The sequence below is a fragment of the Rhinopithecus roxellana genome, chromosome 5, assembly GCF_007565055.1.
Source record: "Rhinopithecus roxellana isolate Shanxi Qingling chromosome 5, ASM756505v1, whole genome shotgun sequence".
NCBI classification, from domain to species: domain Eukaryota; kingdom Metazoa; phylum Chordata; class Mammalia; order Primates; family Cercopithecidae; genus Rhinopithecus; species Rhinopithecus roxellana.
The window spans coordinates 6155809-6282445 of NC_044553.1; the positions used below are offsets into that span (position 1 = coordinate 6155809).

Here is a 126637-nt window from a genome sequence, read left to right on the forward strand (position 1 = left end):
GTAATTCCAGCACTTTGGGAGGCCGAGGTGGGAGGATCACTTGAGGTCAGGAGTTCGAGACCAGCCGGGCCAACATGGCGAAACCCCATCTCCACTAAAAATACAAAAATTAGCCGGGAGTGGTGGCGGACACCTGTAATCCCAGCTACTTGGGAGGCTGAGGCAGGAGAATCACTTGAACCCGTGAGGCAGAGGTTGCAGTGAGCCGAAATTGAGCCACTGCACTCCAGCCTAAGCAACAGAGTGAGACTCCGTCTTAAAAAAAAAAAAAAGACTTCCAAGAAGAAGGAACAGCAAGTGTGAAGGCCCTGAGCTAAAAGAGCTAGGTGTATTCAAAGAACTGATAGAAGGTGATAGAAGGGTAGGCCGGTGCGGTGGCTCACACCTGTAATCCCAGCACTTTGGGAGGCCGAGGTGGGCAAATCACCTGAGGTCATGAGTTGGAGACCATGCTGGCCAACATGGTGAAACCCTGTCTCTACTAAAAAATACAAAAATCAGCTGGGTGTGGTGGCAGGCGCCTTAGTCCCAGCTACTTGGGAGGCAGAGGCAGGAGAATCATTTGGACCCGGGAGGCGGAGGTTGCAGTGAGCGAGATCGAGCCATTGCACTCAAGCCTGGGGGACAAGAGCGAGACTTCTCTCAAATACAAAAACAAACAAAAAGGTTATAGAAGGGTAATGTAGCTGTAGCTGGAAGGGGGACACAGCCAGGAATTGAAGCTGGAAAGGCAAGCTGGAGCTGGACCATGCTGGGTCTTCTTGCACAGCACTGTGATATGAATTATTATTATTATTATTATTACGACGGAGTTTCATTCTTGTTGCCCAGTCTGGAGTGCAATGGTGCCCTCTCGGTTCACGGTAACCTCCGCCTCCGGGCTTCAAGAGTTTCTCCTGCCTCAGCCTCCCAAGTAACTGGGATTACAGGCACCGGCCACCCCGCCTGCGTAATTTTTTTGTATTTTTAGTAGAGAAGGGGTTTTGCCATGTTGGCCACACTAGTCTCGAACTCCTGACGTCAGGTGATCCGCCTGCCTCGGCCTCCCAAAGTGTTGGGATTACAGGCGTGAGCCACCGCGCCCAGCCGAGATTTGAATTTTGGATTCTACTAAGGACGACGGGAGCCAGCACAAGGTTTTCAAGTGACGATCAGATTCACAAGGTTGGTTCACAACGAACTTCGATAACTGCAAAGTCTAGTGACCATAATTGCACTGGGAGAAGGCACTGCTGCAAGAATCCTGTGAGCCAGACAGATGAGGGCACCAACCAGGGTGGGTGGCAGATAAGGTATTAACAGCCTCAAGGTGATTTGCTTCCTTGTTGAAGGCTTTAATTAATCCTCTTAAGTAACTTTCAAGTTCTTGAGTTCAAGTAAACACACTGGTCCACTAGGGGAGGAGTGTCAGGCTATAATCATTTTAATAATTAAAAAAAAAAAAGGCTTTCATTGTTCAAAGTATTCCTTTTCTGTGGGAGTGCTCCCAACCAGAAGATGAGGGAAATGGAGATAATGAAGCATGCCCCTCCTACCAAACACGATAAATTCTAGAGGCACTGTGAGATCAGGAATTTAAGGTGTATTTTTGTCCCACCCTGTTTTACAAGTGAGGTATCAAGTACGGTAACTCGTAATTTTCTTTTGGCCCAATTGAAAGGTATCATATAAAACAAAAGAAAGCTGTGTGTGCGTGAAAAGGATCCGCCTTCCTCTCTGAAGAAAAGGGTGGTTACGGCTTCGGAAACGCTTTTCAAGCCAACTCTGCTGCCCGGCTGGCGGCGACGGCGGCGGCGACGGCGGCAACGACAGATTCCTGCAGAGGCGGCGCCGGCAGGGGCGGCGGGAGCTCGGGAGAGGCCGCCGGGGATCGGGCGGGGCCCCGCGTGAGAGCCGAGCGCCTGCCCTCGCGCCCGCAGGACAGCAGGGCCTGCATCGACTCTAAGGCGAGACCAGAAACTTGCTAGTGGAGCAATTCTGGTACCCCTGCCAGGGCTGTGAACCCTCTGAGATCATCCCTCAATCAAACGAAATTCTCGGGAAGAAAAAAAAAATTTGCAGCAATCGGCTAAAATTCAGCAGCTTTCAGGGACCGATTCAGGGCATTATCCCTGTGGTTCCCTCGGCTAAAGGAGACTCGAAGCGCAACTGGAAGTCGCCGGACCCCACAGAGCTGCGGTGCCCAGGCCGTAAGCTGTGGCGCGGGCGGAGGCGGAGGCGGGAGGACTCGGCGCTGGGGGCGCTGAGCAGCAGGCTCGCTTCCGGAGCTCGGCGGGCGGCGTCAGCGGAACGGGCGGCTTCCGGTCGCGGCGTAAACAAGGCCGTGGGCTGCAGGAGGCGGGGCGGACGGGCTGCAAGAGGGAGCCGGTCCGACGCGGATCTCTTCCCCGCCGTGCTCCGGGTCCCGGGCCCGCGCCGCCGCCGCCTGGCTCCGCTCGCGGCCCCGCTGTCTGCAGGCGTGCCCCGGCGGCGGCGGAGAGCCGTCTTCGGCCGAGGAGGCTGGTAAACGCGAACGCAGGCGGCAAAGAGGCCTTAACGCCGTCCCTTTCGCCGCCGCCTTTTCCTTGCCTGCGCGCCACTGTGCATTTCTCTCCTTTTCCTTTGTTTCTTTGGCCCCTCGCGGGTGTGGGCATTCCTGGTGAGCAAAAGTGCAGCCTCAAGATGGCTGATGGCAACGAGGATATGCGGGCGGACGACTTGCCGGGGCCAGCCTTCGAGAGCTATGAGTCCATGGAGCTCGCCTGCCCTGCCGAGCGCAGCGGCCACGTAGCCGTCAGCGACGGGCGCCACATGTTCGTCTGGGGCGGCTACAAGGTCAGTGAGTGGCCGGGCCGCGGCAGACGTCGCTCGGCTGTGACTTGGGTCTGGGTTCGCGGCCAGGCGGGGAGGCCAGAGCGGCCCGCCAAGGGCGCTCCCCGCCTCCGTCGCGCGCCCCACCTCAGACTCTGCCCGTTGGTTGGTTTTTCTTGCCCGCGGGAATCTTCCTTCTCTCGAGTCCCCCAGCCCGTCTCGAACCTCCAGCGCTGCTGTCACGTCAACCTGGTGCTCACAAAGCCAACTCACTCCCACCCCCGTTGTTGCCATTGGAGCGTTATTCCGGGGAAGGCCCTGTTAATGTTGCTTGGGCGGTGCATTCGGAAGGGTTGGGGTGTGTAAGGTGACGGTGTGTGATATCACTCAGACGCGTTATCAGGACGGCCTACGAGGACTTTACCCTCTGGAGCTGGGAACCGCTGCCCACTTAACGGGGAGTCCGAGGTGTAGGAAAACAGGAATTCCAAAAGGTTACAGGAATCATCTTATTCAGCCTTCCCGCCTGTGCAAATGGCCATCATACTATTGTTTGAACCTCTCAGGACTATTTTCCTTCTGGCTTCAGTTGGGTTGAAGTTTTTCAGCAAACACCCGTATTAAAGATAATGGAAAAGCTCCACCAGTAACCAAAAAATCCCCAGCATCAAATGAACACAGAGTGCAGCTCTTTGACTCTCCGATCCCCTGGTTATAAACAACGTGATTAGTTAGCAGTTTAAAGCCAGTTGCCCTTGTTTACCCTGCTACCTCGGAAATCTAGAATTTTATTTGCTGGGATGGCTCTGATCCAGTCCTACCTCAAAATTCCTCTTTGGTCTTGAAAATGTTGTCCGCCCTCCCTATGCCCGTGCCTTGTGATTGCTTTTAGCTTATGGTACAGTTGACGTGATCATAGTTGACCATTTTTGAGACAGCTTTCAAAGATAGCTGTCCTGATACTTTAATTTGGTTTAACTGCAGAAGTAATTTTTTGCCAATCCTAATTAATCTGCAGTGTTTTTCCCAGTCTCCAACGAATGTGGTTAGAAAATAGAAAGGGGACTGGGCGCGGTGGCTCACGCCTGTAATCCTAGCACTTTGGGAGGCCAAGGTAGGTGGATCACCTGAAGTCAGGAGCTGGAGACCAGTCGCGCCAACATGGTGAAACTCCGTCTCTACTAAAAATACAGAAAAAATTAGCCGGGCGTGGTGACGGGCGCCCTAATCCCGGCGACTTGGGAGGCGGAGGCAGAATCACTTACTTGAACCCGGGAAGCGGAGGTTGCAGTGAGCTGAGACGGCGCCATTGCACTCCAGCCTGGGCAACAAGAAGGAAACTGTCTCAAAAATACTTTAGAAAGGGGTAAGGAATTGCAAGAAGGGGGCCAAGCATGTAGTCACCCTTATAAAAATGTAAATTAATTCCCCTGGAGAAACCTGTCAATTACACTTCTGTCTAAGCTACCTAATTCATAATTGTATTTTTAAAATGACAGCATGAAAGAATGAGACTTTGGGAGTGGGGCAGGGGAGGATTCTCAAGGTGCAGTATTTCTTGTGGTGGATTTTAAAAGGCCTGGATGATTGGGACTGATTCAGGGAGAAGCAGCACAATCACTGAATTGGATGGTTCTGAAACAGACTGCCCTCCCCATTTATGGCTGGTGGCTGGAACCCTGAGGGTAGGCACAGAAGCCCTTGGAGACTGTTTCAAAGGCAATAAACCTTGGCTTCCTACATAGTAGGCAGTTTTCCTCCCCAAGACAGGCTGGTCACGTCTGGGTCAGCCCACTTCCAGCCTTTCCCTTCGTCACTGGTGGGGTGGAAAAAGAAGTGTTTACGTGGTCAACTGTTCCGTTTCTGTATGTTTAATATTCAAGCTTGCTGGACTTTGACACCCATTTTTGGCTAGCCGCAGTCATTTACTGTATCAACATTGTTCCGAAAGTGGCTAAGGAGGGTCAAAGGCTGGGAATGTCAGGCAGTTGTTAAAGTTCAGGGAAAGGATAGAATCCTGGCGCCACCATTACTTCATAAATAACCTTGGGCAAATTACTTAAACTCTAAACTCATTTTCTCATAAAATCAGCTATTTTTTAGGGTTGTTGTAAGGATTACATAAAGTAATCCATGGATAGCTTTCAGCTCTGACATATGGTAGGCTCAGTCTGTGTTAGGAATTAATACCTAAAGGGAAATGGAGCAGAACAAAGAACTTAAAATTCTGCATGAGGATTTAATATTTTGCATATTGCAGTTCTGCCCTCTCTGTTGCAGAATAGGTGAAAGGAAGGCGTGCCTAGAAAACCACACATCGTGTTAGTGTGGATCAGTGTGGATCAGGCACTTTCAGTAACAGCCTGCTGACGATGGCACGGGTAGTCTCCTGAAGTCTTCCAGCTGAAATTTGGTGCATGGTTCTGTTCAGGATAAAGCTGCCTTAGAGAGTTCCCAGAGATCTCTTGGCTGGGCACAATGGCTCACAGCCTGTAATCCCAGCACTTTGGGAGGCTTAGGTGGGTGGATTGCTAGAGGTCGGGAGTTTGAGACCAGCCTGGCCAACATGGTGAAACCCTGTCTCTACTAAAAATACAAAAATTAGCCAGGCGTGATGGCGAGCTACTATCTGTAGTCCCAGCTACTCAGGAGGCTGAGGCATGAGAATTGCTTGAACCCAGGAGGTGGACGTTGCAGTGAGCCAGCAGAGATTGCGCCACTGCACTCCATCCTGAGCGATAGAGACTTGGATTCAAAAAAAAAAGTTCTCAGAGATCTCTTCTTGCCCTATTGCAACTGCTGTATCAAAATTCTGAATTAAGAGCTCTCTATATTGAGCTTTACCTTGAGTGTGTGGCATGGGTTGGGGGGGATTGTGTACTATAATACCTATGTAAGTTTTCATCAAATTAGTATCTCAAGATTGATGTAAAAAATATAGGTAGTGCCTCTTTAAAATATCAGTTTTTATATTTTTTTATTCTTAGAGTAATCAAGTCAGAGGATTATATGACTTTTATCTGCCTAGAGAAGAACTATGGATCTACAACATGGAGACTGGAAGATGGTAAATGTGGATATTATAAGGGGGACTAAAAAATTCAGATAAGGGCTGGGCACGGTGGCTGGCTCACGCCTATAACCCCAGCACTTTGGGAGGCTGACGCGGGCGGATCACTTGAGGTCAGGAGTTCAACACCAGCCTGGGCAACATGGTGAAACCCCATCTCTACTAAAAATACAAAAATTAGCCAGGCATGGTGGCGTGCACATGTAATTGCAGCTACTTGAGAGGCTGAGGTGGGAGAATCGCTTGAACCCGGGAGGCAGAGGTGGCAGTGAGCCGAGATCGCACCACTGCACTCCAGCCTGGGTGACAGAGCAAAACTGTCTCCAAAAAACAAACAAAAAAATCAGATGTGGCTGCAAAGAAAAAAATGTAAAACCCATTTTAAGCTATTTATATATTCTAAAAACACTGTTCTGCTACTTTAGCTTAGCTGTTAAGCTTAATTTACCACCTGTTGGCCGGGCGCGGTGGCTCAAGCCTATAATCCCAGCACTTTGGGAGGCCGAGACGGGCGGATCACGAGGTCAGGAGATCGAGACCATCCTGGCTAACATGGTGAAACCCCGTCTCTACTAAAAAATACAAAAAAAACTAGCCGGGCGAGGTGGCGGGCGCCTGTAGTCCCAGCTACTCGGGAGGCTAAGGCAGGAGAATGGCGTAAACCCGGGAGGCGGAGCTTGCAGTGAGCTGCCTCCGTCTCAAAAAAAAAAAAAAAAAAAAAATGTAGCGCCTGTTCTGTAGTTACTAGATACTTCTGATAACTTAGAATAAATTTCTATCCCAAGTATCATAGTAATATTTAAAATAGATGTAGAGGCTTCAGATCTAGAATGGAAAGATAATGTTCCATTTTTTTCAAGATACTAAGTCTTCTATCTTGAATAAGGAAAGGATTTTAAATGGTTAGATTTTAGATTGTATAGAATTTTATCTGCTAAAAATAAAGGTGGTATTCTATTTTAATGAGCTCTCAAAATTTGCATGCAAATCTTTTTCTTTTTTTTTTTTTTGAGACAGAGTCTAGCTGTGTCGCCCAGGCTGGAGTGCAGTGGCCGGATCTCAGCTCACTGCAAACTCCGCCTCCCGCGTTCACGCCATTCTCCTGCCTCAGCCTCCCGAGTAGCTGGGACTACAGGCACCCGCCACCTCGCCCGGCTAGTTTTTTGTAATTTTTAGTAGAGACGGGGTTTCACCATGTTAGCCAGGATGGTCTCGATCTCCTGACCTTGTGATCCGCCCGTCTCGGCCTCCCAAAGTGCTAGGATTACAGGCGTGAGCCACCGCGCCCGGCGCAAATCTTTTTAAAAATAGTGTTGTTCTGTTTAAAAACCAAAATGACCTCCAGTTTGCCCTTTTTGTAAACTGGAGATAATCTGAAATGATCTTTTGCCAGTTTCATAATAGTAGTAGTTAAGAGCATGTCCCTGGTAGAATTTAGGTGTTTCTCAAAATGCTGGGTTAGCCATGGTTGGGGATTTACAAAGTAGTTTTCCCCATGGTGTGCTTTGTGAGAACTTTGTGCTTTCAATATTTTACTTACTATAGATCTCAAAATTACCATAGTAGTCCCACTTAAGAGGCTGGATGCTGTGGCTCATGCCCGTAATCCCAGCATTTTGGGAGGCTGAGGCAGGCAGATGACCTTAGGTCAGGAGTTCAAGACCAGCCTGGCCAACATGGTGAAACCTCGTCTCTACAAAAATTAGCCAGGCATGATGGCAGGTGCCTGTAATCCCAGCTACTAGGGAGGCTGAGGCAGGAGAATCACTTGAACCTGGGAGGCAGAGGCTGCAGTGAACCAAGATCACGCCGTTGTACTCCAGCCTGGGTGATACAGTGAGACTCCATCTCAAAAAAACAAACAAAAAAGTTTAAGAGTTACAAACTAGGTCGGGCACGGTGGCTCACGCCTGTAATCCCAACACTTTGGGAGGCCGAGGCAGGTGGATCACGAGGTCAGGAGATCAAGACCATCCTGGCGAACACTGTGAAACCCCGTCTCTACTAAAAATATGAAAAAATTAGCTGGGCGTGGTGGCGGGCGCCTGTAGTCCCAGCTACTCGGGAGGCTGAGGCAGGAGAATGACGTGAACCCAGGGGGTGGAACTTGCAGTGAGCGGAGATAGTGCCACTGCACTCCAGCCTGGGCGACAAAAAGACTCCATCTCAAAAAAAAAAAAAAAGAAAGTTACAAACTAAAAATAAGTCATGAGTATTTCTGTATATAACAAATTGTTGTTAATATGAAGCTGTTTCTTAATCCTTTTCTAGAGAATTGGGAATTTATAATTCTCTTAAAAGCGGAATGCTACATGTTTTAAAAAATAATTTTTAAGGCCAAGTGTGGTGGCTAACACCTGTAATCCTAGCACTTTGGGAGGCTGAAGTGGGAGGATCACTTGAGCCCAGGATTTCAAGACCAGCATGAGCAACACAGTGAGACCCTGTTTCTATTTAAAATTAATAACTTTTTTTTTTTTTTTTTTTTGAGACAGAGTCTCACTCTGTCGCCCAGGCTGGAGTGCAGTGGCGCAATCTCGGCTCACTGCAAGCTTCGCCTCCTGGGTTCACACCATTCTCCTGCCTCAGCCTCCCTAGTAGCTGGGACTACAGGCACGTGCCACAATGCCTGGCTAATTTTTTGTATTTTTAGTAGAGATGGGGTTTCACCATGTTAACCAGGATAGTCTCGATTTCTTGACCTTGTGATCCACCTGCTGCGGCCTCCCAAAGTGCTGCGATTATAGGCGTGAGCCACCGTGACCAGCCAAAAATAGTAACTTTTTAAAAAGTGAGCCTTCTAAAACTTTAAGTTTAGCAAAGATAAATATTATTATATGTGACAGTTTTAGCAGAAGACCTTGAGTATACTGTTAGAATTTTAAATATTAGATTCCTTAGGTTGATTCAGATCAATTTTTAGATTCAGAATGAGTTAATACATACAAAGCACTCAGGAATGCCTGGCACATGGCACTACTTTTTTGTAGTGTTACATAAAGGACTGAATCTGATGCATATGAACAGCTAAAAGGTGACTGAAGAAAAAACACTGAATTAATCTATCAGGACTGGGAATGTTGAGGTTTTCCTTCTGGGCTCCTGGCCCACTCAAAAACAAAGCAACTTATGGCCATGTAAATAAATAGCAAACAATTTAGTCTGAGAAATATAAAATGGTATGCTCCTAGAATAATAAAATATGACTTAGGCTTTCAGAATCTCTCATTATGCCTGTACAATGGGGCCAGCTGGCACTGTCTGTGGAATAGGTAAAGAGGGAAAAACACATTCCTTGAACTAAGTTTAGACCTAGAAGAGACCCTAGAGGCACTCACTGTCTACTCTGCCTTCTCGTTTTATTCCTTTATTGTGAGGATATAAGTAGAAGAAAAATAGACTTCTGCATTTTTTCCCTTTAACTTACATACATTTAATTTATTCCCCCTTAGGAAAAAAATCAACACTGAAGGTGATGTTCCTCCTTCTATGTCAGGAAGCTGTGCTGTGTGTGTAGACAGGGTGCTGTACTTGTTTGGAGGACACCATTCAAGAGGCAATACCAATAAGGTTAGTGTTTCTAAGGATTATGGCTGGAAGCATTTTTATTCTTACTATCTTTCAAACAACTGCAAATTTCTAAGGCTAACCCAAGACTTATTTGTGTCCCAGTTAAAAATGATTTGTACTTGATTATGATATGAATGTGCATTTTAGTATTTTGTTTGCCAATCTATATTTACCTAGGCATTATGTAAAATCAACTTCTGCTGGTAACTTGTGTGCAGTAACTTCCTGAGTGATTTTTCTTTGTGCTCTTTGCAGCTACTTGTTCTCTTAGAACCCTTAAATGGCAGATGAACATTAGTAATAAAATTGCAGACAAAGACAAGATGTAATGGAGGGAAGGGTAAAAATGAGCAGGCCAACCAGTCAGAAAGCCATAAGGATAAATTAAAACTGACAAAACTACTTGTTAACATTCCTATAAAGTGGTGCCAAAGATACTGCTGTTCAGACTTTGCCGTATTTTGTTCCAAGTAGGAAAAAGACATCACTTCTTCTCTTTCAGACCAATAAGAGACAGATTAAGTCAATCAGAAAAGATACATATGCCATGTATTAGTGCTTATTGAGTTGCCAAATAAATGAATCGATAGGAGTCTACTAAGTTGGCAACTTCGTAAGCACTTTATATGCTGAGCACTTGGCTGGACACTGGAGACAGAAGAATGATACAGTTCTCACCTCTTGGAACTCATTCTAGAAGGGACACATATAGTAAGTAAATCACTGCAGTAGCATCTGCTAGAGAGATACACAGCACCTGGCATATAGAAAATAACTCAGTAAGTATTGTTGAATCTGAAAAAGTCTTTGACATTGTGTTTGGTGGGATGAGGGAACAGAACAAGGAAAATCTTGACTGAAGAGGTGATGCTTGAACTGAATAATAAAACTGGAAGGAGTAGCCAAGATAAAGAGATATAAGCAAATGTCTTTTTTTGGGGTGGGGTGGGGTGGGGACAGAGTCTCGCTCTGTCACCCAGGCTGGAGTGCGGTGGCACAGTCTTGGCTCACTGCAACCTCCGCCTCCCAGGTTCAAGTGATTCTTGTACCTCAGCCTCCTGAGTAGCTGGGATTACGGGCATGCATCACCACGGCCGGCTAATTTTTTTGTATTGTTAGTAGAGACAGGGTTTCACCATGCTGGCCAGGCTGGTATTGAACTCCTGACCTCAGGTGATCCACCTGCTTCGACCTCCCGAAGTGCTGGGATTACAGATGTAAGCCACCGTGCCCGGCAGCAAATGTCTTAATTATCGAAATTCCAAATGGATGGAACATGTGGCTGAGATGGTTTCAAACTATGTTCCTAGAAACTTTAGGGATTTGAGATGCCTTGGGACACCTGTGGGAGGAGCATATGGTGTTAGGTAGGCTCCAAGCTGCCCCTTCCTCCTCCGTTTTAACATGCATAGCTCCACTTTTGTTTGTATACATTGGGTTTTTGCTTTGTATTTTGCTTGAAGAAAGAGTTCTATGCCTGATTCTGTGAGGCACATCTATAGGCTATCATTGAGCCATATATATTTCAGAGCCAAGGGGGAGAACAATAACTGACACAACTTAAAAGCTTGGGACAAGCTGTGGTTTTATGGACAAGGTTTTATGGATAAGGAGACAAGCTGTGGTTTTATGGAGGTAGTTACAGAAACAGTGACAGTATGTCTAGTGGCTAGGGTTGTGTGTTTTAAGTTTGACTCAGTGGAAGCTTGAGTGTCTCAGAGAAGAAATACATATATTGTGGTCAGATATATTCAGTTGCCTGGATATGAACCCTTTAAAGGAAAGATCCTTAATTTAAGTTAATTTAAGCTAATTAATTTAAGTATTGATCCTTAATCTCTTTAATCTTAAAGATTAACTCAATTAACTCTTTAATCTTAAAGAGGCACCAAATACATATTTGTTAAATTGAATTTAAAGGTAAAATTACTAAACCTAATTTTTTTGGGTAATACCCATAAATTAAATAACTACAATTCAGAGTCCCTATATCAGGGTCAGGTGTGGTGGCTTATGCTTACAATCCAGCACTTTGGGAGGCCCAAGGGGGCACATCACTTGAGGCCAGGAGTTTGAGACCAGCCTGGCCAACATGACAAAAACCTGTCTCTACTAAAAATACAAAAATTAGCTGGGCATGTTGGTGCATGCCTATAATCCTAGCTACAGGAGGCAGAAATTGCAGTGAGCCGAGATCATGCCACTGCACTCCAGCCTGGGTGACAGAGCGAGATTCTGTCCCAAAAAAAAAATAACAAAATAAATATGGCTATCAGCACAATTTTGCAATTGCAAAAATATGGAACCAGCCCAATGCCCACCAATAAACAAGTGGATAAAGAAAATGTAGTGCATACATATACCAGGGAATACTACTCTGCCATAAAAAGGAACAAAATAATGGCATTTGCAGCAACCTAGATGGAAATGGAGACCGTTATTCTAAGTAACTCAGGAATGGAAAACCAAACACCATATGTTCTCACTCGTAAGTGGGAGCTAAGCTATGAGGATGCAAAGGCATAAGAATGATACAATGGACTTTGGAGACTCAGAGGGAAAAGGTGATAGGTGGGTGAGGGATAAAAGACTACACATTGGGTACAGTGTACACTGCTTGAGTGATGAGTGCACCAAAATCTCAGAAATCACCACGAAAGAACTTATCCACGTAACCAAACACCACCTGTTCCCCAAAAACCTATTGAGATAAAAAATAAAAAAATAAAAATGGGAAAAGAAAATATATGGCTGTCTTAGCCAGGTATGGTGGTCCATGCCTGTAGTCCATCTACTTGGGAAGCTAAGGTGGGAAGATAACTAAGCCCAGGAGTTTAGATTATAGTAATCTATGATTGTGCCACTGCACTCCAGCCTGGGCAAGAGAGACCCTGTCTCTTAAAAAAAAAAAAGTAAAAAATAAAAATAAAAAAATAAAAAAAATAAAAAATAAAAAAAATAAAGTGCGGCTATGAAAAAAAAATTAGTCGAGCTAACTGTGTGCTTAGTGACTTAGGAGATTAGTATTCAGTCACAGAGTCCTAATCTGGACTCTGAGCAGTCTGGCAGCCAGTCTGCAGTCACAATTCCAGTAGCACTGAATGAGATGGTACTCTTATAAATCATAGTAAAATTAAATGCTAAACTTGAATTTCTTTCATATAACCAAATCTAACGGAAACCATTGCTTCTGACAGTTCTACATGCTGGATTCAAGGTCTACAGACAGAGTGTTACAATGGGAAAGAATTGATTGCCAAGGAATTCCTCCATCATCAAAGGACAAACTTGGTGTCTGGGTATATAAAAACAAGTGAGTTGGCGGCATTACAAGTTTGGGTTTTTAATGTGTAAAGTGGTTTACCATTCAAGTATCCTTAACCAGTAACCATTTGCACAGAACATACCTCATAGGGCCCATATGAAGATTAACTGAGAATACATGAAAGCATTTAACACAGCACTTAAGATAAATTGCTTGTATCCTATCCTATGGGTATTTGAATTTTTAGGGTCTTGGTTTTTCATCAAACAGGTTAATATTTTTTGGAGGGTATGGATATTTGCCTGAAGATAAAGTATTGGGAACTTTTGAATTTGATGAAACATCTTTTTGGGTAAGTGAAGTTCTGTATTTGCATATGGCCTCCTTAGTATATTGAAATAATACATTTTATGTTTGCTAATAAGTTTTGTGCACTTTTCTTTGGTAATCAGGCAGGCCATCTAATTTTATAAATATCATTTGTAAAATAACTCAGATTCTTATTTTCTGTAGAATTCAAGTCATCCAAGAGGATGGAATGATCATGTACATATTTTAGATACTGAAACATTTACCTGGAGCCAGCCTATAACTACTGTGAGTTACTAAAGAATAATGAATTGTTAAGGATACTCGAGGCAACGGGGAGGGTTGGGGTGCGGAGAGGGGTGTACCAGAGTTGGAAGATACTGTAAAAGTGACAGTTCATTCTTGTTTTCTGGGGATAAGATCCATAACTTTAATGATTTCCAAGGAATCTAGAACACAGAGTTTAATGAATGTATGAAATGACTAACCCAGCATCTATTATTTAATACTTTTTTTTTGAGACAGTTTTACACTGTCGCCTGGGCTGGAGTGCAGTGGCGGGATCTCCGCTCACTGCAATGTTCTCCTCCCAGGTTCAAGCAATTCTCCTGCCCCAGCTTCCCGAGTACCTGGGATTACAGGCGCCCGCCACCAGGCCCAGCTAATTTTTTTTTTTTTTTTTTTGAGACGGAGTCTCGCTCTGTTGCCCAGGCTGGAGTGCAGTGGCACGCTCTCCACTCACTGCAAGCTCCGCCCCCTTCCGGGTTAACGCCATTCTCCTGCCTCAGCCTCCCGAGTAGCTGGGACTACAGGCGCCTGCCACCACGCCCAGCTAATTTTTTTGTATTTTCAGTAGAGACGGGGTTTCACCGTATTCCCCAAGATGGTCTCAAACTCCTGACCTCGTGATCCGCCCGCCTCGGCCTCCCAAAGTGCTGGGATTACAGGCGTGTACTACCGTGCCCAACCTATCTAATACATTTTACATGGTAGAAGTGTTTGATTTTTTTTCAGATTTTGGGATATTTGTATTATATACTTAACAGCTATCTCTAATCCAAAGATCCAAAATGCTCCAATGAGCATTTCCTTTATCATGTTGGCACTCAAATTTTCAGATTTTGGAGCATTTCAGATTTTGGATTTTCTGATTACAGACACTCAACCTGTAATTAAATAACTCTGCACTAGATAGGAACTTGTTGTATTATTTAAATACTAGATTTCTTTTCCCTCTGACACAGACATTATATTTCTTTTCCCTCTGACACAGATATTATATAATATGCCAGCCTTTATTTTAAAAGAGAAAAAATAAAGCAACCTATTATGTTAGCCGCCCATTCAGTAGCACATCTCAAAAACAGAAAATGAAAATGCCAAGTTTTGGTAGTCAGCTTGTAGTACTGCTGTTGTCTGTAAGTCTACACTCCAACTTTTAAAAGCTCAAGTGCCTTACATATTCTTATCCCATATCCAGAGTAGACTCTGGTATCTTCCCTCTGTTTATAAAAAGTTCACTTATGTACTGACTTGCTTATGTGACTCTAATAGGGTAAAGCACCTTCACCTCGTGCTGCCCATGCCTGTGCAACTGTTGGAAATAGAGGCTTTGTGTTTGGAGGCAGATATCGAGTAAGTATTTAAACAACTTCAATGACTTGCTTTTGAATTCTTCAAAATGATAACTTAATTATCCTTTTCTAGGATGCTAGAATGAATGATCTTCACTATCTTAATCTGGATACATGGGAGTGGAATGAATTGTAGGTATCACTTTAGATGTTTTTCCAAAATTCAGATTGTTTTTACCCTATATTCCCTACTATTGATATATAATGTCCTTTCTTAACTTTTCTGTAACTATGAAATTAAGTAAACATAATTACTAGGTCCTTAAGGAATGAATTCTAGTTTTGTTTCCAGTTCCCATAACTGTGTGCCTAGTACATAGCATGTGCTCAGTGTTTGTTGAAAAGAAACGGTCTGAAGTTGATTCTATCTTCAAAGAAAATATTTCAGTATAAAGCATGTAGTTTATACCAAGAAGCCTTTTTAAACTTAAGGTCTCTTTTTCCATAACATGTACATATAAATTTTAAAAGAAAACTTAAAAATACAGTAGCTGCTTCTAAATGCAGATATTGTAACTTAGCTGTTATTTTCAGAATTCCACAAGGCATATGCCCAGTTGGCCGATCTTGGCACTCACTAACGCCAGTTTCTTCAGATCATCTTTTTCTCTTTGGAGGATTTACCACTGATAAACAGCCACTAAGTAAGTCCTTGAAAAATATGGTAACGAAATCATCATATATCATCTGTATATAATAGCTGAAAATGAGTCTATTAGAGACTTACGAGAGGGCTTATAGGGTTGGTTGGAAGGTGTGAAATTAACTTTGATCCTGTAACATAGCTATAATTGTACTATATGGCATACTTCTGCTCAATAAAGAACCTGGAGCACTTAAGAGCCCTGCTAAAGGGCTATAACATGCAAAGGGCTTACTTGGTTAATTGCAGGGGGAAAAAAATAAAATAAAATATACTCTCTGTATCTACTCATGATCTGATTTATTACCTTTCTTGCCAAAACTGTGCCCTTTAAATGTCAATGTCATATTGGTAGACTAATATACTTCATAGCTCTTTTTTCTTTGCTTTAATCAGGTGATGCCTGGACTTACTGCATCAGTAAAAATGAATGGATACAATTTAATCATCCATATACTGAAAAACCAAGGTATTTAAAGGCAATTCTTATACTGAATATGCACAAGATGTAAGAATTGAGGTTTTGGCTGCATTATATCCAGCATTCTTATTTATAAAAATCTTAGCATTCACTAAGGTTTGAAATACTTCTTAATGAAAAGAAAACCAATGTTATCCTAGTATTAAATGCTCTCCTTTCCATCATCTGTGTATGAAGAATAGGGCTAGAATTTTATTTTTGCTTCTTCCTTCCATTATAAAATTGACACATAGTTTAAATATACAATCAAGCTTTTCACTTCAATGAGTTGAACTGCATCTACGTTTATTAAAAATGAGGGTCAGCCAGGTGTGGTGGCTCACACGGGTAATCCCAGCACTTGGGGAGGCCGAGGCAGGCAGATCACCTGAGGTCAGGAGTTCCAGCCTGGCCAACATGGTGAAACCCCATCTCTACTAAAAATACAAAATTAGCTGGGCGTGGTGGCACATGCCTGTAATCCCAACTACTTGAGAGGCTGAGGCAGGAGAATTGCCTGAACCAGGGAGGCAGACGTTGCAGTGGGCTGAGATCGTGCCATTGCACTCCAGCTTGGGCAACAAGAGCAAAACTCTGTCTCCAAAAAAATAAAAAGGGTAGAGGTGCTGGAATGGGTAAAATTTTTAAACCTTAATCACATGGGAGGCCAGGTGCAGTGGGATTGCAGGATTACAGCTGTAATCCCAGCACTTTTGGAGGCTGAGGCAGGCAGATTGCTTGAACCCAGGGGTTCAAGACCAGCTTGGGCAACGTGGCAAAACCCCATCTCTACAAAAAATAGAAAAATTTAGCTAGGTGTGGTAGCATATGCCTATAGTCCCAGCTATTCAGGAGGTAGAGGATGCAGTAAGCTGAGATTGCACCTCTGCACTCCAGCCTGGGTGACAGAGAAAGACTGTCTCAAAAAAAAAACACTACAGAGGGAAAAAAAAGAACTGTCCATTAGATTTGCAGTAGCACTGTGTAACAAAGATGAATAAATCAAATCATCCAAAAAGAAGAGCTTATTAAACACCGATAATTTTCTCTTGTTAATCTCAAAACAAAATGCTAAAAGAAATGATACAGTCAGAATTAGTGTTCAAAGCCTGCATTTTTTCCCCAAGCCTCTAAACCAAGTATAGTCATGCCAGTAAGACTTCATTTGCACAAATGATCTCTCCATAAAACTACCAGGCTTTCTGAGACTTTATAGTTTACTCAAGCAGGGCTTTCACCATCCCTCAGATGTTCTGTGTAAGGCCAGTTGGCCCTACCTATGGAAGAAGGCATATACCACTCAGCTCCCATACGACTTTTATTGCTAACAAAGACCTAGAGAACAGATCGTTCAGTTCAAACTCCTCATTGCATAAATGAGAACTGACCAGAGAGATAAAATAATATCCAGATAAAATAGATATTGATTGATCTGCTTTTGCTGCTTTCCCTTAAGATTTTACTTCTAAAACAAACAAAAAAAGATTTTACTTCTTGCCATGATGTTTTGGTCTGAACTACCTTAAGATCTCTAGTCTTTATTTCATAGTTCAAATGACCAACTGGCGTTCTGGGTGACTTCAAACTCAAGTTTTTGTTTTAAATGCAGGTTATGGCACACAGCTTGTGCCAGTGATGAAGGAGAAGTAATTGTTTTTGGTGGATGTGCCAACAACCTACTTGTCCATCACAGAGCTGTAAGTACACTATCTTCATATTATTACTGAAACTTACTTGCAAAAAAAAAAGCATTTGCTTTTAAATGTGTTCTTCCTATGTTTCAGGCACACAGTAATGAAATACTAATATTTTCAGTTCAACCAAAATCTCTTGTACGGTAAGTTAACTTTGTACTTGGCACTTAGATTATTTAAAATTGTTTCCTAAGACTTAGCACTCTCAAAAAACCAGGTTTATGGATTATTTAAGGGCAATAATAAAACTTCATTGCTATAACCAGTTCCTATGAAAATCTTTGAAGAAAGAGGGATGTTTTATGTAGTTTTTCAAGTGAATGTACTTCGAAACAGTAAAGTGAAATTACTCTTCTCTTTGCTTGTCCACTTTCAGGCTAAGCTTAGAAGCAGTCATTTGCTTTAAAGAAATGTTAGCCAACTCATGGAACTGCCTTCCAAAACACTTACTTCACAGTGTTAATCAGAGGTTTGGTAGTAACAACACTTCTGGATCTTAACGCTTCATAAATAATGCCTATGATCACCTTGCATGGACAGCAATCCTGTAAACATCACAGAGTGGCATCATTTGTATAATTATATGCATTGTTGTAGTTTGCAGCTTTTGGTTTTAATGTGCATGTGAATGGCCTAGAGAACCTATTTTTGTGTCTATAAAGTTTACAATAAATGTATTTAACACCAGTAGCTGTCCTCTATTAAAGTAAAAGAAAAGTAATGGTTGGGCTTTTTACCCTGGAGAATGGTTGTTATATTTCCTTTTCGGTAACTTCAGGATATATATCTGTAGAAACATTATACTAAATAGTCTTACCATCATCAAAATGCTGAAGTCATTTTTTAAAAACATTATAGATTTTTTTTTAATGGCAAGAGTAGTCTATAATCATGTAACCTAGTGTTGTAAATACAACATAATAAAGGGTTTTTTTTTAAACATTAATATTCACATTATGACGATGCTGGGAAAACAAAGTGTGGAAGGACCAACAACTATGTAGTACTTTGACCTTAACGCTTCAGTGCAGGGGCCGGAGCAGGTGGTCATGCTGAATACAGGCAGGTGTTGTCCAGTCAGTTACAAAGTTTTTTTTTTAATTAATTAAAACGTTTTGTAGCTCATGAAGGAATGGAAATAATGATAATTTCATTTTCCATTCTGTTAAGAGACAGGAAAAGTGGGTCAGAGTCTTTAGTGGTAAGCCTTAAAATGCACTTCTGGTATTATAGGTTAAGATACTCTGTAACGTGCTATATTGGTAATTAATTAGTAAAGGTGGAAATTAAAATGGTACAGAACTGAATGAGACTACAAGGAAAAAAATAAGGTCAAACCTGAAGGTCTACAAATGAATAGAAATGATTAACACCAATTTCTTCTAGGACTTACTAAGCTGAGTCATGAGAATTATTACTTACATTTTACATTTTGGTCTAATATATTTTTTGACAAGTATAGATGAAAGCAGAAGAAAATCCACTCCAATACTTAGTGTTCAAGACACAATCCTAAATACACCCCTGTGGCTGGCCTGTAATATATATATTAGATGTTATATACAGTAGACTTACCAAGTCAATAGTCTAAGCAATCAAGCCACTTCACTGTTCAGTTTCTTTACATCATGAAATGAATACTTGGTATTAACCTCCCAAATGTCAAGAAAATGTAGAATAATTACAGATGTATATAATTAGCATTTAACTATCCACAAATACTTTAGGAAATCCTATCATAGACAGTGTTTCTTCTATATAAAACTGGGGAAAAAACAAGAATTAAGTCCTTTTGGTGAATATAGCAAGGCAATGTTTAGTTCATTTTTATAATGCAGAAGTCCTGATACATGGTGTTTTCATCTTTGAACTTCCAAAAGGCTATAAAATTGACTCTTCTCAAATATTTTAGAATTTCATTTCAGCTATTTCCTTTTTACATTCAGAAGATTGGGTGCAGACACTTTCACTTTGCCAGGAATGTTTCTTGATAAATCTGTGTCCTAAAAAAAGAAAATTGCTGAATATCTTCACATCCTGTATGGTCAATCATGTTTCTTTTATGACAAAAAAGAAAAACATTTCCAAACTTTTAGCTGAAATGGTATTACTGCTTCTAATAAGACAGCATTTTCTACTAAAATAACAAAAAACTGCTAACATTTTAAATTGTACTGTCAGTCTCCACATTCCTTTTCTGAAGGAGAACTTTACCTTTACGCTGCGGAATAAGTCTTTTTCTCTTGCTGTTGCTTCTTTGGAATGCATGAAACTATTCAAGGCTGTTTTTGCAGCTGTAAATAAAAAAAAGTAAGAATAATCTACTCCTGTTAAGTCACTGAACTGTTTAAAATCATAATTCAAAAAAACAAATTTAAATACCTTTTCCCTTTTTCTGCACTCCAGGAGTAAGTTTCACTTTATATCTTTAAAAAGGAATTACATGTGTTACTGAATAGACATTACAAAACAATTCACAAAAGCCATTCTGTCAACTAATGGTAACTTACTTGTAATTTGTCATGGTGGTGTAAGGGGCACATATTGGAATGGCAAACAGTAATACATCTTCAGGATGTGGCTGGCCTGTCAAAGAATCAAATAGGTTTTCCTAAAAAGGGAAAACAACAGTTACAAAAGCAATTTATACCACTCTTTAAAAAAAAAAAAAATGCAAAAACACCTGGATTAATCTCTCAACATATTTTTTATCTTTTTCTGATACATACACCATCTAAGCTGGAACAGTCATGCTTAAACTCTGCTTCATAGTTCCAAAGAGTTGAAGACCAATGTTTAAATATATTCTTTAGTACTTAATTTTTGCCTAGCATAATAAGTTGAGAACAATAATTTTCAAAATACCACCTACAGTTCCATTTAAGAGAAAGAAGGCCCAGGAGCAGTGGCTCACACCTGTAATCCTAGGACTCTGGAAGACTGAGGCTGAGGCGGGTGGATCACTTGAGCCCAGGAGTTCAAGACCAGCCTGGGCAACATGGAGAAACCCCATCTCTACAAAAAATACAAAAGTTAGCTGGGCATAGTGGTGGGTGCCTGTAGTCCCAGCTATTCGGGAGGCTGAGGGGGGAGGATCACCTGAGTCCAGGAGGTAGAGGTTGTGGAGAGCCATGATCCTGTCACTGCACTGAGTGACACCAGCCTGGGTGACAGAGACCCTGTCTCAAAAAAGAAAAAAACTATTGGATATTACCTGAGTTGCAGAAACCTGTTATGGATTTAAATGATGCAGTAATAACCACAAGTAGATTTAAGTCCCATCACATGGAAATGGGACTAATACCTTGGCTACACCACTATTTCTCGACCTGGGGAGATTCTGCCCTCAGAAGACAATGGGCAATGTCTGGAGATAGTTTTGGTTGACATGATGAGGGGTGAGAAGGAAGAGGTAGGGGCTGCTACTGGCATCTAGTGGGTAAAGGCCAAGGATGTCGCTAACCATTTTATAATGAATGGGACAGACCCCACAACAAAGAATTAACCAACCCCTAATGTTAATAGTGTCAAAGCTGAGAAACCCTGGACTAGAACAGCCTTCTCTCTTCCCCATTATTAAGGAGAAATCCCAGAGCTTCTTAGAGTTCTTATTTGCTGTGCTGCCTGTGAGATTGCCCCTATTTATTTAACAATATGAATAAACTTACAGATTTAGGACAGAATACTTGGTGCTGAAGTATAATTGATATTTGAGTGTTTGCTATGTGCCATAAACTTTTCTAAATACCCTTTACATATATTAGTTACCAAAACAACCCTCTCCTGGGTTCAGATAAGGAAACAGAGGCACAAAGAATAATGTTTCCAAGTTTGTACAGTTACATACAGCAGAGTTGGGATTAAGACTCTGAAAGTTTGACTTCTTGACCTGCAGTCTTAAGTTTTTAAGTTTTAATAAGTTGTGTTTCAAACATTCTGGGAACTGAATTGTAATCACAGTGTTGCAGTAGGAACCCCAACATAAAATCATACCTCATTTCCCTGTTGATCCAGATCTTGCTCCTCCTGTTCCGAACATATAAAAATAAAAATGTCAGCTATAATGTAAAATGAAATTCCACACCATTAAACCATAAGGAGAAAGAAACAGTGATATAACCAGACTGTCATTGCTGACCCACAGGGAAGTGGATTCGTGTGTTTGTGTGTGTGTGTGTGTGTGTGTTTATTAAGAAAGTAATGTCATTCAAGAGAAGAAGGGTAGTTCTCTGAAGTAGAGGAGGTGGGAACTGAAACTTTCATATAAAGTATATGTTAAAGCAGCAAAAGTTACAGGGAGAATTTAAAATGACAACTAAGGTTGATAAGTTTGCCAGGAGAAAAGCAAATAGAGAATTCTGGTCAACATAACTTTTATTTTTAAATATTTGTTCAACACTTTTGGATAAATTTTTCCCATATCCCATAAAATATGCTTAATTTTGTTTGCTTACTTAAGAAAAATCTATCCAGAGATAACCGATTGTCTCAGTCTGTTCAGGCTGCTGTAACAAAATACCTTAGACTGTATAATTTATAAACAGAAATTTTACTTCTTACAGTTCTGGAGGCTGGGAAGTCCAGCGTCAAGGCACCAGCAGATTCAATGTCTGATAAGGGCTTGCCTCAAAGATGGCACCTTAGGCTGGGTGTGGTGGCTCATACCTGTAATCCGAGCACTTTGAGAGCCTGAGGTTGGGGGATCCCTTGAGCCCAGGAGTTCAATACCAGCCTGGGCAACATAGGGAGACCTCATCTTAAAAAAAGATGGCACCTTATTGCAGTGTCCTCATATGGCAAAAGGGCACTCATTCATGACAGAAGAGCCCTCATGACTTCACTTCCTAAAGGCCCAACCTCTTAATACCATCACGCTGGGAATTTAGGTTCCCATGTATGAATTGTGGGGGGGTATAACATTTAGACCACAGCACCTACTCATGAAAGAACGTTAATAATTAACACCTCTAGTGAGCAGTTTTGAGTCTAGGATTTACAGAACACAAGAATAATGTACAAATTTTAAGAGCCAAAATGAGTTTTAGTATTAATAAACAACAACTGTTCATCAGGGAATAAAAGAAAATAGTAATACAGAATCCCTGTAAGCATTACCTGCACTAAACTGAGCACACAATTACAACTCAAGCTTTACATAAAAATGCTGGAGACAAAAGTAAAATTTTTTTATTCGGCCTCTATTTTAAACCAAGTTATTAAAAAATAAACAGGCTGGGCGTGTGGCTCATGCCTGTAATCCCAACACTTTGGGAGGCCAAGGCAGGCGGATCACCTGAGATCAGGAGTTAAAGACCAGTCTGGCCAACATGGTGAAACCCCATCTCTACTAAAAATACAAAAATTAGCCAGGTGTGATGATGCACGCCTGTAATCCCAGCTACTTGGAAGGCTGAGGCAGGATAATCGCTTGAATCTGGGAGGCGGAGGTTGCAATGAGCCGAGATTGTGCCACTGCACTCCAGCCTGGGCAACAGGGCAAGACTGCCTCAAAAAAAAAAAAAAAAAGGCAAGAAGATGTACATATTCATGTAAGAAGATATACAGAAGGCTGAGCTTGCTGTACTTTTAATAGAACAATTAGGCAATCATCTTAGCTGGAAAAATACAAACTTCTCACTGGTTTTGTAACCAGGGTACTTGGCTCTTAAATGGTATACCCATTTTCAACATTATATAAGACAATATAGCATAGATTCCTACGGAAAAGCTTAGAGAAAGTGAAAATTTATTTTCTACTCATCTTCGAGACAATCCCAATTCTCTTTCCTTTTTTTTTGAGACAGAGTCTCACTCTGTCGCCCCGGCTGGAGTGCAGTGGTGTGATCTTAGCTCACTGCAAGCTCCACCTCCTGGGTTCGTGCTATTCTCCTGCCTCAGTGTCCTGAGTAGCTGGGACTACAGGCGCTTGCCACCACACCTGGCTAATATTTTTGTATTTTTTTTAGTAGAGACAGGGTTTCACCATGTTAGCTAGGATGGTCTCCGATCTCCTGACCTTGTGATCCGCCTGCCTTGGCCTCCTAAAGTGTTGGCAATACAGGCATGAGCCACTGCGCCCGGCCTCTCTGTCTTAATTTAACTCAGTTCCCATCAGAATCAAAGCCTCTCCATAAAACTGATTACTTCCTAAAGGCTTGTAACAAGATTTTTATCAGCTATCAATACTACCAGTTTATGCTTAGATAAGATACTGCAATTTTAGTCTTTCAGGTTATATTTCTGAGATGACATTCCATTAAGAATAGGGTTACCCACTTGTCTTGGTTTTAGCACTGAAAGTCCCATGTCCTGGGAACCCCAGGATGGTTAATCACCCTAATTAAGAAGCAGAAGCCCACATGTATAGTAGCCTTACCTTGTCATCATGTGGATCATCTACAGCAAAGTCTTGTAACTCATGAGTTATAACCTCAAGGAACGGAGTTTCTTTCTTAATGTTGTCAGAGATCCTTTGTCCACCTCTGGGTTTCTGGGGCTGTTTCTTCACAGGTTCATCCTTTGTTTTTCCTTTCTTCCCCTTCTTCCCTTTTTCTTCTCTGTTTGAACCTGCAGACTTTAATTCATAGAGGAAACATTAGTCAGTGTTAAGAATGTATTGAGGCCGGGCGCGGTGGCTCAAGCCTGTAATCCCAGCACTTTGGGAGGCCGAGACGGGCGGATCACAAGGTCGGGAGATCAAGACCATCCTGGCTAACATAGTGAAATCCTGTCTCTACTAAAAACTACAAAAAACTAGCCGGGTGAGGTGGCGGGCGCCTGTAGTCCCAGCTACTCGGGAGGCTGAGGCAGGAGAATGGCGTGAGCCCGGGAAGCGGAGCTTGCAGTGAGCTGAGATCTGGCCACTGCACTCCAGCCTGGGCGACAGAGCGAGACTCCTGTCACCAAAAAAAAAAAAAAAAAGAATGTATTGAATGACTGTCATATGCTAGGCAGTGGACTAGATGCCCACTTGAAAAGCAAAAGAAAAAATGTTTTTAGATGTTACTTACCCCCAGCAATTTCATGATAAGTTCACGGTCTTCTTCATCCTGGTCTTTGTATTTTTCTTTCATTTTTTTCATTTTACTCTACAAAATCAGAAGATTTTGGTTGGAAATATTCAGCAAAAAAAGTCAACAAATACTTGCAAAGAAATGGTGTTACTTTATATTCTCTGTCAAAAATGCTTACTGAATAAGGCACCATTATAATAAACAATTTGAAGTCTACAAAGTTGGATAACCGAAGTCCTCATCCTCAAGGAATGTACCATAGGGTGGAGAGAAGATACACAGAGAAGTAAGGATAAATTAACACAACATAAAGAACTGCGAGGAAGAAATAAAGTAAAACAGTATTGGAAAAGCAAGTCTAAAAAGAAAGAGAATAGTAATAGCAAGTCATCACATTTGGTTGGAGTCAGGGTACACATGGAGGAAGAATAAGAAATAAAGCAGCAAAGCTAGGCTAGGCACTTATTCTAGAGGCTTTCAAGACTCTGTATTTTATTAAATAAACCAGTTATTCCTTACCCTGATTACATCCCCAAATCACTCTAGGGGTTTTAAACTATAAACATCTAGGCCCCACTCTATAGAGATTTTTGTCTTGATTAATTGTATTAGCTGGGACCGAAATAACACATTTTGAAAATTGTGAAGACTTCCCTAAACAGGACACAAACGCCGTAAAAGAATACTGATAAATCAGACTTAATTAGAATTTTAAAATGCTACTCATCAAAAAAGACTATTAGAAAAGTGAAAAAGAACAAGCCCCCAAGTGTGAAAAGCACTTGCAATACATATATCCAAGAAAGGACTTGTATTCAGGATTAGAGAGAACTTGTATACATCAACTGGAAAGATAGGACAAACCAATTTTTTAAATAGGTGCTTCGAGGTCCAATAAACACGAGAAAGTGCTCAATATCATTAAGTCATCAGGGACATGAAATAAAAGCCAAATGAGCTATCAGCATATACACACTTAAATGACTGAAAAAAGAAAACCTGACAATACCAAGTGTTACTACGGTAACTGGACTCTCATACACTGCTTGGTGGGAAACTGACACAGGTACTCTGGAAAACTGACTGGCAGTATCTAATAAAGCCAAACAACATGTATGCCACAACCCAGAAAATTCCACTCATACGTATACGAACAGAAATGCATACTTATGGATCCAAAAGTCATGTGAGGGTCTGGCACGGTGGTTCACGCATGTAATCCCAACACTTTGGGAGGTCCGGGCGGGTGGATCATCTGAGGTCAGGAGTTCAAGACCAGCCTGACCAAAATGGTGAAACACCATCTCTACCAAAAATACAAAAAAAAAAAAAAAAAGCCAGGTGTGGTGGTGCATGCCTGTAATCCCAGATACTTGGAAGGCTGAGGCAGGAGAATCGCTTGCACCTGGGAGACAGAGGTTGCAGTGAGTCAAGACCATGCTATTGCACTCCAGCCTGGGCAACAAGAGTAAAACTCTGTCTCAAAAAACAAAAAGTCATGTGGGGATATTCTTAGAAAGTGGCAAGCATGAGCCTTCCAGCTGGGTGCAGTGGCTCACACCTGTAAGCCCAGCACTTTGGGAGGCCGAAGTGGGTGGATCACAAGGTCAGGAGCGAGACCATCCTGGCCAACATAAGTGAAACCCCGTCTCTACTAAAAATACAAAAATTAGCTGGGTGTGGTGGTGTGTGCCTATAGTTCCAGCTACTCAGGAGGCTGAAGCAGAAGAATCGCTTGAACCCAGGAGGAGGAGGATCCAGTGAGCTGAGATCACACCACCACTGTACTCCAGCCTAGCAACATAGCAAGACCCTGTCTCAAAAAAAAAAAAAAAAGAAACTGGCAAACAAGCATGAGCCTTCTGGGATGCTGGAAACATTCCAAGTAAAGTATCTGCATCTGAGTGGTGGTTTCACAGATGTGTGTGCTTACAAAAATTCACTGAGGCCGGACACGGTAGCTCATGCCTGTAATCCCAGCCCTTTGGGAGGCCAAGGCAGGCGGATCACGAGGTCAAGAGATGAAGACCATCCTGGCCAACATGGTGAAACTCTGTCTCTACTAAAAATACAAAAAGTAGCCAGGCATAGTGGCGCACGCCTGTTGTCCCAGCTACTTGGGAGGCTGAGGCAGGAAAATTGCTTGAACCCGGGAGGTGGAGGTTGCAGTGAGTCGAGATCAGGCCATTGCACTCCAGCCTAGGCAACAGAACGAGACTCTGTCTCAAAAAAAAAAAAAAAAAATTCACTGAGCCAAAGATTTGTGCATTTTACTATTATGTACACTGTACCTCAAAAAAATTGAGAAAAAATATTGTTACCAATAAACTGGACTGAGAAATGGAAAACCTAATGACAACAGAGTTTCTTAGAAAATACAACTTCGGAAAACCAACTTCAAAAAAACATCCCAGAAAACCTGACTAAAATTATTAAAGAAACTGAAAATAGTTCTTAAAAACCTCCTCACAATAGCCGGGCATGGTGGCACACACCTGTGGTCCCAGCTACTAGGGAAGTTGAGGTGGGAGAACTGCTTGAGCCCAGGGGGTCAAGGCTGCAGTGAGCCAAGATTGCAACACTACATCCTGGCCTGGGCAACAAAGCAAGACTCAGTCTAAAAAAAAAAAAAAAATCTCCTCACAAAACCCAAAACATTAGGTCTAGTTTTATCAGCAAATGCTATCCAATTTCAAGGAACAATCTCCATTTTGTGACAGAGTCTTGCTCTGTCACCCAGGCTAGAGTGTAGTGCATGACCTCGGCTCACGGCAACCACTGCCTCCCAGGCTCAAGCAATTCTCCTGCCTCAGCCTCCAAGAAGCTGGGACCTATAGGTCCCACCACACCCGGCTAATTTGTGTATTTTTAATACAGACGGGGTTTCACCATGTTGGCCAGGCTAGTCTCAAACTCCTGACCTCAGGTGACCCAACCGCCTCAGCCTCCCAAAGTGCTGGGATTACAGGTATGAGCCACCGTGCTCGGCCACAATCTCCATTTTATACAAAGTTCTAGAGAGCAGAAAAAGAGGAAGAGCTCCTAAACTTACTTTATGAAACTGATATAATGTGTAAACACAAAAACCAGGCAGAGACAGTATGAGAAATTAGAGGCCAATTAATAGATTTTGCTCAAGTAATATACCATAGACAGAGAAAATAATGCAATAGGCTGGGCATGGTGGCTCATGCCTGTAACTTTAGCACTTTCGGAGACCAAGCAGGAGGATAACTTGAACCTAGGAGTTAGAAACCAGCCTGGGTATAGACCCTGTCTCTAAAAATAATAAAAATAAAAATTAGCCAGGCATGGTGGCACACACCTGTGGTCCCAGCTGTTTGGGAAGCTGAGGTAGAAAGATGGTTTGGGCCCAGAAGGTTGAGGATGCAGTGAGCCATAACCATACCACTGCATTCTAGCCTGGGCGACAGAGTGAGACCCTGTCTCAAAAACAACAAAACAAGCAAAAAGAATGCAACAGATACAGAAAAAACCATTCAGAGACATTTAGCTCATCATTATTAAAAAAAACTTTCAAAAAGGTGTCTTCCAACAACCAAAGGAAACATCCCACAATGATAAAATCTTAGTTCCTTTAATGGAATTAACAAAGATATACACAATTACTACTTCTATGAAACACAATACTTTTGCTTTTCAGTCACTGCAAAAAACACGGGGAAAATAAAAAGATACTAAGACTAGAAGAAAAGCCATAATTTGTAGACGATATGACTGCCTACAGACGAAGTATTAAAATTAGTAAGTGCTCTATAAGATTGCCCATTACTAGATCAACATGAATGGTGTCTTCCCATGTACCAGCAAATAACAACTAGGAAATGAAAGATTTAAAAACAGGTAGGGCGCAGTGGCTCACGTCTGTAATCCCAACACTTTGGGAAGCTGAGGCGGGCAGATTGCTCAATTATAGTTTTATAATTGCACAATTATGGTTTTCCATAGGAAGACTCAAAGTGGTTAAAATGACAATTCCTCAGAAAATAATCTAAAAATTTAATGTATTTTAATAAAAATTCTATCAGGATTTGCCTTAAAACTTAACCTATCTGCAGAATACTTCATTGTAAAAATGCATCATTTATTATTTCATATTGTTGTACACTTAAGATTAATTGCAGTTTTTGTGCTATTACAAATATAAACTTCAACGTCCCCAGTGCATACCCATCATTTTTTTTTTAGGATAAATTCCTAAAAGAGGAATTGCTGAGTCAAAGGGCAGAAGCACTGTTAAGACGTTTGACTGGAATTCCCATGTTGTACACTCAAACATTTACTGAACGACTGACTATGTAGTATCTATTAAAATGATGAATAAAAAAAATTCCCCAGGTTTACACAGCATTTCTTTCATCACTTTTTTTTTTTTTCAGATTTGCCATTTGTTTTTTAATTTTATTGGTGGTTCTTTACTTTCTCCACCTGCAATGCACTGTGGTACCGTTTTCATATGGTTAGCCATCATTCTGAATATTTCATATCTTCTCAAATGATCTGCAATATTATTTTATCACATACTAAAATGCTAAATATCAGGTAGTGGTCCTGTGTCTAGATTTTATTCTGTCTCACTTTTTCTGTCTAGCTATTCCTATGTTAATAACATGCTGTTGTAAAAATTCTAGCATTAAATATTTTACTACCTCATAGGGAAATCCCTCATTTTCTTAGCTATTCTCAAGTATTTACTCCTTTTAAAATAAATTTAGAATTATTTTATCAAGCATTAAAATCTCAACTCTGATTAAAGTCATGTTGAAATTATATATGAGGAGAATTTATATTTTTATTATGTTGAGTCTTCCCTTCCTTATGCACATGTCCATTTATTTGCAGCTCACTGGAAAAAAGCATAGGAAAATCTGACCTCTATGAAGGAAAGATCACAAAACATATTTATAAAGATTATAGCCTAGTGTGGTGGCATGCACTTGTGGTCCCAGCTACTTGGTAGGCTGAGGTAGGAGGAGTGCATGAGCCCATGAGTTCAAAGCTGTAGTATGCTACAAACATGCCTGTAAACAGCCACTACACTCCAACCTGGGCAACACAGCAAGGCCCTCTTAAAAAAAAAAAAAAAAAAAAAAAAAAAAAAAAGATTGCAAAGAAATTTAAATTTTAAAAGAGGTACAATGATAAATTAGTCCATAATCCCCTCACTTTTATACTACTACAGCATTTTTTTTTTTTTTGAGACAGAGTCTCGCCATGTCACCCAGGCTGGAGTGCAGTGGCGTGATCTTGGCTCACTGCAACCTCCGCCCCTAGGTTCAAGCAATTCTTCTGCCTCAGCCTCTCGAGTAGCTGCGACTATAGGCATGTACCACCATGCCTGGCTAATTTTTGTATATTTAGTAGAGATGGGGTTCACCATGTTAGAGAGGCTGGTCTTGAACTCCTGGCCTCAAGTGATCCACCTGCCTTGGCCTCCCAAAGTGCTGAGATTACAGGCATGAGCCACTGCACCTGGCTGCTATAGCATTTTGAAGAGTATATTATATTGTAACCAGACATGGTGGCTAACACACCTCTAGTTCCAAGTACCTTGGGAGGGTGAGGCAGGAAGATCACTTGAGCCTGGGAGTTTGAGACCAGCCTGGACAATATAGTTAGACCCCATCGCTACAAAAAATAAAAAGAATTAGCTGAGTATGGTGGCATGCACCTGTGTGGTCCCAACTACTTGGAAGACTGAGATGGGAGGATCACTTGAGCCTAGAAGTTAAGGCTACTGCAGTGAGCCCTGACTGCACCACTGCATTCCAGCGTGGGAGACAGAGCAAGACTCTATCTCGGGGGAGCTGGCGGGGGCGGTGTGGAAAGAGTATGTTCTATCACAAGTACTTCTTTCTTCATCATCCACCTTTAGCAAAATATCTAAGAACTCTAACCAAAATCGAAAAATTACTGAGGTAAATTCTCAATAAATATCAGCTCTGCTACTTAACTAGCTGGGCGACTTTGGCAAACCATAGTCTCCTATTACTCTTCCAGATAAAATGAAAGCTTCTGTGCAGATGATCTTGAAAGTCTAAATAACTTCTAGTAGTGATCTCTATGTTTCCCAAATGCTGTATCTACTCAACTAATTTTTAGTCAAAGGAAATCACAAAGGATTATTTTTTGGCCTACATTTTCTATTTCACTTCAACTTTAAAAAATTAAAAAGGAACCTCACAACTTAACTGTGAACCATATAGATCATCCTGAAGTTTACCTTTTGTCCTCGTTTCATTGGCTGTACAGCCGCAACATTTTTGCTTGTGTTCTGATGAGTTTCAATGTGTACAGTACTTTCTTTTTCTTTATCCTTTCCCTCTATCACTTCTACATCTCCTGAGTCACTTGGAAGCTTTTTCTTTTTCATTTCCCTGAATAAAAAAGACATGGAAACATCTCATTCTTAGAATTTCAATTCTTAGTGCCCTAAAAAAGTTCCATGGGAAAGGGCACATATACAGTATATAAATGGTCGTGGCTTCTGCTTCACTTGTTAATCACCAAGTTAGAAAATACAAAGATGCTCAAAATCATCACGTAGGAAAAAGATGAAAATTTTTCAACTCTCATGGATTTATCTTTCTTTCCATCATCCAAGCTCAACATATTGTCACCCCTGACTCATCCTTACTCACTAGGCACATTTAGCCCCTGAACACCTTAATGGCCAGGCACTGGGATTTGTACTCTTTCTATCAACATAGCATTGGGAGGTCTTAGGCATTTAATAAAACATTTGTTGACTGGTTGGTTGACTAAATGGATTAAAAAATACACAGGTTAAGAAGGAAGGATAAATTTTATTACTGTGGTATTCTTTCTGTTCCCAATGCCGGCGTCTTAGTTCAGGTGCTCATTACATCCCACTCAGACTTCCTCCAGAGTCCGTATCTTCTGAATTTTTTTTTTAAGACAGAGTTTGTGCCACCACGCCCAGTTAACTTTGTATTTTTAGTAGATATAGGGTTTCACCATGTTGGTCAGGCTGGTCTTGAACTCCTGACCTCAGGTGATCTATTCGCCTCAGCCTCCCAAAGTGCTGGGATTACAGGCATGAGCCACCACATCCGGCCGTTAAGTTCTGTTTTAATCTTCCTTAATCATTTGCCTATGTCACATTCTCTTCATATCACTTTAAAGGGTACAGTCCAAAATCCTTAGCTTTTAAGTACTCCATTTTTAGTTCAAATTTACTTCTCCAATCATATCATCTACCATTTAATAAACAAACTTTCTCTTCCTTCCCACTGAGTCTATTTATCATTTCCCCAAAGCACTATGCATATTACCCCAAAGAAGCACTCCCCTTTGTTAATGCTAACTCTCCTTGGAGTCTCCCTCTTTCATTTACTTAACCGCTAACATATCTTTCAAGGTATACTTCTGATGTTATTTCCCCAAACATCTGAACTCATAGCAATCCCTTACTCTTGAACTACTTTATCACTTTCAGATACTATTTACATATTTATGACTACTTCCTGAATCCAGGACTCAAAAGCCTCTTTAAGGCATGAGCTTTATACTTTACCTCTTTGTATACTCAGTAAGTATCTAGCACAGTGCTATATGCTCAGAATTCTCTGTAATTGTTTAATGATTATCCTTCTCAAATGAAAAGGCTTTACTGTCCATTCCGATTTAGGGCCTCTTCCTGGAATGCTTTAGTTGTCTTAGTCTTTCTCACCCTACAGTAGTCGTTTCCTTCCCTTCTGCCCTTGTCCTTGCTTCTACTTGCTTCCTGAGACCTGCTAATAAAAAAAAAAAAAAAAAAATTGGCCTGGCATGGTGGCTCACGTCTGTAATCCAGCACTTTGGGAGGCCGAGGCGGGCAGATCATGAGGTCAGAAGATCGAGACCATCCTGGCTAACACGGTGAAACCCCATCTCTACTAAAAATACAAAAACAAAATTAGCCAGGCGTGGTGGCGGGCACCTGTAGTCCCAGCTACTCGGAAGGCTGAGGCAGGAGAATAGTGTGAACCTGGGAGGCGGAGCTTGCAGTGAGCCAAGATCAAGCCACTGCACTCCAGCCTGGGCCACAGAGCGAGACTCCGTCTCAAAAAAAAAAAAAAAATCAAAAATCAAGTCTTCTGTCTTATGTAAAACTTTCCTAATTTCAGGTATTCCTATTTATTCCTGACAATATTACCCTAGAACTAGTCTATGTAATACACTGAAATCATTATTATACATATTTATGTAGTAAAAGCTGTCTTATTAGAGCAAGTCCTCAAATAACATAATTTAATTCAACATCATTGTTATAACTTTGATGAGAACAAAAAACAAAATTGATTCCTGGCCATGGCCACCATCTGTGCAGAGTCTACATGTTCTCCCCATGTCTATGTGGGTTTTCACCATGTACTCAGGTTTTCTCTCACATCCCAAAATGCGCATGTTAGGTTAACTGGCGTGTCTAAATTATCCCAGCATGAATGAGTGCCCTGCAATGGAACAACATCCTGTTCTGGGATGGTTCTGGCCTGTTGCCCTGATTTGCCAGGATAGGCTCTTGCCACCAATGACCCTTAACTGGAATAAGCGGTTGAAAAATGAATGAATGAATGAATGAATGACTTAATATAAATGATTGTCAAAAATTCATAAACTATAGTCATACTAATGTACAACAATAAACAATGTAGTATGAAAGTGCTTAAAGAACGTGCCATATTTTTGTTTTCGAACCTCATGGTAGTAGGAGTTACTCTACAATTTTCACTTTGCAAATAGTCCTTGATTTAACCCACTACCACAACTACCATCACTCATTGATTTACCAAAAATTGGGTAAATAATTATCCTGCTTGCTTTCATTAATCTTTCTTAAATATATGTACAGTTTATATTTATTTTAATGTTTAATATTAGAAGTGTTTTCAGTCTTTATTTAGAAGTTTTGTGATGGTTTTGTGACCAAAAATATGCCAGAGGAACTTAACTCCTGTTTATATCAATTAGCCCATGGCAAAATTGGTTTCATTACACATTGTTTCTCTTAAGTCCAAGTTTCCAAGAACCTATTGAAAATGTTAAGTGGGCTGGGCGTGGTGGCTCATGCCTGTAATTCCAGCACTTTGGGAGGCTGAGGCGGTTGGATCATGAGGTCAGAAGATCGAGACCATCCTGGCTAACACGGTGAAACCCCATCTCTACTAAAAATACAAAAAATTAGCCGGGCATGGTGGCGGGTACCTGTAGTCCCAGCAACTTGGGAGGCTGAGGCAGGAGAATGGCATGAACCCGGGAGATGGGGCTTGCAGTGAGCTGAAATCGCGCCACTGCACTCCAGCCTGGGCGACGGAGTGAGACTCCATCTCAAAAAAAAAAAAAAGAAAATGTTAAGTGAAGGCCGGGCATCAATGGTTCATACCTATAATCCCAGCACTTTGGGCAGCCAAGGTGGGAGGATCACTTGAGCCCAGGAGTTCAAGACCAGCCTGGGCAACACGATGAAACCCCATCTCTACAAAAAATACAAACATTTTTGTAGTGGCATGCGCCACTATAGCTACTTGGGAGGCTGAAGCAGGAGACTGCCTGGGAGTTTGAGGCTGTAGTGAGCCACAACTGCACCTTAGCACTCAAGCCTGGGCAACAAAGCGAGACCCTGTCACAAAAAAAAAAAACAAAAAAAAAGAAAAGAAAATGTTAAGTGAGGACTTACTCTACTAGGTCTATTTCATTGATTACAGTGACAGATTAGGGCCCTTAAACAGAAAAATGTATTAGAGCTTAATATTAACAATGAAAAATTTCTGCTAAATCTTGGTCAATTTAATGAAGGAAGTCTTTAAACAGCTAAGTAATCTGTGGTAGCTGAGCTATCAATTAAAAAAAAAAAGAAAATCATGCTTTTTAGTTAGATGACACAGATGTGTTTACCTTCTTTCCTTGGCTGACAAATGTCTCCGGCTCTGTGATTTACTGTCACTCTATTAAAACAAAAAAACAGGCAAATGCAAACATCACTATTATTAATTTTTTTGAAAAGTATTAAAAAGTAGAAAATGATTCCTTGAGAATAGGATGTTCTTCATAAAACTGAAAATAGCTTACAGAATTAGAAGATTCCTCTTTTGAAGCCAATTTCTGGAGGGACCTATGAAAATAAACAGAAGGGAGTCTCTACCAGCCTGTAAAAGACACTCATTTACAAAGCCCCCAGATGTTCCCACACCATACTCTTAAGTACTGGCAATCCAACAGATTTTCAGATTTGGTAAAGTGAGAAAAGCATACAACCAAATTGCTCCTCTCTCCACACTTCCATATACATTTTAAAATAGGTGACGTGTATTGAAAACTTACTGTGTGTCAGGCACTGCCAGATGGTATACATGCATAAATCCCCATGAAAGGGATACCATTCTGTTTTCACCAAGAAGGACACTGAAGCTTAAGCACAAAGTAACTTTACCAAGGACACACCCTAAGACCCAATACTGGTCTGTCTGACTCCTAGACTGTTCTGAATTACATCGTTAATTGTGCATTTATAACTAACAGACCGGATGATGTGTAAAACATTATGTAGACTAAAACACATTTTTTGATGGAATTGCCTTTGTTATGTTTTTAGCATTTATAACCATTTAGTTGTTTCTCTTTGGATCTAGTTTGGCCACTCTAAATGCACTGTATTTTTCTACCCTGGTCCTGGGAATTTCTTTGCAGAGAGACCCAATCAAATGGTGAAAAAGCAGTAAACCAATCGAGGGTAAAAGTACTGATGTCAATCTTGGTATTATCTTGGTAAGGATTACCTCATCATCATTCTCAGCTTACACAATAATATGTAAAATTTTATTTTTTAATTACCTTTGGGGTTGAAGGTGGGACAAGTCAATGGTAGTATCAGGATAATTTAATGTCTCTTCCCCTTCATCCTTCATTTCACCAACAGGATCCTGATCTTTTCTAACCTCTTCATATTCTCCTTCATCTTCAGAGCTTTCTTCCTGAATGAGCTCCTCATTCAGTTCATCTCTACCACTCTGAACAGTGATATCCTCTTGGTTAACCTGAGTCATGAGTTCTACTTCTACAGGAGGAGTTTCATGTTCCTCTTTATCCTCATCACTGCTAGTATCACCTCCATCTGTAGAATTACCATAAGGAAAGTCAGTGTGGGACTACCAACCAAGCCAGGTCATTTCCTGAAAACGCCATAAAAATATTCCACTGACTGTTTCTCCCATATTTCTCCAAAAAATCACCAGAAAAATGCCAGATCGTTCCCAACGGGTACTCTTAGACAAAAGAATAACCTGTATCATGAATAGGTTGAACTAAATGATCTCCAAGATCCTTTACCACAATAAATTTCTTGGACATTGCTACCCTTTCAACAATGAAAACCACACCTTTGCCTTAGTTGGGTATTTCCAAAAAGCAAGACAGCAAAATTAGTTGTATAACTTTTGCTGCTTTTATTATAATTTGCACATAAAACTTAAATACATATTATATAACACACATAACAGGTGCTCATTCTTCTGCAAAGGAACTAATAGTAGTAATAGGGTCTACGGTCTCACTTGCAAAATGACATGCCACCACTCATCTGACAAGGATGGTTACAAGAATAGAAAATAATGTAAATAGGCCAGGTGCAGTGGCTCACGCCTGTAATCCCAGCACTTTGGGAGGCCGAGGTGGGTAGATCACGAGGTCAGGAGTTCAAGACCAGCCTGGCAAAGATGGTGAAACCCCGTCTACTAAAAATACAAAAATTAGCCAGGCGTGGTGGCAGGTGCCTGTAATCCCAGCTACTCAGGAGGCTGAGGCAGAAGAATTGCTTGAACCTGGGCAGCAGAGGTTGCAGTGAGCCGATATCGCGCCACTACACTCTAGTCTGGCAACAGACTGAAACTCCGTCTCGGGGGCAAAAAAAAAAAAGAATGTAAATAAGGCACTTTATACAGTCCCAGGGAAATGGTGAGCTTCAATCAACAGAATCTTACAGCACAACAGTAATAGTAAATGAAACAATGCAATATTACCTGTAAAAAGAATGACCTTAGCAGAGAGAATAACTACAAAATAGTTTAGTGGGAATATTTTCCGTAGTTCCTTTAGGTAGGCAGGTAAATTTATTCTAGCAACTATAATTACTCTCTACTTGAAACAAATATTTTGCCTCCCAGGTTCAAGCAAGCCTCCCACCTCAGCCTCTTCAGTAGCTGGGACTAGAGGCGCTGATTTTTTTGGTAGAGACGAGGTTTTGCCATGTTGCCCAGGCTCGTCCCTGGGTTGCCCCAGCCCAGGAGCTGGTCTCAAACTCCTGAGCTCAAGCAATCCACCTGCCTCGGACTCCCAAAAGTGCTGAGATTACAGGCACGAGCCACAACGCCCGGCCTGATAAATACTTTTAAATTCACTAGAATAAGTATATTTAGCATTTCCAAAAACAAAATTCAGTAAAACTTACAGCAAGTAGTTTGGGTTTTTTTAAGATACTTAGATTATCCCAAAAGAGACATGATCTTCTAAGGATTTAGAAGCAGAACTTGGTAACAAAAAACATCACAAAAACTAATTTCTTAAAATCTATAAACTACCTAATTGTTCCATTTCTTCTGATATGAGTTCGCCTGTGCAACTTGCCAGTGTCTCCATGTCTTCATCCTGTACTCTGACTTTTCGTTCACCCCGATGTCTCCAAACACAAGACTCATCTACCTAAAGAAATAGTTATTTTTCAGTGACGGAGCTTTAAACAAGACTAATGAAAATCAGGAAAAAAATAAATAACCAAGAAGCTGAAGAGTACCTTAAAAAGGAAGCTAAACCCCATCATTAGATACGAGGGAGGAAGAAAATTCTTTTTTCCTACAAAAGATAACGTACATTAATGCTTTAAAAATCAGGTTTCTCTACTTTTTGCTTACAAAACAAAAAAAAATTAGTCAGATGACACGAAGGGTCATATCCATTTTGTCTTTTACTATGTCATGAATAACATTTCCCATTTATAGAACTGGGCAGTATGTATAGGAACACTTATTAAGAAGAAAAAAAAATACACGCTTGCTCTGATATTCTGGGTCAGTCAGACCCTGAATATTCTATTTTCAGAAACAAGTTCAGGCTATACTTTCTTATCCTTATAACTAAACTACGCGAAAGTGCACTGCCCTCAAAAAAAATATACATGAAGATATGACAAACACTAAACTTGTCCCACCAAGGCAAAAATTTCTTTACTTCATAGCAGACTTTATATAAGAAATCCGAGTAATTAGTTTCTGTTCTAAGAGTATCTGTAATCTGTCCTAAAACCTGTCTTCATAATCTATTGACAAGTCTAGGGATATTTTTCCTGTCAAGACATTACCTCTTATCATGAAGCTTCCTGTTGTCAAATATTCTCCAGTTGGTGCTGTTTTAGATACCTGAAGAACACAATAATACATTATATTCTTATTTTAAAAAATACTCCGGTTTTCTTTTTCCACTTGAGGAGAAAGTAAAGTCAGAGTCAAGTAAGCCACACTGTCTCCTGAAAAGTTTGTAATTTCATATAAATTCTCAATACTGAAGGGAAAGATACCTTTCATGACAGATAAGCCTCTCAAAGTACAAAGAAAAAACAAAGAATCCACTACATCAATCATTTTCTTTTTTTTTTTTTTTTTGAGACGAAGTCTCACTCTGTTGCCCAAGCTGAAGTGCAGTGGCACAATCTCAGCTCACTGCAACCTCTACCTCCTGGGTTCAAGCGATTCTCCTGCCTCAGCCTCCTGAGTAGCTGGGACTACAGGCACTCGCCACCATGCCCGGCTGATTTGTGTATTTTTAGTAGAGACGGGCTTTCACTATGTTGGCCAGGCTGGTCTTGAACTCCTAACCTCGTGATCCACCTGCCTCAGCCTCCCAAAGTGCTAGGATTACAGGCGTGAGCCACCATACCCGGCAATAATTTTCAAATGCCATGGACGACAGCAGAACTGGTCCACTCATCTCTTCCAGCATGAGATGTAATGAGAAAACTAAAGATAGGTCAATGAGCTTATCATAAAGCTATGTTTATTAAAATAAAGCTCTATTTATTAAATAAAATCCTTGTCTAAGATACTGTTTTTGATAATAAAGTTTTTTTTTCTCTTTTTTTTGAGACGGAGTCTCGCACTGTCACCCAGCCTGGAGTGCAGTGGCCCAATCTTGGCTCACTGTAATCTCAGCCTCCCGGGTTCCAGCGATTCTCCTGCCTCAGCCTCCCAAGTAGCTGGGACTACAGGCGTGCACCACCACGCCCGGCTAATTTTTGTATTTTTTTAGTAGAGGTGGGGTTTCACTATACTGGCCAGGCTGGCCTCGAACTCCTGACTTCATGATCTGCCCACCTTGGCCTCCCAAAGTGCTGGGATTACAGGCATGAGGCAAAAGTAACCTTTCACTATATGAAATAAAGGCAAAAGTAACCTTTCACTATATGAAATAAAGATTATAGGAGATTTTTAAAAATATATCCTATTTTGGCAAACAGAAAGTGAGTAAACTTATCCCATAATTTAAAAAAATTTTGGGGCCAGGCGTGGTAGCTCATGCCTGCAATCCCAGTACTCTGGGAAGCCAAGGTGGGTGGATCATGAGGTCAGGAGTTCAAGACCAGCCTGGCTAAGACAGTGAAACCCTGTCCCTATTAAAAACACAAAAATTAGCCAGGCGTGGTGGCGGGTACCTATAATCCCAGTTACTCAGGAGGCTGAGGCAGAGAACTGCTTGAACCCAGGAGGCAGAGGTTGCAGTGAACCGAGATCGCACCACCGCATTCTAGCCTGGGTGACAGAGCAACACTCCATCTCAAAAAAAAAAAAAAAAAAAAATTATAAATCTTTGAAACCCCCAAATCTTCAGAGTATCTTTATTAGTCATAGTTATTAAAATAGCAAGGGGCCAAGTGTGCTAGCTCACATCTATAATCCCAGCACTTTGGGAGGCGGAAGAAGGAGTTCACTTGAGGCCAGGAGTTTGAGACCTGGCCTGGCCAATATGGCCAAACCTCATCTCTACAAAAATAGAAAAAGTAGCCAGGTGTGGTGGCACACTTCTGTAGTCCCAGCTACACAGGAGGAAGAGGCAGGAGAATCGCTTGAACTCAGGAGGCGGAGGCTGCAGTGAGCTGAAATTGCACCACTGCACTCGAGCCTGGGCAACAGAGCAAGACTCCATCTCAAAACAAACAAACACAAAAAACCAGCAAGGGATTAAAAACACACTAAATTTCATTCTAAAAAATTTCTTAATAAAAGAATTAAAACCACTTTTATAACAGCACTGAGGTAGCAATTTATAATCCCCCTATAATGACAATATCATAGCACAGCATATAATAAATATAAAAAAGATACAAAAATGAAACTTAAATCTAAGGGAGTATAATGAAACTGAACTCTTTTCATCCTACTGTACAGCTTTAGGAACTTATAAAAGTACATCATTATCAATTATAATTCTCAAAAGTATGATAAGAAATCAATAGCAATGTGAGGTCAAATATGGAATGAAGTATCACCAAACTAAACAGTGCTGGCCAGGCACCATAGCTCACACCTGTAATCCCAGCACTTTGGGAGGCTGAGGCAAAAGGATCACTTGAGGTCAGGAGTTGGAGATCAGCCTGGCCAACATGATGAAACCCCATCTCTACAAAGAAAAAAAAATAAATGCAAAAAAAAACCCCAACAACATCATTAACCACAAAGAAGGGCAATTACTAAAAACAAATGAATTAAAAAAACAAAAACAAAGAGGATATGCCTACTTTTCTGGAAGGGCCCAAGAGAATTCAGAATATTCCAACAAAGATGAACAAGAGAAAGGCCTTTTAGGTCAGTATGCCAATAATAATCGATAATAACTGGAATACTCTTTATCCTGTATAACTGCATGGATCACTCTCTCTTCATTTACCTCTCTGCTCAAATCCTACCTTCCTAGAAAGGTTCCCCCAATACTTCATCCAAAATGGTATCCCCTATCACTCTCTACCCCTTTCATGCTTTAAAAAATACATATTTTATGGCACTTATTACCTGACATTATGTACATATTTTCCTCTATCAAAAAAGTTAGCTCTATTAGAGCCTTGTCTGCTTTATTTACTTCTATACTCAAAATTTGGCACACAGTAGCTCTTAGTAAGTTAAGAAAAAGGACAAGAGCCCTTATTACCTGATGATGGTACACCCACCAAGCACTAGTGATAACTCGTGCATCCCAAGCAGCACTGTAGCAAAGTGCCATTGTGCCAGCTTCAGTCAAGGTCCGTGGGGGGATGGGTTCTCCTGGAATAACAACGCATAATGTTTCAACACCAAAGTATGGACTTTCTCCAGAGAAAGATGAAAATTACATGCTGCATGACAGGGTCAATCACGTATCTTTTTTTTTTTTGAGACAGAGTCTCGCTCTGTCACTCAGGCTGGAGTGCAGTGGCACAATCTCAGCTCACTGCAACCTCCACCTCCTGGGTTCAAGCAATTCTCTGCCTCAGCCTCCTGAGTAGCTGCGATTACAGGTGCCCGCCACCATTCCTCACTAAATGTTTGTATCTTTAGTAGAGACGGGGTTTCACCATCTTGGCCAGGCTGGTCTTGAACTCCTGACCTCATGATCCACCCACCTCAGCCTTCCAGAATGCTAGGATTACAGGCGTAAGCCACCGCATCCGGCCGGTCAATCATATATCTTAAATACTAATACATTTTTACTTCACCATTATAAAAAGTTACTAAAAATGTATTTTTAATATTGCTATTTACAGAGCAAGCTTTTAAATGACCTATGTAAATAAAACATGTCAGAGAAGAAATATCCTCTCACATCAATAATTCTAACTTCACTCCAGAAAAGATAATTTAGAGAAATCCATTTAAAGTTTGAAGACTTCCAAAATTAAAACAGATTGGCGGAATCATGAACACGAAGAGCATATATGAATAATTCCCTTATGGTTAGATTTCAAATATTTTTAAATTGGGGTATAATTCACCTGCCATAAAATTCACCCCTTTAAAGTGTACAATTCAATGGCTTTTTGTATATTCATAATGCTGTGTGACCATGACCATCAACACTATTTAATTCCAGAACATTTTCATCATCCCAGAAAAGAAACCCTGTATTCATTAGCAGCCACTCCCCATTTTCTCCTCTGTACCCAGTCCCTGGCAATTACTAATCTATTTTCTGTCTCTATGGTTTTGCCTAATTTGGACATTTTATACAAATGTAATCATACATAGCATTTTAGGTTTGGCTTCTTTCACTTAGCTTAATGTTTTTCAAGGTCATTCCATGTTAAAAGCGCATATAAGTACTTCTGTTCTTTGTAAGTCTGAATAATATTCCATTATATGGATATATCACATTTTGTTTATTCATTAATTGAATGACATATGGATTGTTTCCATTTCTTGGCTATTATAAATAATGCTGCTATCAATATCTGCAAACAAGTTTTGTATGGACACATACCTTTGCTTATCTTGGGTATATACCTAAGAGAGGAATTGCAGGGTCAATTATGTTTTACATTTTTTGCAACTGCCAAACCATTTCCCACAGCAGCTGTATCACTGTCCATTCCCACCAGCAGTATTCTATTTTCTCCACCATCATCACCAACACATGTTACTGTTTTTGCCAGCATCATCACCAACACGTGTTAGTGGGTATAAAGTGGTATCTTGTGTTTTTGAGATGGAGTCATGCTCTTTTCGCCCTGGCTGGAGTGCACTGGCGTGATCGCTGCTCACTGCAACCTCTGCCACCTGGGTTCAAGCGATTCTCCTGCCTCAGCCTCCTGAGTAGCTGGGATTACAGGTGTGTGTCACTACGCCCGGCTAATTTATATATATATATATATATATATTTTTATTTTTTTTTTTTTTTTTTTTTTAACTAGAGATGGGGTTTCACTATACTGGCCAGGCTGGTATCAAACTCCTGACCTCAAGTGATCCACCTGCCTCTGCCTCCCAAAGTGCTGGGATTACATGCATGAGCCACAGCGCCTGACTGGTATCTTGTGATTTGATTTAAATTTTCCTAATGACTGATGATACTGAGAATTGTTTCATGTGATGGTTGGCCATTCACGTATCTTTGCAGAAATATCCATACAAATCTCTTGCTCATTTTTCAGCTGGGTTACTTCCCTTTCTATTGTTGAAACTTAAGAATTATTTGGATACTAGTCTCATCAGATAAATGATTTGCAAATATGTTCTCTTATTCTGTGGGTTGTCGTTTAACTTTCTTGATAATGTTCTTTGGATTAAGGTTTTATTTATTTGTTGTATTTTTTGAGACGGAATTTCGCTCATTGCCCAGGCTGGAATGCAATGATGCCATCTCAGCTCACTGCAATCTCCGCCTCCTGGGTTCAAGCGATTCTCCTGCCTCAGCCTCCCAAGTAGCTTGGATTACAGATGCCTGCCACCATACCAGGCTAATTTTTCATATTTTTTAGTTGAGACAGGGTTTCACCATGTTGGCCAGGCTGGTCTTGAACTCTTGACCTCAGGTGTTCCACCTGCCTCGGCCTTCCAAAGTGCTGGGATTACAGGCGTGAGCCACTGTGTCCGGGCTGAAATAAGGTTTTTAATTTCATGTCTAACTTATCTGTTTTTTGTTTGATTACTTATGATTCTGGTATCATATCTAAGAAATTACTACATGATACAAGATCATGAAAATTTATGCGTTGTTTTCTTCTAGCAGCTTTATACTTCTGGCTTTTAAGTTTAGGTCTTGGATGCGTTTTAAGTTAATTTTTATAAATAGTGTGATGAACAGGTCTATCCTCAATCTTTTGCATGTCGATATCTATTTAACTACTGTTAAAAAGTTAAGCCACAGACTGGCAGAAAATATTTGCAAAAGACATAGCAGATGAAAGATTGTTATCTAAAATATACAAAAAACTCTTAGAACTCAACAGTAAAAACATGAATAGCCCAATTAAAAAATAGGCCACTTTTAACAGACACTGCATCAAAGATATACATATGAATATCTAATAAGTCATCAAGGAAATGCAAATTACAACAACACTGAAATACACTATGCATCAATGATAATGGCCAAAATCCAAAGCACTGACAACGCTAAATTCTGGTGGCAGTGGAACAACAGGAACTCCCATTGCTGGTGGTGATGTAAAAGGATACAGCCACTTTAGAAGACAGTCTGGTGGTTTCTTACAAAACTAAAAATATGGCTGGGTGTGGTGGCTCATGTGTGTAATCCCAGCATTTTGGGAGGCCGAGACGGGTGGATCACGAGGTAAGGAGATCGAGAGCATCCTGGTTAACACAGTGAAACCCCGTCTCTACTAAAAATACAAAAAATTAGCCAGCCTGGTGGCGGGCGCCTGTAGTCCCAGCTACTCAGAAGGCTGAGGCAGGAGAATGGCATGAAACCAGGAGGCAGAGCTTGCAGTGAGCCGAGATTGCACCACTGCACTCCAGCCTGGGCGACAGAGTGAGACTCCGTCTCAGAAAGAAAACTAAAAATACTCTTACCATGTGATTCAACAATCTTGATGTTCTGTATTTACCAAAATGAACTGAAAATTTATATTCATACAAAAACCTATGCAGATGTTTAAAGTAGCTTTATTCATATTGCCAAAACTTGGAAGCAACCAAATTCAGTAGATTAATGGATAAACTGTGGTTCATCCAGACAACTGAACATTATTAGGGATAAAAAGAAATGAGCTATCAAGCCATGAAGAGACATGGAGGAAAGGTAAAAGCACACTACTAAGTGAAGAAGCCAGCCTTTAAAGATCAGTGGTTGTCAGGGGTTGGGGGAAGGGAGGAATGAACAGGCAGGGCACAGAGGATTTTTTGAGCACAGCCAAACTAAATCTGTATGATACTATAATGGCAGATACATGTTTTATACATTTGTCCAAACTCGAAGACTACACATCATCAAGAGTGAACCCTGGCTGGGCTTGGTGACTCATGCCTGTAATCCCAGCACTTTGGGAGGCTGAGGTGGGCAGATCACTTGAGGTCAGGAGTTCAAGACCAGCTTGGCCAACACAGTGAAACCCTGTTTCTTTTAAAAATACAAAAACTAGCCAGGTGTGGTGGCACGTGCCTGTAATTCCAGCTACTTTGGAGGCTGAGGCAGCAGAATTGCTTGAACCCGGGAGGCAAGGTTGCAGTGAGCCAAGATTACGCCACTGCACTCCAGCTGGGCAACAAGCAAGACTCCATCTCAAAAAAAAAAAAAAGAGTGAATCCTAATACAAACTGTGGACTCTGGGTCATAATGATGTGTCAGTGTAGATTCATTAGTTGTAACAAATGTACCGTTCTGGTGGGGGATATTGATAATAGGGGAGGTTACGCATGTATGCAGCAGGGGTTATGTGGGAAATCTCTATACATTCTGCTCAATTTTGTTGTGAACCTAAAACTGGGCGAAAAAATTGTCTATTTAAAAAAAGAGGCCAGGAGGCTGGGCGCAGTTGTTCATGCCTGTAATCCCAGCACTTTGGGAGGCCGAGGCAGGCGGATCAGAAGATCAAGAGATCAAGACCATCCTAGCTAACACGGTGAAACCCCATCTCTAATAACAATACAAAAAATTAGCCCGGCGTCGTGGCGGGCACCTGTAGTCCCAGCTACTCAGGAGGCTGAGGCAGGAGAATGGTGTGAACCTGGGAGGCAGAGCTTGCAGTGAGCCGAGATCACACCACTGCACTCCAGCCTGGGCGACACTGCAAGACTCCATCTCAAAAAACCAAAAACAAAAAATAAATTAAAAAAAAAAAGAAAGAAAGAAAGAAAAAAGAAACAGGAAATTCTATCCCCATTGGTCTTGGCACCACTGCTGAAAATTAACTGACCATAAACTACAGGTTTATTTCTGGAATCTCAATTCTATCCCTTGATCTATTTGTCCATCTTCATGCCAGTACCACAGTGTCCTGCTTACTGTTACTCTGTAGAAAGCTTTAAAATCAGGAAATACGAGTCCTTCAAAATTTGCTCTTCATTTTCAATACTGCTTTGGCTAATCTGAGTCCCCCTGCATTACCATATGAATTTTAGAATCAGCTTCTCCATCTCTTAAAAAAAAACAAAAAAAATGCTGGGCCAGGGGCAGTGGCTCATGCCTGTAATCCCAGTACTTGAGGAGGTCAAAGTGGGTGGATTGCTTGAGCTCAGGAGCTCGAGAGCAGTCTGGGCAACATGGCAAAACTTCATCTCTACAAAAAACACAAAAATTAGTTGGGCACAGTGGCATGTGTCTATAGTCCCAACTACTCAGGAGGCTGAGATGGGAGGATCGCTTGAACCTGGAAGGTCAAGGCTGCAGGGCACCAATCACACCACTTTATTACAGCCTGGGTGACAGAAGGAGACCCTGTCTCAAAACAAACAAACAAAAAAAGCAGCTGCAATTTTGAAGGATTACACTGAATCCATAGATTACTGGGGAGTACTGCTATCACAACAATATTAAGACTTCCAATACAAGCACATGAGATGTCCAATTTAGCTCTTTAATTCCTTAAAATAATTTTATAGTTTATTATTTGTAAGTGTTGTCTTTTGGTAAATTGATTCCTAAGTATTTTATTATTTTAATGCTATTATAAATTGACTTGTTTTATTAATTTCCTTTTCAGATTGTTAATTGGTAGTGTATAGAAATACAAGTGATTTTTGTTTATTGATCTCATATCCTGGACATTGCTGAACTTGCTTATTAGCTATGATAATTTCTGGTGGATTCTTTAGGTTTTTTAAATGTGTGAGATCATATCAACTGTAAACATAGTTTTACTTTTGCCTAATTTGGATTTTATTTCTTTTTATTGCCTAATGACCTATATAGAACCATCAGTATAATGTTAAATAGAAAGGGCAAGAAACAAACATATCTGTCTTATTACTGATGGGAGGAGGAAAGTACCCAATCTTTCAGCAGTAAGTATGATTGTTAGCTGTGGGTTTTTCATAAGTGCTTGTTTACCAAGTTGAGGAATATCCCTTCTATTCCTAGTTTGCTGAGTGTTTTTATCACAAACAAATGTTGAATTTTGTCCAATGGTTTTTCTTCATAAGTTGAGATAATCTATGTTTTATTTGTCCTTTATTAGTAGACTGTATTACACTAATTTCCATATACTGAACCAACCTTTCATTCCTGAGATAAATCATACTTTGTCATGGTATATAGTCACTTTAATATGCTGCCAGATTCAGTTTGCTAATATTTTGTCAAATATTTTTGTCTATATTTATAACTGGTATTAGTCTGTAGTTTTCTTGTGTTATCTTTGGTTTTTGTAATACTGGCCTTGTAGAATGAGTTAGGAAGTGTTCCCATTGATCCCATATTTGGAAGAGTTTGTGAAGAACTGGCATTCAACCTTCTTTATAATTCACCAGTAAAGTCATCTGACCTAGGGTTTTCTTTGATGAGTATTTTTAAAATATTTTTCTTTATTATTAATCCAATCTCTGTACTTACAGGTTTATTTCAATTCTCTATTTCTTCTTGAGTCAGTTTTAGCATTTATATCTTTGTAGGAATTTGTCCATTTCATCTAGGTTACATAATCTGCTGGCATATAATTGTTCATGGTATTGCCTTATAATCCTTTCAATATCTGTAAAGTCAGTAGTAATGTTCCCTATTTCATTCCTGATTTTAGGGATTTGAGTCCTCTATTTTCTTGGTTAGTCTAGCCAAGGGTTTATCAATTTTGTTTACCTTTTCAAAGAACCAACTTGGATTTTGTTCATTTTCTCTATTTTTTTCCTATTCTCTGTTTTATTCATTTCTACTCTAATATTTACTATTTTCTTCCTTCTCCTTGCTTTGGGTTGTTTTTCTAGTTCTTAAAGTGCAAAGTGGCCGGATGCGGTGGCTCAAGCCTGTAATCCCAGCACTTTGGGAGGCCGAGACGGGCGGATCACGAGGTCAGGAGATCAAGACCATCCTGGCTAACACGGTGAAACCCTGTCTCTACTAAAAACTACAAAAAACTAGCCGGGCGAGGTGGCAGGCGCCTGTAGTCCCAGCTACTCGGGAGGCTGAGGCAGGAGAATGGTGTGAGCCCGGGAAGTGGAGCTTGCAGTGAGCTGAGATCCGGCCACTGCACTCCAGCCTGGGCGACAGAGCAAGACTCCATCTCAAAAAAATAAATAAATAAATAAATAAATAAAGTACAAAGTTAGGTTACTGATTTGAGATAGAAATTTCCTCTTTTTAAATATAGGCGTTTACAGCTATAAATTACCCCCTAAGGGCTGCTCTTCTTGCATCTCATAAGTTTTGATATACAGTATTTTCATTTCATTCATCTCAAAGTGTTTTGTGGCATATTTTGTGATTTCCTCTTTGTTCCATTGCTTATTTGTAACTGTGGTATTTAATTTCCACATACTTATGAATTTAAAACATTTTCTTCTACTACTGGTTTCTTACTTTGTCTAATTTCAAGAGTTTTAAATGTATTGAGGCTTGTTTTTGTTTCTTTTTTTGAGATGGGAGTCTCACCCTGTCACCCAGGCTGGAGTGCAATGGTGCTGTCTCAGCTCACTGCAATCTCTGCCTCCTGGGTTCAAGCGATTCTCCTGCCTCAGCCTCCTGAGTAGCTGGGACTACAGGCGTGTGCCACCACACCTAGCTTATTTTTTGTATTTTTAGTAGAGATTGAGTTTCACCATGTTAGCCAGGTTGGTCTCAACCTCCTGACTTCATAATCTGCCTGCCTCAGCCTCCCAAAGTGCTGGGATTACAGGCGTGAGCCACCACATTCGGCCAAGGCCTGTTTTAGAGACTATCCTATGGTCTACCCCAGAGAAGATTTCATGTGCACCTAAGAATACAGGGTGAGCACCCCAAATCTGAAAATCCAAAATGCTTCAAAATCTAAAACTTTCTGAGTGCAGCATGACGACTAAAGAAAATGCCCACTGGTGTTTGCTAGAAATGTTTTGGAGCATTTTGAATCTCTGATTTTTGGATTTGGGATGCTAAACTGGTAAGTATAATGCAAATACTTCAAAATATAAAAACACTTCTGGTCCCAAGCATTTCAGATAGGCTACTCAGCCTGTATTGTGCTGTTGTTAGGTAGAGTATTCTAGAGGTGTCTGTTAGATTTAGTTTATAGTGTTGTTCAAGTCTTCCATTTCCTTGCTGATTCTGCGTCCAGTTATTCTATGACTGAAAGTTGGGTATTAAAGTCCTCAATTATTATTGCAGAACTATCTCTTTCTCCCTTCAATTCTGTCAGGTCTGCTTCATGTATTCTAGGGCTCTGTTATTAGCAGCACATATAACTGTTATATCTTCTTGATAGACTGATCCTTTTATCACTGTATCTTTTTTTATTACGTGTGTGTGTGTGTGCGTGTGTATGTGTGTGTCTGTGTTTTAGAGATGAAGTCTCATTCTCTCACCCAAGCTGATCCTCCCACCTCAACTTTCTGTACCTGGGACCACAGGTGCATGCCACTGCACCCAGATTTTTAAAAATTATTCTAGAGGTGAGGTTTCACTGTCTTGCCCAGTTTGGTCTCAAACTCCTGGCCTCAAACAATCCTCACACTTCAGCCTCCCAAAGTGCTGGGATTACAGCCATGAGCCATCACATCTGGCTCTCTTAAATTTTTGTCTCACACTAAAAATATTTTAAAGAAAGGAATAAGAATTCTGAATAGAAAGAAATATATTACCTGTTGGATTCTTAATTACACAGCTAGTAGCTCCATGAAGATCAGCGTGTACATAAATGTCTCCTTAAATACAGACAAAAAAAAAATGACACTTTAAGTTCTAATTCTCTCTCTTTTTTTTTTTTTCAGATGGAGTCTCACTCTGTCGCCCAGGCTGGAGTGCAGTGGTGTGATTTCGGCTCACTGCAACTTCCGCCCCTGAGGTTCAGGCAATTCTCCCACCTCAGCCTCCCAAGTAGCTGGGATTACAGGCACACACTACCATGCCCAGCTAATTTTTTTGGTATTTTTAGTGGAGACAGGGTTTCACCATGTTGGCCAGGCTGTTCTTGAACTCCTGACCTCAGGTGATCCACCTGCCTCAGCCTCCCAAAGTGGCTGAGATTACAGGCGTGAGCCACCACACCCGGCCAAGTCCTAACTCTAAGTGTGAAAAATGATTGCAAACTTTAACACCGCAACAGTAACCTTTTAAAAATTTGACCTACAATGACTCTGAAGACTGAAAGTTATTCAATACTCTAATGTAATAGAGTATTGAAAGTCCAACACTACAGATTAGCTCAGCAATATCATTTTAGAAATATTCACTTAAAAACTAAAAGCATCAAAACACATACTCAACAAACCATGAAGCATCATGCATCAAATCTTTCTACTAGTTAAATCTATCAAACAAAAGAGTATAACAAGAAAATCAATGCCTAATATTGAGATAACTGATCCAATCATTTAAGAGAAAATTCTTCCGAATTTTAATCTTACCTACCTGGTGTCAGGTATCTTTTCACAATTATTTCATTCTGTTGCTGATCTCGTCCACCTATAATTAGATAGTTCTCTGAGCTAATGAACCATAGAAATTTCTCAAACCTACCGAGATGAAAGAAAAAAAGTTAACTTTTCTTTATAGCTGCCTGAATTCATACCCTTTTTGCAAACGAAACACAACAGGAAGCTATCCTGCCTGTGTAGTTTAAGACAAGTTGATGGTTTAATTTTTTTTAAGGCATCAAGCTGAATTTGACTAAAAACCTATAATACAAATTGCCCTAGGATATTCTTAAGACAGTCTTAGAAAAAAGAAATTAAATTCTATATTTAGAAAAGTTACCTTCTTACTCCATATAGCCTTCTTAAACTCAATAACTTCTAACAATAAATTACATAAAGCAAAAGTATAAAATGTCATATGGTCCCTCAGTTTAGCTTTCTTTTAGTGAGGTACTGAATAAGCTTTAGACCACTGATAAAAAAGAAATGTTGTTTTCCCACTCTGTTCTCAATAAATGAACGTAATTCATCTTTATATATGATATTATTTACGTTGTTTTAAACACAAAAGACCAAAAATTGTCTTTAGGAGAGTAAAATTATAACTTTTCTCAAAAGACAAAGTAACTTGGGTTTTCATGATTAATACCTGCAAGATAAAAAGTATAGAGTATATTATCTGTATGACATTTAGAAAATGACATGCAAGACAGATGAAAATAAATACTTGCTACATGATGTATGACTACAGAGATTATCTTCTGTATGTTTTAATCCACAATTTTTAAAACTTTTGGTTAAAAATGGTAGACTAAGCACAGATACTTAACTTACACTCCCTAATACAACAGTGAAAGGACTTTACTACTATTTTCTAATCTGACTTTTTAATTGGGTAACATACACTCATGGTTGAATAAAATTATTTACTTATAAAAAAGGTCAGCCAGACACGGTGGCTCACACCTGTAATCCCAGCACTTCAGGAGACTGAGGCGGGCAGATCACAAGGTCAGGAGATCTAGAACACCCTGGTTAACACGGTGAAACCCCGTCTCTACTGAAAATACGAAAAATCAGCTGGGCGTGGTGGCAGGGTCCTCTAGTCGCAGCTACACTAGAGGCAGAGGCAGGAGAATGGCATGAACCTGGGAGGCGGAGCTTACAGTTAGCCGAGATCACGCCCCTGCACTCCAGTCCAGGCGACAGAGTGAGACTCCGTCTCAAAAAAAAATAAAAATAAAAAATAAAATAAAAAATAAAAAAAAGGTAGTGAGAGATCCTGCATCCCTTCAGTTCCTGTCACTACACCAAAGAGGGAGCCATTGTGATTGGCTTTCTGAGCATCCTTCTCGAGATTCTTTACACATAGAAAAGTTAAAATATTTATCCTAATCTTCTCTTTCCTGTTGTAGGAAGTCAGGGACCCCGAATGGAGGGACCAGCTGGAGCTGTGGCAGAGGAACATAAATATTAAGATTTCATGGACATTAACCAGTTTCCAAACAATACTTTCATAATTTCTTACACCTGTCTTACTGCCTTTTTTTTTTTTTGAAACGGAGTCTCGCTCTGTCACCCAGGCTGGAGTGCAGTGGCACAATCTCGGCTCACTGCAAGCTCCACCTCCCAGGTTCACGCCATTCTCCTGCCTCAGTCTCCCAAATAGCTGGGACTACAGGCACCTGCCACCATGCCCAGCTAACTTTTTGTATTTTTTTTAGTAGAGACATGTTAGCCAGGATGGTCTCGATCTCCTGACCTCGTGATCCACTCGCCTTGGCCTCCCAAAGTGTTGGGATTACAGGCATGAGCCACCGCACCCAGCCCTTACTTTAATCTCTTAATCCTGTTATCTTCGTAAGATAAGGACATACATCACCTCAGGACCACTGTGATAATTGTGTTAACTGTACAAACTGATTGTGAAACGTGTGTTTGAACAATACGAAATCAGTGCACCTTGAAAAAGAACAAAATAACAGCGATTTTCAGGGAACTAGGGAAGACAACCATAATGTCTGACTGCCTGCAGGGTAAGGCAAAATACAGTCATATTTTCCTTCTTGCAGAGAGCCTATAAACAGACATGCAAGTAGAGAAGATATCTCTAAATTCCTTTCCTAGCAAGGAATATTAATAATTAATACCCTGGGGAAGGAATGCATTCCAGTGGGGAGGTCTATAAATGGCCACTCCAGGAGTGTCTGTCTTATGCAGTTGAGATAAAGACTGCAATACGCCCTGGTCTCCTAAAGTACCCTCAGGCTTATTAGGGTGGGGAAAAAACTCTGCCCTGGTAAATCTGTGGTCAGACTGGTTCTCTGCTCTTGAACCCTGTTTTCTGTCGTTTCAGATGTTTATCAAGACAATACGTGCACTGCTGAACATAGACCCTTATCAGTAATACTGCTTTTGCCCTTTTGCCCTTTGCCTTGTGATCTTTCTTGGGCTCTTTATCAGGAGTTTTTGATTTTGCCCTTGTCCTGTTTCCTTAGAAGCATGTGATCTTTGTTCTCCGTTTTGCCCTTTGAAGCATGTGATCTTTGTGACCTACTCCCTGTTCTTGCACCCCCTTCCCTTTTGAAATCCTTAATAAAACTTGCTGGCTTTAAGGCTCCAGTGGGCATCATGGTCCTACTGATATGTGATGTCACCCCCGGCAGCCCAGCTGCAAAATTCCTCTCTTTGTACTCTTTCTCTTTATTTCTCAGCCGGCCGGCACTTATGGAAAATAGAAAGAAACTATGTTGAAATATTGGGGGTGGGTTCCCCCAATATATTTTTAGACATAGCACAAACTGTTCTGCATATTGCTTTTTTCACCTAAAAGTACATTTTCTTCGTTGCTGAATGGACACACTACACTTACTTAACCATTCCCCTATTGATAGTAAAGAGGTCTGTAAAAAGACAAAGATATAGGGACAAAAATAATGGGAGAGAAAAATCAAAGATGCATTTTGTAATCATCCTAGTAAAGGAATGTACAGCCAACAAGTCAATAAAAAGTAGTCAATCAAAAGAAGGCAATAATGAAGACAAAAGAGGACACAGAACAAATGGGACAAGTAAAAAGCAAATAGTAAGATGGGTAGATTTAAACCCAAATATATCAGAGATTACATTAAATATAAATGCATTAAATGCCCAGGTAAACAGCAAAGACTGTCAGACTGGAAAACAATGACAATGATATATATGATGCTCCTTTAAAATACAAGGATGGAAAGGCTGAAATATAATGATGAAAAAAGATAGGCCAGGTGCGGTGGCTTATACCTGTAATCCCAGCACTTTGGGAGGCCAAGGCAGGTGGATCACTTGAGGTCAGGAGTTTGAGACCAGCCTGGCCAACATGGTAAAGCCTCATCTCTACTAAAAACAGAAAAATTAGCCAGGCATGGTGGCGGATGCCTATAATCCCTGCTACTCAGAGGGCTGAGGCAGAATTGCTTGAACCCAGGAGGCAGAAGTTGCAGTGAGCCAAGATTGCACCACTGCACTTCAGCCTGGGTGACAGAGCAAGACTATGTCTCAAAAAAAAGAAAGAAAAAAAAAGAAAGAAAAAAGATATACCGTGTAAACACTAACCAAATGAAAGCTGAACTAGTTACACCTGACAAAGAAGGAAAAAATAATTACAAGTTAGAAGGACATTTCATTAAAGTTGATAGAAGGCTCAATTCATTAGAAAGATATAACAGTTACATAGTTGTATCATCGAATTACATTGTCTCATATATAAAAAGCAAAAACTGGCAAAAGTAAAAAGAGAAATGGACAAATTCACAGAAGAATATTATAAACTTTCTGCCAATATATTTTAAACTTTAGACAGTCTTTAAAAAAAACACTGCTCACCAAAACTAGGAAATTTGAACAGTCCTTACATTTAATAAATAATTTGAATCTGCAATGAAAAGCTTCCCCAACGAAAACTCCAGGACTACTCAGCTTCACAGGTGAATTTCATCAGATATTTAAGAACAACTGAAAAAGAAACACTTTCCAACTTGTTTATGAGGCAATATGACCTTGATACCAATACCCAACAAGAACATTACAAGAAATGATAATTACAGGATGATCCTATTCAACAACAGAGATGTCAAACAAAACAGAGAGAGAGAGGAGACAAATACAACCAAATTTTGAAAGCTGGAAAACAAATGGACAAGTGATCAGACTTAAGAAGCTGAATCCTAAGCTAACAGTGAAAAAAGCAACAACTAAATTTACAATGTAAAACTCATAAAAGGCTAAACAAATGGCAGCACAAACACTTAAGGAAGTACGAGTTTAAGACGAGAATGAAAACAGGAGGACTGGCTGAGAGTCTGTTCAAGAAGCAGTTAGTTCCACATACGTTCTTTCCAGTTAATTTCTGTTCCATTTCCTAACAGAAGGCCAGAGGTTAATTTATCTAGAAAGGGTATAAAGATCATCTCTGGACAAGGGTAAATGTGGCACAGCTATATAACCAGGAGTAACATATGTAAAACACAGCAAATAAGTAAATGAATTACTGGATCCTGAGACTCTCAGTCTATTATTTCCACTGGGCTCCCCAAATGCTGCAGCAGCCAGGTCTTCACCTTACAAGCAGGAGAGAAAAAGAATCTTTTCCGGGAAATGAGACTAGCTCAAGAGGAAAAGGGCTAAAGACAATGAAGATTCTACACAAAATGGCCAACACAGATCATTTCACAAGCCCAACCACCCAGGGAACTTCCAGTCAGCATTTTAATACCCTACCAAAAAATGTAAAACGTTGAATAGACAATCAAGGAATACCAGACATTAATGAAAGTCTCTAATGTGAAAGCTGGAGATAAAAGCAACATTTTTTAAAAAGTGCCTGTACTCCCAGCTACTCAGCAGCCTGTGCAACAGAGCAAGGCTCTGTCTCCAAAAAAAAAGAAAAAAAAAAAAGGAGGGTGCGGTAGGGCTGATGTGGGTATGTCAAAAACAAGTTACGGTAACATAACATGAGTAACTATAGACATCCAATATATGGCACAAGGAACACAGTTAATAACACTGTATTATATATTGGAAATTTGCTGAGAGTAGATTTTTTAAGTGTTCTTACCACACACACGAAAAACAGAGTAACTATGTGAGATGATGGATATGTTAATGTGCTTGACTGTTCCATTTCATTACGCATATGTATCTAATAAAAGCATACTATAGACCTTAAATATATATATATATGTTTCTTTTTTTGAGATGGAGTCTCACTCTGTTGTCCAGGCTGGAGTGCAGCGGCATGGTCTTGGCTCACTGCAACGTCTGCCTCCCAGGCTTAAGTGATCCTCCCACCTTAGCCTCTCAAGTAGCTGGGACTACAGGTGTGCGCAACTACACCTAGCTAATTTTTGTACTTTCTGTAGAGACGGGGTTTCACCATGTTGCCCAGGCTGGTCTCGAACTCCTCATCTCAGGTTATCTGCCGGCCTATGGCCTCCCAAAGTGCTGGGATTACAGGAGTGAGCCACCGCACCCTGTCTTTATAGAAACATCTTGAAAAGCAGAGAGTTCTGAATGTTGATGTCCCTGAGATAGAGCAATTGCATGTAACCAAAATCTGTGTGTTTTCGTTTGTGAGCATCTGGTCCAGTGCCCTCCCTTCACTTGCTCCAAGGCTATAGGATGTTGTGATACCCATTAGCTAATTACCTTTGGGAAATGATTTCAGAGCATCAGGGTGCTACTTCAGCCATCCATTTGCTTTTTTTTTTTTTTGAGACAAAGTCTCGCTCTATTGCCCAGACTGGGGTGCAGTGGCACGATCTTGGCTCACTGTAACCTCCGCCTCCCAGGTTCAAGCGATTCTTCTGCCTCAGCCTCCAGAGTAGTTTGGTCTACAGACACAAGCCACCACACCTGGCTAATTTTTATATTTTTAGTAGAAACGGGGTTTCACCTTATTGGCCAGGCTGGTCTCGAACTCCTGATCTCGTCATCCACCCGCCTTGGCCTCCCAAAATGCTGGGATTACAGGTATAAGCCACCATGGCTGGCTCCCATTTCCTTTTGTTTGACAGCAGGCAAGTGTCTGTTTGTTGAAATGACACATTTGATCCTTTTTTCTTTTTTTAAGACGGAGTCTTGCTCTGTCGCCCAGGCTGGAGTGCAGTGGCTGGATCTCAGCTCACTGCAAGCTCCGCCTCCCGGGCTTACGCCATTCTCCTGCCTCAGCCTCCTGAGTAGCTAGGACTATAGGCGGCTGCCACCACGCCCGGCTAGTTTTTTTTTTTTTTTTTTTTTTTGTATTTTTTTAGTAGAGACGGGGTTTCACCGTGTTAGCCAGGATGGTCTCAATCTCCTGACCTCGTGATCCACCTGTCTCAGCCTCTCAAAGTGCTGGGATTGTAGGCTTGAGCCACCGCGCCCAGCCCATTTGATCCTTTTTAAGGCTCAAAGGAAAGTTAATGAATACCTTTTGAGTTTGGTGCCACGACAGAGTCATTCCTCAAAGCTGTCAGCACTTATGCGCTGTCCTCTGGTATGCATGACTGCATGACTTTGCTTAAGTTCCTTACCCTCTCTGTTTCAGATTCTGAAAGTATTGTATCAAGAGGTAATAATGGGCTGGGTGTGGTGGCTCATGCCTATAAGCCCGGCACTTGGGAAGGCCAAGTAGAGTGGATCACTTGAGGTCAGGAGTTTGAGACTAGCCTGGCCAATACGGTGAAATCCATGTCTACTGAAAATACAGAAGTTAGCCAGGCATGGGGGTGCACACCTGTAGTCCCAACTACTTGGGAGGCTTAGGCAGGAGAATCCCTTGAGCCCAGGAGGTGAGGGCTGCAGTGAGCCGAGACTGCGCCACTGTACTCCAGTGTGGGCAACAGAGCTAGGACTCTGTCTCAAAGAAAAAAAAAGTAATAATGGCAGGGCCAGGTATGGTGGCTTTTGTCTGTAATCCCAGCACTTTGAGAGGCTGAGGTGGGAGGATCGCTTGAGCCCAGGAGTTCGAGATCAGCCTGGGCAATACTGAAAGATCCCATCTCTTAAAAAAAAAAAAAAAAAAAGAGGTAATGATGGCTCCCTTCCTCTCATAAACACACTCCAGGGATGAAAAGGATGACAATGTCTATGTGTATGATAGATTGTGGAAAGACTACCGCCATGTTAAGTGAAGAAAGGGAGTACATCTGCTGAACAGATTAACTTCTGGTCTCCAATCAGTAAGTGTGGGTGGGGTGGGGGGACTGCATGACTTTTTGTTTTTGAGAGGTCTAGCATTATCAGAGTCCCCTTAGATAATTTTTTTTTTTTTTTTTTTTTGAGACAGAGTCTTGCTCTGTCACCCAAGCTAGAGTGCCTGGATCTCGGCTTACTGAAACCTCTGCCTCAAGTTCAAGTGATTCTCATTCCTCGGCCTCCCTAGTAGCTGGGATTATAGGCATCCCCACCACACTCAGCTAATTTTTTTGGTAATTTTTTAGTAGAGATGGGTTTTCACCATGTTGGCCAGGTTGGTCTCGAACTCCTAACCTCCAGTGATCCAACTGTCTTGGTCTCCCAAAGTGCTAGGATTACATGCGTAAGCACCACCACGCCCAGCCTAAATATATATACTTAAATAAAATTTAAAAAGAAACAACTTAGAGAAGACAAAGACTTGCAAAAAAGAATACTAAAAAAATTTAATACATCAAAACTATTCTCAGAGAGCTAAAAGAAACTAAAGCAGAAACGTATTTATTTTTTTAAAAAGGTATATTCCAAGAACCAAAAAAAGTCCTCTCTTTTTTTTTGCCAGGAACACTATGTTGAGGAGAGAGTTCTTAAAATTAAAAACATGATAGGAAGTAATAAAAAAATTCAGTGGAAGGACTTGGTGAAAGATAAAGCTGAGGAAACTCCCAAGATGTAGAGCAAAATGATAGATTTGAAAACAGAAAATACAACAAAATTGGAGGACTGGTCTAGGGGGTCGCATATCTTAAAAACAAGATTTCCAGAAGGAAAAGAAAAAAGAAAGCAGAGGTCAGGCAGTTTTTCAAGAACTATTTCCAAAAAATGTCTCAGAACTGAAAGTTTCTGAATTAAAATAGCCCACAAAGTATCCAACATAATGGATTAAAACATCACCACCAACCCCAATTGTAAAATTTCGAAAAATTTGGAAAAAAAATTGGGAGGGGAGAAAATCTACAAGCTTGTAGAAAGGCAAAAACAAGTTTCATGTAAAATATCAACTATCAGCCAGGTGTGGTGGCTCATGCCTGTAATCCCAGCACTTTGGGAGGCTGAGGGGGGCGGATCACTTGAGGCCAGAAGTTAGAGACAAGCCTGGGCAACATGGCAGAAACCTTTCTCTACTAAACATACAAAAATTAGTTGGGCATGGTGGCGGGCACCTGTAATCCCAGCTACTCGGCAGGCTGAGACAGGAGAATCACGTGAACCTGGGAGGCGGAGGTTGCAGTGAGCCAAGATCATGTCACTGCACTCCAGCCTGGGCAACAAAGTGAGACTCTGTCTCAAAAAAACAAAATAAAAAATAAAATAAAATATCAACCATCAAAATAATACCAGATTTCTCAAGTTACTATAATGAAGCAATACCTTTAAAAGTCTGAGGAGGCCGGGTGTGGTGGCTCACGCCTATTATCTCAACACTTTGGGGGGCCAAGGTGGGTGGATCACGAGGTCAGGAGTTCGAGACCAGGGTTGGCCAGTAAGGTGAAACCCCATCTCCACTAAAAATACAAAAATTAGCCAGGCATGGTGGTGGGTGCCTGTAATCCCAGCTACTCGGGAGGCTGAGGCATGAGAATCCCTTGAAACCAGAAGGCAGAGGTTGCAGGGAAGCCAAGACTGCGCCACTGCACTCCAGCCTGGGCAATAAAAGTGAAACTCCATCTCAAAAAATATATATATATATGTCTGAGGAAAACATATTTTCATAGTAGAATTCTATATTTAATTTTTTTTTTGTTTTTAAGAGATGGGTTTTGGCATGTTGCACAGGCTAGTCTCGAACTCCAGAGGTCAAGAGATCCACCCACCTCAGCCTCCCAGAGTGCTGACATTACAGGAATGGGCCAGCATGCCCAGCCCAGTCAAACTATAACATTAAAATGTTTCATACATCGGAGACCTCAAAAACTTTGCTTTCTACACACCATTTCTTGTGAAGCTTCTGGAACACACACTCTTTCAACCAAGGAAGAAGTATGAGATCCAGAAAAGAGTTTCCAAAACAGAGAAGGTAAAGATAACTTCCAAGATAACAATAAAAGGAAACTGTATGATGCTTAAAGAGAACCAATCTAAAATTAAGTAAGTCAAAAAGCTACAGGAGAGACTTCTGACCTCTGCAAGATAATATTGATTGAATTCCAATGTGTCTGAACACACTTGGAAGATAAAACTGAGCAAGGAAGGAAAAAGAAAACAGAATTCTATGTGGGTCAGCTATAACATATAAATTATATGACTATAATTTAAATATTTATAATGATGCCAATGCTATTAATCTTGACAAAACTATGCTGTAACTGTGTGTGTATGGAATGGAACGCAAGTGGAAAGAGGGAAATCCTCATCTTTCCCAGTGGGAAGTTAGTAAGAGTGTAAAACAGAAAAATTAAGCAGCAGCAATATAAGCACACTACTAAGATAAATAAAGGCAAATATCAAAACAATCAACTAAAAGAGCTAAAAGTAGTTTCCTTCAGACAGCAGGCAATAGGAGTAAAGTGAGGAACTAGAGAGCTAGCTGAGTGCAGAAACTTATGCCTGTAATCCAGCAATGAGGATGAGACAGGAGAATCTCTTGAGCTTAGAAGTTTGAGACCAGCCTGGGCAACAAACTGAGACCCTGCCTCTACAGAAAATTTAAACATTAGCTGGGCACGGTGCCATGTGCCTGTAGTCTCAGCTACTTGGGAGGCTGAGGTGGGAGAACTGCTTGAGGCCAGGAGGTCAAAGCTACAGTGAGCCATGTTCATGCCACTGTATTCCACCCTGGGTGACAGAGACCCTGTCTCAAACAAACCAACAAAAAATTGCAGAGCTACTGGTTTTGTAACAAGCTTTGTAGAACTGTTTGACTTTTCTAAATAATGTGCATGGATAATTTTAATAAAAACAAAAACTAAATTTGAAAGAGAACACTTACCAATACACTTTTCTTGCTTTTTGAATAGAAGTAACAGTCTGAACTTCTTTTAATGTTTGCTTTGTTTTCTTTTCTGCTGATTTGAATGCCTATGTATAGAAAAGAGTTTTAAAAATAATTTGTTAAGAATTTATTTAAATAACACCAAAGTAAATAATGGGGCAAGAAATTTTTTAAATGGCACAAAATGGCACAATCTACACACACACACACACACACGCACACAAATATGCATACTTGAAAGTAATAAATGAAAATATTTTTGTCTTAAGTATTAAAATAATCCAAACCAAAGAATTACTATATGAAAATATTTGACCAAGACCTACAAATTAATAAATACATTGTCATTTTCTAGATACTGAGTACCTATCATGTGCTAGGTTCTAGGCTAGATGCCTGTTAGAGATACAAGAGTGAACAAGATGGACAAAGCCCCCACTCCCACCCCACTAGGTCTAGAAGAGACAACTATTAATCATATAATACTTTAAATAGACATATAATGGTAAGTGCTTCTAAAGATGCTATACGAGTATAACAAGGAAACCTGATTTATATTGGATTATGGTCAAAGAAGGTATCTCTGAGGAAAAAAAGGACCAGCAAGTAGTAATCAAGGGAAAAATGTCAAGAAATGAGGTTGAAGCAGTAGAAAGAGGGCCAAGTCATGAAGGCCACTCATTTAACAGCTATTAAAAAGTGCCTGTTCTGTACCAGGCAACATTCCAGGGATTGGGATGCAGCAACGAACAACATAAAGATTCTACTTTCATGCAATCTATATTCTAGAGGGAATCCAGAAAAAATAAACACATGTTGGGCTGGGGGGAGTGTTTTTCAAGAAAAAAATATGGCAAAATAAAGACAGAGATTCAGGGTGGTAATATCGTTAGCAATGAGTGGTCAAGGAAGGATTCTCTGATTAAATCTCATTTAAGTAGATATGTAAATGAAGAGAGGCGGCAAACTGAAAATTCCAGGTAGAGAGAACAGCAAGGGCAAAGACCCTGAGAGTGGAGCATGTGCCATTATTTTATGAACAGCTAAGATCCCAGTGTAGCCAGAAAGAGTGTATGAGAGGAGGAATGCAGGTGACGAGGTCAGAGGGGAGCAGGTCTTCTGTCCTTGCAGGATAGGAGAAGGGCTCTGAATTGTATTAAGATAGGAAGCAACTGGAAGATTTTGTCCAGAGAGAAAGGACTTCACTTTTATTTATTTTAATATATTTTTTGGGACAGAGTCTCGCTCTGTCACCCAGACTAGAATGCAATGGCATGATCTCAGCTCACTGTAACCTCCACCTCCTGGGTTCATTTGATTCTCCCACCTCAGCCGCCTGAGTAGCTGGGATTACAGGTACCCACCATCATGTTGGGCTAATTTTTGTATTTTCAATAGATATGCGGTCTCACCATGTTGGCCAGGATGGTCTCAAACTCCTGGCTTCAAGTGATTCACCGGCCTCAGCCTTCCAAAGTGCTGGGATTACAGGAGTGAACCATCACATCCAGTCGAAAGGATCACAACGGGCCTAGGTGTGGTGGCTCATACTTGTAATCCCAGCATTTTGGGAGACCAAGGGTCAAGGCCCGAAGTGGGCAGATCACCTGAGGCCAGCAGTTTGAGACCAGCCTGACCAACATGGTGAAACCCCGTTTCTACTAAAATTACAAAAAGCAGCTGGGCGTGGTGGCAGGCACCTGTAATCCCAGCTACTCAGGAGGCTGAGGTGGGAGAATCGCTTGAACCTGGGAGGCAGAAGTTGCAGTGAGCTCAGATCAAGCCATTGCACTCCAGCCTGAGCAATAAGAGTGAAACTCCATCTCAAAAAAAAAAAGGGGGGGGGTCACAATGGTTGTTATGTGGAGAACAGACTAGTGGGAAAACAGGAGAAGGAGAGAGAGCCAATCAGACACTACTATCATAGTCCATGTGAACAAAGAGGTGATAGGGGACCGACCAGTGGAAATAATGAGTAGCTAGATTCTGGCTATACTTTAAAGGAAGAATCAAAATGATTTACTGATGGATTGCATGATTTATGGGAAAAAGAGTCCAGGATATCACAAACGTTTTTAACCTGAGTGAACAGAAAAATGAAGGTGCTATTTACTGAGATGAAGAAGAATGGGGGAGGAGCAGGCGTGGGGGGAAAAATACTGGAAATATATACATTTAAAGCAAAGTTAAGTTTGAAAGATACTTCTGAATTAGAAAATCTCATTTAAACAGAAGAACTAATTATGTCCATTAAATTAAGCAGGCAAAAACAACTAACATTCACTCTAAGAAATACTCAGTACCTTCTCAGCAGCTTCAACTGTTTTTTGTGTCTTCTTAGCAGCATATCTCTTGTGATCATAATACCTAGAAAAACACATTTCTCTTAAATTTTAAGTAAAATATTTATTCTTTAGTTTTCTACCTAGTTCTAACTTTACAAATTATCAAATTATACAGAACAAATCAGAACAAACTGTATAATTAACAAAACTAAGTTTAAAAAAGTATTTTCACCCAAAAAAAGTATGCATACACAGGTGAAATGTAAAAGTTTTTTTAACATCCTTAATTTACTGCAGATAATACTTGGCCTAAAATTTAAAGTTAAATGACTTACTTTTTGGCATTGGCATATGCCGACAAGCTGAGATCAACGTCTACAAGTAAGGGCTTATTTTTCTGAGGCTTCTGCAGCTGTTTATTCTTTTGTTTTTTCTTTTTTCCTTTTGGTGGTTCAATTTCATTTTTTTCAACATTGACGTCACCATCAACATCATCATCTTCCTCCTCTGATAACAAGTATGGGTTTCTATTAAAAATATTCAATAGTATTTCACTGACGTCAATGACATCACTTTTTTTATTTTCAATTTTCTTCTTCGATAAAATTATAAATGGTTTACAGTACTGAAAGTTTCATTATTTAATCTAAATTAGTTTTTTCCCTTTCTCTGAGAATTTCAAAATATGAAGAAAAAATGTTTAATACAGTAAACAATTAAAATAACAAAATAAAGACAAGCATTAACTGCTTGACTAGGAGTCAAACTTACCTTAGCAGCATTGTAACATGATTTGTTTGTAGTTTTAATTCCTTGATTGCACTTGCAACAGGGTCTCCTTGAGCCTGGGCTTCTTTCACAATTAACCCAATTTCTGTCCAATCTATCTGGTTAGCTAAAGCACTTCGAACTACCTGAATGGCTCTGTCAACTATTTGTAGGTTCATTTCTATGAGCTCTCCTTTCAGTTTGTCTATTTCCTTAAGAAACAAACCACACACATTTACTACATTGTCAGTTAAAGTTAACATTTTTGGAAAAGCACTGAGAAAGCCAAACATAATACCTGAGCCTGCTGAAGAGCTTCCAATCTGTTTTCGTGATCCTTTCGAACATTATCTAATTTCTTCAATGCTTGTTTTTCCTTTTATTGGCAAAACAGATTTTTTAAAAATTAGGTTTCTCCTACCTCATGACACCCCTCTTTTACTTTCCAACACTCACTATCCTGACCACATCTATGCTGTTATCTAGCTGGCTGAAATTCCCATAGTCTACCACCCTTGGCCTATCCCACTACAACGAGTTCCATGCCCCAAAATTACTTCTCCTGTCTCCCTAACTCCCATTCCCTATATAGAAAGGTATTTTCATTACAGGTTACTGTGTGTATAAGATATACCCTTAATACCCTTGGCATTATTCAAACAGGCAAAAATCAAGACATTTTTTCCTATGGCACAAAAGTAAAGTTTTGGAGAACAAATTCTTTATTTTTTTTTTAAATAACAGAGACAAGGTCCTGCTATGTTGCCCTAGGCTGCTCTTGAACGTCTGAGCTCAATCCTCCCACCTCAGCCTCCCAGAGTGCTGGGATTACAGGCCTGAGCCACTGCACCTGGCAGGGAATGAATTCTTAAAGAGCATAAACTACCAAATGACTTCTTATTTTTTGCTGCTTTTGATTTTCTCAGAACTATTTCCAGTATTTTACAGAAGCTTTTTCCTGTAAATTAGTAAGACAAAGGCTCATGGTAGTTATTTGACCTTCTATATGGCATTTTATCATATATAATCTACATTTCAAGGTTATCAATTTGGGGGCAAAATTTCTAACACTAGTAATATCATCAATTAATGAGTATTTAAATGCTAGATGAAGTATTTAAATGCTAGATGAAATATTTTTTAAAATTTAGATAGTAAGAATGGTGACTATTAAGACACCCATAAAAACATGGGGTTCAGTTTAGTAGCCAAAGTGCTGCCACCATGTGGTAATTACATGATGTATATAATTCATCTGACTGGCCTACCTGCTTTGAAATTGTGCTATGATTAACTAACTTTTTTTTTTTTTTGAGACGGAGTTTCGCTCTTGTTGCCCAGGCTGGAGTGCAATGGCGCGATCTCGGCTCACCGCAGCCTCCGCCTCCCAGGTTCAAGCAATTCTCCTGCCTCAGTCTTCCGAGTAGCTGGGATTACAGGAATGCACCACCACGCCTGGCTAATTTTTTTGTATTTTTAGCGGAGACGGGGTTTCTGCATGTTGGTCAGGTTGGTCTCTAACTCCTAACCTCAGATGATCCACCCACCTCGGCCTCCCAAAGTGCTGGGATTACAAGCGTGAGCCACCGCGCCCGGCTTATGATCAACTAATTTTTTAAAACTGAAGAAGTGGTACAGGGATTCAAACAATTTGTTTTTTTTTTTTTTTCTTTAAGACAGAGTATCACTCTGTCGCCCAGGCTGGAGTGCAATAGCACGGTCTCAGCTCATTGCAACCTCCGCCTCCCAGGGTCAAACAATTCTCGTGCCTCAGGCTCCTGAGTAGCTGGACTACAGACACCCATACCACACCCTGCTAATTTTTGTATTTCCAGTAGAGATGGGGTTTCACCATGTTGGCCAGGCTGTTCTCGAACTCCTGACCTCAAGTGATCTGCCCGCCTCGGCCTGCCAAAGTGCTGGAATTTACAGGTGTGCGCCACCGCGCCCAGCCTCAAATAATTTGAAATTTTTGCACACATATTTTAAGACTACTTTTGAAAAAATCAAATCCCCTTCAAATCAAGAGTGACTATTAACAATTTATGAAACTGTTCTGCAGCAAATGCTCTAAAAACATGGTTAAATATGCTGGGAAAATACTGTACGTCACTTCTTTTGGAGTCACGATACACAGAAAACATATTAAGACCTAGCTTTAAAGTCCATTTAAAAAAGAAACAGTTTAATGATAAACAATATCTCCTCCTCTGGCCTATTTAAAATCTCCCTAGAACAGTATCTCCTTAACAGCAATGTTTTGAGAAGCTTTGGGTTGTTCTGAGCAAACCACATTAAAGTGTAAAGAACAGGCCTCACCTTCCCACTATATTTTCCTTTTTTTCCATAATATCTGAAATACTCATGAAACAAATGAGGACATACTTTTGAACAATAAAATCCCCCATGGACCTTCTTCATAAACCTCTATCACAAATAAAGAGGCAGGTCAGAGAGTTCCTGTACTACTTCTTACACTCTTTCTGAAAGGCTACCCTTTCCTATATCATCTACCCATCAAACCACTAAAGATTACCTGGTTTAATATGTGTTTTTAATAATACATACCTGTTGTAAAGCTTTTAAGTCAATTTTCTGGCCTTCTATCTTGGAATAAAATTCATCCACGGCCTTATTAAAAAAACAGACAAACAACTAGTTGAAAAAAAAAAGGACGGTCTCTACTTCAACTTGCATACACAGAATTTTATTTTACTTTTTTTTGAGACAGAGTCTTGTTCTGTTGCCCAGCCTGGATTGCAGTGGCGCGATCTCAGCTCAGTGCAACTTCCACCTTCCAGGTTCAAGTGATTCTCCTGCCTCAGCCTCTTAAATAGCTGGGACTACAGGCGCACCCCACCACATACCACTAATTTTTGTAGTTTTTCGTTGAGACAGGGTTTCACTGTGTTGGCCAGTCTGGTCTTGAACTCCTGACCTCAAGTGATCCGCCTGCCTTGGCCTCCCAAAATGCTGAGATTATAGGCATGATCCAGCATGCCCAGCTGCATACACAGAATTTTAGATTCCACTGTGTTTCATAACACCACTTAAAGAACTTGAACAGATTTCCAGTAAATGTATTATTTGGCTAAACAGTATCAAGAATCAAACGAAGTTCAAATCTCTGGTCTTTCATCCTAAAATAAAGTGGCAACAATTATTTCCAACAGCTGTATCTGTGACTACACTGATCTTTAATGCCCAGATTCATAGTGAATGTAAAGCAAGTATAGTTTCAATTTCTCAATAGAAGTTGATATTAACAGCTCATATCATGCTAACTAACTGGTAAAGGAACAGAATGGAAAACCCACCTTGTCAAATGATTCAAATTCTATATATGGACATTGTGAATGTTGAGAAAACAAGAAAGGATGAAATTCCTCGTACCTGTAAAACATATTTATTATATCACAGTCAAGAACATTAACAAACATACAAAGCAAATTGACCCATGCCTATATGCTTACGTGAGTATGTCTTCAACTGGTTTATCTGCTTCCAAGCTTGGTTTTATTTCTCTTTTCTGAATGATATATCCCTACAAAAATCCAGTATTAAAATCATTCCTATTCATAATTAACAAAGATTTACTTTCTTTCTTTCTTTTTTTTTTAATACAGAGTCTCACTCGCTCTGTCACCCAGGCTCGAGTACAGTGGTGTATTCTCGGCTCACTGCCACCTCTGCCTCCTGGTTCAAGCGATTCTCATGCCTCAGCCTCCCAAGTAGCTAGGATTACAGGTGTGCACCACCATACCTGGCTAATTTTTGTATTTTTAGTAGAGACACAGGTTTTGCCATGATGGCCAGGGTGGTCTTGAACTCTTGGTCTCAAGTGATCTGCCCACCTTGGCCTCCAAAAGTGCTGGGATCACAGGTGTGAGCCACCGCACCTGGCCCAAAGATTTAGTTTCTGTGATTGATATTAATTTGCACCTAGCCCAAAGGTTTACTTTCTATGACTAGTATTAATTTTAATTTTCTATAAATACAGTTATACTTTGAAAAGGGAAAAAAAACACTCATAAGCTCCAAGGTAATTCAAAAAATGCTTAATGGCTGGGAACTGTAAATCACAACATTTTTGAAAAGGGCTGACAAATGAAAATGTGCTTCTCTATCTAAAACAACTAAAGAAATAATTGTAAATTCCTCAACTTTTCTGAAGAGCCGATACTAACCTGTCATTGTACTTTCTATAAAAGGGAACAGAAAAAAACTTACAAAACTTACAAAAACTTACAAAAATACACAAAAAAACTTACAAAAAAACTTACAGAAATGTTTAAAACACTATCCTGGGTCGGTTGCAGTGGCCCATGTCTATGATCCCAGCACTTTGGGAGGCTGAGGTGGGCGGATCACTTGAGGTCAGGAGTTCGAGACCAGCCTGGCCAACATGGTGAAATCCCATCTCTACTGAAAATACAAAAACTGGCCAGGCATGGTGGCACGTGCCTATAGTCCCAGCTACTCGGGAGGCTGAGACAGGAGAATCACTTCAACCAGGGAGGTAGAGGTTGCAATGAGCCAAGATCATGCCACTGCACTCCAGCCTGGGTAACAGAGCAAGACTGTCTCAAAAACAAAACAAACAAAACAAAACAAACACATCCTGGCCGGGTGCGGTGGCTCACGCCTGTAATCCTAGCAATTTGGGAGGCTGAGGCGGGTGGGTCACAAGATCAGGAGATCGAAACCATCCTGGCTAACACGGTGAAACCCTGTCTCTACTAAAAATACAAAAAAAAATTTAGCCAGGCATGGTGGTGGGCGCCTGTAGTCCCAGCTACTCGGGAGGCTAAGGCGGTAGAATGGCAGGAGGTGGAGCTTGGCAGTGAGCCGAGATCGCGCCACTGCACTCCAGCCTGGGCAACACAGCGAGACTCCGTCTCAAAAAAAAAAAAAAAAAAATCCTGGAATAAGTATATTACAGGTAACAATCTTCCAAATTAAAATAAAATTTATATATAATGATCCTTTAATGAACATTTAATTTCTGAACACCCAAATAAATCACAACAATATATAGTAAGTATACATGGTGCTACCTTCCCACTGAAGTTGGATGTTGTTTTCATATAGTCTTCTGCTTTCTGCAGAGAAACAAGTACTTTTTCAATATCTAATGGTGGGGGAAAAAAAGAAAAAAGGAATGCCAATCAAGTGTCATGGCAATCAATCATAGCTAAACAACTATGCAGAAAAACAGGAAAGTGCTTATGAAATAATGTAGTGTTCAAGAAAATTAGAGATAGTGATTTCATGTTTGTAATCAGTAGATGTGGATATATGGTTACGTTTTGACCAGCCTACTGTCCAAGTAGCTTTTACTGAATCATCCACCCTTCCCTCCATGACCTGAAAGGAACTTTGTTCATAAACTAAATTCCCAAATTATTTCCAACTATTTTTGGATTCTTTATGCCATTCCTTCTTCAAAAACTTACAGTTTTAATTACTATAGCTTCATACTTTAATCTGTGAAGGGTTACACAGACAGTAATAATAGGAAATCATTACTAGTATTTTCCAGAGTTATCCTGAACATTTTCACATGCTTTTGCTCCACACAAACATCAGAGTCATTTTACAAAAACAAAAACAAAACATCACCACCAGCACCTGTTGTCATTTTATGACTGCACTGATTTCGTATATTGCCAAAACTAAAACATTCACTAAAATCTCATTCAATTTTTTTTTTGAGGGTGGTGATAATTGTTTTTGTGGGGTCTTTTTGAGATTGGGGTCTCACTCTGTTGCTCAGGCTGGAGTGCAGCAGTGCAGTGACCACCCACTGCAGCCTGAAACACCCAGGCTTAAGTGATCCTCCCATCTTAGCCTCCCAAAGTGCTGGGATTTCAGGCATGAGCCGCTGTGCTTGGTCAAATGTTTTTCATTCTAGAACCACCTGCTCCCTTATTACCTTCCCACAAAAAATTTTTATAGTTAAAAAAAAACCAAAATAAATGAAAATGTACCATGCAGACATACCTTTAGTTTCAAGTTTTTCATCCACTTTGACATTACCCGAGAATCCATTTTCTATAAGACAGTGTTCAATGAGAGCTGGTCCATAGGCTATAAATGCAGAGGATATTACTTTTAGTATTTTCCTATAAATTGTTTCTTTTTGTTTTGGTTTTTTGAGATGGAGTTTTACCCATCACCCAGGCTGAAGTGCAATGGTACAATCTTGGCTCACTGCAACCTCCGCCTCCCACCTCCTGCCTCAGCCTCCCGAGTAGCTGGGATCACAGGCACTCACCACCATGCCCAGCTAATTTTTGTATTTTTAGTAGGGACAGGGTTTCACCATGTTGTCCAGGCTGGTCTTGAACTCCTAATCTCAGGTGATCCACCCACCCTGACCTCCCAAAGTGCTAAGATTACAGGTGTGAGCCACCGTGACCCAGCCTAAAATTTAACATTCAAAATATAGCACAAATTTATATCCCAATATCAATGATCTACTCAATAACAGTGGCCAGCGAAAACAACAATAAGTTTATTTATTTTGAAGTGTTATTTAGAAATGACAATTCTAGTTCTCAGACTGGGTGTGGTGGCTCACGCCTATAATCCCAGCACTTTGGGAGGCTGAGGCAGGAGGATCACCTGAGGTCGGGAGCTGGACAGCAGCCTGACCAACATGGAGAAACCTCGTCTCTACTAAGAAAATAATATATTAGCCAGGTGTGGTGGCGCATGCCTATAATCCCAGCTACTCAGGAGGCTGAGGCAGGAGAATCGTTTGAACCTGGGAGGCGGAGGTTGTGGTGAGCCAAGATCATGCCATTGCACTGCAGCCTGGGCAACAAGAGTGAAACTCCATTCCCCACCCCTCCCGCCCCGCTCCATAAAAAGAAATGACAGCTCTAGTCCTTAAAGAAATTTGAGACTACAATTAACTTACAAAAGTCAGTGCAAGTTATAGGAATTTAATGGGCTTCAACCACAATGAGGACTCCCCAAAAATTGGTTAATATCCCATACTAATAAATAAAGGAAAAAGGCCATATATCATTTCAGTAGATGCAGAAAAAGCATTTGACAAAATTCAACACTAATTCCCAATAAAAACTCTCAATAAACTAGGAATAGAGGGAGCACTGTCAACCTTATAAGGACACCCATGAAAAACCTATAGCTAACATGATAATTATTGGTGAAGGACTGAATATTATCCCCCTAAGATCAGGAACAAGGAAAGAATATTCAGTCTCACACTGCTATTCAACATTGTACTGGAGGCTACAGCTAGCACAATAAGGCAAACTAATTAATAGCATTCAGATTCTAAAGGAAGAAGTAAAGCATCCTTATTCACAGATGACATGATCCTGTATGTTAAAAAATCCTAAGGAACCCACAAAAAAAAACCTACTAGAATGAATAAACAAGTTTATCAGGTTTGTAGGATACAAAAACCAATATACAGAAATCAATAGTATTTCTACGCAAAAATGAAATTAAGAAAACAATTCCACTGACAATAGCATCAAAAAGAACAGAATGTTTAGGAATAAATCTAACTGAGAGAAATTAAAGATCTAAATACACAGTCAGACATTCTCTCTTCATAGAAGACTCAATGTAGTTAAAATGGCAATTCTCCCCAAACTGATCCACAGACTTAATATAATCCTTACCAGGCCAGGTAGTGGCTCACAGCTGTAATCAAGATCAGCCTGGCCAAGAAGGTGAAACCCCATCTCTACTAAAAATACAAAACTTAGTGAGCGTGGTGGCGCACACTTGTAATCCCAGCTACGTGGGAGGGTGAAGCAAGACAATCGCTTGAACCCAGGAGGTGGAGGTTGCAGTGAGCTGAGATCATGCCACTGCACTCCAGCCTGGGCAACAGAATGAGATTGTCTCAAATAATAGTAATAATGTAATCCTTATCAAAATCCTATGAGGCTTTTTTCGTAGAAAGTAACAAGTCAACTCCAAATTTTATAAGGAAAGGCAGGCTGGGCGCAGTTGCTCACGCCTGTAATTCCAGCACTTTGGGAGGGTGAGGAGGGCAGATTGCTTGAGTTCAGGAGTTCGAGACCAACCTGGACAACATGGCAAAACCCTGTCTCTACCAGAAAATAGAAAAATTAGCCAGGAGTGAATCCCTGTAATCCCATCTACTTGGGGGGCTGAGGCAGGAAGATGGCCTGAGCCTGGGAGGTTGAAGCTGCAGTGAGCGGTATTTGTGGCACTGTACTTCAGCCTGGGCAACAGAGTGAGACCCTTGGGAAATGCAAAAGATCTTTTGAAATGTCAAATGCCAAAACTCCTTTGAAAAAAAAGTGAACAGTTAGAGGACATATAAGTTGAGTATCCCTTATGTGATATGTTGGGATAGAAGTGTTTCAGATTTCAGATTTTTTTCACATTTTGGAATATCTGCATATACATAATGAGATATCTTGGGGATGCAACCCAAGTCTAAACACAAAGTTCATTTATGACTTTACACAATATAGCCTAGAGGTGATTTTATACAATATTTTAAATAATTCTGTATAGCTGTCACATAAGGCCATTGTGGAATTTTCCACCTGTGGCATCATGTCTGTGCTCAAAAAGTTTCAGACTTCAGGCCAGGCACGGTGGCTCACACCTGTAATCCCAGCACTTTGGGAGGCCAAGGCGGGTGGATCACGAGGTCAAGAGATTGAGACCATGCTGGCCAACATGGTGAAACCCCATTTCTACTAAAAATACAAAAAAAATTAGTTGAGCATAGTGGCACACGCCTGTAGTCCCAGCTACTTGGGAGGCTGAGGCAGGAGAATTGCTTGAACCTGGGAGGCAGAGGTTGCAGTGAGCCGAGATTGCACCATTGCACTCCAGCCTGGTGACAGAGAGAGACTCTGTCTCAAAAAATAATAATAATTTTAGGCTTAAGATTTTCACATTAGGAATGTTCAACCTGTAATATCTGATTTCAAAGATTATCGAAATTTGCCAGGGGAAGGCCAAGTGTGGGGGCTCACACCTATAATCCCAGCAATTGGGTGGCCGAGGTGGGTGGACTGCTTGAGCTCAGGAGTTTGAGACCAGCCTGGGCAACATAATGAGACCCTCTCTCTAAAACAAAAAAAATTAAATTAAAAAAGAAATCTGCATTTGCCAGGGAGACACTGGCTTAAATGAAACATACAAATTTTATACATGCTATACTAACAGTTGGAAAGTTCTAAAGATAACTTTTGAATGCATTCCAATTTCATAAGAGAGGAAGAGTAACTCTCTAGGGCTCAGTAATCAATGGTACCTGCCTCTCTCTCTGTCTTCTCTAGATTCCTTAATATAGGGCTAAGTGATGATCTTCTTAAGTATAAAAGTGTATTGGGATCAAAAATGCTTATTGGGATCAAAAGGACCTGTCAGATGCTGGGATGAAAAAAAACAAACAAACTAAGCTAAGTGGTTATTAAATCAAAGACTCACAATGAAAAAATCTGATTTCTTAGAATACTACCATTAGCACTGAAGTAACAGATAACATAATCTGTATTGCTTTTAAATAAAATCTAATAGATAAAGCTCAGACTTCATGTGGTTTAACTTCTCTTTGACAATAAACTCCTACTTACTCCAGGATCACTTTAAGCTTCTTGTTCAAATTTTCTAATAAAAGCATAAGATTTCAATACATTCCTGAAAACCACACTATCTTGCAAACAGTTCACTGCTATTTGCAGGAATACTCACGAAGCAATGGGTTAAGCACTCTCTTCAGTAGTTCACCCTTAGGTGCGCTGGCTACTATTTCAGTCAACCTGTGAAACAAAATTGACATGTCTCTTACTATCATATATTAAATAAACCTTACAGCAATCTTCATATTCACACTACTTTCATCTTATCAGTTCACCTGATCTTCACAATAATCTGAAATGTAACAGGAATTTGTTCTTCTGTTGTGAGAAAATGGATCATAAAAGTAATTTATCCAAGATTACCAGGTTCTTGAACAGCAGTTTTCTAAGAGAAGCCAGGATTTTTTTGACCAAGACATATTGTTCATCAGCAATGTGCCCACATATAAATGACATAAAACTGACATTTTTCTTTTTCTTTCTTTTTTTTTTTTTTTTGAGACGGAGTCTCGCTCTGCGCCCAGGCTGGAGTGCAGTGGCCGGATCTCAGCTCACCGCAAGCTCCGCCTCCCGGGTATACGCCATTCTCCTGCCTCAGCCTCCCGAGTAGCTGGGACTACAGGCGCCCGCTACCTCACCCGGATAGTTTTTTGTATTCTTTTAGTAGAGACGAGGTTTCACCGTGTTAGCCAGGAGGGCCTCGATCTCCTGACCTCGTGATCCGCCCGTCTCGGCCTCCCAAAGTGCTGGGATTGCAGGCCTGAGCCACCGCGCCCGGCCAACATTTTTCTATAAAGGTTAAAAGTTTGTAAATTTTCATGCCATATCTTAATATCCAAAATGGCTTTACCTAATTAAGCATCTAATAACCTTTTTTGTTTGTTTCTGTTTTTGTTTTTGAGAGGCTGTCTCCCTCTGTCGCCCAGGCTGGAGTGCAGTGGCGCGATCTCGGCTCACTGCAAGCTCCGCCTCCCAGGTTCATGCCATTCTCCTGCATCGGCCTCCTGAGTAGCTAGGACTACAGGCGCCCGCCACCACGCCCAGCTAATTTTTTGTATTTTTAGTAGAGACGGGGTTTGATCGTGTTAGCCAGGATGGTCTCGATCTCCTGACCTCGTGATCCGCCCACGTCGGCCTCCCAAAGTGCTGGGATTACAGGCCTGAGCCATGGCGCCTGACCAACTTTACTTATTTATTTAATGTAGGCTAGTTAAGTGAAGCAGCGGGAGTGAAGAAGGAACAAAGAAATGATGTATGTTAAACTTTAAGAACGACTGCTGTAGAATATGAGTCAGCAGGGCCTTCCAGCTAGCAGGAATACAGCTGAAATACAAAATAAGTGATGAATACAGCTACAATCATCACTTTACCTCACCTTACTTCCCTTTTTCTTATGCAAACCAGAATTTCTCTCCCTTTGTCCTCTGCACATCCATCTGTCTTCTCACAGAGTAGCTAATAAGTCTCCCCAATTTACCAAGAAATCATAACCATCTGAAGTAACCCAAAACTTAGCTAAAAAACACATTGGGCTTGCTTCAGCAGCACATATACTAAAATTAGAACGATACAGAGATTAGCACCATCCTTGCACAAGGATGACAGGAAATTTAAGTATTCTATATTTTTTAATTTAAAATTTAAAATTTAAAAAAATTAAAATGAAAAAGAAGGACATTGGCTGGGCCCGATCGCTCATGCCTGCAACTCCAACACTTTAGAAGGCTGAAGTGGAAGGACTGCTAAAGCCACGAGCTCGAGATCAGCCTGGGCAACAAAGCAAGACCCCATCTCTACAAAAAAAATTTTAAAATTAGTCAAGCATTGTGGTGTGCTCCTGTAGTCCCACCCACTTGGGAGGCTGAGGCAGGAGGATTGCTTGAGCTCAGACAGGAGTTCAAGACTGCAGGGAGCTATGATCACGCCAACGGCACTGTAGCCTCAGGGAAGGGGGAGTGAGACACCACCTCTAAAAAAACTAAAGACAACTGAGCGCGGTGGCTCATGCCTATAATCCCAGCACTTTGGGAGGCAGAGGCAGGCAGATTGCCTGAGGTCAGGAGATCAAGCCCAGCCTGGCTGACATGGTGAAACCCCATCTCTACTAAAAATACAAAAATTAATTGCACATGGTGGCGCATACCTGTAGTCCCAGCTACTTGGGAGGCTGAGGCAGCAGAATCACTTGAACCTGGGATGCAGAGGTTGCAGTGAGCTGAGATCATGTCACTGCACTCCAGCCTGAGCAACAAGGCAAGACTCCGTCTCAAAAAAAAAAACAACACCTAAAGACATACATTTGCCTCTCCCAAATAAGGCTTAATTGCTTACATGCATATTTACATAGTTCAAATAGTCTAAATTGAGTTACATTATCTAAGTAAAACAAAATATTTTATTTCATGTTCTGACATATGACCCATTTTACCTTTTTTTTCAGAGACAGGGTCTCATTATGTTGCCCAGCACATTTTAATACAATATGAAAAGGGTTTAAAAACAAAACACTTTACCTTTCCAAAGTAAGCAAAGGTTCAGCAGCTCTAGCATGATCAAGTGGATAGCATTCACGAACAGCAAATTTAACATCATCTGCCTCATCAGTTCGAAACCTTAGAATATTTAAAATTACGTACTCATAATCTGTAAGAACAATGTTCCCCTGCAATAGAATAAAATATAATTTAGTGCTCTTTCAAATCATTTTTGAGGCCGGGCACAGTGGCTCATACCTGTAATCCCAGCACTGTGGAAGGCCGAGGCGGGCAGATCACTTGAAGTCAGGACTTTGAGACCAGCCTGGCCAACATGGTGAAACTCCATCTCTACTAAAAATACAAAAGTTAGCTGGGTGTGGTGGCAGGTGCCTGTAATCCCAGCTACTTGGGAGGCTGAGGCAGGAGAATCACTTGAACCTGGGAGATGAAGGTTGTAGTGAGCCGAGATCGCACCATTGCATTCCAGCTCGGGCAACAAGAGCAAACTCCGTCTCAGAAAAAAAAGGAAATAACAAAACAAACAAAACAGAAAAAAACAAATCAAATCATTTTTGAAACTACTTAAAAAATTGAGAAAGAAGCCAGGCATGGTGGCTCACACCTATAACCCAGCACTTTGGGAGGCTGAGGCGGGAGGATCACCTGAGGTTGGGAGTTCGAAACCAGCTTGACCAACATGGAGAAACCCTGTCTCTACTGAAAATACAAAATTAGCCGGGTGTGGTGGCACATGACTGTAATCCCAGCTACTTGGGAGGCTGAGGCAGGAGAATCGCTTAAACCTGGGAGGCGGGGATTGCAGTGAGCTGAGATTCCGCCATTGCACTCCAGCCTGGGAAACAAGAGCGAAACTCTGTCTTAAAAAAAAAAAAAAATTGAGAAAGAAAATGTGGTCAATTTCAGAAGCCAGCCAGGCAAGGAACATATTATGCTTTCACCTGCAATTTGTCTTTTAATAGTAATAGTTACGTGGCAAGAGCAATACAGTTAGTTATACCCTTTGCCCACGTATTTCCACATTTGGTAATGTAGCCCAATGAAGTAACTCCAACACTCCAGTAAAACCAAAGGCAATATGCTTAAGGATGTTCACTGAAATTTATTTACAACAGTTTAAAAAAAAAACAAAACCCAAACAGCCTAGATGTAAAAATTAGGGAAACCTAATTATGATAGATTAACACAACAAAACAGTAAAAAGAGGTTACCCAATGGAAACTATGTTTAAAAAAAAAAAGGAAAATATAAATAATGTTAGGTAAAACATAGCAAGACACACAAAAAAGTTGTATCCTAGAAAATGGAAGGCATATGTAAGTTAAAATGAAATTACTTCTTAAAAATTTAGAATTAAAGACTTTTTAAAATTTAATATTGCTAGATAACCTTTTCAATAAAAAAGAAGGGGGAACATAATGAAAATAAACCTAATGAAAGAATACCACCTTCCAAATTTATTACAGACAGTGAAGATAAGAGTTACTCTACAGGTGTAATTAAAATACAAAGAAGCATCCATGAAAATAGTCAAAAATGCCTTACAACTGCTTACAACATAATCATAGAATATGGTGGGAGTAATCCCAAATTCATCTGAAATGACAGGTTGCAACATAAGTGGCTTCAATAAATGTAGCCACTATTTACCTTGATTAGAGAGACAGATAACCAAAAATTACTAAGTGTTGAAAAAATAGTACCAGGCCAGGTGCAGTGGCTCACTCCTGTAATCCCAGCACTTCGGGAGGCCAAGGTGGGCAGATTACCTGAGGTCAGAGTTCAAGACCAGCCTGGCCAACATGGTGAAACCGTCTTATTAAGAGTAGCTGGGCGTGGTGGCAGGTGCCTGTAATCCCAGCTACTCGGGAGGCTGAGGCAGGAGAATCACTTGAACCCAGGAGGCGGAGGTTGCAGTGAGCCGAGATCACACCACTGCATTCCAGCCTGGCGACAGAGCGAGACTTATTCTCAAAAAAAGTTTAAAAAAAAAAAAAAAAGAAAAGAAGAGTAAAAACTCAAGAGTAGAAAAGGACATTTACAACACAAATAATCAGCAAAGGGCTCATAATCAGATTAGATAAAGAGCTCTAAGAGATCATATCAAAGGTTGCTAAGGATGTGGAGCTAAGGGAATTCTCAACATCAATGAATCTCACAGACATTATATATTGAATAAAAGAGCCAGGTACGGTGGCTCACCCCCGTAATCCCAACACTTTAGGAGGTTGAGGTGAGAAGATCGCTTGAGCCAGAGGTCCAAGATCAGCCTGGGCAACAAAGTGAGAGTTCGTCTCTACAAAAAATCAAAAAATTGGCCAGGCGTGGTGGTGCACATCTGTGGTACCAGCTACATGGAAGGCTGAGGCAAGAGGGTCACTTGAGCCCAGGAGGCCGAGTTTGCAGTAAGTCCTGATCATGTCACTGCATTCCGGCCTGGCCAACAGAGCGAGACTCTGTCTCAAAAAAATAAAAAATAAAAAATATTGCATAAAAGAAGCTGGACCCAAAAATGAACAGTACAGTCATGCATCACTTAACAATGGGGATACATTCCGAGAAATGCATTTAGGCAACTTCCATGTTGTGTGAACATAACAGAATATACTTACACAAACCTAGACGGTATAGCCTACTACATCCACCAAGGATATAATATAACCTATTGCTCCTAGGCTAGGAATCTGTATAACATGTTACTGAATACTGTAGTCAACTGTAACACAATGGCAAATATTTGTGTATCTAAGCATATCTAAATATACAAAAATTACAGTAAAAATATGGTATTACAACAGCAGTTCCAGGCCAGGCACAGCGGCTCACGCCTGTGATCCCAGCACTTTGGGAGGCCGAGGCAAGCAGATCACCTGAGGTCAGGAGTTTGAGAACAGTCTGGCCAACATGGTGAAACCCCATCTCTACTAAAAATACAAAAATTAGCTGGGCATGGTAGTACATGCCAGTAATCCCAGCTACTCAGGAGACAGAAGCACAAGAATTGCTTGAACCCAGGAGGCGGAGGTTGCAGTGAGCTGAGATCACGCCCTTGCTCTGCAGCCTGGGCCACAGAGTGAGACTCCAGTTCAAAAAAAAAAAAAAACAAAACAAAAAAAAACAGCAGTCTCCAACCTTTGGCACCTGGGACCAGTTTCACAGAAGATGATTTTTCCATGGATGGAGGGTGCAGGGGTATGGTTTCCGGATGAATGTTTCACCTCAGATCATCAGGAATAATATTCTCAGAAGAAGCACGCAACCGAGATTCCTTGCATGCACAGTTCACAATAGGGTTCACGCTCCTATAAGAATCTAATGCCACCACTGATCTGACAGGAGGCAGAGCTCAGGCGAGTAATGCTCACTTGCCTACTGCTCACCTCCTGCCGTGTGGCCCGGTTCCACGGCCCAGTTCCACAGACCGTTTCCAGTCTGCGGCACAGGGGTTGAAGACCCCTGGTATAAAAGATTAAAAATGGAACACCTGTATAGGGCACTTACCATGAATGCAGCTTGCAGGACTGAAAACTGCTCTGGGTGAGTGATGGTGAGTGAATATGAAGGCCTGGGACATTACTGTATACTACTGTACACTTGATAAATACTGCACACTTGGGCTACACTAAATTTGTTTTAAAATTTTTTGATTTTTTAAAAAATTATGCTTTCTTCAGACCTGATTAAATGTATGTATTTATTTCTATATATAAAATGTTTTTGTTTTTGTTTTTTGAGACTGAATCTCACTCTGTCACCTGGGTTGGAGTGCAAAGGCATGATCTCTCGGCTTACTGCAACCACCGCCTCCCAGGTTCAAGTGATTCTCCTGCCCCAGCCTCCTGAGTAGCTGGGACTACAGGCACGTACCACCACACCAGCCTAATTTTTGTATTTTTAGTAGAGATGGGGTTTTGCCACGTTGGGCAGGCTAGGCTCGAACTCCTGACCTCAGGTGATCCATTCGCCTCGGCCTCCCAAAGTGCTGGGATTACAGGTGTGAGTCACCGCACCCGGCCCAGATTAAGTTAGTTAGTTAGTTAGTTAATTTATTTATGAGAAGAAGTCTTGCTCTGTAGCCCAGGCTGGAGCACAGTGGTGCAATCTTAGCTCACTGGAACCTCCGCCTCCCAGGTTCAAGTGATTCTCCTGCTTCAGCCTCCCAAGTAGCTGGGATTATAGGCGCCCGCCACCACTGCCCGGCTAATTTTTGTATTTTTCAGTAGAGACAGGGTTTTGCCATGTTGCCCAGGCTGGTCTTGAACTCCTGACCTCAGGTGATCCTCCCTCCTCGGCCTCCCAAAATGCTAGGATTACAGGTGTGAGCCACTGCAACCAGCCTGAGCCACTGTGCTCAGCCAAATTTATTTTTAAGATGTTTTTCTTTCTTCAATAATAAATTAAGCTTAGCTTACTGGAACTTTTTTACTTTATACACTTTAAACTTTTTAACTTTTTGACTCTTGTAGTAACACTTAGCTTAAAACACATATCATACAGCTGTACAATATTTTCTTTCTTTATATCTTTATTCTATAAGCTTTTTTCTATTCAAATTTTGTTTTGTTTTGTTTTTACTTTTAATATTTTTGTTAAAAACTAACACACAAACACACACGTTAGCCTAGGCCTACACAGGGTCAGGATCAAGATGTCACTAAGCAGTAAGAGTTTTTAGATCCATTAGCATCTTACGGGACACGTTTACACACAGTCTGTTGTTGACTGAAATATCATTATACATACAGCGCATCAGTGCATGACTGTATTTGACTATTTTCTGGTTGCATGGTATTAGTCCTGAAATGTCAAGTACCAAATAATTTACTTCTCAGATCTTCATCTCCTACATTCACAAGGCTATTTCTAAATGGCTAAAGTCTGCCTAAACTCAGACCTATAGATAAAATGAAGGTTATTACTGGAAAATTTTATTTGTGTGGCACCCATTTCCTAGGGTAGTAATAGCCTTTGACACAGAAAAAAATGTTCCCCACTCACGTTATATAGCACTATTCCAAAATGATTAATAATGAATTTTCCTTCACCAAATCCCACAAATTTAACTTACCCTATCATAGAGCTCAATGATTAAATGATAAGCAGCTTCATCACTTCCAAACTGAAAATCTACAATTCTATCCACACCAAGCTGTTTTGCACTGACTAATCTCCGACTCTTCAAATGTTTTCGGCACTAGCAAGAGAAAGAAAAAGGCATTCATTTAGTAAAAGTGAATTCCTAACCATCTGGTATTGGTTTATAAATAAGCTTCTTTTCATTACCATCAGGAATACTTAAAACATTGTAAATAATAGTATAGTCATAAAGTAAAAGAAACAAAAGAGGGAAAACATTATAAACACTGCTAACTCCAAAACAATGTTTTATTTGCATTTCTTTAAGACAGGGTCTTGCTCTGTCACCCAAACTGGAACCCAGTGGTGTGATCATGGCTCACTGCAGCCTTGACTTCCCTGGCTCAGGTGATCCTCCTGCATCAGCCTCCTAAGGATTGGGACCACAGGCACATGCCACTATTCCCAGCTAATTTTTTCATTATTTGTAGAGACAGGTTCTCACTATGTTGCCCAGGCTAATCTCAAACTCCTGGGCACAAGCAATCCTCCTGCCTCGGCCTCTCAAAGTGCTGGGATTACAAGGGTAAGCCACTGAGCCAGGTCTTTATTTTCAATTTTTAAGTAGAGAATGACGGGCCAATAGCAAAATTTGTTTTGTTGCTTTATACCACTGCTAAATCCCTTGTTGTTGTCCTAATGACCTCACTCAAAGCCACAACCTTTATTTATTTATTTTATTTTATTTTGAGACAGCGTCTCTCTCTGTCACCCAGGCTGGAATGCAGTGGCACAGTCTCGGCTCACTGCAACCTCCGCCTCCCAAGTTCAAGCAATTCTCCTGCCTCAGCCTCCCGAGTAGCTGAAATGATATGTGTGTGCCACCACGCCTGGTTAATTTTTATATTTTCAGTAGAGACGGGGTTTCACCATGTTGGTCAGGCTGGTCTCCAACTTCTGACCTTGTGATCTGCCCACCTTAGCCTCCTAAAGTGCTGAGATTACAGGCGTGAGCCACCGCGCCCACCAACCTTTATTTATGTATTTTTATTTATTTATTTATTTTTGGAGACGGAGTCTCACTTTGTCACCCAGGCTGGTGTACAGTGGCACAATCTCAGCTCACTGCAACTTCTGCCTCCTGGGTTCAGGCAATCCTCCTGCCTCAGCCTCCTGAGTAGTTGGGACTACAGGCACCCACTACCACGCCCGGCTACTTTTCTGTATTTTAATAGAGATGGGGTTTCACCATGTTGCCCAGGCTGGTCTCGAACTCCTGAGCTCAGGTAAGCTGTTCGCCTCGGCCTCCCAAATTGTTAGGATTACAGGCATGTGCCACCACGCCCGGTTCCTTTATTTTTTTTGTCTGTTTGATGACACTTCTAAGTATCCCAAATTTCCCTTATGTGTGCTTCATTTATGTTCAAAATTAAATAATGGTTTCCACTAATCTTCTACTTCCAATATATATCTACTATGGACCATGAGCTTATGGCTTATGGTATCCTGTAAATTAGCCCACCACCTTATATCCAGTTACCCCTACTAATTCTTCTTTTTTTTTTTTTTCTTTTCTTTTTTCTTTTTAAGAGAGAGAGTCTTGGCCGGGAGCAGTGGCTCAGGCCTGTAATCCCAACACTCTGGGAGGCCGAGGTGGGTGGATCACTTGAGGTCAGGAGTTCAAGACTAGCCTGGCCAATATGGTGAAACCCCATTTCTACTACAAATACAAAAATTAGCTGGGCATGCTGGCACATACTTATAATCCCAACTACTCAGGAGGCTGAGGAAGAAGAATCGCTTGAACTCAAGAGGCGGAGATTGTAGTGAGCCGAGATGGCGCCATTGCACTCCAGCCTGTGCAACAGAGCGAGACTCTGTCTCAAAAAAAAAAAAAAAAAAAAAAGGGACAGAGTCTCGCTCTGTTGCACAGGCAGGGCTCAAACTCCTGGACTCAAGCAATCCTCCCACCTTAGCCTCCCAAGCAGCTAGGATTACAAGTGCCCTGCCACTGTGCCCAGTTTATTCCTACAATCTTTACTAATAAAACCCAAAGAGAATTTTCCTGGTATCGTCTATAAGCTTTTGATTAACCTATTTCAATCCAATGTAATAACTCTCATTCTTTATTAAATCCCCTTCCTCCTATCCCTGGACATAAGGTTCTTTTTCTTATTAACAATTAAAATAATATCAGCATGTCAAACCCAAATACAATTTACTTGGCAATACCGATTCTTTTAGATTACATGTACCGTCTTTTTGTACAAATATTTAAGTATGACATGGACTGGTAACAAGACTACTCTGTAGCCTCTAAAATATCTTACAATTGTTTCTAATTTTTTAATATAAAAGACCCCTTAGTCAAGACCAGTAAGAAAGAACGCTTTCTTCAAGACTCAAAAACAGTCTGGGCATGGTGGTTCACACCTGTAATTCCAGCACTTTGGGAGACCAAGGCGGGTGGATCACGAGGCCAGGAGTTCAAGACCAGCCTGGCCAACATGGTGAAACTCCATCTCTACTAAAAATACAAAAATTAGCCAGGCATGATGGCACGTGCCTGTAATCTCAGCTACTTGGCAGGTTGAGGCAGGAGAATCACTTGAACCCAGGATACTGAGGTTGTAGTGAGCCAAGACCATGCCACTGCACTCCAGCCTGGTGACTGAGCGAGACTCCGTCTCAAAAAAATAAAAAGAAAAAGAAAAAAGGACTTAACTACAAAACAAATTTTACATAAGTTAATCTAAAACCACCTTTAAAAAAAAAAGAAAAAATCCACTCTTTGACAAAGGTTGAAAAAAAAAAGAAACACATAAATTCATTATTAAATACTAACATTTTCATAACTAAGAAGAGTTCTTCTCCAGACCTTATAGTTCAAATTAACTGAAATTCTCATTTTATGTACTTATACACTTAGGCAGAATAACTTCCTAGAATAAACAAACTGCTCCTCAACTCAGTAGTTTTGAGAATGACCTATACTGATTTGATTAAACAGTAACCTACATGTAGGGATATCTTTAAATCCCTAAAGGAAAATCACAATCAGTTCTTCCAGAGTCCCTCAGTAATAATTTTATTCAAGAAAAATAAAGACAAAAGACATCATTGAAAGGATAGAAGTTCACATAAAGGAACAATAAAAAGGGGATTATTTATCATGGAGAGTACAGATGGACACATAGTACATATTTAAAGCTTGTTTCATTTCCCTATCAACAGCTTGGTGAAATCAACCTTCTGCTGTGTGCCACAAAGCTATAGCTGTCATCCCCAAATGTGAATACTGGAACAACCACTGGGATTTACCACATAATGGACATAACTCTACCTGTGCCATGCAACAGTAACAGCTCTTTGTTTTATTTATAAAGTGCTTAACATTGTCTGCTTCATTGAGGAAATCTTTCTATACATTTAGATTGACATGTACACCTAACCCATAGAATTCTAAGTATTTTTAAAAATGACTGACCTCCTATTAGTGTAGCCTGATTTGGAGATGTTTACACAATCCCAGTGTCCTATCTCACTGGCCTGTTACCTCAACCATAAAACTGAAATTGTATTTGTTCTTCACATTCCACTGAATTGTTAAACAACTTAAATGAAATACATAGTATTCATCTGCCTTTAAAAGTGCTACACAACATGTAGCATTATTATTGTCATTATTATTAAGGACAGGTCCCAAAAGAACTATTTTGGGTTACTATTAAATAAATTAAACTTTAATAATCTGAGAATTTTGTGAAAGCCTTTGTGATATGGGAACACTTACCTAATTTGTAATCCAAAACAGACTCTATAAATTGCTGGGGGGGTAAAGCTCTTCTCTGTAAAGCCTCTAATGAAATAACTCAATGCCATAACAGATACATTTCCAAAGTAAGGAGCAGAGCAAGAAGGAAATGAACAAGTATGGAATTCTAATATGTATCAGATATTGTTTCAGTTTTTTTTTTTTTTTTTTGAGACAGAGTCTCACTCTGTCGCCCAGGCTGGAGTGAAACAGTGTGACCTTGGCTCACTGCAACCTCTACCTCCCAGGTTCAAGTGGTTCTCCTGCCCCAGCCTCCCAAGTAGCTGGAATTACAGGTGTGTGCCACCACGCCTGGCTAATGTTGTATTTTTAGTAGAGACAGGGTTTCACCATGTTGGCTGGGCTGGCCTTGAACTTTTGACCTCAACTGATCCACCTGCCTCGGCCTCCCAAAGTGTTGGGATTACAGGCATGAGCCACCGTGCCCGGACTGTTTTAGGTGTTTTATATGTCATTTCAATTAATCCAATAATTTCATGAGGGAGGTACAATCCACATTTTACATTTAAAGAAACCAAGTTCCAAGAGGTTAATTAACTTTTCCATGTTTTAAAATCACTTTCTGACAAAGCCATTAATTCAAAGTTAAGTATATGTGACTCGAAAGTCTTGTGTACCACATGAATTTTCAATCTATACGTTACATCAATAAAAGAATGGGTAGCATGCCCACACATGTAAAAATCTGTTTCAATAGTAAAAACAAAAGAGGAAAGTAAAAAGACTTAGTAACATATTAATGTCAGTGAGTGTTCAAAAAAAAAAAAAAAAACACTGACTGGGTAGAGGAATACGATTCAGAAAAGTAAGCTCTGGAAGATAAGACTAGGAAAAAAAGGTGGGGCAGGGAGGAGGAAGAACACAGAAAGCCAAGAATGTTAGGCTATAGAATACAGATTTAGAAATTAGGAAACTATAAAAGATGAGATAACTAATGAAAATTATACTTTAAAAAAATTAATGTTGGGTCAGGCGTGGTGGCTCATGCCTGTAACCCCAGCACTTCAGGAGGCTGAGGTGGGCGGATCACCTGAGGTCAGGAGTTCGAGATCAGACTGGCCAACATGGTGAAACCCCATCTCTACTAAAAATACAGAAATTAGCCAGACCTGCTGGCACGCGCCTGTAATCCCAGCTACTCAGGAGGCTGAGGCAGGAGAATCACTTGAACCTGGGAGGCAAGGTTGCAGTGAGCCAAGACTGTGCCACCGCACTCCAGCCTGGGTGACAGAGCGAGACTCCGTCTCAAACAAACAAAAACAAACATTAACGTTGGTCTAATTTAGAATTGTGTTGATGCGGAGAAGTGGACTACAGTTAAGGAACTGTAAGGCTGAATGTGATAAAAGCTTGAACTCTAATAGTGACTGTGGAAACAAGATCTGGAGCAGAACAGGATGTGAAAGGTAATGGGGAGAAGTCAACTAATAAATATTCACTTTATTCAACCCATTATCTGTCAACCACTCCTTTTACCTTCATTTTATCTGCACTTTATTCATAACAGTGAAGGAAACCCCAATTAAAAACTCAATTGTTAGTGAGCAATCTCTTAAAATTTAGCTTCAAGTGTAACAAGTTTACCTTCATGGCAAAACTAGACGGCATCATATTCTTAGGCCACTCAAATTCTGTTGTATGAATTCGTATGCCAGATTCAAGTAAAAGTGTAGCTTTAAAGTCTGGTCTGTAGAAGAAAAAAGTCAAATTTTTCTTTAGGGTATATGCCAAAGCTAACTGTGAAACAGACTTAAAATGCAGGTAAAAAAAAATCAGTCATCTCATACTTAATCGCCAAAGAGAAAATAAGCCTATAAAATGTTCTTACTTTTGAAGACGAATAAGGTATGTCTTATTATCCACATCATAAACATTGTTTACTCTCATTCCTAGCAAGCTGCAAAGATAAAGGAAACATGTAACATACCACACTATTGTTTGAAACATAAAACTACACATAATTTAATAAAAGCTTCGAAAGAGCGGATCTCAGTCTCTAAGGATACGGAGTCAGCCGGGGAGCAGTCTGAAAGCCATTTGGGCATTCAGTTCAAAACTTAAGGGTAACGATTTTAAAACAAAAGTGGTCTATCAGCTCTAGGAACAACACACTATAGCTTGCGTCTTCCAAATGACCCAATTTTGGGAGAGAAATACAGTGAAATATAATCCAATTAATTTATTACAAGGGAGAAAAAAAAGATAAGAGGGCCTCGAAAACATGACAGAGCTCACACGGCTGAATAACAGAATCCAGACTAGAATCCAGATCTCAGTCCAAATCTGCTCAACCCAGCTAAAACGGCGATGCTCTCTTTCTTTTGGGTGAGGGGCGAGAGGTGTTCAAGAAACCAAGCCTCCAGTCTAGAAACCTCTGCAGCAAACAACCACTCTGGCGTCTCACGTTTTACCAAACGTTTCCTGCCCAACCCGGACAACCCAGGCCAACAATGCAAGAGCGTAGCGCTAGCGGGGCAAGCCAGAGAGCTGGGAGGACGCGGGGGATGGGGCACGAGGTGCCTGGGACCCCCAGGGGTATCCTAAGGGCCAAAGGAAAGACACCACACGCCTGCCCACTCAGGCCTAGACAGGTCCACAGACGCACTAAGAAATAAGGAAACACATCAAGCTGGTCTGTTTGCGCCATGGGACCCCGGCCTCTGCCTCCTGCACTCCCCGCACGAGCCTGGTCACTTAGGGGACTGTACCTAGCGTTCAGCTCCGCGAGCACGGCGCGGAGGTCAATGGTGCTAAAGCGGGTCTTCATAGCGAGGTCCGAGGGTCACTACCGCAATTTCCTCTACTGCCCAGCCGGACTCGACACCACTCCTCTTCCGCGCAGGCGCACTTGTCGGAGATCTACGGCCGCGCAGAAGACCCAATATTCCTTGAGGCGAACGTATTTGTGTCGCTTTTCTGAAGATTTCTGTTGTCAAGTTGTAGTTGACTCTTCATTATACCAAAACAATTCGAATAAAGATCCAAACTGTTCTCTTGAAACTGCATTCCTTCCTGGAACCCTCACGGACCAGTCTGGTTACCTTGCCCACTTGTGTTTGGGGCTCAAGCCAGCCTTCATAGTGACCCCTGCTGGTCGAAACAATTTTCGAGACAATTAACAGGAGTATTTCCCCACAGGGGGGCTGTAGGGCTCAGTGCAGAAGAGCAAGGACCCCTCCCTGCGCGCTTACTTTGACATAAGATTTTGAAATGTAACGAAACAGAACCGCTTCGGTCCTTCTAAGATTATCCTCAACTATCAAGGCGAACTCTCAAAACGGAGTTCCTATTTTGATGGGTCGTGCTCTCCGAAGGAGCATTCTGCAGTTGATTACAGTATTCTCATCAAACCTCGGTCTCGGTACCCCTGAGACGCAGCGCAGTACCTGGTATACAACTGGTGCTCCACAAACACTTGGCAACATGAATATGCAAGTGTTTAGCTAGATAATGGTGAAATACGATAAAAATAAAAATAAGATTCCCAACGGGAGTGGGGTGGGAGGGGGGATTCACAGTGTAGTGAGGAAAATAATCTTGTAAGAATGTAAGTTATGCATTTTTTTTTTGTCTTAGGATAGATGCATGGGAAGAAAGGATACTTTATAAGGTGAGAACTCAAAAGAGGCAGGGTCTCACTATGTTGCCCAGGCTGGAGTGCAGTGGCTATTCACAGGCGCGATCCCACTACTGATCAGCACGGGAGTTTTGACCTGCTCCGTTTCCGACCTGGGCCGGTTCACCCCTCCTTAGGCAACCTGGTGGTCCCCCGCTCCCGGGAGGTCACCATATTGATGCCGAACTTAGTGCGGACACCCGATCGGCATAGCGCACTGCAGCCCAGAACTCCTGAACTCAAGGGATCCTCAAGCCTCAGCCTCCCGAGTAGCTGGGACTACAGGCACGCGCCACCGCGCCCGGCGCTCGGCGTCGCTGCAAAGAGCTGCTAGAGGCTTGCAGGTTACAGACGGTAGCAACCAGAATTCCTACCACCAGAAGGCGACTCTAAACAGAAAGGGCGCCGCTGCTATTTCGGAAGAACTGGTACCAGTAGATGCAAAAATGACTATAGCACATACTGCACAGCATTACTGTCATATGGTACAGTAAACCATACAGAATGGCCCAAAATATGAAAGCATTGGCGAGAATGTGGAGAAAAGGGAACTTTTGTATGCTGCTGATGGTAATGTAAATTAGTAGAGCCATTGTGCAAAACGGTAGGAAGGCTCCTCACAAAATTAGGAATAGAATTACCATGTGATCTAGCAACAAAATCACTATCCTGAAGATACATGTTCATGTTCATTGCAGCTTTATTCACAATAGTCAAGATATAGGGATAATCTACTTTTCATCAATGGATGAACGGATAATGAGCTGCAAATATATATGTACACACACACACATACTGTGGAATATTATTCAGTTTTTTAAAAAGAAATAAATCTTGCTGTTTGCAACTGGCATGGATTTAACAACATGGATGAACCTGGATGACATTATGCTAAGTGAAATAAGCCAGACACAAAAAGACAAATACTGCATGATCTCACTTATACGTGGAATCTAGAAGTTTCTCATAGAAACAGAGAGTAGAAATGTGTTTCCAGCACTTGGGAAGTGGGGGAAATGGGAAGATACTGGTCAAAATGCACAAACTTTCGGTTATAAGTGGAATAAGTTCTGGAGACTTAATGTACAACATGCTGATTATAGTTCATAGTAATGTATTTTATGCTTGAAATTTGCACGGGAACAGAAAACCAAATACCGTATGTTCTCACTTATAATGGGAGCTGAATGATGAGAACACATGGACCCATGGAGGGAAACAGCACACACTGGGGCTTATCAGAGGGTGGAGAATGGGAGGAGGGAGAGGGTCAGCAAAAATAACTAATGGGTACTAGGTTTAATACCTGGTGATGAAATAACCTGTAAAACAAAGCCCATGACACAAATTTACCTATATAACAAACCTGCACATATAACCCATGAACTTAAAAGTTAAATTAAAATAAAAAACAGAAATTTGCTAAGAAAGTGGATCTCAAATACACACATGCAAATTGTGAGGTTATGGATGTGTTAATTGGCTTGATTGCAGTAATCATCTCACAGTGTATACATACATCAAAACATCACATGGCTGGGCTGGGTGGCTCACACCTATAATTCCAACACCTTGGGAGGCCAAGGCTGGCAGATGGCTTGAGCCCAGAAGACCAGCCCGGACAACAAAGTGAGGCCCCCTCACCGATCTCTACAAAAAAATAACAAAATTAGCCGGGCGCGATGGCGTGTACCTATGGTCCCAACTACATGGGAGGCTGAGGTAGGAGGATCCCTTCAGTCCAGGAGGTCAAGGCATGGTGGCCATAATTGTGCCACCACACTGCAGCAGGAGCCTCAGAGTAACACCCTAATAAAAAAAAAAAAATGGCCAGGTGCAGTGGCTCACACCTGTAATCCCAGCACTTTGGGAGGCTGAATTGTGTGTATCACCTGAGGTCGGGAGTTCGAGATCAACCTGGTCAACATGGTGAAACCTCATCTCTACTAAAAATACAAAACTTAGCCGGGTGTGGTGGCAGACATCTATAATCCCAGCTACTTGGGAAGCTGAGGCAGGAGAATCACTTGAACCCAGGAGGTGGAGGCTGCAATGAGCTGAGACTGTGCCATTGTACTCTAGCCTGGACAACAAGAGGGAAATCCTGTCTCAAAAAAAAAAAAATCAAATATACACTTCAAATATATGCAAATTTTATTTGTTGCCATAATTCATTTTACACTGCTATAACAGAACACCACAAACTGAGTAATTTATAAAGAACATAAATTTATTGCCTCACAGTTCTGGAGACTAGGAAGTCCAAGATCAAAGGACTGGCATTTTGAAAGGGTTTTCTTGGTGTTACATTCCATGGTGGAAGGGCAACGAGAGAATGAGAGAGACAAGAGGACCAAACTCATCCTTTTATAAGGAAACCATTCCCATTTATTTTTTCAGTAGCCCTAAATTGAGCCCCAGGTACTGTCTTATATAAGATATTTTAGTCTCTTATAAGCTTAGCATTAATTGATTGTTTGACCTCATCAATAGACATCTGGGATTTAGAATGAGAGATGGGATTTTGCAGTCCTATGCTTATATAGTAAATCAGAGATAGAATACTTTGTTGTGTACTGGGGAATCATATTTTTCCAGAAAGATATACAAATTGACCAAACAAAATAGTGAAATTCAATTGAAACCATGTAATGCAAGAAATAGTTGTGGTTCTTCTGGGTGAAAATAATGCTAAATTTATTGTTTATAAGCCCATGGGTTAAAGAAAGTACTAATGAGAAAATTTTAGGGTAATGGATTAAATCTTAATATAAGGAAGAACTTTCTAGTAGTCAAGACTGTTCAAATACTATTTAGGGATATATTCAGGCATTAAAACCATTAAGAGTAACGAGATAATGCCACGAAGTCAGAATAGTGGTTATTTCTAAGAGGGAAGGTATTTGGGTATGGGTTTCTGGGATGCGGGCAAAGTTCTATTTCTAGATGCCAATTATATAGTTTCTCACATTATAAATTCCTTAAACTTACATTTTGTGTATGTCTTATGCACAGTTTCATATGTACGACGCAGCTCACAAAGTTTAAAAAACAAAACAGCCAGGGGCAGTGGCTTACGCCTGTAATCCCAGCCCTTTAGGAGACTGAGGCGGGTGGACCACTTGAGCCCAGGAGTTTGAAACCAGCCTGTGCAACATGTCGAAACCCAATCTCTACAAAAAATATAAGAAACTAGCCAGACGTGGTGGCATGCACCTGTAGTCCCAGCTACCAGGGAGGCTGAGGTGAGAGGATCACCTGAGCCCAGGAGGTTGAGGCTGCAGTGAGCTGTGAGTATGCCATTGCACTCCAGCCTGGGTGACTGAGTGAGACCCTGTCTCAAACAAAACAAAACAAATTAAATTTTAAAAGGAAATTAAAGAGGCTGGGCACGGTGGCTCACACCTGTAATCCCAGCAATTTGGGAGGCTGAGACAGGCGCAGATCACCTGAGATCAGGAGTTCGAGACTACCCTGGCCAACATGGTGAAACCCTGTCTCTACTAAAAATACAAAAATTAGCCAGGTGTGGTGGCGCATGCCTGTAATCCCAGCTACTGGGGAAACTTAGGCAGGAGAATCACTTGAACCTGGGAGGTGGAGGTTGCAGTGAGTCAAGATCACAACATGTGAATGAAGTTATCTTGGGCCCTACAAATTAGACCAGCCACCAGCTGAATACCACAATCAACTTCACCTGGAGCAGAAGAATTATTCAGCAGAGCTTTGCTCCAAATTCCTGGCTCTCAAAGTCATGAAACCTAATAAAACCTAATAAAAAAAAAAACTCCAGCTAGGTGACACAGCGAGCGAGACTGTCTCAAAAACAACAACAACAACAACCACCAAGAAGTTAAAAAGTAGGTATGATAGAAATTAAAAATGGCCACACATTCTTTAACACTCATGAAGTAGGTTCTGTTCTCTTCCCATCTTTGAATCTAGGCTGGCCTGTGATTCCTTTGACCAACAAAGCATGGCAAACGTAAGTGATACTATGCTATTTTTGGCTCTAGCCTTTAATAAGACTTGTAGCTTCCAGTTTGGCCTCTTGAAACTTGAGTCACTATGTTAGAAGTCTAATACCCTACTGTAGAGAGTCCTTGAGACTGCAGGGAAAGGAAGAGGAGCATGTCTTTACAGTCAAGACTGTCAAGGCAGAGGCATGTGAATGAAGTTATCTCGGGCCCTACAAATTAGACCAGCCACCAGCTGAAGACCACAATCAACTTCACCTGGAGCAGAAGAATTGTTCAGCAGAGCTTTGCTCCAAATTCCTGACCCTCAAAGTCATGAAACCTAATAACCTAGTTGTATTTTCAAACTACTAAATGTTGGAGTAGTTTGTTACATGCAATAAATTACACAAAAATAGGAAGATTTAGGCAAACACATTAAAAAAGAAAGGGCCAGGCGAGGTGGCTCAATCCTGTAATCCCAGCACTTTGGGAGGCCAAGGTGGGTGGATCACAAGGCCCGGAGTTCAAGACAAGCCTGGCCAAGATGGTGAAACCCCGTCTCTGCTTATAAAAACACAAAAATTAGCCGGGCGTGGTGGCAGGTGCCTATAATCCCAGTTACTCAGGAGGCTGAGGCAGGAGAATTGCTTGAACCCGGGAGGTGGAGGTTGTAGTGAGCCGAGATTGCTGCACTCTAGCCTGGGTGACACAGAAAGACCCCATCTCAAAAAAAAAAAAAAAGAAAAGAAAAGAAGAGTTCTGCTAAATTAAATTTGGCCTAAGGCTGCTGCTGTACCTTGAGTCCCTCAAGACTGAACAACAATCCAATTTGGTATGTAAACAAATCGAAAGCTTATGAGTATATTCTTGTAACATATAGCTGTCTCAGCCATCACAGCTGCCCAGCTTCAGCTAATCATAGGCTGCTAATTGAGCCAACCATGTCCAAATAAGGCAAACACTGAGCTGTAACCAATCAAGCTGTTTCAGTATCTCACTTCCCTTCTCTATCTGTGAATATTCTCTGCCCACAATGTGGAACTCTCTGAATCTCTTCTGGTTCTGAGTGCTGTCCTGTTCATGAATCATTCTTTGCTCAAAAAAACTCTGAAAAATTTAATTTGTCTGATTTTTTTTTTTTAACATTTCTCATATTACTAGTAAACAAATTTAAGCTGGGCATGGTGGCATGTGCGTATAGTTCTAATTGCTTGGAAGGCTGTGGCAAAAGGCTTGAGCCCAGGAGTGAGGCTGCAGTGAGCTATGATATATGATCATGCCACTGCAATGCGGCCTGGTGATGGAGCGAGACCCCATCTTAAAAAAAAAAAAAAAAAAATTAGAGTTTTAGAATAAGAAAACATTGTTTTGGACAAAGAATGTTATTTTTATTGATTGATTGATATATATATATTTTTGAGACAGAGTCTCACTCTGTCACCCAGACTGGAGTGCAATGGCACAATCTCAGCTCACTGCAACCTGGACCTCCCAGGTCCAAGTAATTCTCCTGCTTCAACCTCCTGAGTAGCTGGGATTACAGGCACACACCACCACACCCAGCTAATTTTTGTATTTTTAGTAGAGACGGGGTTTCTCCATGTTGGTCAGGCTGGTCTCAAACTCCTGACCTCATGATCCGCCTGCCTCGGCTTCCCAAAGTGCTGGGATTACAGGTGTGAGCCACTGCGCCTGGCCTAGGAATGTTATTTTTAAATCAGTGAAGTATTTACTCTAAAAGATAAAAGTCATAAACATTTATGTGAATATTTATATGCTCTTGGCATGGGTGAGACCCTTCAAAGCAAAACACCAAAAGCAGAAAACATAAATGATTAGATTAACAGATCTGAATACATTCAAGATGTGTGTGTGTGTGTGTGTTTGTTTTTTTTTTTTTTTTTTTTTTTTTGAGACCCAGTTTCACTCTTGTTGCCCAGGCTGAAGCACAATGGCTCACTCTTGGCTCACCTCAGCCTCTGCCTCCCAGGTTCAAGCAATTCTCCTGCCTCAGCCTCCCGAGTAGCTGGGATTACAGGCATGCACCACCACACCCGGCTAATTTTGTATTTTTAGTACAGACGGGGGTTTCTCCATGTTGGTCAGGCTGGTCTTGAACTCCCGACCTCAGGTGATCTGCCTGCCTTGGCCTCCCAAAGTGTTAGGATTACAGGCATGAGCCACTGTGCCCAGCCCATAAAAGTTTAAAGTCACTGTATATCAAAATATTCCACCATAACCCTAATCTTAACCCTAAACATAATTAAAAACTTAAAAGTGTAGTACACACACACACACACACACACACAGAAAAAAAGTGAATGTGAACATATGTTGAACTTAAAAGTTTTTATTTATTTTTTAATTTTTTAAAGTTCAAGTACATTAAAGAAGACAGTTACGGCCGGGCGTGGTGGCTCAAGCCTGTAATCCCAGCACTTTGGGAGGCCGAGATGGGCAGATCACGAGGTCAGGAGATAGAGACCATCCTGGCTAACGCGGTGAAACCCCGTCTCTATTAAAAAATACAAAAAACTGGCCGGGCGAGGTGGCGGGCGCCTGTAGTCCCAGCTACTCGGGAGGCTGAGGCAGGAGAATGTCCTAAACCTGGGAGGTGGAGCTTGCAGTGAGCTGAGATCCGGCCACTGCACTCCAGCCTGGTTGACAGAGTGAGACTCCGTCTCAAAAAAAAGAAAAAGAAAAAAGAAGACGGTTACTGGCTAGGCACAGGTTGAGGGGTTGAGGCAGGCGCATCACTTGAGCTCGGAGTTCAAGAAGACAATTACTGAAAGGATACCTTTCTGACCTCTCAGAGTTTTGTCAGGCACAGACTGAGCTTGACTCCCCCCATGTATTACTGTCCTATTCTGTGATAATTTGCTGTATCAAATTACCACAAATTTAGAGGCTTAAACAACATAAATGTATTATTATTTTTGAGATGGGGTCTCACTCTGTCCCCCTGGCTGGAATGCAGCGGGACACTAATGACTCACTGCAGTCTCAATCTCCTGTGCTCAGGCAATCCAGCCGCCTCAGCCTCCCTGGTAGATGAGACTACAGGCACACACTTTCACACATGGTTAATTTTCATATTTTTTTTAGAGACAGGATTTCACCATGTTGTGCAGGCTGGTCTCCAACTCCTGAGCTCAAGCCATCCACCTGCCTTGGCATCTCAAAGTACTGGGAATTACAGGTGTGAGCCACTGCACCCAGCCAAATTCATTATTTAAGAGTTCTGGAAATCAGAAGTACCAAATGGGTGAGTAGGGCTGCATTCCTTCTGGAAGCTCTTGAAGAGAATCCCTTCCCTTGCCTTTTCCATTTTCAGGGGGCTGTCCACATTCTTGGTTAGTTAGCACATAGATATCATTGGGGAGGGGGTCATTATGCTGCCTATCACACCTCAGTTCCACAAAGCTGAGTTATCCTAGAGGTCATAGAAGAAACTCAGGAAGCAGGAACCCCAGGACTAATAGACACAGCTACTCAAAAGCAGTTTTTACATCCATAGCTAAGTCATTCTGGGTCCACTTCAAGGATCCATTTAGTGAAAAACAAAAGAGATACAAAAATTAGCGGGGTGTGGTGGTGTGTGCCTGTAATCCCAGCCACTCGGGAGGCTTGAGGCAGGAGAATTGCTTGAACCCAGGAGGCAGAGGTTGTAGTGAGCGGAGATGGCTCCACAGAACTCCAGTCTGGGCGACAGAGCAAGACTCTGTCTCAAAAAAAAAAAAAAAGATATGCCAAAATTATTTTGCTTCTTATTTTAAGGTTGGTGAGAAGCTAAAGTTTGTTTTTTGTTTGTTTTGTTTTGTTTTTAAATAGCATCTCTAGCTATTTTCATTTAGTAAAAATGCATTCATTTGGAGGTGAGTTTTTTATTCTTGAAAAGTTGTCCTCTAGAACTGGAATAAGACTTATTCCACGTGGTTGCAGAGGGCAGACCCAGAAGCAGCCATGGGGGAAGATAGCTGCTCGATTCAAAGAGGATCTTCTCTGACAGTTATCCTTGTTCAAAATGCAGTGAACTACCTCAATCAATCAATCAATCAATCAATAATTTTAAAAAAGGAATACAACTAGCTTTATACAAAATTGAGTACAATGTTTCTTTCCTCTTTCATTTTATAGATAGTGAGAAAAATCTGTGTTTAGTACTTAGAGTCTTTAAACTCCCAGTAGATTATCAGATTAATGTTAAGAGTGATGTGAATGCTTAACCAATTTCCACTGGCCCTAAAACGCCTGAATTTAACAGTAAGCCCTCCAAAACTGTTATTTCATATAGATGAAATTTCTAATCACAGACCACCAAGAACTTTTGAAAAATTTAAAGGCTGTCTTCTTTCATAGCGTATTCACTTATTTCTTTTTTTAAAATGAAGCGTGATTATGAGACATGCTCAAAGACAGCTCAGTGGAGGATGCAGAGGTTTTTGCTCTCTTTAACACTGGGTTCAAGACCCAGGCCGTCGGGTGCGTTCTTTAAACTCCCTTTGCTTCAATTACTTTTCGGAGTCTAGGTGCCGTTACCTTTTGGCAATCCGACGGAGAGAGAAGCAAGCAGGGAGACAAGGTGATGCATTCTGCTACGCTGGCCCCTCACCTCTGTCATCACAGGACGTTATGGGTTCCTCTGAGACGAGTTTTTCCCTTATAAGGAGACAGTAGTGGGGTTTCTCGTCGGAAAGTTAGCCCTGCTTGTAGGAAAGTAGAACGAAAGATTTGTGTGAAAGACTGTAGATCTGCCCGTCTTTGGTCGATAGCATTCTAAAGCAAAAACCTTGACAGGACAGAGGTGAAAGAAGGTGACATCCGTGACAGGAGGTAGGGAGGGAAGCTCAGGTCAGCTCAGTGCAGGGGAATAGTGTTGGTTACTGCAAGCAGCATCCTGGACCGCCGCGGGAATATCTTGGAAATTCTTAAAGAGAACGTACTTTTTGCTCTCTGTGGTCCGGCGGCCATTTTTTCCGACTGGCTGTGGGTAAACGAGCAGCCCCTGTTGGCTCCGAGGGTAATAACAGCTTTTCGCAGAGACGTTTTAAATATGCGCCGGTAGGGGGCAGCGATGAGGTGGTTGCAAGTCCCCGAGCATCCCGTCAACTGGTGAGTTTTAACGCTAAAGGAAACGTAAAATAGTGGATAAATAGAAGAGTGGAGAGAGAAAGCCGACTATAAACCTCAGTAACATCTCTCCATATATTTTTGCCTTTAGAGGAAGAGTGGGCTCGTCTTTAAATGCGCACATGAGTATGCTTCTTAATACGTATGAAGCTGAAAGGAGGCAAACTTCTTGACACTATCCACTTACGAAGGGTACCCCTTAGTGAGCGAGGAGGGCAAAAGAGACAGGGTCTCGCTATGTTGCCCAGGCTGGAGTGCAGTGGCTATTCACAGGCGCGATCCCACTACTGATCAGCACGGGAGTTTTGACCTGCTCCGTTTCCGACCTGGGCCGGTTCACCCCTCCTTAGGCAACCTGGTGGTCCCCCGCTCCCGGGAGGTCACCATATTGATGCCGAACTTAGTGCGGACACCCGATCGGCATAGCGCACTACAGCCCAGAACTCCTGGGCTCAAGCGATCCTCCCACCTCAGCCTCCCGAGTAGCTGGGACTACAGGCACGCGCCACCGCGCCCGGCGGTTGGAAACGCTGCGAAAAGCTACTAGAAGCTGCAGTGCGGTGACGTCATCGGGGGAGGAGTTCGGGGGCCCAAGCCCGGCGACGTACTTGGACACACCCACACTGGGCGGTCTGGAGGCTACGCTAGTGTGGCGTCATCTGAGCTGACGAGCCGTTAAGCCTTATAGGGTTGGGACCCCGGAAGCTACAGGCGCAGTTGCGGCCACGGCTCCGGATATTTTGATCCGAACACCGCGTTCCTGCTTAACAGAAATTGGTCAGTATGCGCTTAATGCTCATAGTGTGGCGTCCGGACACGCAGCGAGAGAAAGAAAAACGCAATAACCTGGACCCTCCGCGTTGCTTGCTTCAGCAGGTCTTAAATATGTGCTTCATCTTTTGGGGGACGTTACTTAAGGGGCAACCATTTGGCTCGAAATCTTCCATTATTTTCAGCAAGCATTTAGGAGGTGACTGCATTATAAGGAGAATAACCCACAGTAGCAGAGGTTGGGAGTCTGCATGGTGCCGAGGTCAGCTCAGTCTTCACTATTTGAATGAAGGAAGCCTGGGGCAACTGTTTTGTTTTCTCTGCCCTGCATGTTAGTTGCCCGTTGTTTTTGGAGAAAAAACTAGTATCGGGTATATTGGTGGAAAAATTTGGATTTGGCAGCCTGAAGTCTTTTTTGAGACAAACTTAGGAAGGGATAGAGAGGAGGAAAGAAAAAATTTTCGACTATAGTAGATCTATCTGCGAAAGCAGACCTTCTATTAGTCCTCTATCTATAGTCTTTCCCTCACCCCCCACCCCTTGTCTCCTAAAAACCAGTCCAGACTTTCCCCTCCACCTCCGTCCTTGTAGCAGATAACTTTGCTCCCTCCTTCATGGATAAATTGAAGGCCATCAGACAAAAACTTTTCAATTCCTTGCTACTCTCCCCGCTCTAAATTTATCTTTACAGCTTCAGAGAAGAGGACCCTTCTGTTTTCCCCTCCTACCTCAAACCCAATAGGTCAGAATTCTTCCATCAATCATTTTCACCCATCCTATCTCTCTCTTTCACTTAATACAGATTCCAAGCTGCGTTTCTTCTTAAAAAAACGCCTTTGACCTTGCCTGTCTTTCTAAATGAAACTGTCTGTTTTCATGGCTGCACTTCTTCAAACCATGTTCAACAATAACTACATTCGCTTCTTAACCTTCTGTCTTCAGTCCATAGCCCACCAATCCACTGAAACTATTCTAGCTAAGGCTGCAATACCCTGCCTCCTAACTGGCAGGTCTAAGGAACACTTTCTGACATGGCTGACATAATTTACTACCAATCTCTGTCACTTGTGACTGCTATTTCCTCCCTGAACATTTCTTCTACCTGGTTCTTGTTCACAGCCCCTGATACTTCCTCCCGGGCTGTCTCTTCTGCCCACCCAGCAAATGTTTTTGTTCCTTACAGTTCCCTCCTAAATGTTCTCTGTTCTCTCACTATGTTCTTCATGAGTGATCTAATCAATTATCAAGGCTTTCAAATCTATAGTTCCAATCTGATGCTGTTTCCAGAGCTTCAGATTCACATTTTTAGTTGCCTTCTGGATGTCACGAAATCATTCAAAACTTCAAATTCAATATTTGCAAACAAAACTGATCTTCTCTTCTTCCTCCAAACTTGCTCAGTTTTCCTTTTTATCAATATGTTTGTTTGTTTATTGAGACAGAGTCTTGCTCTGTTGCCCAGGCTGGAGTGCAGTGGTGCGATCTTGGCTCACTGCAACCTCCGCCTCCTGGGTTCAAGCGATTCCCCTCCCTCAGCCTCCTCAGTAGCTGGGATTACAGGTGCCCACCACCGTGGCCAGCTAATTTTTGTATTTTCAGTAAAGATGGGGTTTCACCATGTTGGCCAGGCTGGTCTTGAACTCCTGACCTCATGATCCATCTGCCTCAGCCTCCCAAAGTGCTGGGATTACAGGCGTGAGCCACCATGCCTGGCCCATCAGTATGTTTAGTTGCTTACTTCAGAACTCTCAGAGTCATCCTTGACTACTGTTTCATTCATTTAATACCAAATATTTACTTTTTACTTATCCAATGACAGGCACTGTACTAGGTGATAGAGATGTGGTGGTGAAGAAAAGAGACAAGGTGGAAGAGACAGACAAAAATTTAGCAAAAAAAATTATAATTTCAAACTGTGATAAGTGCTGGTGAAGGAAGCACAGTACTGAGATATAAACAATGGTGGCAGGAAGCAGGTGGGGCACCAGGTTTCGAGAATGTAGTCAGGTAAGCCTCTTTTAGGAGGTATCATTTAAATTAGAGCCTGAAGAATGAGGCATCGGTTAAGGTACATTGATTACAAACGAGGACTGTCTGTAAACTGAAGTAAACGAACCTCTCTTTAGGAAATTCAGAAGAAAGGCCGGGCGCGGTGGCTCAAGCCTGTAATCCCAGCACTTTGGGAGGCCGAGATGGGCGGATCACGAGGTCAGGAGATCGAGACCATCCTGGCTAACACTGTGAAACCCCCGTCTCTACTAAAAAATACAAAAAACTAGCCGGGCGAGGTGGCGGGCGCCTGTAGTCCCAGCTACTCGGGAGGCTGAGGCAGGAGAATGGCGTAAACCCGGAAGGCGGAGCTTGCAGTGAGCTGAGATCTGGCCACTGCACTCCAGCCCGGGCGACAGAGCGAGACTCCGTCTCAAAAAAAAAAAAAAAAAAAAAGGAAGGAAATTCAGAAGAAAGAAAGTTATCTCAAGCAAGTTGGTCAGAAGAAAATGGGCTGATAATGAAATGTTAGTTGTCCTCCAAAGTCGGTTCTCCCCTTTTACAACGCTAATACGTTGCTACTTGGGCACATGAAATCCCAGCTAGATACCATATTGCCTGGATTTCCTTACAACCAAGTGTGGTCAAGTTCTCACCAATGGAATATGAATGAAAGTTATATGTGCACTCTGCATCGCTTGCTTAAAAAGAAATCGGTTGCCCTGTACTTTCGCTCTTTTGCCCTTCTCCAGCGCTAGGTGGCGCCAGTGCAGATCCACTGCAGTGCCCTACCTTTAACCATGCAAATTAGGAAAAATACCAAGGGTCAAGAGGAAAGGGGCAGGATTGGAAAACAAAACAAAACAAAAACCAACGAAACCAAACCAAAAGAAAACCAAAACAGACAGAAAGCAGAGTCCATGGAAGAATTAATGAAGCTGATCCACTCTATAGCCTCCACCACTCCTACCTCTGGACAGTTAGATGAGACATAAGTTTCCATCTCAATTAAATCACTATATTTTGGGGTCTTTTTATTATGACAGCATACTCTGTACTCTAATAGAGGGAGGTTCACAGAAGAAAATCCTGGATAAGCAGAACTCAGAGCAGGAACCAAAAGAGCTCCAGGTATCTACAGGGCACCCCAAGGGGATGAACCATCCTCAGTATCCTCTAAGAAGAGTCTGATTTTCTAGTTTGAGTTCTGTATTCTTCTACAATCTGTATTTATATGCATACCTATTTTTATTGTTTATTTATTTATTTATTTATTTATTTTGTGAGATGGAGTTTTGCTCTAGTTGCTCAGGCTGGAGTGCAATGGTGTGATCTCGGCTCAAGGCAACCTCCGCCTCCCAGGTTCAAGTGATTCTCCTGTCTCAGCCTCCCAAGTAGCTGGGATTACAGGCACGCACCACCATGCCTGGCTAATTTTTTGTATTTTTAGTAGTTTATTAGTGTCTTAGTTTAGTAGTTTAGTTTCACCATGTTAGCCAGGCTGGTCTCCAACTCCTGGTCTCAGGTGATCCACCCGCCTCGGCATCCCAAAGTGCTGGGCTTATAGGCGTGAGCCACCACGCCTGGCCATGCATACCTATTTTTATTATAATTATGTTGTAAATAAAGTATCTGTGTTTCGCTTTTCTTTCCCACATGTCACTATGCTTTTGGTGGCAGGATAATCTTTTATTGTTACTATCATTATCTGAGACAGAGTCTCGCTGTGTCTCCCAGGCTGGAGTGCAGTAGCGCGACCTCAGCTCACTGCAACCACCACCTTCCCACTTCAAACGATTCTCCTGCCTCAGCCTACTGGGTAGCTGAGACTACAAGCAGGCGTCACCACGCCCAGCTAATTTTTGTATTTTTAGTAGAGACGGAGGTTTCACCATGTTGGCCAACCTGGTCTGGAACTCCCGGTCTCAGGTGATCCGCCCGCCTTGGCCTCCCAAAGTGCTGGGATTACAGGTGTGAGCCACCGCTCCCGGCCAGGTGGCCCCATAATCTTTTTACTTGATGCATCATAATTTATGACTATTTAAATGGAACCACTATCAGTCACACTAATCACTTTACCATTCTATATATTTCACCTGTATTGTTTTATGAATTAGTGATCGGCATAATATCCAGTGCTAAGTCAGCTATGCACAACCTCAAATCAGTCGTTTGCTTTTTCTTGAGACATAGTCTCCCTCTGTCGCCCAAGCTGGAGTGCAGTGACACGATGTCAGCTAGCTGCAAGGTTCACCTCCCGGGTTCACGCCATTCTCCTGCTTCAGCCTCCCGAGTAGCTGGGACTACAGGCGCCTGCCACCACGCCCGGTTAATTTTTTTTTTGTATTTTTAGTAGAAACGGGGTTTCACCGTGTTAGCAGGATGTTCTCGATCTCCTGACCTCGTGATCCCCCAGCCTCAGCCTCCCAAAGTGCTGGGATTACAGGCGTGAGCCACCGTGCTCGGCCAGCCGTTTGCTTTTTAACAGTGGAAAGGACAAGGCCGTGTCCGGCTGTATGGGGCTTTGCTTGTTCAAAATGTAACATCTATACGGCCGCGCGCAGTGGCTCACGCCTGTAATCCCAGCACTTTGTGAGGCGCCGACAAGCGGGTCACTTGATGCAGGAGTTCGAGGCCAGCCTGGCCAACATGGCAAAAACCCATCTCTACTACAAACACAAAAATTAGCCTGGCGTGGTGGCGCTCGCCTGTAGTCCCAGTTATTCAGGAGGCTAAGGCAGGAGAATCGCTTGAACCCGGGAAGAGGAGGTTGCAGTAAGCCGAGACGTGTAACTGCACTCCAGTCTGGGCAACAGAGCAAGACTCTGTCTCAAAAAAAAAAAAAAGTAACCTGTATGAAAGTTAATTTTGTGGCATTGAACAATGTAGATAATAACCTCATCTCAAATGGGAAGTCTCACTCTGTCTACAAAAAACTCCATGCCATGGAGCTCAAAAGTTTATAAATTAGTCCTTTGGAGACGTTAAACAAAGAGCATGGAGTCATACGAAAAGGCTTTCTGCCCTGGTAAGGAAAGAAGGCTTGTTGGCAGGTTGAGTCTGGTCCTTGAGTTCTCAGCTTTCACCAGGGAAGGGGTACCAGACAAGGCTGAGGCTGAACCTGAGCCACACAGGCCCTAATTGCTGGGCCGTGAGAGAACACCCGAGGAGGGGGCCAAATGCAGCTGAAGAAAAGACGACGTGGAGGTCATAGACGACCAAGAGAAAGGGGCGCACCGCCGACACTATCGCCAGCCAGACCCCAGATCAAGAGAAATAGAAGAGGAGCCTGGGTCTCCAAACACAACAGGCTGGGGTCCCAGGGCAAGGTACCGGGCTGCCAGCGGAAGCGTGGGGGAGAAGTTGGGCTGCCGGCGGCGTGTGGGAGAGGTGGGGTCACCAGCAAGTGGGCGGGTGGGAGGCGGGGCCGCCAGCAAGTGGGAGGGGAGGGAGGCGGGGCCGCCGGCGGGGCACGGTGAAGAGGCGGAGCCGCCGGCGGGGCACGGTGAAGAGGCGGGGCCGCCAGAGGGCCCGGCGGACAAATCACCCAGCGCGAGCTCGGTTATCTGGGTGTGGCGGTTCCACCCTGGGCTGCGTCCTCCCACGGCACCCGTAGTTCCCCCACCCTTGACACACTGCCTGTTCTTCGCAGCTCACTGCAGCGGAGTCATCTGCTGCTGGCCAGGATTTTCTTTGCGACGGGTTGTTATGTGCATTTCAGGACATACCCCGTGAGTTGTCCCTGATTCCATTACATTTAATAAAGGAGCAGTGGATTAACCGGAATTACAGTTTGACAGAAAACACGTTTTCTTCTGGACAACACCCTGCGTGTAGGAAGAGCCTTTAATGTGGTTGATACACACTATTTAATCGATCCAGAAACACATTTCTTGTGACAGGCTTTTAAATATCAGAATAAATCCTAAGAGTGAACAGTTGAAGTTACTTATCCAATGTTACACTGCTAGGCCTATAAATAAACTTGCGAGGTCTATTTTCTCCCATTTGAGTATGCTTTGATTTCCATATGACAGTTCTGCCGAAATGTTTTGACATCTTAGATCTTAATAGAACTCCATTACAGCACGACTATTTATTACATTGATTCTGATCTGACGTGTAATAAATCATGTCCCCAACCCAAAACTCCATACATTAATATCCTGATATTTAACGCACTTTATCCAACTATTGATTCTATCTCTTCACACCAATGTGGTAAAAGCTTTCTGCTGTATTTAATGTATTCATTTTGAAAATATTTTAAATGCTTCTTTTTAATTAGCTAACTTTGAAGAGTGCTTCCTTTGTTTGGGGACTCTGTAGATTTAGGCTGATGTCACACATTCAGAATAATTGGGAAATTGATTTGCCTTTCTTTGACTTTCTATTCTCCAAACTGATTATATACTGAGGTTAATAGATTTGAACTGGCCAACCAGGCGCGGTGGCTCACGCCCGTAATCCCAGCACTTTGGGAGGCGGAGGTGGGTGGATCACCTGAGGTCAGGGGTTCGAGACCAGCATGGCCAATATGGTGAAACCCCGTCTCTACTAAAAATACAAAAAATTAGCCAGGAGTGGTGGCGGGCGCCTGTAATCCCAGCTACCCAGGAGGCGGAGGTTGCAGTGAGCCGAGGTCGCGCCATTGCACTCCAGCCTGGGCAATAAGAGCGAAACTCTGTCTCAAAAAAACAAAACAAAACAAAAAGAAACGTGTGTGTGTGTGTATGTGTGTGCATGTGCATGTATATACACATATATATATTTGAACGTGCCTAGGTTGTGGTAGGAAAACAAATGCATATATGTGTATTCATCTTAGACCTGGAAGAGTGGACATAATTTCTGAGTAGAAGAATGACTGGGTTAATGTCTAATTTTGCATGTCCTCTGGCCCCAGCCATGATTAGTATAAAAATCCTAGGGTTTCTCTAGATCTAGGGAAAGATATTACTCTCCTCACCACCTCCACATAGAGTAATATCTTCCCTAGACCTCCTCCCCTTATGAACAAACGGAAGAACATTGAGGCTGTAAATGGCCTTTTGTGGTTCAAATGACAGTCTACTTTCACTTCTTTTATTTTGGAGGCGGAAATTTTAAGCTTTCATGCGTGTGGTTTAGACAGTTTTTAAATATTACTTTGTTGAGAGTTTATGATGTGGTGGTTAAACAAATAGCACCGTAGGTACTTGCTAGGGGATGCTTTACACATACAGTATGTCATCACAATTCGTATTATTAATAATTAAAAATATATTCTGTTACACTATGGTTTATGTGTATGATTTTTTTTTTTTTTTCCTGAGATGGAGTCTCACTCTGCTGCCCAGGATGGAGTGTGGTGACCCGATCTCGGCCCACTGCAACCTCCGCCTCCTGGGTTCAAGCAATTCTCCTGCCTTAGCCTCCCAAGTAGCTGGGATCACAGTCGTGCACCATGACACCTGGCTAATTTTTTTTTTTTTCAGTAGAGACGGGGTTTCACTATGTTGGCCAGGCTGGTCTCAAACTCCCAACCTCAAGTGAACCGCCTGCCTCAGCCTCCCAAAGTGCTGGGATTACAGGTGTGAGGCACCATGCCCAGGCAGTTTATGTGTATGATGCATTTCTTTTTTGAGACGGAGTTTCGCTCTTGTTGCCCATGCTGGAGTGCAGCAGTGGGATCTAGGCTCAATGCAACCTCTGCCTCCTGGGTTCAAGCGATTCTCCTGCCTCAGCCTCCCAAGTAGCTTGGATTACACGTATATGCCACCACGCCCAGCTAATTTTTTTTTGTATTTTTAGTAGAGATGGGGATTCTCCATGTTGGTCAGGCTAGTCTTGAACTCCCGACCTCAGGTGATCCATCTGCCTAGGCCTTTCAAAGTGCTGGGATTACAGGCATGAGCCACTGTGCCTGGCCTATGTGTATGATATTTTATGACCAAAGGAATTCACACTTTTCTCAGGGTTTGCTTTTAGGGCTAATGAACTGGAAAAGCAGTCCAATTTATACAGAGAATACTGAAGGCACAAGCTGCCTGTGTCTGTTCAACTGAAACCCCTTGCTGACAAGGCTCTAATTCATTTTGTGACACAGCTCATTTTCCAAGGGGGAGTATAGCCTGCGGTGTGGCAAGAAATAAAGGCAAAACCACTACACATTAGTTAGAATATTGTTGAAAGAGACAGTCTATAGTCATGGCAATGTATGAATAAACAATATTGCATATTACAAGAGTATTTGTATCATCAAAAACATTATATACAAATGCTATTATGATTTATTATCATTATAAAAACAAATATTAATGTTCTTATACATTATAATAATAACATAAACTAGAAGAGTGATTTATCCCCTTTTGAGCATAAGATTTATTAAAATAGTAGGTCCCTTTGTGCATTCATTCATTCATTCATTCATTAACTCTACATCATTAGTCATTAGGGAAATGCAATCAAAACCACAAGAGATACAGTTTCACACCTACTAGAATCACTAAAATAACAACAGTGAAACAGAAAATAACAAGTGTTGAACTGGGCAGGTGGTGCATGTCTGTAGTCTCAGCTACTCAGGAGGCTGAGATGGGAGGATCTGTTGAGCTGAGGAGTTCCAGGCTGGCCTGGGCAACATAGCAAGACCTCATCTGAAAACAATCAAACAAACAAAAACAGCAAAGAAAAAAATAACAAGTGTTGGCAAGGATGTGGAGAAATTGGAACTCTCATACATCGCTGGTGGGAATGTAAAATAGTGCAGCTGCTATGAAAAACAGTTTGACGGTTCCTCAAAAAGTTAAACATACAATCACCATATGATTGAGTGATTCCACTCCTAGGTATAGACCCCCCAAAGAAGCAAAAGCAGGTATTCAAACAGATACTTGTGCATCAATATTTGTCAGCATTATTCACAATAGTCAAAAGGTGGAAACAACTCAACTGTCCATCAACAGAAATAAGTAAACAAAATGTGATATTATAGAATATAATCAGGCATAAAAAGGATAAGGTTCTGATGCATGCTGCAACATAAATGAGCCTTGAAAACATGTAAAGTGAAATAAGCCAGACACTAAAGGACAAATAAATCCATTTATGTGGAATCTGTAGAACAGGCAAATATGTAGAGATAGAAAGTAGAGGTTGGGAATTAGGGTAGAGAGTTAGAAATTTTAATCTTATTTTTCATTTTTTTGAGACAAGGTCCTACTCTGTCACCCAGGCTGGAGGGAAGTGGGACTGACTATCTTGGCTCACTCAGCATTGAAATCTCTGGCTCAGGTGATCCTCCCACCTCCATCCTCCCAAGTAGCTGGGGTTACAGGTGTGTGCCACCACACCAGGCTACTTTTTGCATTTTTTTATAGAGATGGTGTTTCACCATGTTTCCCAGGCTGGAGTTACCACTTAATGGGTATAGAATTTCTGTCTGAGGTGTTGAAAAAGTTTTGGAAATAGTAGTGATGGATGTACAATATTGTGAGTGTAATTGATGCTCCTGAATTATACACTTGAAAATGGTTAAAATGGGTCGGGTGCGGTGGTTCACTCCTGTAATGCCAGCACTTTGGGAAGCCAAAGTGAGCGGATCACATGAGATCAGGAGTTTGAGACCAGCCTGGCCAACATGGTGAAACCCCATCTCTACTAAAAATGAAAACATTAGTTGGGCGACGTGGCAGGCACCTATAATCCCAGCTACTTGGGAAGCTGAGACAGGAGAATTGCTTGAACCCAGGAGGCGAAGGTTGCAGTGAGCTGAGATTACGCCACTGTACTCTAGCCTGGGTGATAGAACAAGACTCTGTCTCAAAAAAAAAAAAAAAAAAAAAAAAAAAAAAAAAAGGAAAGAAAAGAAAAAAGAAATTGGTTAAAATGGCAAATATTATGTTACGTACATTTTAACAGTTAGGCATGTTTGTGTAGGGTCCATTTCTGGGTTCTCCATTGTGTGTCACTGATCTGCTTATCCCTCCATCAAGATGACACAGTCTTGATTACTAGCTATGTAATAAATCTTAAAATTGGGTAGACTGATTCCTTCCATTTTTATTTTAGAAAATTGTTTTAGCTATTTTAGTTCCTTTGCATTTCCATATAAATTTTAGATTAATCTTGTCTATATCTACAAAATAAATCTTGCTAGGATTCTGATAGGAATTGCACTAAACCTGGAGGAAACTGACATTTTTGCTATGCTGAATCTTCCAATCCATGAACATAATGTATCTTTCCATATGTTTAGATATTATTTTATTTCTTTTGTTTTATAGTTTTTGATATATAGATATATACATTCTGTATATTTCAATTTTTTGAGTGAATACAAGTACTGTATTTAAAATTTTAGTGTCCATGTGTTTATTGCCAGTATATAAAATACAGTTTATTATTATTATTATTATTGTTGAGATGTAGTTTCACTCTGTCCCCCAGGCTGGAGTGCAGTGGCGCAATCTCGGCTCACTGCAACTTCTGCCTCCCAGGTTCAAGTGATTCTCCTGCCTCAGCCTCCTGAGTAGCTGGGATTACAGGTGCCTGCCACCACACCTGGCTAACTTTTTGTATTTTTAGTAGAGACAGGGTTTCACTATGTTGGCCAGGCTGGTTTTGAATGCCTGACCTCATGATCCACCCACCTCAGCCTCTCAAAGTGCTGGGATTATAGGCATGAGCCACCATGCCTGACTGAAATACAGTTGATTATTGTGGGAGGTTGTGTTTTCAGATTTCTTGGGATTTTCTAGGTAGGAAATAACATCTTCTATAAGTAGCAACAGTTTTATTTTTTCCTTCCCAATCTATATGCCTTTTATTAATATTTCACTTTCTAGCCCTAATGCATGGCTAGAACTTCCAGCACCATGTTGAACAAGACCAGTGAGGTTGAACATCTTCCCTTGTTCTGATCTTAGTGGGAGAGGATTCAGTTTTTTACCATTAAGTATGTTAGCTGTAGGGATATTCTTTTCTTTTCTTTCCTCTTTTCTTTTCTTTCTTTCTTTGGAGATTAAAAAAAAATCAAATTGCGGACGTTATTCTCTATTCCTGTTTTTCATAAAATTTTATAACATGAGTAGGTGCTAAATTTTGTCAAATACTTTTTCCGCCTTAATAGAAATGATCAAGTGAACTAACTTCCCTTCCTTCCTTCCTTCCTTCCTTCCTTCCTTCCTTCCTTCCTTCCTTCCTTCCTTCCTTCCTTCCTTCCTTCCTTCCTTCCTTCCTTCCTTCCTTCCTTCCTTCCTTCCTTCCTTCCTTCCCTTCTTTCTCTCTCTCTCTCTCTTTTTTTTTTGACAGTCTCACTCTGTCACCCAGGCTGGAGCATGGTAGTGGTGTGATCTCGGCTCACTGCAACATCTGCCTCCCAGGTTCAAGCAATTCTAGTGCCTCAGCCTCTGGAGTAGCTGGGACTACAGGCGCGCGCCACCAAGTCCAGCTATTTTTCGTATTTTTAGTAGAGACAGGGTTTCGCAATGTTGGCCAGGCTGGTCTCGAACTACTGACCTCAAGTGACCTGCCCATCTCAGCCTCCCAAAGTGCTGGGATTACAGGCAAATTTTCTTCTTTATCCCATTGATTGATTGGATTACATGATTTCCAAATATTCAAACATTCTTGCATCCCTGAAGTAAACTCCATTTCATGGTGGTATATGATTATATTCATATATTGCTAAATTTTATTTGCTAAGATTTTAAGATTTTTGTATCCGTATGAATTATTAATATAGATGGCTCACACTTGTAATCCCAGCACTTTGGGAGGTCATTTGAGGTCAGGAGTTCGAAACCAGCCTGGCCAACATGGTGAAACCCCATCTCTACTAAAAATACAAAAATTAGTTAGGAGTGTTGGGGGGGTTGCCGATAATCCCAGCTACTCGGGAGGCAAGAGAATTGCTTGAGCCCAGGAGGCAGAGGTTGCAGGGAGCAGAGATTGTGCCACTGTATTTCAGCCTGGGTGACAGAGCAAGATTCCATCTCAATAAATAAACAAATAAAAAGAAGAAGAATAGGCCGGGCGCGGTGGCTCAAGCCTGTAATCCTAGCACTTTGGGAGTCCGAGACGGGCGGATCACAAGGTCAGGAGATCGAGAACACCATGGCTAATACGGTGAAACCCCGTCTCTACTAAAGAATACAAAAAACTAGCCAGGCGACGAGGCGGGCGCCTGTAGTCCCAGCTACTTGGGAGGCTGAGGCAGGAGAATGGCATGAACCTGGGAGGCGGAGCTTGCAGTGAGCTGAGATCCGGCCACCGCACTCCAGCCTGGGCGACAGAGCCAGACTCCGTCTCAAAAAAAAAAAAAAAAAAAAAAAGAAGAATAAAATATAAATACAAAAATTAAACAGGCATGATGGCACACGCCTGTAGTCCCAGCTCCTCGGGAGGCTAAGGTAGGAGAATCACTTGAACCTGGGAGGTGGAGGTTGCAGTGAGCAGGATCGCGACAGAGGGAGACTCTGTCTCAAAAAAAAAAAAAGAAAGAAAAAAGAAATATAGGTCCAGCCGGGTGGGGTGGCTCAAGCCTGTAATCCCAGCACTTTGGGAGGCCGGGGCAGGCAGATCATGAGGTCAGGAGTTTGAGACCAGCCTGGCCAACATAGTGAAACCCCGTCTCTACTAAAAATACAAAAATTAGCTGGACATGGTGGTGCATGTATGTAGTCCCAGCTACTCGGGAGGCTGAGGCAGGAGAATTGCTTGAACCTGGGAGGCAGAGGTTGCAGTGAGCCGAGATCCCACCACTGCACTGCATTCTGGGCAACAGAGTGAGACTCTGTCTCAAAAAAGAAAAGAAAAGAAAAGAAATATAGGTCTGTAGTTTTATTTTCTTTGTGTGTGTGTGTGTGTGTGTGCACTTATTTGTACTGAATTATCTGGTTTTAGTATCAACTTCACAAAATAACCAAGAAGTATTCCCTCCTCTTCTATATCCTGAAACTATTAAAGTGTTGGGTAGCAATCTCCTGGAACATAAAGGTGCATCCCATAACCATCTGGGTCATGAGATTTCTTTTTTGGCAGTTTTAAAATTATAAATTCAGTTTCCTTAATAATTAAAGGCTACTAGTTTGGGCGCAGTGGCTCACACCTGTAATGCCTGTAAATCCCAGCAATTTGGGAGGCCAAGGCAGGAGGATCACCTGATGTCAAGAGTTTGAGACCAGCCTGGCTAATATGACAAAACCCCATCTCTACTAAAAATACAAAAATTAGCCAGGTGTGGTGACGGGTGACTGTAATCCCAGTTACTTGGGAGGGTGATGCATGAGAATTGCTTGAACTTGGGAGGCGAAGGTTGCAGTGAGCCGAGATCGCGTCCTTGCACTCCAGCTTGGGCCACAGAGTGAGACTGTGTCTCAAAAAAAGAAAAAAATTAATAATAATAATAGGCTACTAAAATTATCTGCTTTATATTGGGTGAGTTGGGATACTTTGCGCTTTTGAGAAATTGGTCTTTTCATGTGCGTTGTCAAGTGTATGTGTATACAGTTGTTTGTAGCATTCTGTTATTATTTTGATATCTGCAGGGTCTATAGTGATATCTCATGTTTCACTTCTGTTATTGGTAATTTATGTCTTCCTTTTTTTCTTTGTTAGTTGTGATAGCAGTTGTTGCTTTAATTGATATTTCCAAAGAACAAGCTCTTTGTCCCATTGATTTTTCTTCTCAATTTTATTGATTATTTTTCAATAATTGATTGATTATTGATTTATTATTATTTATGATTATTTATTATTATTTATGATTTATTATTGATTTATTATTCTCTTCTCAATTTTATTGATTTCTGTTCTTATTCTTATTATTTCTTTCCTTTTAATGCTTTGGATTTATTTTTCTCTTTTTAAAGTAGGTTCTTGAGATGAGAGCTTAGAATATTAGTTTGTGAGTTTTCTTCTTCTAATATATGCATTTAGTGCTATAAATTTCTCTCTAAGCAGTATGTTAGCTGTGTCCCTATAATTATGATATGCTGTGTTTTCTTTTTCTTTTCTTTTTTTTTTTTCGTAGAGGTAGGGTCTCACCTTGTCACCCAGGTTGGTCCCAAACTCCTAGCTTCAAGCAATCCTCCTGCCTCAGCCTGATATGTTGTATTTTCATCTTTTTCTTTCTTGTTTTTTTCCTTTTTCTATTTTTTGAGACAGGGTCTTGACCTGTTGGCCAGGCTGGAGTTCAGTGATGTGATCATGGCTAACTGCCACCTGTCACCCCCAGGGCTGAAGTGACCCTCCTGCCTCAGCCTCCTAAGTAGCTGGGACTATAGGCAAGCACCACCAAGCCTGGCCTTTTTTTTTTTAAGAGATGGGGTCTCACTCTCTTGCCCAGGCTGGTCTTGAACTCCTGGGCTCAACAGATCCTCCCACCTTGGCCTCCCAAAGTGCTGGGATTACAGGCATGAGCCACAGCACCTGGCCTGTATTTTCCTTTTCATTTATTTCAATGAATTTTCATTTCCCTGAGACTTACTTTTTGGCCCATGGATTATTCAGAGGTATGTTGTTTATTTTTCAAGTGTGTAGAGATTTCCCTGCTACCTTTCTGTTATTGATTTATAGTAGCTGGAGAACATACTCCGTATCATTTCAATTTTTTTTTTGTTTTTGAGATGGAGTTTTCGCTCTTGTTGCCCAGGCCGGAGTGCAATGGCATGATCTCGGCTCACTGCAACATCCACCTCCTGGGGTCAAGCGATTCTCCTGCCTCAGCCTCCCTAGTAGCTGGGATTACAAGCGGGCACCCGCCACCATGCCCAGCGAATTTCTTGTATTTTTAGTAGAGACAGGGATTCACTATGTTAGCCAGGCTGGTCTCGAATTCCTGACCTCAGGCAATCCACCCGCCTCAACCTACCAAAGTGCTGAGATTACAGGCATGAGCCACAGTGCCTGGCTCCACTTCAATTCTTTATGTATTTATTGAGGTTTGTTTTACGGCCCAGGGTATGGTCTATTTTGGTGTATGTTCCATGGGCACTTGATAATAAGGTGTGTGATATGTTGTCTTTCAGTCCTCAGTTTTTGCTGATATTTATGTTCTTTTATTCTTCTCTGCTTATAATTTTCCTTCTCTCTCTCTTTCTTTCTTTCTTTTTTTGACAGAGTTTCGCTCTTGTTGCCCAGGCTGGAGTGCAATGGTGCAATCTCGGCTCACTGCAACCTCCGCCTCCTGGATTCAAGTGATTCTCCTGCTTCAGCCTCCTGAGTAGCTGGAATTACAGGCATGCGCCACCATGTCTGGCTAATTTTGTATTTTTAGTAGAGACAGGGTTTCTCCACGTTGGTCAGGCTGGTCTCGAAATCACGACCTCAGGTGATCCACTCGCCTCGGCCTCCCAAAGTGCTGGGATTACAGGTGTGAGCCACCGCACCTAGCCCTTTTCTTTTTTCTTTTTTTTCTTTTTTTTTTTTTTTTTTTTGAGACGGAGTCTTGCTCTGCCGCCCAGGCTGGAGTGCAGTGGCCGGCTCTCAGCTCACTGCAAGCTCCGCCTCCCGGGTTTACGCCATTCTCCTGTCTCAGCCTCCCGAGTAGCTGGGACTACAGGCGCCCGCCTCGTCGCCCGGCTAGTTTTTTGTATTTTTTAGTAGAGACGGGGTTTCACCGTATTAGCCAGGATGGTCTCGATCTCCTGACCTCATGATCCGCCCGTCTCGGCCTCCCAAAGTGCTGGGATTACAGGCTTGAGCCACCGCGCCCGGCCTCTTTTTTCTTTATGAGCAAGGACTTGAGCAATAATTGTCTTTACTATGCCATCTACATACATTTAGAACTATGTCGGAGAGTTATAACTTTTGTTTCAATCATCAAACATAATTTAGAAAACTCAAGAGGAGAAGAAAAATCGATTGCATTTACCCATATTTTTGCTTACCATGTTCTTGCTTCCTGAAGTACCAACATTCCTTTAAAAAAAACAAAACAAACCCTTTCCTTTCTGTTTAGAGAAATTCCAACTTCTTTTAGCTATTTTTTAAAAAATTGTAGAGATGGAGCCAGGTGCAGTGGCTCACGCCTGTAATCCCAGGACTTTGGGAGGCCAAGATGGGTAGATCACCTGAGGTCGGGAGTTCAAGACCAGCCTGGCCAACATGGTGAAACCCCATCTCTACTAAAAATACAAAAATTAGTCAGGTCTGGTGGTGCCCGCCTGTAATCCCAGTTACTCAGGAGGCTAAAGCAGGAGAATCGCTTGAACCCAGGAGGTGGAGGCTGCAGTGACCCAAGATTATGCCACTACACTCCAGCCTGGGCAACAGAGTAAGACTCTGTTTCAAGAAGAATTAAAAAAATTTTTTTTTTAAATTGTGGAGATGAGGTCTCACTATGTTGTCCAGGCTGGTCTCAAACTTCTTCCCTCAAATGATCCTCCTGCCTCGGCCTCCCAAAGTGCTGGGATTACAGGTGTGAGTCACTGTGCACAGCCCTTCTTTATATCTTCTATATCTCTGCTGAGACTTTCTATTTATTTGCTGAGACTTTTTTTTAATTGTTTCAAGTGTGTTCATAATTGCTAATTAAACCATTTTTATGCTGGCTGCAGTAAAAACTTTGTCTTATTATTTGAACATCTTTTTCATCTTGATGTTGACATTTATTGTCTTTTTTTCATTCAATCTGAGATATTGTTATGGTGAGTGATTTTTGGTGGTGACCTGAATATTTTCGGTATTATGTTATAAGACTCTGGATCTTATTTTAAATTTAATTTAATTATTTGTTTATTTACTTATTTTGAGATGGAGTCTCCCTCTGTTACCCAGGCTGGAGTGCAGTGGCAGGAACTCGGCTCACTACAACCTCTGCCTCCTGGGTTCAAGCTATTATCCTGCCTCAGCCTCCCAAGTAGCTGGGATTACAGGTGCGTGCCACTATGCCCAGTTAATTTTTGTACTTTTAGTAGAGATGGGGTTTCACCATCTTGGCCACGCTAGTCTCGACCACCTGACCTCAAGTGATCCACCCGACTTGGCCTCTCAAACTGCTGGGATGATAGGGGTGAGCCCCTGCGCCCAGCCTAATTTTAATTTTTAATTAAGATTTCCCATCGTTAAGCAATGAATCTTATTTATTTATTTATTGAGATGGAGTCTCACTGTGTCACCATCTCGGCTCACTTTAACCTCTGTCTCCTGGGGTCAAGCGATCCTCATGCCTCAGCCTCCCAAATAGCTGGGATCACAAACTTGTACCACCATACCCGACGTTTTTCTTTTTCTTTTTTTTTTTTTTTTTGGAGACAGAGTCTCACTCTGTTGCCCAGGCTGGACTGCAGTGGCATGATCTCGGGTCACTGCAACCTCTGCCTCCTGGGTTGATGAGATTCTTCCGCCTCAGCCTCCGGAGTAGCTGGGACTACAGGTGCACACCACCATGCCCAGCTAATTTTTTGTATTTTTTGTAGAGACGGGGGTTTCACCATGTTGGCCAGGCTGGTCTTGAACTCCTGACCTCAGGTGATCTGCACTGCCTCAGCCTCCCAAAGTGCTGTGATTACAGGTGTGACCCACCCCACCTGGCCTCTGCACCCATCTGGATCTTATTTAAACTTCTGTTTTAGCTGGCCTCCTCTAACACCTCCCCAGCAAGGAAAGAGGAGCACTACCTTGTTACTGCCAGATGGGGGCAGATGTCCAGGTTCCTCATTTGGCCTCTGTTGACAACCTAGGAGTGCCTCCTTGTGACTACAAGGTGAGGGTGGGAGTACTGGCTCCCCACTAGGCCTCCAGTGATATCTCCCTGACTGGAAAGCGTAGGAGTACATTACTGCTCCCCACAGGGTTTTCACTGACTCTATACCACAAGGGAGGCTGGTATTGGGGGTGAGGGAGTAAGAGAAAAAAACCTGTTTTCCAGCGGGCTGCGGTGGCTCACGCCTGTAATACTAGCACTTTGGGAAGCCGAGGTGGGTGGATCACTTGAGGTCGGGAGTTTGAGACCAGCCTGGCCAACGTGGAGAAACCTCTGTCTCTACTAAAAATACAAAAAATTAGCCGGGCATGGTGGCAGTCGCCTATAATCCCCGCTACTCGGGAGGGTGAGGCAGGAGAATCGCTTGAACCCAGGGTGGGGCGGTAGAGGTTGCAGTAGACCTAGGTAGCACCACTTCACTCCAGCCTGGGCAAAAGAGTAAAACTCTGTCTCAAAAAAAAGAAAAGAAGAAGAAGAAGAAAAAAAAAACCTGTTTTCCTGTACACTCATGATGCTTCTGACACCAAATGTGTGGAGTTTTCCCTCACAGTAAGCAATTCTCCAGCTCTCTAGATCCCAGTCGGGTGTACTACAATTATGATAGTAACTACCCAGAATTAGCACAGACCACACAGGTTAAGGGTTCAGTCTAACAAGACTATCCCAGTTCAGAAGTCAGTCTCAAATTCCAAGTTATGACTTGTACTTCTGACCCACTGGCTATAAATCAGGGGCTCCCATGACTCCCTCCTGGGGTTTGATAATTTGCTGGATGGCTCGAGGAACTCAGGAAAGCACTTTACTGGCAATTACTGGTTTATTATAAAGAATACAATTCAGGAATAGCAAAATGAAAGAGATGAATTGGGGCCAGGCACAGTGGCTCATGTTTGTAATCCCAATACTTTGAGAAGTGGAGGTGGGTGGATTGCTTGAGTCCAGGAGTTTGAGACCAGCCTGGGCAGCACGGTGAGACTGTCTCAAAACAAAAACAAAAACAAAACAAAAACAAAAAAAAAGAATGAGATGCATTGGGCAAGGTATAGGGATGGGTGGGTTGTGTGAGGGTTCCATGCCCTTGCTAGAGGTGCCACCCTTCTAGCACCTCAGTGTGTTCACCAACCCAGAACCTCTCCAAACCTTGTTGGTTAGGGATTTTATGGAGGTTCTATTGTGTAGGCATGATTAATTAAATCAGTAGTCATTGGTGACTAGCTGAATCCCCAGATCCTCTCCCTTCCCTGGAGTTCAAGGTGTGAGACTGAACATTCCATCCAGGGTTGGTTCCTCTGGCAAGTAACCCCCATCCTCTAAGAGTCACCTCATTAGCATAAATTCAGGAATGGTTAAATGGGGTTATTACTGTTAACTTAAAAAAATCACAAGATCTATAAATTTAGAAATGGAGACTTTATTTCTTGTAAAGCGTTATAGCCTGCAAGGTGGCTATCCTGGAGGCTGGGAAGCGCAGCCTCCAGTAGAGACCTGGAAACAGGCATTTCAAAGGAGGTGGGGCTGGGGTAGGAGCTTTATACTGAAGTAGTTGGCTAAACATACATATTTAACAGGCTAGAGGAGGAGCTATGAATATTCATGAAGGTGGTCCTAGTGCATGCATGTTGAATAAACATGGATGTTACATATGAACTATGTTCACCTTGGGGTGGAGACTTAACATTTAAATGTATTACGGTTAGGCCCTATTCATCAAAGGTCTTTTCAGGACACAAAAGGACTTTTAAGTGCGCAGTCTCCGTTGAACTGGCCAGACCCAGTCCTTGGTCAGTGGTCTTCTTATCAGGAGAAAGTTACTGAAATCAGTCTCTTGTCCAATCAGAGCTGTAGTTATGGCTTATGGAACAAAGAGTCAGTTGGTCAGCATCTGCAGTTCTAAACTGCAACCGCTTCAACATTGTTTATCTCAAGGCCAGTGCTTATTTAGCTGCTAGAGAAAAAGACAAACCTTGTGGTGGCTAGGACATAGGTTTTTCTTTAAGTGTAGGAGTGCATGGCTTAATGCTTGCCTGGCATGGCCTTAGGTCCTGTTTATAATTTGTATCTTATTACCATAAAGATAATCCATTCTATCAGTCTTTTTTGTTTTTGAGATGGAGTTTCTTTCTTTTGCCTAGGCTGGAATGCAATGGCGCGATCTCAGCTCATCGCAACCTCTGCCTCCCGGGTTCAAGTGATACTCCTGCCTCAGCCTCCTGTGTAGCTGGGATTACAGGCATGTGCCACCACGCCCGGCTAATTTTGTATTTTTAGTAGAGATGGGGTTTCTCCATGTTGGTCAGGCTGGTCTTGAACTCCTGACCTCAGGTGATCTGCCCGCCTCGGCGTCCCAAACTGTTGGGATTACAGCCGTGAGCTACTGCGCCCTTCTGTCAGTCTTTTTGAGACAGCGTCTTGCTCTGTCACCCAAGCTGGAGTGCCAGGGCACAATCACAGCTCACTGCAGCCTCGAACTCCAGGCTCAAGCAATCCTCACCCTTCCAAGTAGCTGGTACCACAGGTGTGCACCACCATAACCAGCTAACTTTATTTTATTTTACTTTTGTAGATGCGGAAGGTGGGAGGGTGGTCTCCCTACGGTGTTCAGGTGAAACCGCCATTGCAAAATTGGAACTGACACAGTGAAAGAGATCTGAACCTAACCAACTCCAACTTGCTTCTAATCTCCAATCTGTCCTTGTTCATTCCTGGGCGTAGGCCAAAGTAACTTTGGGAGGAACTTAGTTTTTAGTTTATGGTTTAAAACAAAGATGATAACAGCCCTTTCCCAAAACAAACCCCCTTCTTGCCTGGAGACTAGGCTGCCTTTGTGGGACTAATGAACTAGCCAAAATATTAGAAATTATGGTTTAGGAGTCATGCAGCTGGAGGCGACAAGATTCTGACCCTTCCCAAATTGCTCCTGGGGCTAACATCACCATTGTAAAGACGCAGAGCAGTGCTTGAGATATTTTGCAGACTCTGAACTTGATGGATCAACTGGCACCACCCAGACTGATAAACTGGCTCATGTGATCTTGTTGCCCCCACCCAGGAACTGACTCAGTGCAAGAGGAAAGCTTCAACTCCCTTCATTTCATCTCCTACCTGACCAATCAGCACTCGTGACTCACTGGCTACCCCTCACCCACCAAATTGTCCTTAAAAACTCTGATCCTGGGCTCAGTGCGGTGGCTCACGCCTGTAATCCCAGCACTTTGGGAGGCAGAGTTGGGCGGATCACTTGAGGTCAGGAGTTTGAGACCAGCCTGACCAACATGGCAAAACCCCATCTCTACTAAAAATACAAAAATTAGTCCGGCCTGATGGCGCACCTGTAATCCCAGTTACTCGAGAGGCTGAAGCAGAAGAATCGCTTGCCTCCCTTGCTGGGAGGAGGAGGTTGCAGTGAGATCGCACCACTGCACTCCAGCCGGGGCAACAGAGTGAGACTACCTCTCAAAAAAAAACAGAAAGAAAGAAAAAGAAAAACAACAAAAATCCTACTCTGATCCCTGAATGCTCTGGGAGACTGATTTGAATAACAATAAAACTCTGGTCTCCAGCACAGCTGGCTCTGCATGAATAACTCTTTCTCTATTGCCATTCCCCTGTCTTGATAAATTGGCTCTGTCTAAACAGTGGGCAAGGTGAATCCATTGGGCGGTTACACGGGCTGATCTCTAACTAACTCCTGAGCTCAAGCAATCCTTTGCCTCTGGCTCTCAAAGTGTTGGGATTACAGACGTGAGCCTCCGTGCCCAACCTGTTCTGTCAATCTTATGATCTCTATTTTAACATTAATGCTGGTCAGTTGTGTCTAAACTGCAACAGGGAGGGGGTACAAAGAGGCATGTATGACCTCCTATCTTATTATAGCCAGGAACTCAGTTTTTACGCTTTCTTTAGGGTCCTCTTGGCCAAGAGGTGGTTCATTCAGTCAGTTGCCGGGCTTAGGATTTCATTTTTAGTTAACGTGATGAGTAACAAAAGATGTTCCCCTCACATCTATCAGTCAGGAAATTTCAAGGGTCTCAGAAGTTTTGTGGCCTGGCGCGGTGGCTCACGCCTTTAATCCCAGCACTTTGGGAGGCTGAGGCAGGCAGATCACAAGGTCAGGAGATCAAGACCATCCTGGCCAACATGGTGAAACCCCATCTCTACTAAAATACAAAAAATTAGCTGGGCGTGGCGGTGCATGCCTGTAGTCCCAGCTAGTTGGGAGGCTGAGGCAGTGGAATCGCTTGAACCCAGGAGGCAGAGGTTGCAGTGAGCCGAGATTATGCCACTGCACTCCTGCCTGGCAACAGAGCAAGATTCTGTCTCAAAAAAAAAAAAAAAAAAAGTTTTGTGCAAGAAACTGGGACTAAAAATCAAATATAGATCTCTCATTAATATATCACAATATCAGAAGGAAGTAGTGGTGGGAGAGGGAACTGGACTCCTTATAGTGAAAATCCAGACTTTCCAGTAGGCCTCCTCTGATCCACCCCAGCAGGGTGGGGTTCAATGCCTCCTACTGCCAAAGGAAGGTAGACATCCAGGTTCCCCAAGTGGTTTCCATTGACACCAAGAATTTGGGTGGGGCTCATTATCATCTGGTGGGGATGGACAACCCTGTTCCCTTCTCAACTTGGTGAGGGGACAAGAGACTGCGGCACCTTATTAAGAGCCTGGCAAGTGCAGATGCCTAGGCTCTAAGAAAAGAAAGACAGCTCTGAACAGTCTGAGCTCTGTGAGGTATGTAAAACTTATCAGGCCCAGAGACTTGAGTATGGGCCTTCAGGCACCTCCCCACCCATGTCTGGGGGCCATTTTTTTTTTTTTTTTTTTTTTTTTTTTTGAGTCTCTCTCAGGCTGGAGAGCAGTGGCACAATCTCTGTTCACTGCAGCCTCAACTTCCTGGGCTCAAGCAATCCTCCCACTTTAGTCTCCTGAGTAGCTGGGACTACAGGCATGCGCCACCACACCCAGCTAATTTTTGTATTTTGTAGAGACAGGGTTTCACCACGTTGCCCAAGTCTCAAACTCCTGAGTTCAAGCGAGCCACCACTCTTGGCTGGTGGCAATTGTTCCTAACTAGCATTTTGTTCCTAATTAGGTGTCTCACCCATTGTCTTCATGTTCCTGGAACTTGTGATACAAAGAACAATGTATAGCCAACCAATACCTTAAGTTATTTTAATGTAAATCTTGGTAAACAATCTAGGAACCGCCTCTTTTATTTCCTTTAGAAACACACTTGTGGCCAGGCACAGTAGTTTATGACTGTAATCCCAGCACTTTGGCAGGCCAAGGTAGGTGGATTACTTGAGGTCAGGAGTTCGAGACCAGCCTGGCCAACATAGTGAAACCCCATCTCAACTAAAAATACAAAAAAAAGTAGCTGGGTATGGTGGCACATGCCTGTAGTCTCAGCTACTTGGGAGGCTAAGGCAGGAGGCAGAGGTTGCAGTGAGCCGAGATGGAGCCACTGCACTCCAGCCTGAGTGACAGAGTGAGACTCTGTCTCAAAAAAAAAAAAAAAAAAGAAAGAAAGAAAAAGAAACACACTTGTAATGACTGCTAATCGGAGTATATTCAGGGCAACTTGGATCTATACTCCTGGTTTGCAGTTCTCAAACTTGACCCAAGTAAACGCTCTACTTAAGATTGCCTCAGTTTTTTCTCTTTAGGTTGATAGCTCTCCACCTGGCCTTTATTACCATTGGTGGAAGTGGGGCCACAGATTTTTCTTTGGTGTTTGGCTGACATGGTTATTTTCTAAAAGTTTTCTGCCTTTCTAGGCTGTCTTCTGGTCCTTTGGCTGTCTGTCTTCCTGCCCCTTTCCTCATCATTTGGCTAAAGAGAGAAGGCTTTTCTTGGAGCTTCTTTCATATTTCAAGGTTTCAGCTTCTTAAGTTCCAGGTTTGGAAGATATGAGGACAAAAGAGCAGCGAGAAACTTACCACTAAGTCATTCCTTGGGTCTCCAGGTCGCTAACCAGCCTGCCTCCTTCTCTCCAGCTGGCATAGTCTTCTTATGCTTCTTTTCTTTGTAATGCCTCGGGTTTTTAGTTGTACTTAGAAAAAGAATTGGAAAAAGTATGCCTACTCTATCTCCCTGGAAGTGAATTCTATTGTATTAATTTTATGCTTACCTTTTGTTTAGGGCGAATGATACTGGCTGACAAACTCCAGTGACTGTGATTTTTTTTTTCTATTCCCACATTAAGACAACTATTGTTATAGTATGAGGAATACATTAAGTTATTCTAAGAGCTCTATAAAGCAATTCAAGTATAGTTCAAAAGGCCAAGTCAGGCTGGGCGTGGTGGCTCACACCTGTAATCCCCCTGTAATCCTAGCAATTTGGGAGGCCAAGGTGGGTGGATTGCTTGAGCTCAGGAGTTCCAGACCAGACTAGGCAACATGGTGAAACCCCGTCTCTGCAAAAAACACAAAGATTAGCCAGATGTGGCAGCTCACTTCTGTAGTCCAAGCTACTTGGGCGGCTGAGGTGGGAGGATCTCTTGAGCCTTTGAGCCTGGGAGGCAGAGGCTACAGTGAGCTGATTGTGCCACTGCACTACAGCTGGGTTGACAGAGCCAGACACTGTCTCAAAAACAAACAAACAAACAATCCAGGACTTCAGTGCTCTTTATAAACTGAATTAGATTTATCAAGAGCCCACCCTACCCCTTTAATTCTAATGGTGGTCATATACATATAATTCTCTTGAAGCATTAACATCTATGTTTGATGCATTTACTTTAAAATTTTATTTTGCTTGCACATTACTTTTTCTTGACATGTTTTGTAAAATGATTGCCTTTGGTTATATGTAACAGAAGCCAATTAGAGCTTGCTTTAGCAAAAAGAAAAGTAATGTGGCCGGCTCAGTGGCCCATGCCCGTAATCCCAGTACTTTGGGAGGCAGAGGTGGATGGATCACTTGAGGGCAGGAATTCGAGACTAACCTGGCCAACATGACAAAAACCCATCTCTACTGAAAACACAAAAATTACCCGGGCGTGTTGACACGCGTCTGTAGTCCCACCTACTCGGGAGGCTGAGGCATGAGAATCACTTGAACCACAAGAATTGCTTGTAACACGGGAGGTGGAGGTTGCAGTGGAGCCGAGATCGCTGCACTGCACTCCAATTGGGCCACAAAGTGAGAGTGTCTCAAAAAACAAAACAAAACAAAACAAAAAACCCCCCAAAACTGGGGTGTTTCATGAAACTCAGTGATTGGTATGCAGACAGACCCTAGTAAGGGCTTGGAGCGTCAGGAATAGTCTCTGCTTCATCTCTGCTTTCTCCACACATCTGCTTCTTTCTTTCTCCCTGAAAACTAACCTCTGTCTGCCTCCCAGTCCTCAAAACAGGAATATGGCTGTGACACAGTCTCTAGTTAGTAAGATGCATCCATTAGGAAAAGAAGGACTGGTACAGTATTTCTTCAGATCTGATTCTAAATTCTTAGGAATAAAAATCCAGGCTGGGCATGGTGGTTCACACCTGTAATCCCAGCACTTTGGGAGGCCAATGCAAGTGGATCATTGGAGGCCAGGAGTTCGAGACCATCCTGGCCAACATGGTGAAACCCCATCTCTACTAAAATTACAAAAATTAGCCAGGCGTGGTGGCATGTGCCTGTAATCCCAGCTACTTGGGAGGTTGAGGCATGAGAATCGCTCGAACCCAGGAGGTGTAGGCCGCAGCGAGCTGAGATTGTGCCATTGCACTCCAGCCTGGGCAACAGAGTAAGACCCTGTCTAAAAAAAAAAAAAAAACCAATTAGCCAATTAGGATAATGAGTCTACCTGTGGTCCAGTTGGTATGGCCAGAGATGTACATGCTGAGGAATCCAACAGAAAATCCAGGACTGCTAGGAGTCTACTCCTGTATTCCTGTGGATGGGGGCCGCAGTTTCTAAAGACATCCTAAGAGTGTTAAACACATTGAATAACTCCCTCTACTCCTAGAATCTTTGATACACTGTTGAAGATTTATCCACATCAAAATTGTTACGATGTTCCAGGTCAACCTTCTAACATAACTATGTAAGTACACTGAATTCATGATTTGTTTTTCCTGTAATGCTAAAAATATGTAATAAGCAGCAGAAAGACCCATTTTTACATTTGGAAATGAAACTGCTTCAAAGGCTCTAGAACTTTCCTTTTCTGGCATTAATTCAGTTAATTTGGAATGTCAGCACACAGGGTAGCTGACCTTTATCCCATAGTGTGACAGCAGAGGAACTCTTGCCCTAATTCACCAGAGAGGGGCATAGCCCCAATGACCCACGTTTAAGAAACTGTAATGTTACCTCTGAAGCCAGTCTTGTTTTTTTTCTTTTCGAGATGGAGTCTCACTCTGTCACCCAGGCTGGACTGAGGTGCAACGGCGTGATTTCAGCTGACTGCAAACTCCGCCTCCTGGGTTCAAGCAATTCTCCTGCCTCAACCTCCTGTGTAGCTGGGATTACAGGCATGCACCACCACACCCAGCTAATTTTTGTATTTTTAGGAGAGATGGGGTTTCACCATGTTGGCCAGGGTGGTCTGGAACTCCTGACCTCAGATGATCCACCTGCCACAGCCTCCCAAAGTGCTGGGATTACAAGTGTGAGCCACCACACCTGGCCTGAAGCCAGTCTTTAACTCAGCAGGTTATGCTATTTGACTATTATTTGTGGACATATAATCAATTTTATTTTTGAGACAGAGTCTCTTTCTAACTCTACTGGAAGATAAATCTTTCTTACTTGAAATGGAAACAAACTCATAAATTGTGTCCGGCTTAGTCCTTGTAAAACTGCTGTAACATTTACCTAGAATTTTACAACCATTTCCACACTCATAAATCTTGGTCATTGTGCTCAAAACTGTATCTTAAAGTAGGAGCTACTACAGACAATTAAATGCTGATGGTTCAAAGGTTCTGAACAGCATAGAAGCTGCTCCATTGTTTGTTCTTGGTATATATACTATGTGTGTTTATAAAGTAAAATTTAAAAAGAGGATATGGAGCAGGAAATTTCACATGAACCTACCTGGTTATATTTTTCTAAGGAATTTTACCTTTCCAACCTAAATCTGGGTTTTGGATTAAGATACCGTTTACAACACTGCCAAGCTCTAAGCTCTACTTTTCAATACAACTCTCTTCTTTTCCTTCCTTCCTTTTCTTCCTTTCTTCTTGTTTCTTTCTCTTCCTCATTCATTTTTTTTTTTTTTTTTTTTTTTTTTGAGACGGAGTCTCGCTCTGTCGCCCAGGCTGGAGTGCAGTGGCCGGATCTCAGCTCACGGCAAGCTCCGCCTCCCGGGTTCACGCCATTCTCCTGCCTCAGCCTTCCGAGTAGCTGGGACTACAGGCGCCCGCCACCTCGCCTGGCTAGTTTTTTTTTGTAGTTTTTAGTAGAGACGGGGTTTCACCGTGTTAGCCAGGATGGTCTCGATCTCCTGACCTCGTGATCCGCCCGTCTCGGCCTCCCAAAGTGCTGGGGTTACAGGCTTGAGCCACTGCGCCCGGCCCATTCATTTTTTATTAATTCATTTATTCTCTCTCTTTGAAACAGCACTATGTAGCATCTAAAGTTATTATTATTTTTCAGACGGAGTTGCACTCTTGTTGCCCAGGGTGGAGTGCAGTGGCACGATCTTGGCTCACTGCAACCTCCGCCTCCTGGGTTCCATTGATTCTCCTGCCTCAGCCTCCCGAGTAGCTGGGATTACAGGCATGTGCCACCACACCCAGCTAATTTTGCATTTTTAGTAGAGATGGGGTTCCTCTGTGTTGGTCAGGATGGTCTAACTCCCAATCTCAGGTGATCCACCTACCTTGGCCTCCCAAAGTGCTGGGATGAGAGGAGTGAGCCACCACACCCGGCCTCTTATTATTTTTTCAGATGGAGTCTTGCTCTGCTGTCCAGGCTGGAGTGCAATGGCATGATCATGGCTCACTGCAACCTCCACCTCCTGGGTTCAAGCAATTGTCTTGCCTCAACTTCCCGAGCAGCTGAGATTACAGGCACCCGCCACCACGCCCAGCTAATTTTTGTATTTTTAGTAGAGACAGGGTTTTACCATGTTGGCCAGCCTGGTCTACGATCTCCTGGATCTCAAGTGATCTGCCAGGCTCAGCCTCCCCAAGTGCTAGGATTACAGGCATGAGCCACCGAGACTGGCCTAAAGTTATTTTATTTATTTAGTTTCTAATATACAAACAGCTGTAAATTTGCTAGCTTACCAACTTTTTCTTCAGATTTGGAAGATTCTTTTCTTTGGGTTCTGTAACATGGAAAGTTCTTCCACCTTGCTTTTGCCATCAAGCTAGCTATCTGAAGGATTCCCTTGAGAGGCGGAACCTCTAAACAGCAAGTTAGGAAGTAAGGCAGATACAGTACAAAACACTGTGCTAGAAGCAAAAAGTAATGTAGACTGCTAATATTGCGTGATGGCTTAGATTAGTTAATGTGTTTAGTACCATTGTGATCCATTCACCAATTAGTCAGTGTTTTGCTTATATGCCTTTTCCTTCATGTATCTATAGGGGAAAACAAGCAAAAACAGAAACCAATGACAAAACCTATAGATTAGAACATTTTAAGCTGGAATCATTATGAAGAGAAGATAAGGATTTTAGCCCTCAGATCTTTGGTGTCCCTTAAGTTTCTTCCTGAATATCATAACATTTATACCAAGGCATCGCTATATACTATGTTATTGTATAATAAAATCACAACTGGCTGAGCACAGTGGCTCACACTTGTAATCCCAGCATTCTGGAAGGTAAAGATGGAAGGATCGAATGAGGCTAGCAGTTTGAGACCAGCCTGGGTGACAAAGGGAGACACTGTCACCACACACATACAAAAAATTAACCGGGCATAATGCCTCACACCTGTAGTCCCAGCTACTTGGGAGGCTGAGGTGGGAGGATCCCTTGGGCCCTGGAGGTTGAGGCTGCAGTAAGCCGTGATTGTGCCACTGCGCTCCAGCCTAGGTGACAGAGTGAGACCCTGTCTCAAAAATAAATAAATAAAATTAACATTACAACTAAGTAACTGACAGCACAGGGCCCAACCACTGTTACTGTAAACACTACATGCACTTTTACTAATTACAAGGTTTGGAGTACTCAGTCAATTAAGAAGTCAGAATGACTTAGCCTCTCTGTTTTTTTTTATTTTTATTTTTATTTTTATTTTTTGAGACGGAGTCTGGCTCTGTTGCCCAGGCTGGGGTGCAGTGGCGCGATCTTGGCTCACTGCAAACTCCACCTTCCGGGTTCAC

At 41.8% G+C, this 126637-nt stretch overlaps 2 protein-coding genes and 1 pseudogene across 5 annotated transcripts; 2 read left to right on the forward strand and 1 right to left on the reverse strand.

Annotated features, from left to right (window-relative positions):
* Positions 1-1820: 1820 nt before the first annotated feature.
* KLHDC2 (kelch domain containing 2) lies at positions 1821-18125 on the forward strand. 2 transcript variants are annotated; one of them, XM_010389491.2, is made up of 13 exons: positions 1821-2814; positions 5778-5857; positions 9313-9430; positions 12628-12743; positions 12966-13047; positions 13209-13292; positions 14559-14639; positions 14712-14770; positions 15173-15282; positions 15678-15750; positions 17351-17438; positions 17526-17578; positions 17812-18122. In XM_010389491.2, exons 1-13 carry the CDS (start codon positions 2662-2664, stop codon positions 17933-17935), a joined length of 1221 nt encoding a protein of 406 aa, XP_010387793.1. In that variant the 5' UTR covers positions 1821-2661; the 3' UTR covers positions 17936-18122. The 2 variants fall into 2 exon arrangements, with proteins under 2 accessions (XP_010387793.1, XP_030785800.1); XM_030929940.1 differs by having other exon boundaries at positions 2064-2189; positions 17812-18125.
* Positions 18126-18281: 156 nt separating this feature from the next.
* On the reverse strand, positions 18282-87282 carry NEMF (nuclear export mediator factor). 3 transcript variants are annotated; one of them, XM_010389488.2, is made up of 33 exons: positions 86909-87282; positions 86029-86097; positions 85785-85887; positions 80358-80483; positions 75308-75456; positions 72907-72974; positions 69187-69273; positions 68241-68314; positions 66657-66727; positions 66501-66576; positions 65752-65814; positions 63482-63559; positions 63187-63395; positions 62751-62942; positions 62434-62497; positions 60128-60216; positions 49979-50082; positions 49210-49272; positions 40661-40773; positions 37821-37878; positions 37257-37315; positions 37045-37165; positions 35303-35582; positions 34541-34583; positions 34367-34416; positions 30693-30846; positions 24446-24523; positions 23812-24009; positions 21429-21461; positions 19946-20046; positions 19818-19861; positions 19650-19729; positions 18282-19438 (listed from the first exon to the last, which is right to left on the reverse strand). In XM_010389488.2, the coding sequence occupies exons 1-33, from the start codon at positions 86965-86967 to the stop codon at positions 19361-19363; spliced, it is 3234 nt and encodes a 1077-aa protein (XP_010387790.1). In that variant the 5' UTR covers positions 86968-87282; the 3' UTR covers positions 18282-19360. The 3 variants fall into 3 exon arrangements, with proteins under 3 accessions (XP_010387790.1, XP_010387792.1, XP_030785798.1); XM_010389490.2 differs by lacking the exon at positions 86029-86097 and having other exon boundaries at positions 86909-87224; XM_030929938.1 differs by lacking the exon at positions 75308-75456 and having other exon boundaries at positions 86909-86999.
* Positions 74328-74423, forward strand: LOC115897814 (annotated as a pseudogene).
* Positions 87283-126637: the final 39355 nt, after the last annotated feature.

What these genes read in the sequence shown, in the direction of transcription:
- NEMF (XM_010389488.2), bottom strand. Translation starts at nt 86,967, where the DNA reads ATGAAGACCCGCTTTAGCACCATTGACCTCCGCGCCGTGCTCGCGGAG. An exon ending in CATCCAACTTCAGTGGGAAG is followed by an intron (nt 66,728 to 68,240) that starts GTAGCACCATGT and finishes GGATTTTTGTAG; the next exon opens with GGATATATCATTCAGAAAAG. An exon ending in TCCCACCTTCAACCCCAAAG is followed by an intron (nt 34,584 to 35,302) that starts GTAATTAAAAAA and finishes TTATTTTCATAG; the next exon opens with GTCCCTCCAGAAATTGGCTT.
- KLHDC2 (XM_010389491.2), top strand. Translation starts at nt 2,662, where the DNA reads ATGGCTGATGGCAACGAGGATATGCGGGCGGACGACTTGCCGGGGCCA. An exon ending in TCGTCTGGGGCGGCTACAAG is followed by an intron (nt 2,815 to 5,777) that starts GTCAGTGAGTGG and finishes TTTTATTCTTAG; the next exon opens with AGTAATCAAGTCAGAGGATT. An exon ending in GGAGCCAGCCTATAACTACT is followed by an intron (nt 13,293 to 14,558) that starts GTGAGTTACTAA and finishes TGACTCTAATAG; the next exon opens with GGTAAAGCACCTTCACCTCG.